At 45.7% G+C, this 137357-nt stretch overlaps 5 protein-coding genes and 1 long non-coding RNA gene across 18 annotated transcripts; 3 read left to right on the top strand and 3 right to left on the bottom strand.

Moving 5' to 3' along the window:
- Window positions 1–5175: 5175 nt before the first annotated feature.
- On the top strand, window positions 5176–11582 carry HEMK2 (HemK methyltransferase 2, ETF1 glutamine and histone H4 lysine). Of its 2 annotated transcripts, none has more exons than XM_037029666.1 (6): window positions 5176–5623; window positions 7595–7681; window positions 8409–8499; window positions 9208–9291; window positions 9927–10068; window positions 10953–11582. In XM_037029666.1, exons 1-6 carry the CDS (start codon window positions 5490–5492, stop codon window positions 11057–11059), a joined length of 645 nt encoding a protein of 214 aa, XP_036885561.1. In that variant the 5' UTR covers window positions 5176–5489; the 3' UTR covers window positions 11060–11582. The 2 variants fall into 2 exon arrangements, with proteins under 2 accessions (XP_036885561.1, XP_036885560.1); XM_037029665.1 differs by having other exon boundaries at window positions 5530–5969.
- A 5473-nt stretch (window positions 11583–17055) lies between these two features.
- On the bottom strand, window positions 17056–64572 carry LTN1 (listerin E3 ubiquitin protein ligase 1). Of its 3 annotated transcripts, XM_037029677.1 has the most exons (30): window positions 64438–64571; window positions 60585–60788; window positions 59550–59648; window positions 58841–59071; window positions 56679–56731; window positions 55791–55971; window positions 55294–55467; window positions 54143–54333; window positions 51528–51663; window positions 49778–50587; window positions 49399–49440; window positions 46341–46530; window positions 45446–45685; window positions 43725–43878; window positions 42837–42981; window positions 42231–42417; window positions 39612–39771; window positions 38746–38850; window positions 35099–35241; window positions 31684–31819; window positions 31326–31470; window positions 30232–30445; window positions 29540–29777; window positions 28823–28897; window positions 26851–27037; window positions 22759–22930; window positions 21752–21972; window positions 19965–20159; window positions 19141–19308; window positions 17056–18663 (listed from the first exon to the last, which is right to left on the bottom strand). In XM_037029677.1, exons 1-30 carry the CDS (start codon window positions 64477–64479, stop codon window positions 18601–18603), a joined length of 5301 nt encoding a protein of 1766 aa, XP_036885572.1. In that variant the 5' UTR covers window positions 64480–64571; the 3' UTR covers window positions 17056–18600. The 3 variants fall into 3 exon arrangements, with proteins under 3 accessions (XP_036885572.1, XP_036885571.1, XP_036885574.1); XM_037029676.1 differs by lacking the exon at window positions 17056–18663 and having other exon boundaries at window positions 18766–19308; XM_037029679.1 differs by lacking the exons at window positions 17056–18663; window positions 19141–19308; window positions 19965–20159; window positions 21752–21972 and having other exon boundaries at window positions 22784–22859; window positions 64438–64572.
- A 2936-nt stretch (window positions 64573–67508) lies between these two features.
- Window positions 67509–76697, bottom strand: RWDD2B (RWD domain containing 2B). 6 transcript variants are annotated; one of them, XM_037029686.1, is made up of 6 exons: window positions 76620–76697; window positions 71791–71960; window positions 69543–69769; window positions 69390–69457; window positions 68902–69267; window positions 67509–68348 (listed from the first exon to the last, which is right to left on the bottom strand). In XM_037029686.1, the coding sequence occupies exons 3-6, from the start codon at window positions 69753–69755 to the stop codon at window positions 68114–68116; spliced, it is 882 nt and encodes a 293-aa protein (XP_036885581.1). In that variant the 5' UTR covers window positions 69756–69769; window positions 71791–71960; window positions 76620–76697; the 3' UTR covers window positions 67509–68113. The 6 variants fall into 6 exon arrangements, with proteins under 6 accessions (XP_036885581.1, XP_036885587.1, XP_036885586.1 ...); XM_037029692.1 differs by having other exon boundaries at window positions 68902–69264; XM_037029691.1 differs by having other exon boundaries at window positions 71795–71960.
- Window positions 76698–76758: 61 nt separating this feature from the next.
- USP16 (ubiquitin specific peptidase 16) lies at window positions 76759–105197 on the top strand. Of its 5 annotated transcripts, XM_037029680.1 has the most exons (19): window positions 77735–78234; window positions 79878–79970; window positions 80282–80383; window positions 82305–82483; window positions 84905–85008; window positions 85935–86038; window positions 86901–87085; window positions 87566–87661; window positions 88699–88829; window positions 89122–89209; window positions 90410–90488; window positions 92336–92427; window positions 92760–92816; window positions 93719–93895; window positions 99371–100013; window positions 100862–100956; window positions 101796–101882; window positions 104537–104693; window positions 104796–105197. In XM_037029680.1, exons 3-19 carry the CDS (start codon window positions 80323–80325, stop codon window positions 104918–104920), a joined length of 2460 nt encoding a protein of 819 aa, XP_036885575.1. In that variant the 5' UTR covers window positions 77735–78234; window positions 79878–79970; window positions 80282–80322; the 3' UTR covers window positions 104921–105197. The 5 variants fall into 5 exon arrangements, with proteins under 5 accessions (XP_036885576.1, XP_036885579.1, XP_036885577.1 ...); XM_037029681.1 differs by lacking the exons at window positions 77735–78234; window positions 79878–79970 and adding an exon at window positions 76759–76845; XM_037029682.1 differs by lacking the exons at window positions 77735–78234; window positions 79878–79970 and adding an exon at window positions 77230–77368.
- Window positions 105198–106161: 964 nt separating this feature from the next.
- On the bottom strand, window positions 106162–117752 carry CCT8 (chaperonin containing TCP1 subunit 8). Its single transcript, XM_037029685.1, has 15 exons — window positions 117607–117752; window positions 115672–115762; window positions 114927–115006; window positions 113490–113639; window positions 112842–113022; window positions 112671–112732; window positions 111717–111854; window positions 110695–110873; window positions 109998–110064; window positions 109837–109924; window positions 109644–109759; window positions 109209–109280; window positions 108967–109131; window positions 108627–108746; window positions 106162–106334 (listed from the first exon to the last, which is right to left on the bottom strand). Exons 1-15 carry the CDS (start codon window positions 117664–117666, stop codon window positions 106257–106259), a joined length of 1647 nt encoding a protein of 548 aa, XP_036885580.1. The 5' UTR covers window positions 117667–117752; the 3' UTR covers window positions 106162–106256.
- An 85-nt stretch (window positions 117753–117837) lies between these two features.
- Window positions 117838–119394, top strand: LOC118975646 (uncharacterized). The gene is made up of 2 exons (XR_005064105.1): window positions 117838–118077; window positions 118817–119394. It is a non-coding gene; the product is annotated as an uncharacterized LOC118975646 (long non-coding RNA).
- The last annotated feature ends 17963 nt before the right edge of the window (window positions 119395–137357 follow it).

The raw sequence follows: 137357 nt of genomic DNA, 5'->3' as shown, positions 1-137357 counted from the left end.
ACTCAGTCGCTGGGTTGTGACATTGTATGTGGGGGCGGGGTCAAAGAGGGACTCTGGCATCCTGTCTGCCGCCTGCCGCCCCGGCCCTCACCGGTGCCGAAGGGCAACTAAGTCGCTGGGTTGTGATGCCATATGTGGGGGCAGGGTCAAAGAGGGACTATGGCGTCCCGTCCGCCACCTGCTGCCACGGCCCTCACCGGTGCCGCAGTTGCTGCCGTCACCGGGCCCAAGCGTTTCGTCCCACTGCACGCGAGTGTGCCACCGCCGTCAGCCCTCGCTCCCTGGGGCCTGCGTGGTCTGTCTCACTGTGCGTGAATATGCGCCCGAGGTCTGCCTCGCACCCCAACTGGTTTCCGTCTGCCTGCGCGCCTGGGTCGGGGGCCCTGTCCTGCCCCACCCTGCTCGCTGCTGGCTCCGCCCCTCTTACCGTCCCCGTTGAACGGTTAGATGTAGTCGGACTTCCGTATAATTCAATTTTCTGTTGTTTGGTTGTGTCTTTGCTTCTCCAAACCTTTGTTGTATTCAAACTTGGTTGTGGGAGAAGGCGCAGTGTTTCCACCTATGCCTCCATCTTGGCGGAAGTCTCCCACAATCTTTCTTGATTGACCACCAGGGAAGGGGGTCCCACAAGGCTGATTAATTATAATGCTATTATAATGAAGCAGGGGTCATGTAGCATATTCTGCACAGGTGCAGTTATGACTCGCTATGATTCATTGCTTTTCCAGAAAACAGAAACAACTGGTCTTAGAATGGGGTCCCTGTCCTGTAATGATGTCCTTTATCTCAGCCCTGGGGTACCTCCAAAGTTTCCTCCTGACCGTCTCCTGCCTCAAACCCAGGCACGTGCTCTGACTGGGAATGGAACTGGTGACCTTTCGGTTTGCAGGCAGACGCCAGCCCACTGAGCCACACCAGTCAGAGCCATTGCTTTGGTCTTGCATGTGCCTTGACCAGGGATCAAACCTGCAGCCTTGTTTACTCCTCCCCCCCCCCAAAAAAAAAAACCCTGTAGAGATATAAAAAACTTCGCATGAGCCCTGGCTGGTGTGGATCAGCCGACTGAGCACAGGCTTGCGAACCGAATGGTCATGGTTGGATTCCCAGTCAGGGCACGGGGCTGGGTAGGGGGGGAGGAAACATCCTAGATTCTCAGTTGGGGTGTGTGAGAGGCAACTGATTGATGTATCTCTTACACACATCAGTGTTTCTCTCCCTGTCTTTCTCCCTTCCCTACACCTTCTCTAACAATAAATAAATTAAAACATTTTAAAATAAACTTAACATGAGCAGCAAAATTGGATTCAACATTTAGGGATGACCCACTCTACCCAACACTTCCTTCTGATCTGCACCAAGGTGTTTTCCCAACGTGAACACCAGATGGCAGAAGAGAGGCGCACTGGGAACATTTTTTTCCGTGATCACATTGTACTACAAAGCAAGTTTCAACAAACTCCAAAACATTGAAATTATGCAAAGCATATTGCTGACACTAACTACAGTCAATCTAGAAATCAGTAACAAAGGGTTACTAAAAAGTCCTTCTTTTTAAAAGTGATGAAATGTACATCTAAATAGTATTGGATTCCACATTCCTAGATGATACACTATACCCATTTTTCCTCCGGACCTGCAATAAGGTATCATTCCCCCAAATGACCACGAGATGGCAGCAGAGACCGACAAATGCAATACATATCCTACTAAGGGTCTGGTTGAAAGATTCCTTCGCTTTCACCCTGAGTTGCAATGACAGACACACTTTTCACTGTCCCCCCACAACAGAACTGCACAATGTCATCACCGTTTTCTTCCACTGCTCTCTGCCACCTTCATGCAATTTCACCATTCCATCGTCCCACAACGTTGTTCTCTTTCGAAGCAGAGAGCTCTTCCAGGTGTTTTATGCAGTCTTCCAGGGAATAGAAATTTCTCTCCATAAAGAAGAATTCAGAGAGACAAACTAAATGGCCATGGGAAGGAGCAAGGTCTTCTGAGTACTGTGGAGGAATCAGGACTGCACAGCCCGGCTGGAACCATTTTCCCTGGTCACCAAAGAGATATGTGCTCTCTCACCTAACCCTAACCTTCCGCATCTTCTGCTCACAAATTCCAGATTCTTTCCCTCAGGTGGAGCTTCCAGTTGGTCTGATGGGGAGCACTACCTGTTGCCAGTAACCTGCTGGCTTTCCAAAACCAGCTCCTACTGCAGGACTCCCTCCCGAATTCACCCCAAGGGCATCATCACCTTCTTTGGGTGAAGACCACCCTTTGGAGGGGCAAGTGGTAGTTCCTTTGTTTGCCCACAGCCTCTCCCATTCCACATTATTCTCAAATAGCAAAGGTTCATCCTCCCGACACATACACGATCTTCATGGAAATGGAACATTTTCCTTATGTTTCAGTGGAGAACCACGTGTGGAAATCCACTCATGAAGGTCCCCCACCATCCCGCTTAATTCCTGTGAAGACCAAACTGCAAAGCAATTCATGTAACCAAGCTGGTGCACATGATTTTCGAAGCCTGACTAGGACACTTTCAACATGTTGCCTGTCTCCTGCGTGCCGTGGTGTGATCTGTCCTCGGTGAACATCTGCCCTCGAGGGCTCTCCCCTGCACCTGGTCTGCCTACCTGTGGAGAAATCTCCAGCATGAAACTTCGAAATCCACTTCCGACCCATTTGGTCAGTCACAGCATCTTCTCCACACAACACCACAGACCTTTTCTTGCCTTACAGTTGCCCTTGTACCTTTCTTGAAATGACTACGCCAAAGGGACAGAAAATGTTGCTTATGCTCATGCTTCTTCTCTGTGAAAATGGCCAACCATACATTTACCACTTGTGGTGAGATTCTTTTATCACACGCTGATAGTACACCTATCGTGTTACAGTATAACACGCTGGTTTCAAATAAAGTTAAAGACAAGTCATGGTATCCACTGCAACCCCAACTCCTAATCCTAACGCCAAACCATGCCATGCACCAGACACCAGATTGAGTGTCTAAAGCCTGTCCCTGACCCCAGATGCATGACTCTAGACACCATACTCCAGAGAATAGTCTTTCCTCCTATTCAAACCTGTAAACCCTGGAACTGTAATCATCTCATGTCTAAAACCATAAAGCCGGTTTCTGTGAAACCAGTTATATTAAATCAAGCAAATTAAATAATGCAATGATGACATACATAGTATGGGTTACATAAGACCTGAAATGCATGAGGCTGCTGCTTCCATATCAAGGCATACCCTTCCAAAGCAAAACTGATTGAAGTAAATGAGTAAATGTGGTGTCCTCCTGATTAAAAAATTCTGGGTAGCAGGAGAAGCTATGCACAGCATAAGAAGACCACCCACGAAATTGAAAAAAAAGGTTGCACATTATACTTTCGATCAGACTCTTTCTTCCACAACAAAGAGCTGTATGACTCATCAATGAAGAGACACCTATATTATTTTAAACATTTTACTTATTTTTAGAGAGGGTGAGAAGGGGAGAAAGAGAGAGAGAGAGAAACATCAGTGTGTGGTTGTCTCTCACATGGCCCCCAGTGGGGACCTGGCCTGCAACCCAGACACGTGCCCTGACTGGGAATCAAACTGGCGACTCTTTGGTTCATAGCCCAAGCTCAACCCACTGCGCCACCCCAGCCAGGGCCCAACATGTTTAAAAAAGTTAGTTACAATGTTGTTCATAACAGTGAAAACCTGGAAAGAACTAAATGTTTACCAATATTTATTTATTCAAGAAATAAAAATGTTTTACATTTTCAAAGAATACAGTACTGTGATAATTAAAAGTACAAAAATATCAAAAGATAAATCTCATATAATGTTGAGTGAACAACTTTGAAAGCAGTATGTCCAACCTAGTACCAGTTATAAAGTACATGTTTATGAATACCTAAATGTAAAGGTATAAAAACATGCATTAAGTGGGTACACTAAATCTACGAAAGAAATTATCTTGGAGGGTTAACATACAGCTGAAGGTGACTACAGAAAGAACATTCACCTCATTTGTCATATGTAGTACTTATATCTAAAACCTGTTTTAAAGAAGCATAAGAAAATACTAATTATCAATTCTGGGTTATGGTTACTAAAGGTTTTGAAAAATACAATTCAAACACTTTTCTGTATTTTTATTTCTCAAATATAAATCAAACTAGATGTGAAAATGTTTTATTGGGAAATTTCAAAAAAATTGACAGAAAGAATGCAAATACAGAATCGTCTAATATCTAGTAGATGATGGCCCAAAACATGAGAGAACTACCCGTTTACAAACGCACAAAACCCAGCCAACTTTAAGGCTGAATTCTACCCAGAGACCAAGTCTTGCCTGGAGCTGTGATGACAGCATCCTCCAGAAACCAGACCACGAACTCATTTGTATTCCGGTTCCTTGGTGTATTTATAGGAAAATACATCTTCTTGGGGCAGGGTTATATTGTAAAAAGAGGGCATTCGTAACTCAGCATGAGGAAGGTGATTTTTGCTAAATACACGAGTAAAACAATTAAACGATAAAATCAATCTTTTTTCATGTACAATCAATTTATTTTCAACAAAAGTGCTACACCAATTCAAAAAGGAAAGGAGTATCTATTCAATTAGTTATTTTAGAGCAACTGCATGTTCACATGAAAAGAAATCTCACCCTGGATGGTGTGGCTCAATGGACTGAGTGCCTGCCTATGAACAAAAGGGTCACAGGTTCCATTCCCAGTCAGGGGACATGCTGGGGTTGAGGGACAGGTCCCCAGTAGGGGGCGCACGAGTGGCTATGACACACTGATGTGTCTTTCTCCTTCCTTTCCCCCGTCTCTATAAATAAATAATCTTCAAAAAATTACAAAGATAAGTAAGTCTCTACCACTACTTCACACTGCACATTCAAATTAACTTTAGATAGGTTACAGACTAAATACAAAAATTGAAAGTGTCAGTATTCTAGGAAAAAACCCACGAGGTTGTTTCTACAGTCTCAGGTTAAACGAAAAATGTCTTTGCTTAGATAAAAAGTGCACAAACTAAAACAAAATAAAAATAAATTGATAACTGATCAATTTAATACCAACAGAATTATAAGTTGAGCCCATCAAGAGAAAAATCCCAATCTTAAAACTGAAAGTTTAAAGTTTAATGATGTAAAAATAAAAAGTAAAATTTCTTAACCACCGAGTATTTTTCAATCCCTTGCTAACTAGGAAAATTTGTAAACCCATCATAAACGTTCCTCTTGGTCAAAAACAATTGAGGATGGCTGTCAGGTGCTGATTCATAAACTGACATACATGTAAATGTCCTAAAGAATAAAGCAATTGCCAGGAACGCGTAGTATACTTGCTGAAAAAGCGTCACAAATTATCAGCCCGGAGGCTACTTCCCATCGGGCGCCCCGCCCCTCCACTGCGCCGGCACCCTGCTACTGCGCATGCTCTGTGTCCGCCTTCGTGCGTCAGGCGCACTGGAGAAAGATGGCAGCGCCCAGTGTCTGCACTCCTTTCCACGGGCATGTGGGCCGCGGTGCCTTCAGCGATGTGTACGAGCCCGCGGAAGACACGTTCCTGCTCCTGGACGCTCTCGAGGCGGCGGTAGCCGAACTCATGCGGTGCGAGGAGGCGCGGGTCCCCCACAGGACAGGGATCAGGGGTCCTCGAGGCTGCGGCACAGAGCCAAAGAAAGGACTGTCGCCGTCGCCCCGTCTGGAGGCGGGATCACTCCGGGGCAGAGGCTGACCCCGGGGTCACACAGACACAGTGGCTAATGCGCCTGTGTCCTGTCGGTTCCGGAGCTCCGATCGGGGCGGGCCGTGTCCTTTCCCGTCAAGCGGCCATGACGAGCGCAGGAGCCACCGACAGCAGGGATCTGAACTCGTCGACACTGCTTTTTAGGTCACATGGTGACCCCGAGGCGCGTTGCGTCACGGGATTGACAATTAGAGGCCGGAGTGGGGCGTGAGTTTAAAGCCCCTGGGTGACTCGCTTTAGCCTGACAGGTGCTGGTGCGGCCGTGGATCTTACGTTTTCAGTTGTAAGACATTAAGTTACACGCAGCAGGCAGCCTACACAACTTTACCTAGCACCTTATAAACAATAAAACTGACCTGTCGAAACGCTAATAACGAATGAATACCTACACTGTAATTTTTTTTATTGAAAGAAACTTGGGCATTTAGATGTATTTAAAGACTTTAAATGTGTTATCACAGGATGAAACACCTGTCAGGCTTCAAAGATCTATATTTGTTTATCCCTTTTAAACCCGGCTGGATTTTTTTCATGTATGAAACTGCCCAAAATAACTAGTTTTTTTCTTTGTAAACAAGGGAACTTTTGCATCAACTGGAATATAGAATGGTACTGTTTTATAGCTCAGGATACCAGAGCAATTTAGAAACACAAATCAGGTGTGCTGATTTTTCTTTCTTTCTTTTTTAAAAATTAATTAATTACTTAATTATTTACCTTTAGAGGGGAATGGGAGAGGAAGAGAAACATCAATGTATGGTTGCCTTTTGTGCGTCCCCTACTGGGAGTTGGCCTGCAGGGAACTGGCCTGCAACCCAGGCATGTGTCCTGACTGGGAATCGAACCGCCATCCTCTGGTTTACAGGCCTGTGCTCAATCCACTGAGCTACACCAGCCAGGGCTGATTTTTCTTATAGTCTTGGATATTCTGCTTTTGGAACTTATATGAGACTGTAACAGTCTTCTGGTGAGATTCAGCACACCTTCCTACAGCATAAAAAGTTTGCCAGAAGTGGACTGGATCCAAAAGTTAGAAACTCCTAGAGTTTGGGCATTTGTTTGGGGAGTTAAATATTAGTGAGACCCTAAATCTCATCAAATTTATATCTATAATGGGGATAATTGGTAAATTTGACATAGGCAAGGAACTAAATTTAAGGACAAAATACAATGGAATGCTGAATATATTCAGTAGCATTCTTAAGATTATTATTAATATTCTCAGATTACATACTTCAGTATTTTCCTAATTCAGTGTTTAGTAGTACAAATATAGAATTTTTTTTTGCTGCCCTAGTATTATCCACACAATTAGGCAAGTTTTTATCCCTAATATATGGTGATAGATTTATGAAAGTTCTATACTTTAAAATCACAGAGAAATGTCATTCATAAAAACATACTGTGTAGCACCAAAATAAAATATCTTGGGTATTGGTTTGGTATTTCAATCTCAAAAAACTAATAATACTAACATTTTAGGAAATACTAAACTAGGAGCTCCTTTTAGAAAGGGCTGATGTCTTTCATATTAAAATCTCAAACCCTAAATTAGCATTATTCCATAGTTTTTATGTAATGTTTTGCAGAAATTAATTGAAAGCCATTATATTACTATTTTATGGACTTCAAATTACATACCCCAAATTTTAAGTTTTGAGCTATGCAGTATTACATGAGGACAAAGAAACTGTCAGAAATTACCTTATTTATACATTTCCATACATTTGCAGGTGACTGATGATGTTAGAGAAAGATAATGTCAAGTAGCACAAGTGTTCTTTTCTGTGACATGTACTTTAATGCTACTGTACTACTCTTTTCTCTTTCAGAGTGGAGATATGCCTTGAAGTCGGGTCAGGGTCTGGAGTGGTGTCCACATTCCTAGCCTCCATGATAGGTCCTCAAGCTCTGTACATGTAAGTGTGAGATACCAAAATTCATGCGTATCTTCCACTGAGAGATTTGCTCTAAGGACCTTAAGTATTGCTTGAATTAAATCATTTTTTCTATGTAGATAAGTATCTGATAGTGTCTACTTTAGTTCAATAAGGAATCAGATTGAAAATTAACTTTCCTAAAAATGGAAACTTTCCTTGTAACTGCATGTTCAAATCTGTTCCATCAGACTATGTAAATTGTAGAAGTAGCATAAGAATTTTAGGCCATCTCTAAATTTAAATATTTTAGGTAAATAATTTACTTATCAGAAAAAAATTTAAGGTTACTAGAATTTCTTTTTTAAAAAACTTTGAGAATATAGAAAGTATAAAAATAAAAATTACCTATAAATAGTATCACACATGATCCAACTGTTCCTTGTTTATTTCCATTTCTTAATGTTTTTCAATTAACACCATCCATAAGCATTTTCCTTTCAAAAAATTCCTTTTAAATTTCATTTCTGATGGCTGCATAGTATTCCTTCATTGGATTCATAATTTAGTAAATTCCTTCAGATGTGTGCAGTTACGTGCATTTTTCTGCTCATGCACACCTTATCAATATAACACTATTTTTATCAGTATAACAAATCTTTGTTCTTTTTCTGCTTCCTGTAAAAGGAATGAAGTATTCTTTGAATTTTTCAGAAATAGACCTGCCTCCCGGACAGAGAATGTAGTTTTCTTTCTTTTCTGTCTGTAGGTGCACTGACATCAACCCTGGAGCAGCTGCATGTACCCTGGAGACTGCACGCTGTAACCAAGTTCACATACAGCCCATAATCACAGATTTGGTGAGATGTAGTCCTTGCCCGATAATAAATTAGTTTCCTTTTCAAATAAGGTCAGAAACTTGATTAATTTTTAACCCACTAAGTTTAAGTTTACAAAGTACATTCTGGACTGATGGAATCCTTCCTGTCCACAGTTCACAGGCAGTTTCTTGTCTTGTCCACAGTTCACAGGCTTGTCTGCATGAGGTACCTGCCTGTCACAGTCACAGAGAACCAGGTTCAAACTGGCTTCAGCAGAGTGGTGGCCTCAGGCACATCTGCCTCTAGGGAAGAAACCCTTGGATCACATGCCTCTCAATCCAATTTGTCCTCTCAGAAAACCTTTCTCTTGGTTAATAGAGCGCATGCGCAGGATTAGACCCCCCCCCCCCCCCCCCCCCCCCCCCCCCCCCCCCCCCCCCCCCCCCGCNGACCCCCCCCCCCCCCCACCCCGCCTCCCGCCCCCGCCCCCCGTAGTTTGTTTGTGGGAAGAGAACCCGCAGCGTGAACGGGTGAGCTGCCAAAGAGCCAAAGCTCGTAAACGTCATCTTCACTCGGAGAGTTGTTTCCTTATTTTTAGGTAAATCCATATAATCTTTACCTGAATGACAACTGTGTTTATTACAGTGGTCTTCTAACACATATTTTTGAAAAAAACTTTTTTTAAAGATGACTGGTTTAATTTATATTATATCTGGCTTCAAAGTCTGACAACTGTTGAACATTTAGGTCCAAGGCTTGCTACCAAGAATGAAGGAAAAAGTCGATCTTCTGGTGTTTAATCCCCCCTATGTAGTGACTCCACCTGAGGAGGTAAGACATGTAACAAAATTTAGTCGTTAGGGCTGTCTGCTGGCTTCTTTCTAAAATCAGATAAATGTCATGATGCCTGCTGCTCATTATCACAAATTGCTCTTATTTGCTTCTGTGAATGATTGGGTATTACTGATAGACCAAAAAAAAGTGGAAATACAAACCGACCCATGTGTATCCTTAAAAAGCCTGCTCCAATCAGGCTATGGTAATTAATTCATGTGTGTGTGCACCTGGACTTGCCCTTTATCGTGAATGACAAATCTGCAAAACAGTATTTTTAATTGCCTTTCCGTTCACATAGGAATGCTGTTTAAAAGGTCTCAGGTTTTCTTCTTCCACAGGCATTATTGTTGGGAAGTGGGGTGCAGGTGGAAAAAGATGTATCTTGAAACATGTGATTTTAGAAATGCAGTAATGAAGAGATGACTCATAGTAACCACTTCCCAGTTTAAAGAGAGAATGCACGAGGCTGATGAAGTTTACCAGTGGTTTATGGTGCCTGTTTCATTCTTGATCATTCTCTGGCAAGGCAGTAGAATGCAAAATACATACTTTTGGTGAATGTTGTCAAAAAGATTAAGTTTGCGATTTTAAATGTGACTTGAGTCAAAAGTCTTCCTAATTGGCCACAGGTAGGAAGTCACGGAATAGAAGCGGCCTGGGCTGGCGGCAGAAATGGTCGGGAAGTCATGGACAGGTTCTTTCCAGTGGTTCCAGACCTCCTTTCGCCGAGAGGGTTATTCTACTTGGTTACTATTAAGGAAAACAATCCAGGTAACACAGACCTGTTCATCAGTTAACCACGGACTTTGCTGAACTCAGAAGTTAATGATGTCAAAGACTGTTAATGTATAAAGTAACTGGGAATGTTATGACAGTAATCACTGGTAACAGATAGTACAGATAAAACATGTCGAAAGGGATTTTTCACAGGTTGGTTTGGGGTTAGAAGTATTGTTTTGCGGGGTAGGAGCAGTTTCCTCCAATTCCTAATCTAATATTCAAATACAAAGTCTGTAATATTTTCTCCTAACACTGCACCCTCAATATTGGGGATGTTTCCTCTGTCGATATGCCCAGGTCAGTTCTGCTGTGCACTTTAGTTCACCTAAATTGGAGTTTACTTTCATGGAGTTTTATACCATGAAAGCCATCTCATGGCACGGATTTTTATACCTCAGCTCGCAGACTACTTAGTAACTAAATTGACCACAATCTTTTTTTCCCTATATACCTCAGTTTGAAAATTTCATGTTGTACCTGATATTCTTAGGCCCTGAAATCACATCATGATTGTTAGGTGAGGGTTTTTGTTTTGGCTAACTTCATTTGCTTAGTCTTTTTGGTGTTGTTTATAAAAGGGAAGGTTTTGCTTTTTCTGAAAGAAATGCTACTTCATTTACTAATGACTTACTGTAATAACAAATGTAATTAGTTTCTTTTGAGCCCAGAGTCTGAAAAGAATTCTCAGCAACACCTTGGAGATGCAGTGTTCTCATGTGTCTGAAGTCCAAGTTCACTTTAATAGAAATGTACTTGTTTTCTCAGATGGATATAATGTATAAATAGGCTGTTATTTATTCAACTGTTTAGTGATTATATACACTTTACCAAATGACTCCGGGGGATTTTACCTTTTGTTTTAATTTTCATTTCAGAAGAAATTTTGAGAACAATGAAGATGAAAGGCCTGCAGGGGACCGCTGCCCTTTCCAGGCGCGCAGGCCAGGAAATGCTTTCCGTCCTGAAGTTCGCCAAATCCTGATGCCATGTCTGCTCCGGATGATACTGGGTCTGTTATATTTAATGTACATGAGTACATATCATACTGAAAATAGTTATCGTATATATGTGTGTGTGTATTTATAAGCTGAATGTATTCACCGTATTTTGAAACTGAAGTCATTTCTTGGTTAACAAGTAAAATTGTCAGAAATGGGTCACAGGGAAAAAGGGGAAGGGGACGGCACTTTCTTCCACCCAGGAGTCAAGCCTACAAAGGCATTTGCATAAGTGCAAGGAAATATATACATTATATATAACTTGCTTCTATATATAAATGACATTTACATTATATATGAAAGGATATTCACTTCAGCATTATCTATAATGGCAAAACAAGGGAATCAACCTATCTGATCATTATTTAAGGGGCTGGTAAAATCCATCACAGTTTATCCGTGCCACAGAATGCGAGTCACATCTAGCTGTTGAGTGAATCAGATCTCTGGGTCCTGAACCAGCAGGGTGTTCAGCACGTACCACTCAATCAACAAGCAGCAAGTAACTAACCAGTGTTGTGTGTGTTGAAGACACCAGCGGAGAGGGCAGGTGTGTGTGGTCCTGAGGAGGCCTCAGAGACAGCAGGTGGGAATGGAGGAACCTCTCCTCTGTGTGGTAGCATTTGCATGAGGATAATGTGTTACTTCTGTAATTTAAAAAAGTTTTTTGTTTAAAAATTTTCTTTATTCAATTTCAGTTGCCCCCCCTTTCCCCCCTATTACTCTCCCAGCCCTGGCCCTGTCCCTCCCCTTAGTGTCCTTGTCCATGATTTTTCATACACATTCCTTACCTTGACCCTTGCCCTTCTCTCCCCATTATCGCCCTCCTCTCTTGCCAAAAGTTTTTCATTTAAGAATATTTTAGAATTTAATTTCACCTGCTTATTGTATTCATTCCATTACTGAGCAGGCCTCTGCTTTCATTCTCCCTGGTAAGATTTTCCCCTTTTATCCTTTATCATATACTTCTTTTCAATCAAGGAAAATTGAAAATAAACAAACTCAAGAGCCCTGGCTGGTGTAGCTCAGTGGATTGAGCTCGGGCCTGTGAACCACACGATGGCGGTTCGATTCCCAGTCAGGGCACATGCCTGGGTTGTGGGCCAGTTCCCAGTGGGGGACACATGAGAGGCAACCATACATTGATGGTTCTCTCCCTCTCTCCTTCCCTTCCCCTCTAAAGATAAATAAATAAAATTATTAAAAAAAAGAAATGAGAAACTTTTTTTTAAATAAAAAAAAAAAAAGAAACAAACTCATCACTTAATCCCATTTTTAAAAGCTTATACACGTCTGTCAAGAATTGTCCGATTGCCTTTCCTGAATTCAGGAACCCCCTTTTCTGTCCTGTCCACGCCATTCCCACCACAGTCCTCCAGCAGCAGCACCAGACAGGGCGGCACCAGAGGGAGCAGAGTCCGCCCTGTTCACTTTCAGTTTTGACCACCTAAGAATCAGGATGACCTGCATGAGGTTTCAAAGGTTACAAATTCCTAAACTCCAGCATAGACCAATGGAATCTTCTGCCGCACAGACATAAAAACTAAAAAAAAAAAGTACTGCCCACCATTCCTCAGGACAAGCCCCCCAACTTCAGAACTGTTGTTTTAAGTAGCATTGCCGTGGAACCCCTAGGGCAGCCCACGGGAGGAGGGGTCCTCTGAGGTCAGCAAAACCGTCAGAACAGGGCTTGACTTGGCTTTGGCATCTGCAAATAGTTTCCTAGGAACAGTGCCATCAGAAATCTTACGATAAATAACCTTTGGTGTCCCAGGGAAAAAAAGGATAACCATAGAATTTTATCGTGGGCTTTTAGTCATCATTTTGGGGAATGGCATCTTGAAACTTGTGTTCAGATAATGTCTGAAGCACTTAAATCAGCGTAGAGGACTTCCAATGAACATAAGAAACTTAAACAGAAATGTTTCATAAAGTAGACCCAAAACTTCAAATACACAACCATTATGGACCGAATGTGACCTCATTTGTATGCTGAAGTCCTGGTCCTCAGAAGGTGACTGTAGTTGATACAGGGCCTTTGAAGAGAGAAGGTAAGATGAGGCCACGTGGGGTGGGGGTGGGGGCAGCTTATCCAGTGGGACTGGTGTCCTTAGACAGACAGCAGGGTGGTGCAAGGAGGAAAGACCACCAGAGAGACCACTCACAAGCCGCCTGCAATCAAGGAGAAGCCCCAGGAGGTACTGAACTTGCTGAAAACCTTAATCTTGGACTTCCAGCCTCCAGGACTTTGAGAAGGTAACTTTGTTGCCCACGCTGCCCAGCCTGTGGGGTTCTGTCAAGGTGGCCCTAGGAGACCAATGCGGTGGCTGCAGACAGAGAGATGGCGACACCACACACATGAGACAGCAGCATGGTGTGAAGAGTGGCACTAACGTCCTGGTGGTCAATGAGAGCTGGCCCTGGGCCACCTGGAGGAGGCTGCAGATACAGTGCCCTTGCCATTCAAAAGCTACTAAACACAGAAAAAGGAGGACTTGTAAAATCACATCCTTTAGCCCAAGGGAAGCAGCAAGAAAATTAATTTTGGATCTTGAATGGAAAGAGAATTAGTAATAATAATCTACGAGAAATCAAACCCTACTGTTCTACCCTGTTGTAGGATTTATACTATCTATGTGGGGTAGCAACATCAACATGAAAAAATTAACATTGGAAGAATCCAGACCATCAATCACCAAGCAGTTAAACTACAGCCAATAAGAGCAAGGAGACACAACAGAATTAGACACCTGAGGAATATAAACAGTGAAACTGATACATTCAGATTACAAAATATTTGAGGATCTAACATCATCACAAAGAAAAGCACACACGATACTATTTAGAAAGAAGAAATTTAAGACAACTTTTAAAAATGAAAATTAGGCCTTGGCTGGTGTGGCTCAGTGGGATGAGTGCCAGCCTGTGAAACAAAGGGTCGCATGTTTGATTCCCAGTCAGGGCACAGGCCTGGGTTGTGGGCCAGGTCCCCAGTAGAAGGTGTGCAAGAGGCAACCACATGTTTCTCTCTTCTTTCTTGCCCCCTTAACCTCTCTAAAAATAAATAAATAAAAATCTTTAAAAAGAATGAGACACAGAATCACTGAAGTAAAAAAACAACCATGGACAGTATAACCGATCTCCACAAACAGAATGATTATATGTCAGGTAGAATGGAAAGGTCTAGCAAATCAAGAGTCTCAAAAAGAAGGTAAGAGAGGCCATATTTGGAAAGACAATAGCCAATATTTCTCCAGAGTTGACTGTTTAAAAAGATTGACCCTGGAAGCGTAAGCAGGATACAGGGAGATCCTCACCCGGACAAAGAGTGGCACTGCAGATGCAGGGGCAGGAACCGTAAAAGCCAGTCAGAGGGAAGGGACAAGTCACTGGTAAGCAGGGCCAGCAAATGGTTTGCAACTGAAATCTCAGAACACAGGAGCCCTGTCAGCCCTGTACTGCCTACTGCTGCTTTGGTTTCCAGATGCAGAGCAGAGTCACCACAGACCAGAGCCCACGAGGCCCACGAGCCACCAAATACCTGCTGCTCGTTCCTGTAACTCTGCTACCCTTGCTATAAAGAAATGACAACTAAAATAATTATCATTGATAATTAAAATACTTCTCAAACAGCCAGAATGGAGCCAGAAGCCAGCGAAAAGCCATCTTCTAAGAGCTAAGACTAACAGAGTAAATCAACATACTGCAGCCGGTATATTTTTGAATTAGTGACTTAATTTGGAATGCCATAGAAACAGATTTCTTAACTGCCTCAGGTATTGCTATAACATCGTAACACCGAAGATGCTAATTATCTGATGCATGAGTGCTACCCAAAGACATTGGTGTCCTTAAGAAGAATCTATCGTAACAAAAAGACATTATTAAAGTTATTCAAATGGCACACCCCACACTACACACAAACAAAAGTCCAAACAAAGTCCTTCTGCAAGGAAGTTTGTAAAACAAACTCAGGAAGAGGAGGTTCAAGGATCCCATCACAAATACATATATTAATGTTTTGCCTTTAATTTTATGACCAAAGTGAGGATAACTGAGTTGTAAGACCTCAAGGATAAGATCTGTTAAGTGTAGAAGAGCCCCCAGTCACACCAGAGAACATCTAAGGGAAATGTACCAAATTCTTCTCCAAGACAACTTGTTGCGTTGGACAAATTGGTTGTGAAACCAAGGGGTGAACAGGGGTACAGAGCAGCAGGAACACCTGTCCCATATACATCGGGGAGAGCAAGAGCAGAGGACTCTGTCTCCTCTGCAAGATTAACTGTAAAGCACCTTTTTTTAAAAAAAGAAAAACACAGAATTGACTACAGAGCCTAGAAACCAACATGCACATGCACACGCACACGCACACAGATGTGGGAACGCAAGACCAGGCTCCACAGAGACAGGTATACTGCTGTATAGCCAACGCTAAGGAGCCGGCTATCAACATGGGTTACAACTGCAACCTTACAACAGCCACATCATTTAATTGCAGGAAAATCAGCAGAGAGTGTTTTTAAACCTCGGGGAACAAACAAAATTATACAAGAAAAGAATGATAAATCTGACTAAGTTTAACTGGAAATTCTGTATAACTGAAGACAGCTACAGGCCACGTTCAAGTCCAGCCCTGCACTAGAAGCAGCCCTGTACTAGATAGAGCACTATGATCAATAAGAGCACAAGTCATCCAAGAGAAAAATGAGCATACAGATAAGAAACTCACAAAATAATGACCAATAAATATATGAAACGAAGCTAATATTGTCAGTAGCCATGTCTCACAGCTCCGACTGGGAAACTTGGCGGGGAGGGAAACCGGGTTCTCTCCAGTGCAGACCTGCACACCAACCACTGGAGAGCAGTGTGACAACGTCCATGGCCACAGAGTGCAGAAACCCCTGCCAGCAATTCTACCTTGGGGCACTTGTGCAGCACACTCAGCCCATTTGCATGAGGACACGTTCTCAAGAATGTACGTGTGCAGCCCCATCCAAAATGGCACAGCGAGGACAAACACGAGCAACTGGGATGGCCATCTGGGGGGGAACTGGTGGGTGAGCTGGTGCTGTGTGAGGCTGGATGGCAGTGATGGCAAGTGAAAAGGCAAGTGACGAAACACAACATACGACAGCACACCACCAATGTAAAGGTGTAAGAAACCGCTATGTATTATTTATGGACACAAACACGTATCCACAAATATGAAGTGGTAAAGTATAAACTCTTTAACAGGAAGGAATCCGACTTCAAGTTACCAGATTGGCTCCAGGGAGGGACAGACGTGTCCTTGGGGAGGAGTGCAAGAGAGTAACATTTCATTTCTGTAAAATTCAGAAGCAAGCCCTGACCTGTGTGGCTCAGTGGGTTGGGCACCATTCCACAGAGTGGAAGGTCACCGGTTCCATTCGTGGTTAGGGCTGCCTGGGCTGCGGGTTTGGTCCTGCTCAGAGCATACAAGAGGCAACCGATTGATGTTTCTCTCCTCCTCTTTCTCCCTGCCTTCCCCTCTCTTTAAAAACATTTGAAAATCTTTAAAATAAAATGAAATAAAAATGGCAAAATAGTTTGTGAAGAGTACGAGGGCATTTATATTGTATTATTCTGTACATCTGACATTTTATAATTAAAAATTTAATGAGCACATGATATAACAATCAAATAACATTAATTATTCACAGCAAAAAACTTATTTAGTAATAACATTAATTATTCAAGCCACAGAAACTCAAATACATACATCAGAGCATGTGATAAGTAAGAGGTAAAACTAAAATCTGAAATTTGCAGTTTCCATTGGGGTTTTAAATTAATAATTCTGCTAATGGGCTTTGAATCTCATGCAATTTTAAAATGTCCATATGCTACAATTTTAAGAGATGCTCTCTAGAGCCACTGAAGGTACATAAATAAAACTTTATTGTGGTATTCTGAATCTCAGTCTTGTTCTGGAAAGCTTTTTTGGGGGTGTATGCATAGCAACACACTTCACAGGTGTGTGTACAACTCCCCAGTATGCGCATCCGAAGGCCTGAGTGCGAGGAGTGGGCGCCCTCCCCAGCACAGGTTTCTTCACAGGACATGGGTACCTGAACCTCACTGGGGAAAACATTTTGAGGCGCCACCATCCTCTTCTCTTTTCGACTTGGGGTTTGGGCTGGGAGCCAGGAAGGAGCAATACTGCAAAAGTTAAAGGCAGGCTCCTATTACAGAACAACTATTACAGAAAAAGTGTGTGACGTTCACAGAGTACCACCACAATCCTTTGGGTTTGTCCCTGTGTCGGAGAGAGACACGGAGAGAGCGTTTTAAGAAAGGGGTTAAGAAGAGGTAGAAGACTTCTGCGGTCTGTGCACCACCTCCTGCTCTCTGAGCCTCGAGGCTGCCAGGGCGACAACTGCAGACAAAGCCCAGGATCCGGCCAGGGCAGGACCCCACGCCTGCGGCCCCCGGGACACTTCTGACACGCTCACACTCTGTCGGGAACAACCATGCACCCACGTGATGGCAGCCCGTTCTTTCGTTGCACAGGAGTGGCTTTTGGCCAATGACACGTCTGCAGCAGAGGCGAGGGGCCGCCCCTTGGCGCCGCACCAGCCGCCGGGGAGGGCTCCTCCAGGTGCCAGCGCCCACACGGCGCACCTTGGGCCCAGTTTCTGCGGAGACAGGCGGGGGCAAGGGGCAGGCTCCTCCCGCGGCACTTCGGCCCGTCACGCTCCACTGTACGTTTCCACATTTTACCTTGGTGCTAAAATTCTTAACGCGAATGGAAAAATCAGGTCCCTCAAATCTAATGTAATGCAACTCTGGCCAGTAAAGAGCGAAATTCGCTTACAAAATTGAAAGCGGTCTACGGCATTTAAACATTTATTGTGTTTTTTCCACCCCCCCTCCCCCGTCCACAGTGGACAGCCACCCTCCGCGACCCAATAACCGAACGGCGCCCGCCCCCCGAAAGCCTCGCTCTCCGGACTCAGGCGGGGGCTCCGTCCGGGACCCGCACGGACGGTCCGCTGGGGGCACCGGTGCCGCGGTGAACGGGCCCCGCACAGCTCAGATTTCAGAGCAGGCTTCCAGGGCCTTAAGATAAACCGTATTGATAGCTTCGTGTCGTTTTTGTCATTAAAACAATCTACACTCATCAGAATACTAATTTTGATATAAGTAGTAAGTCTTAAAACATCGGCCGGTCTAAACGACCCCTCCGGATTCCCCGGCCTCCCCGGACTGTTGTAGAACACGGACCCATACACCGCTTTCACGAATTACAGAGCTGGCATTTAGGGTTCTCCCATATTTATTTTTAAATATACAAAGAGGTTAAACTATTAATATAAATATCTTCTCTGAAACACGTGACAGTCGCATGGAAAAGAAAGGACCTCCGAACACTTACAAAGCCACCCCCAGGCGAGCGGCGGGCGGTCCCGACGTCGCACGCACCGGCGCGGCTTCCGGCGCGGCCTCCGAGGGCGGGCCCAGGCCGCGCCCCGCAGGGGCCACTTCCGGGAGAGGCGCCTCAGAGAAAGGTCTCGCGGCAGAGTGGACACGTGGACTTGTTGCTTGAGGTAAACCATTTATACTGGAAAAAAAGGTTTCAAATGTGAGCACTTTCTAAAGCTGGCGTGTCACCCAAAGCAACCTTCCAACACCGCAATAAACCACCTCGAACACTTGAAAGCCTCGCCCCGCCCCTTCATCTCCACAGCAACACCACTTCCGGCGGCTGAGTCCGGCCCCGCCCAGCGCGGGCCCCGCCCACCGAGGGTCCCCCCTGGAGACAGGAGCAGGCAAAGCAATGGGCGTCAGGGTGAGGGGCACACAGCCCTGAGCTCCGAGGCCAGTTGGCCCTCAGCTCCACTTTTCCGTCTACTTCTAGATCTCACAAGACCAGCTGTGTTTCTCAGTGCTGAGCACTGTATTAGAAAACACCCAGTGATCACAATGCTCCCATTAACTATGGCTGAGCTTATCTCCCATTGTTCTCTTGTCCAAAGTCAGACATCACAGATATATAATATATATAGCCTAATAAATGTTCATTTCCTTTTAGACTCACCAGACAGGCTGAGTGGAATTTTTTCTTGCATGTTCTACAGGCCTTTTTGGGAAGAGAATAGTTGAAACCGTGAATGACTGAAAAGCAGATCATGCAGTCTTCAACGCCCTCAAAGCGCTTGTCCACATTATTTTTCCACAATGCTAAGCCCTCCATTATACTTCCATTCTGTTAACAAGAAGAAAGACAGAATAAATGTACACTGAAGACAACCAATTAGTCATTTTGACCCAACTTCAAAAATTCTAGCCCTGGCTGGTGTGGCTCAGTGGGTTGAATGCCAGCCAGCCTGTGAACCAAAGGGTTGCCAGTTCGATTCCCAGTCGGGACACATGCCTGGGTTGTGGGCCGGGTTCCCAGCAGGGTGTGTGTGAGAGGCAACCGCACAGTGATGTTTCTCTCCCTCTCTTTCTCCCTCCCTTCCCCTCTCTGAAAATAAATAAATAAAATCCTAAAAAAAAAGTGAAAGGTCTTTGAAAGTACAGGGATTTCAATAACCACAGAAGAAGAGTTGAAACATTAAAGTAGGTCAAAAGACACTCATCTGTCCAGCACTGTACAAAGAAATTCACTCTCAACATCCTTAATAACATGCATTTTTCTACATCATCTATAATGTCAATGAAGTCAAACCAATTTTTCTCCAACACCAGAAAAAGAAATTGTAGAGCCTTAAAAAGTACACCAGGTTGGCAGGCACAAGTCATTCAGGCATGTTATCTGTGCTCATCCAAGGACCTGTAAGGTCGCTTTGCACCTCGGACAGAGATGTACTTTAGGTTCTGCTGTCGCGTCCCGCGGCAGCTCAGCAGCTGCAAACCCACCTGGTGGGTGAGGTAGGTGCTCAGCTGTAGCATCCAGTTGCGCCACTGCTGCACCGCCACGCCCACGCGCCGCCCACTCCCCACAGCAATGGAGCCCAGCGGGTAGTTGGCAGGCAGCTGTATTATCAGCTCAATGACTATGTCCTCGATGGTGTAAGTGGCCATGACCTCTCGAGTAGCAGCTCGAGCTTTGACCTGAAACACATGAACGGTGATATTTGTTTTTCCAAATTTCTTCCCTTCCTTTCATTCAAAAATCATTTCCATAGGTTGACTATGAGAAGCAAAAGTTTCCAGTCAAAGAAAACACAAGTAAACACATTCGTGTATTTAATAAATACCTAACATACAGTTTTCCTTTGGTATCCATGAGGACCAGCTGCAGGACCCGCCCCCCTTGTCCCCCGAGAACAGAACCTGCAGGGCTCGAGCCCCTGGTTCTGCAGGTCCAAATCCCTGGAAACCAACTCTGCTTTTCCATCCGAGGCTGGCTAAACCCGTGGATGGAGAACCCACGGGTAAGGAGAGCCAATTGTATTTTATAGAGACTTTATGACATTCAAAGTTTGTTTTACAAAAAATACATTGCTCATAAAACATTGTATTTTATTATATAAGGTTGACCACATAATACTAGTAGTTTTTGAAAAGAAATGACAGAATGCATTAGTAATTATTCCCTGTCTTCCAACATATCAGGTGCTATACGTATATCTGGATGTCTCCCAAGTCTTTCTCTACCACAGAATTCTCCTGAATTGATAGTCAAAACATTTATACCCAGTTTTGGTCTTTGTATATACAAAGACCAAAAGACTCATCAAAGACTCATCAGTACTCTGATGAGTACTGCAAACTCGACATAAAACACAAATGACCGTCCCCCCCAAATGTACTCTTCAGACTTCCCTACTTCCAGGCTAAAGACCACAGGACCATCTTTAACTCCCCCTGCCGCTCTCCAGCAGCTGCAAGTCTTTATGAACCCCCCGCCCAGCTTCCCTCCCCACTGACACTGCCTCGCTCAGGCACCCTGCACTCACAGCAGCCACCTCAGTCTTCCCACAATGCTTTGGTCTGGACCCTGGCTTTCTAGCAGAGTCACACAATGTCACCTAACAGCTCAGACCCAAGAAACGGGTCACAGCCTCAAGAAACTTCTCAGGGAGTAAACAGGGACAAATACTTAAGATTGTTACCTGAGGCCAATCCCAGTGTGGCCCTCACTCATCACGGGAGCTGCCTGTTCTCTGACCCTTCGCCTGCAGGAGCCCTGCTCTGCATGAACATTGGCGACTCTTCCTTTCTGGGACAGTCACAGCCATGCCGTGTGCTGCTACCACACTGTGTTCTCCACACTAGATGCCTGCCCACATTTCTCCAGAACAAACTCCTGCTCGCCTCACAGCAGCTTCCTCCATCAAGTCCCCAGCCCCTCTGCTGACGACCCCGCAACGTGCTCACAGAGCACCCTTCCTACCCACGTGCCATTGTCCAGTTCTGGCACAAAACCCACAGTCAGTGTTTCTCCTCCCTTGCCCTGGGTGGCCTGACCCCACGGCACTGGGGCCTGGTGTCAGTTTGGATGCCGCGAGGCAGGTTTCCATGAACCGATGCGCGCTGGAGGACTGGGCTAGTGGCACTGCACCACCAACGCATCAGCACTGGGACCCGCCACGTACAGTGGGCGGTTCCTGCGAGTCCTGGCCCCGTGGGCACACTTGCTGCTCTCATCAGACTCCACATTTAAAACCGCTTTTCCAGAACAAGCTCAGGAGCATACTAACCGTCATGCCACTAAACAGCTGTGTGCTGGTCTGCACAGAAGAAATTTCCTGGAGAGAGAGCACACTGCTGACGTACTTGCTCGTGAACCTGTCCACAATGTTGAAAACCCGCTTCTCACTGCTGTTCCACCACAGCCGGACCATGGCGGGCAAGTCCTTCAGGGTCATGTGGTAGACCGAGCATGCCAAGTGCGGAATGTGGTACGGGAGGGTCGTCATTTCTGAGAAAAAGGCAAACTCTGAGTAATGTGTATTTCATACATAGAATAACAGACTAAGAGTCTTTTCCTTAGGAAAATCCTAGTTCCTCAACATGAGTGCTAGAGCTCATGAAAAAATTACCAAAGAAACTGGCATTCTACAGTATTAGTGTTTCCCTACATATTTAAAATGAACCCTTAGGATGGCAAAAAGAAGTAAAAGATGATCTGAACTGACACTGGAAAACCTGCCCAGAAACAGCATTCTGCATTTCACATGAGAAGTCACTGGTACATGAAACACACAGAGTGATGAAGGGGGGACAACGGAAGACAACAGCAAGCGGCCTCCCTCACTCCCCGCATCACTGCTGTGTCTGCGGTGGCCCAGGGCTCCGGCTCGGCCTCCCCGCCCCACCCACACAGCTCCAAGGCGTTTACAAAATTATCCTCTGGAATCGATGGTAACACGCTAGTACTGCTAGATGCCTGTCTCCTTAGCAGAAATCTGAGCTCCCACACTGAAGGGAGAGCATTTTACTCACCTTTGTTTCCCATACAAAACATTACCACACAACAAATACTTATTTACAGAGTAAAAGATAAGTCTCAGCAAACTAGGCTTTAAAAACTTACAAAATTCTCCAAGACCTAACCCACCGATCTTGCCGCACGTCCTACTCAGAGAAGCATGGAAATCCCTGCACTTGGACCCAGATCTGGGGCCATGCCCCACCCACAGGTCTGAACCTCACGTCCAGGAGAACACATGCATGTGTGTGCGCGTGCACCTCACCCCTCACTGACCTCTGATGCTCAACTGCAGCTCTTCCGTGAAGAAAGTCTTAGGTTCCTTGTTAGAGAACTCAGAAGCCACCTCTGCACAGGTCGGATTTTCTGGCATGAGCCTGAACAGGTGATAGAGCAGTTTATTTAAACTCTTTGTTTTCCGGAGGTACATTGAATACAGAGCTCGAAGCTGGTGGAAAGCAAACATGTGTTAGTAAACCTATTAAAACAAGGTAACTGACAGATAAGAACAAATCAAAGTATAACAGACTACACAACAGCGCCATACAAAACAATTAATGTGAGCACTTAGAACTGCATCCAGGAATTCTACCAAAGGGACGCCATGTCCCGACCCTCCCTGTGTGCCATGCGACACACCACCACCTTCTCTCCAACATCAATGAGCAGACGTCATCACCACTCCACACCGCGTGACATGTGCTTCTAACGTCCTCCTGAAGTCACCCTCCTGTTCCCACCGTCACCTCCCCGGAGACTTGTTGACCATCCCCACACCACAGTCCTGCATCCTTCAAAATCTTGCCTAAAACTAATTCCATTTCCATGGCCGACCCCACCCTATACAAAACACTCCACCCCGCTTCAGGACAGAGAGTGCAGACCAGAAGTTTGACATGTCTTCTTTCATAAATCAGGAAATTTCACACAAAAATATGGATTTCTGTTTCTTTCTTAAACTAGGAGAACCTGGCCCCACGGGCCATGCTGCAGCCCGTGGCAGGCCCGGGCATTAGAGCTCCTTGTCCCTCAGTGGCACCGAGGTTTTCACGGGCTCGTGGAGACACCACAGCTCTTCGTACCTGCTTTACAATGATTTCTTCCAGCTCCTCAGGGGACAAAGGCCCCGTTTTCTAAACACCATGTGTGCTCAAATACAGGGATTAAGCCATGGGATTTGGAATCGACTCTTTTTAAGATTTTATTTGTTTATTTTTAGAGACGGGAAGGAAAGGAGAAAGAGGGGGAGAGAAACATCAATGCACGGTTGCCCCTCAAGCACCCCACACTGGGGACCTGGCCTGCAACCCTGGCAAGTGCCCTGACTGGGGATCAACAAGGCAACCCTTTGGTTCACGGCCAGCGCTCCAGCCAGGGTGGGAATTGAGTCTTAAAATATCTTGATCGATGTATCTTTACAATGGAGAATTCTGGCAGACACTAATGTTACCAATAAAGGACACACTGACACTCTGTGCCCCCAGAGGTGAGAAAATGAGGACACGTCACTATGGTGGGGGGTGGGGGGGTGGTGTCAGCACTCTGGCAGAACATTAACCGGAATCTAACCACGAGGCAACAATCAGACACACCCAAATTGTAAAAGAGTCCACTAAATCACTGACCTGAGGAATGACAGCAAAGAGAAGAAAAGTGGGGAGCTACAGGCTAAAGAAGTTTGGCAACAAATGCACCCACAACCCTTGACTCCATTCTCCACAGAGAGGGAGAGACAGCTGTGACGGACACATCAGTACCATTACGTCCAAAAAATTTGAGTGTAATAATTACTTATGTATAAATGTGCCCTTGTTCTTAGGGTATATGTATTGAAAGACTTTTGGTAAAGCATCCTGTCTTCAATTTACTTTCAAACAGATAAGCAGGGAAAAAGTAAATATGGAGAAAGCATGCAAATGTTAAAAATCTGTGAGTATAGGAAAAATGTATGTGACTTCATCAAATATTCTTTCAATTTCTCTATAACTGAAATTTTTCAAAATACAAAGTAGAAAGGAGACCTGGCTGGTGTAGCTCAGTGGATTGAGCACAGGCCTGCAAACCAAAAAGTTGCAGGTTCAATTCCCAGTCAAGGCACATGCCTGGGTTGTGGGCCAGGTCCCTGGCGGGGGGCTCACGAGAGGCAACTACACACTGATGTTTCTCTCTCTCTCTTTCTCCTTCCCTTCTCACTAAAAATTAAAGAAAATCTTTTAAAAAGCAGAAAGAAATTTAAAAGAATTAATCATATATATATCAAATGGGCTTCTAAAAACATGTTACCTAACAATCCCACTCCTAGATGTACAACACAAGAGAAGTGAAAACATGGCCACACAAAAATTCATATGTGAACGTTCGCAGCAGCTGCATTCACAAGAGCCCCAAGTGAAAGTGCAAGTGCCCACCAATGACGAATGTGTCACTCTCACACTGCGGTTTACAGAACACATGGGACAACACTGTCCAGCCATAAAAAGGGACCCAGCACTGATGCATGGTGCAACATGAAAGAGCCATGAGAACATGCTACGTGAAATAAGCCATGTACAGAAGGCCATGTGTGGGACTGTCCCCAGTTGGCAAATTCAGAGATGGACAACAAAGACTGGGGGTTGCCAAGGGCTGGAGGGTTGGAGAGGCAATGGGAAGTGATTGCTGATGGGTGAGGGTCTCCTTTCCCAGTGCTAAAAATGGTCTAAGTTACAGAGTGGTTTCAGTTCAATCAAACTCACTAGGAGTTTTTGACCAGGTTTAAGACCAATTAAGGTTTATCTCTTTAAAATTCTGTTACAGGACCCATCTTGATTTTATTTATTTATAGGACCCTTCCAATCACTGCTTTGGGGGCATGCATCACTCCAGTTCACCTGTGCACAGCTCCGGACAGGCTGCAAGCTCACACAGGTGCTTGTTAACTCCTTGTGTCCCTCCAGCCTCGGGTTCAATGGGAAAGGTGAAGAGTGGCTAGTGTCCAGATTTATGAATATGTACTGACAAGGCCAAAACTCCTTCATATACACACTGGCCTCAATTCTCTGCAATGTTTTGGACATCAGCAATATTTTAGGAAACCATTAAATGTAGCAGACTGGTGTAGCCACTGTGGAAAATAGTACGGAATTTCCTCAAAAAACTAAAAACAGAAGTGCCTTTTGACCCAGCAATCCCACTGCTGGTATTACACCCTAAGAACCCTGAATCACCAATTCAAAAGAACCTGTGCACCCCAATGTTCATAGCAGCATTATTTACAGTAGCTAAGTGCCAGAAGCAGCCTAAGCACCCATCAGTATTTGAGTGGTATATTTACAAATAAGGAATACTAGGATCAAAAAGTGCTGGTACATTTACACAGTGGAATACTATGTGGCAGAAAGAAAGAAGGAGCTCCTACCCTTTGTGACAGCATGGATGGACCTGGAGAGCATAACGCTAAGTGAAATAAAACAGGTGGTGAAAGACAAATACCATATGCTCTCACCTATAAGAGGAATCTAATAAGCAAAATAAACTAATGAGAAAAATAACCCAGAGGTATGGAAACATGGGACAGACACTGGCCAAAGGGGAAAGAGCAGTGGAGGGAATGGGGGAAAGAAGGGGAAGGGTCTACTGAAGGAACACACATGACTGACCCATGGACAGGGACAGCAGTGTGGGGACTGACTGTGGGAGCTGGGGGTGAGCTGAGTGGAGGAGGGCAAAGGGGGAAAAATCGGGACAACTGTAACAGAACAAGTGAGTAAATAAATACATACATATATACACACTAAAGAAAAAAAGAAACCAACGTTAAAGCCCAACAGTGAGCTACTGAAGTCTGTCACCAGCAAACAAAACTAGCTCAGGGCATTCTGCAGGCCTAGAGAGGAGGACAGGGCCCCCACAGCCCGGGCTGTGCTGCCTCCGTAGCGTGGTCTACCCCTCGGAGTGGCGAACGCTAACATGCACACGTGGACACATCCGTGCCGAGACATGGGTCATTTCGAACAACATAGCTGTAATCCATGCATTCTGAAAATTACATAGGAAATGAACACCATACTTTCGAAATGAAATGATAAACAAAGTCTTGACCTGTCAAAGAAGTTTGATTACAGTGATTCAAAGTTTGATAGAAATTTTTAAAGTATCTGCTTAAGACAATTAAAAAAAAAAGGAATAGATCTTCCCAGCTTTCTTCCTAAATATAAGGGGATGGAGACATCTGGTGCCTGCAGAATAGTTCTGGCAAATTGCAACAGGCTATTTTCAGCATTTAGGGATAACACCTTGAACAACATAGGTAATGCTTTGTAGCTCTTTCTCTAAACGAGATAAATTCCTTAGGACAGAACTATCAAAAGCTGCCCCATACTCACTGACCTGAGAGGAAGACGCTTTGAAGAAAGTCAGTATTAACTTCCAGGTGAGGAGGTAGCCCAGGACATGGCAGAAGTCTTCGCTCAGAGGCTTGATCGTGACGATCTGTCCCACAGGAACAGACCCCAGGATGCTGTCCAGCAGGTCCTCCTGAGTGCTGAGCAGAGACATCAGCACTCCTGGCGGGGACCTGTGAACAAGGGCCAGCACAGTCATCCTCACACCTCACCCTGTTAGCACACAACCACATACGTAACCCTCACAGTCTAGAAAAACCTTCTCTGCTTTCCAAACACCACTCTCGAAGTTTCCCTTTGTAAACTCAGCTTTAACTCCTAATTTCACATAATGGTAATTACACAACTTAAAAGACATAAAATATACAAATATATGTGACTTATACATAAAAATACATGTATTATATATTTTGTTTATAAACATGTAAGTATAAAATATGTATGTAATACACTAAAGTAACAGATATTACATATAAAATACTTATAAATATAACCAACATGACACATGCTATAACAGTATAGACTCTAGAAGTTACCACTTAAAATCCCTCTTAGAAAACACCTATTTCAATGTTGTTTTGTAGATGGAAAAAAAAATCACATACCCCGAAAGGCTGAAATGACCACAGTCCCTCAGCACACAGGGACGATGGGGGAGGCCAAGTCCCACCAGGCCCTCTCACCCTGCACCGGTGCGGAGACCGCATGACCCTCCATTGTCTCAGGAAGTTCACCATCAATTCATGACTGAGCCAGTTAAGCGTGGCCATCAGAGCCCCAGTGTGTGGGAAGCCTGTTGAGTGCGGCTCTCCTCTTACCCACATTTCTGCCCCTGTGCTGCCTCCTCCTGCCCCTGCACCGGGGTCTTCCCGCTCCTGCACACAGGTGTCCCCCGACACCACCCTCACACACCAGCCTCTCTTCCAGGCAACAACAGTCACTAGGCGTCACAAGCACCGGCTCAGCCACCTCTCCCTTTCCATACCGCCTGCACGCACGTGACGATTCCCAGGACGGTCTCCATTCCTGCTGGCTTCTGTGTATAATTTGTACTTCCTACTAGTGCCAGCATCAGCTCGTGATATCCCATCTTGTACCAAATAATGCCCACATCCTAAAAAATGTCATCTGTAAGGAGCCTTCCAGCTTTGTCTTCTGCTGTACCCCCTCGTCCCCCGACTCCACACACTAGTTTGTTTACTCTTTCCTCCACGAATGAGCACCACTCCCAAGTCCGCTCTAGGCCAGGAGCGATTCTGGGTGCTGTGCAAATAACCCAGGAGAAACAAAAATCCCTCTTCCCAGAGCTACATCCCATGGAAGAAGGACGACAATAAAGACACAAATTAACGTGGTGATGGCGAGACATGCCCAGCACATACCGAGCACTGCACTGCCCCATCTTTGTGCCAGGTCTCCCTGCACCTGCCAGCATGCTGCCCATCCTGAGGGACCCAGCACAGCTGTCTCTTCCGCAAGACATTCTCCCTGTCCCGGTGCACAGCAGGGAGGCCCCGTAACCTGCCACCCACCCTTTTTCTCAGCACCTGTCACACATGCTGGCTTCTACTACAGGTGCTACTGTCTGCCTCAGTCCGCAAGCTCCTTTAGATGTTTATCTAAAGATAAACATCTGTTAAACACTGTATTCTTCTCTCAGCATTTAGACAATACTTCGCACCAAAGAGGTGCTCCATTGATATTTTTGGCCATAAACAATGCCATGTGGCCAAAAAGAATTCTTTACTAAATAGTAGCAAACTGAATATATGATTTAGGAGCAATTAAGAGAGGACCAATCCTTTTTGGATGAATGCTAGGCTGCACTGATGTCCACAGATGGTTGTGACAGGTGCGGGAGGGAACACACACTCTGTGCTGACGCCTCAGTCTTCAGAGGCCGCTGCAGGTGAGACCGATTGCGAGGATGCGATACAACACACTATTAAACATCTTACAGGGCGGGTTCTTCCTCTTCCTCTCCTTCGGACTTTAGATTATCCTGATCGTATTGCGGTAATTCTGGCATCAACCTGGAAATCATAACATTATTTTACATCGTCTGTTGTTAAAAATTATTACTTACGAGCGGAAAGACTAATACTTATCTAGTAATAAAGATATTCTTCAGGGTGGAGGGGAGTGAAGGGGGGGAAGGGACAACTGTAATGGCATAATCAACAAAATGTATTAAAAACAAACAAACAAAAAAGATATTCTTTAATGTTTTCTGAAATAACTATATATGGCCAGGACTATCTAAAGATAAACTCTGGATGGAGAACGGTGAACCAAAAGACCAGAAACTTGGCATTGCCTGTCATTAAAAAAATGCATGGTCAAGTTTACTTTGTCTTCATTTTCTTATTAACTTTGAAATTTTTAAAAAAGAGTTTATTTACTTATTTTTAGAGAGGGGGAAGGGAGGGAGAAAAAGGGAGAGACACATCAATGTGTAGTTGTCCCTATGCGCACCTCCAACTGGGGACCCAGACCACAACCCAGGCATGCGCCCTGACTGGGAACGGAACCAGCGACCCTTCGGTTTGCAGGCCCACGCTCACCCCACTGAGCCACACCAGGCAGGGCAACTTTGATATTTTTAATGACTCATAATTAAAACTAAATACATACTCCATTTTTAGAGCACCACAACACTGACTCTGACTTCTTACTTGTATAGCATGTGATAGGCAGCAATCTGCACAGGCCGGGCTCTGAAGAGGAGTAACGGGGCCAGTGTGTCTAGCAAAGTCTGCAGGTGCGCCGGCAAGTCTGTTTTCTGCCCAGCAAGCGGCCTTGCAGGGAGCTTGTGACTCAGCAGGTGATCCTTTGTGATGTGCGTTAGTGTTTCACACATGGGCTTCAGCATTGCATTTTGAAAGGATGTTTCAGATGTATCTTTGCTCTGTCCTGATGACAAAAAGGAAAAAGGTGTATATCCCAAAACAAAATGAGCAATGCAGCTTGACTGACTCACAGATAATCAAATGTTATTAGAGAAAATGACATAACTTCACAGACATTAACCCCTTGCAACTAGAAACGTAAACTGAACATATATAACACCAAATGATCTCAACCGTTCAATGACTTCCAGCATCTCATTTTTAAAAAGGACAGAGAGGTTCGAGTTCCACAGGACCTCTCTGTGTTGTCCAAGTTGCTGTCACTATAATCTGCAGTGGTCTTTGATGCCTTGTCATTTTTCAACTCAGATCAGGAACCGAGTACACGGTACTTCTGAGGGGCCTGGCTTTCTCTCTGGTCTCTTCTCTGACTATTCTGCACTGTTTGACTATAACATCCCAAGACGTTCTGAAATTTTTGACAAGTGATTCTTAATGAATCTCCCTCTTTTACTTGCCTGTAACAGTAACCAAAAGAGGTAAGAGCAAACTGTGGATGCCTTGGGAAAAAAATTCTTTCCATTCACTGATCAGATTTGCAGGGAGGTGGCCCATGGTATCTGGAGTTGTGGAATCAAAAAAGGCACTGAGCTCACAGGCCAGATCGCAGCTGACACAGGCAAACAGCTGGACCAGGGGCACATGGCACAGCGCGTGGTTCTCGCTCGTGGTCTGCAGAAAACCAAAGTTACACAGGTCAGTAGATCTCTGCCAGAGAATCAAAAATCAAGGCAATACAAGAGTCCCTTTCATTTCTCTACGTTTTACAATAAAAAGCAACTGTAGTGTATATACAGTCTCAGAAGGCATTTATATAGTTTACATCAAAATTACTTTTTTCAAAATTAAATAGTACAAATTAGAATCAACCCATTTATTTTAAAATGCTTTTTATTTCTAAAACTACAAAAGAAAATAATATCAATTACCAGTTACCAAGTAAAACACATTAAAAACATCATCTATTATCTTCTCAGGAGCCCTACTAATTAGGCATTATTAAGTTCTTTTAAAATATGGAGATTGAGGCTCAGCTAGGTCAAATTAAAAACCCCAAGCCACACGGCATCCAGCCAAGAGCAGGCGGAGCAGCCTGGCGAATCCAGGCCGATGCACCCTGCCCAGTGCGTTGCAGGGAAGCCTGCAGCAGGGACACAACAGGCTGCTCTGGGCCAGGACTACACTGATTCCCTGCGAACCCATTTGACCTTTGAGGGTTACTCTGGCAACAGTGACACCTGGGCCTGAAGAACAGTTAGAAAGTCCAAAAAGGTGGCCATGGAAAGAAAGCCAGCAAGGGCTGTGCGGCAGCTGTTCCACTAACACGAGCCAATGGGGAAAACCGTCCGACAGCAGTTAGGAGCCTGGTCGCGGAACGACGCTGGCCAACACCAAAGCTGTCATTTCACTGTCAGTGAAACTGCAGCAGGTGAGGAGCACACAGCCACAAAGGCGCTGACGACAGCCACTGGGTGACACGGCTGGTCGACAGTTCTGGACCGAGCCCCACATGGAGACCCAGCCGTGGTTACGGGACGCCAGGGGGCCCTACCTCCAGCCAGGCCAGCATGGAGCACATGATGAAGTCCCACTCACTCTGGGCCAGTGGAGGGGGGCAGCACTTGAGGGACAGGGAGAGGAACCGCATCACCTCTATGTTCACTCCCAGGATCTCTGGACTCACTTCAGAGAGGTCACTGGGAGAAAGACAAAAGCAAAGCAAACAGAAAAGCGCGAAAGAGTTATGTAGACCTTCTCGTAGAAACATCCTGTTTTAAGTCTTATATTCTTATAAAAGAGTGACTCAGGTGTCTACCATCCTACTACTTTACAAAGCTGCGACTATAAAATACATATTCTACCTCCAGATTGAATTCGGGAAGGCAAACACAGTGTACAGTATCACCTACCAACTGAAAAGAAAAACATCTTCATGGTCTACCTTCCAGCACATCAGGATCTTCAGGATACCATGCAACAGCTCTGCATCATCTATGCTTCTGGTTTGCAGACAAGAGTTTAAAATGGCAAGATGTCCAAATCCTCCTGTAATAAAATTCAAAATGAAAATTCAAAAAAATGTTGTCCTTGCTAATGTGGCTCAGTGGACTGAGGGCCAGCCTGTGAACCAAAGGGTCACTGGTTCGGTTCCCAGTCAGGGCACATGCCTGGGTTGGGGGCCGGGTCCTCACTGATCAACCAATTTGAATTCAATGAATTTGAAATCAAATCGGTTGATCAATGTATCTCTCGCACATTGCTGTTTCCCTCTCTTTCTCCCTCCATTTCCCTCTCTATAAAAGTAAGTAAAATCTTCAAAAAAAATTTTCATTGTACTGCTACTAAAAAGGTCTACTTTGACACAGATTAAAACTCTCTTGAGAAGTTCTAGGGGTTGAGGGGGTGTTAGAAGCACCAACCCCCATGCAGTTGAAAATCTGCATGTAACTTTTGCCTCTCCCAAAACTTCCATCATCCCTCCGTGACTGTGGGGAACTGGTTCTAAAACAGCCCACTCCATGACACCAAAATCTGGAGATGCTCAACTCCCTTATACAAAATCGCCTGGAACAACGCACAGTGGGACCCTCTGCACTGCAAGTCCCCGCCGCAGAGAGAAAATACCGGGCACACACAGGGGAAATTGTGCTTTTACTGAAAACAAAAAAAAACAAAAAACCCAAACAAAACAAAACAAAACAAAAAAACCCTGTGCAAGAGAGGCCCCACGCGGCTCAAATCTGTACCATGCAAGGGCTGGCCGTTTAACGCCTTTCTTCTTCCTTTACAGGCAGAGAAAGGTTTTTTAAAAAATCTGGCTGGCAAAATAGAGGAGACTCATGGTACAGGGTAGGCAAAGGTAGTTTACAGTTGTTTGTATGGAAAAGACAACGATTAATAATAATATAAGAATAAACTGTTTCACATACTCACAACTGCAAACCTACTCAGGCCTTCCTCTGAATAACCAGAAATAATTGATATTCTAACAGCTAAGCGTATTTGTTTTTCTGTTTCATCAGTTGGGCTGAAAGAGCAAAGCTGGTTGTCAAACATCAAAAACGTCTGTCCTCCTTCAGTGTCCCCCTGCCGGGCCTGCAGGGGGCTGCGCACCTTCCAGGCAGTGGCACCACCACCCGCCCCTGCCCCCACCTTCCTGCTGTCCTGGGTGCAGCCTGTGCTGGACACATCAGCTGCTCCCACCAGGTGCCCCTCTCCTCTGTGCACCTGGGTCGACTGCTTCCCGCTGCAGAACTGCCCAGAGAATTATTGTTGGCACAGGCCGGTCCTGGGAGTCAGTGTGGCAATGCCTCCAATGCTTGTTGATGGCATAGCTTCTCCTATCGTCTCAACCTTCACTATCTTTCATAAAAGCTACAGTGCAGTTTCCACTCGTCCAGTGGCCTGACCTGAAGCTCATCAGTCAGGGTCCCACCGGGGTCTCAACCCTGTACTGCATTGGCATCTGCAGGCCCCCACTGACCTTGTCTCAGAGGAGAGCCACCACCTAGGAGACGTCTTCCAATGGTGCTCAAGACCCCACCCTCTCACCTCCCCGCTCTGCTCCTGGGAACTTGCCCAATCGCTCGCTCTCGATTTTCTACCCCTCCTCCTCCCCACGTGTACTTTCCCTTTGACCTTGTCACTGCCTCCAGATCCCACCCTCTCATCAAACCCTTGAAACAGGTGGTCTGCCTATACCTTTTCAGAACTAGTCTCTCCAACAACGCCAAAGCACACGCTTGGTCTCCAATTTTATTTGACCTTCTGTGGCATTTAACACAGGCTATGTGCACTACCTGAAAGCTCTCCTCTGCTTCTCTTTAACTTTCATTCTTATTCTCAAGTCTCCACCCTGCCCCTACCTCCCCACATCCTTTAAATTCTGTGTTCTCTTGGCAGTGTGTCTGAACAAGCTCACCCCCATTTACAGACTCCATGCCACCCACACACCATGGCCTTTGGCAGCAGGACTGCTGCTACCCAGTTAGTGGCTTGTGGCTTACTGAAGTCTCCATCTGAATACTTATTCCACAGGCACCTCTATCACATGCATTTAAAAAGTAGCACTAGCTTCCTGCACACTCCTCCCCATTCTCCTAACCCTCAGATGTCCTCATGGATTTTCTATAAGGGTCAGTAGTGCTTCCGTCTCCCCAACACAGGACATGATCCAAGAGCCCCTTCAACTCTATGTCTGAACTCTCGTGCATTTCTATACCCTCTCTTCCGTCTACGCCTCGGTTTAAACTCTCTCTGTCTCTAGGACCACTCCAGTAGCTCCCTACCCAGCCTTCTCCTCCCACCTCACTTCTTAGGCCCACCCCAACAGTGGTCAATATGCGCTTTCCAAGGGAGCTGTGCTGCTTGCCTACCTGACACAGGCCAGCAGCTCTTACAGCTCCAAGTCCAAACTCAGACACAAACTAGGCCTTAGGGTCTGTTTCCTCCCGTCTCAGAATCCACCTCTGTGGGCCAAACTGAGCTATCTGCACTCTGTCCTTCCCAAACTAAGGCCCTATGGAAAATGAACACTCAACTGAAACATTTCTCTTAGTGAAATTGCCACTGACACTCAAAGCAGAGTTAAGAACCCCTTTTCTGCCATTTCCACAGAGAGGTTATGTCAGTTATCACAAGACATAATTTTCTGTGTCTTCTCTACAAACGGGGCTGACACACAGCCAGTGTTCCACAGAGTTTATTAAATTAATAAACAGATGAACTAACGGCTGGAAAGGCATCCCCAAAAGTGTAAAACACAAAAGCTATTCCCTCATTTGACTCTGTGTTCAGTCACTGGCTGACTAGGAAGAGAGAGATGAGGCACAGCTTAAAAAGCTACAGACGGGCCCTGGTATAGCCCTGGTACAGCTCAGCTGGTCGGAGTGTTGCCCATAAATCCAAAGGCTGCGGATTCAACTCCTGGTCAGGGCATGTGCCTAGATAGTGGGTTCAGCCCTTGTTTGGGGCCCATATGAGAGGCAACCGACTGATGCTTCTTTCCCTCTTCCTCCCCACATGTGCATGGGGGAGGATTTTAAAAAGCTACAGATGAAAAGGCAGTGATTAGAGAGAGGATGTTTGTGGCTGCAGACCCTCCCTGGAGACTGCAGCACCCTGTCCTACAAGACGGTGACGGGCACTCTCCACGGACACTCATCCTACTGACTGTCAACTTGTCACGCAGCAAACGTACAAACCAGGAACAGATCAGCTATAACTTAATTTTAACTCCTAGGTTTGGATTCTGGTATTAAGAGAAACTTCGTTCATCTCAAGCAATAATTAAATTAATAGACTATTTATTTTCAAGAAACTAACCATTTGTACTGCAAAGATCTTCCTTGGTCCAGGCCAAAAGGGCAGGTATACATTGAGCAATGAATTCTTTCTTGTCTTCTTTTGACAGAAATGGACAGAGACTTTGAATGGTGTGCATATTACCTTCTGTCAGTGGGAAAAAGCTGTTTAAAGGAAAGAAAAACTATGAATTACACTTACCCTAAATGTGCAGTTAACTCAGAAAATTCCTTATTCAGATTATTTCCAAAGGGTTAGTAATTCCGCTATGTAAAGTAATTATATAGAAAAAATAAAAGTAACTGCGGAGAGATTGATTACTGCTGATTTTAGATGAGGAAACTACAAATAATTATTTTTTTGCCGCTTCTTTCTTTTTAACACATTTCTAACTTTTTAAATAAGCATATTTAACTTCCCCCATTTATGATTATTTAGTGTTATACACATAACATAGTTTTCTAAAGAGTCCACTGAGTCCATTTCCACAGTGCTATTTGTGTGTCCTTTCTATAAGCTGCTATCCGTGTGTGTGTAGACAGAGAGAGAGCTGGGACAATTTACATAATCATATCACACTAGACATACTGTTTTCTGCGACTTTTCTACTGAAACACAAAGTATTTAAGTTGTTATTGTCACTCACATACTTTGTAGATTTTTCTGTGTCAGAATATATAGGTATAAGTTATTTTCTGTATTGATATTTTAAAGCTATGGAACTAAATTACAAACACAAATATTCCAGATGATGGGTATATCACAGTTGAACTATTTCTCTGTTAGTGGGCATTCAGGTTACACTCCCCAACTTTCTGCTCTGATAAACAGGCTGCAATGTCCCTGAACACATGTGCAAACACCTCTCGGGCTCGATCCCTAATGTACAACTGCAAGATCAAAGGATCTGAATGCCCTGTATTTTGAATTTCAAACTGCTTTCCAAAAAACCCTAACCCATTTAAACTTTCGCAGAATGTACATACCACTTTTTTTCTGTACACTTAACGAATCTTTTAAATCCCTGGCAATATGTCAGACATGCTTTACTTGACTGTCATTACTGACAAGGCAATTCCCTTCATATTTTGCATTTCATCTGTGAATGAGCTATTCAAGTCCTTGACACATTTTTCAAATTGGATTTAGTGATTAATAGAAGGTACTGATGTATGATGGACATTAATTCTTTGTTAATCTGCAAATGTGTTCTTCCCTTTTGTCACTTGGCCTTTAAACTTTGTTTACTGTATTTTTGTCATAGTTTTCTTTTTTTTAAGTATTCATTTCATTGTAGTAAAATACACATAATGGGATCTTTCGTGTTAACTATTTCTAAGTGTACATACACTCACACTGCTGGTCAAACACAGTCCAGAACTTTCATTCACAAAACTGAAACTGTACCCAATAAACCAGAAACGGCCCCCCGACAGCCCCCGTCTACTTTCTGTCTCTATGAACTTCATTAAGTGAGGTCCCTCGAATTAGTGGGATCATACGGGATTCGTCTGTTTCTGACCGGTTCAATTCACTCAGTAGCATGTCCTCAAGGTTCACCTATGTTGAGGCATGTGTCAGAACCGCCTTCTTTTCAAGGCTGAACAACGTTCCACTGTACACATGCTGTATTTTTGTCTGTTCACGCTGTTGGACAATTGGGGTGCTAGGAGCTTTCATTTTTAAAATAATCAAATGTCTATCATTTCTTTAATGGATTCTGGGTTTTGTGCCTAGCTTAAGAAGATCTTCTCCATTTAAGAAAATCCAGGGTCTTATTTCCCTAAAACTTCACAGATCTATTCTTTAAATTTAGCTTTCACCTGAACTTCATGTTTACACGTAATATCAGGAAGGGGTCTCACTATATTTTTAAAACACATACCCAATTTTCCTAGTATCATTTATTACTGATTCTCTTCGCTGATTTGAAGGGTCACCTGTATCGGACATGAAATTCTCACGCGGCCGTGGTTTGATTTCTGGACTCTGTGCTCTGCTCCACTGGTTTGTCTATTCACCATTTTCACACGGCTTGATGGCAGTGTTCAGTTGGGCAAGTTCTTTTTGCTTTTCTCTTTCAGAGGGTTCCTAGCTATTCCTCAGCATTTTCCCTTCAAGTTCACACTACATTTAGAATAGTATGTCAACTTTTTCAAATCATGTTGTTGAACTTTTTTACTGTGATTACAGTGAAATTATAGATCATATCTTCCTACTTTCTTTTGTAATCTTTACTAAATTTTACAATTATGCTTTTTATTAAAATTATTTGTAGGTATTATAGTCCAGTCATTTGGAGTGAAATCTTTTTTCCTGTGACATTTTTCAAGTCATTATTACTGATAAATAAGAAAGTTATTGACTTTTGCCCTGGCTGGTGTAGCTCAGTGGATTGAGTGCGGGCCTGCGAACCACATGATCACGGTTCAATTCCCAGTCAGGGCACATGGCTGGGTTGCAGGCCAGTTCCCAGCAGTGGACTCATGAGAGGCAACCATACATTGATACTTCTCTCCTTCTAACCTTCCCTTCCCCTCTAAAGATAAATAAATAAAATCTTTAAAAAAAAGAAAGTTACTGATTTTTGCATGTCAAGTATTTATCCATTTCAGTAGTAATTAGTTCAAATAGTTCTTGAGTAAATTCCTTATTACTTTTATAATCAGAAAAAAATTATGCCGAACAAACAACCAGTATCAAAAGATCATATACTGGGTGAGGCAATTACAGAGAAGGAGAACAGGTTACTGGTTGCCAGAGACAACAAAACAGGACAAAGGGAGGTGGCTGTGGGTGTGAAAGGTAATATGGGCGAAGTTTACGATCAAAGCTGCTCTCTGTCTGAAGACTGGCTGTTCATGGTCACATACAATGGACCACACACGACCCTGACCGATACACTGTGTCACTGCCATTTTCTGGATGCACCAAAGTGGAAACTAAATGTGGGACATACGGAATCTTTTTGTATTATTTCTTACATTTGCATGTGACTCTTTATCTCGAAATAATAAGTTTTTTAAAGTTCTAAATAAGATTTTTAAAAATCAAAATTTAGTTTACAATTCTACTGTGCTTTCATAAACATGTCATTCTTGAATATTTCTTAGTAAATCAAACAATTCAAAATGCCTCTTGGTGAATTTCAGCTGAGTGTTTACTCTGAATGCTCGGCTTCTCCGGCATGAGCCACTCCAGCAGGCTTCTTGCACGTCTAACCACAGTGTGTTTCTTTGGGTCAAGAGCACATTTACTGCATTTCTAGAACACACTTCAATAGGATGACCCTTATAAAGAGAAAAGGGAAGCACTTTCTATGGAACAAATAACGTGGTGGTGAAGGATGTCAGAGATGGAAAGTAACAGGAAGATCCACAAGAGAGATTTTGGGGAAAAAGAGTAAGTTTATGAAACACGGCTTGTTTAAAACCGGTGTCAAATTCTACAACAAAATGTTATAAAGTTAAAAATGCTTATCACAAAAATACATGTTCCAAACATAAAACAACTCAAATTGTTTTCAGTCTTAAGTTTTCATTTCCTTTAACTAAATTTCATCTCCTAGACCTTATTTCCTCAATTCATTAGAAACTGTTGGTTAGTTGGAGGTTGCCAAGCTGACCAAATACAATAAATTACAAAGTGAAAATTTTAGGTAATTATACCTTTCTTTCCTCTTATAATGCCGTTTTACTTCATCAGATGAAATGCTTCGGGAAAGGATCAATTTAGCAATAATAAGAGACCACAGAGTGCCGTGTTCCATGGACCTAAAAAAATGAAGGAAAAAATCCATTCTGAAACTGTACCTAGGATTTTTAAACACTGTTTCCCTGGATTCCTGGGATAGAGTGGAATCCACTGCCCTATGAGGCTGTCGCCTCACACAGGACTTCTGTCCCCAGGACTGGAAGGACTGGGCGCACAACAGCCCTGAGCTTGAAGACCAGGTCCGAGGTCAGAGAGGCCGAGAGGCTGCGGCTGTGGCGGGTGGGCTCTGGGCAGCTGCTGGGGGCAGCGGGACCAGAGAGGAAGACTTGTGTAGCCAGGGCCCAGAACCTGGACTCTCCTAAGAAAAGGCAGTCCCACCCAGCGATTTCAACCACAGAACCTCTCACTGTGACCATCTCCACGATGGCCTGTTTTCATACCTACTTCCTCATCTGGGGAGAGGGCCTGTGATTCTTGTAGCCAGATACAGCAGGGACAGCGTGCAGGACATAGGCTGATCTCCGCAGGGGTGGGGAGTGGGTCACAGATGACAAGTCAAAGCCAGAACAGGCTCTGTTCCTTTTATCATCTGCCCCTTGAACATGCTGATAAATTTAGTAACACAAAGTCCAGGTATCTCCCCAGAAAAATAAAATCAAGTACTTAGCATCCACAAAGAATTTATCATTAAGAATTTGGATAAATTTAGATCAACCCTCTGATTGAGAAATTAGCATGAAGAGGGCTTACATTTTAAAGAAACAAAGCTATAAAGCAGTAAAATGCTGACCTAAAAATGGAATTTGAAAGGGGTCTTTACCTGTTAAATAGCAGGCGCAAAAGGGTGGAAGTATTACCAAGTCCACACAAGTTCTCGTACGTAATGTTCATCTTTTCAAGCATTTCCTGAAACCCAGCCAGGAAAGGTGCTGGGTTGTCCAACTCTGCGCACCACTGCAGGGAGTACAGGAGCTCTGTGGCTGAGAGGAGGGCTCAGGTCAGCAGGGGCGCAGCACGGGCTCCTCCCTCCTCTGCCCGTCTCCACCACCACCCTGCCTGCTCTTCTCCCACGACTGGGAACTGACTTTCTGACCTGCTCTGAGACTGTCCAGAGACGTAAAACTGAGAACATCTGTCTGACACCAAACACCATCACTTTACCAAACCTTCCTTGGTAAAGTGAAGGTTTGGTAAACTAATTTTCTGATTAGTTAGGAATGTGACAAGGACCTTAATGACCAGAGATAGGAGAAGAATCTTCTCACTATTTTGGTGACAGTGGCAGTAAGGCACACACTGAACAAACAACCAAGGGGCACGAGGCCTGAGGTGAAGCTCCGGCCCCAGAATTTAGAAATGGAACATGACAGGAAGCCGTGAAGAGGGCACGGGACCCGTCACAGCCTGTCTGTCCTCAATCAGCGGCACAAAAGTCATCGGTGAGGACAGGACAGTCTGCCTCACTCGACTGCTGTGAGAATTAAACGGCCAAGCATCTTTCATAAAATCTGGAATGTCAGAGGCTTTTAATATACATTTAGTCACAACTCTTTTTTATAAATCCATGTACGGTTTGGATTTTGAAGTCAGAAGATTTGAGGCCTGGTTTAAAATCTAACCCTACCCTTTCCAAGTTAAGTAATTCTAAGCAAGTCAGAATAAAAGCCGTAATATCTAACATAGTACTGGTGAGATTAAATACACAGTGTGGTCAGTTTGGAATCAGTCGTATGTGTAAGTCACTACAGAAATGAGACTCTACTTTCCACTCTGGATTTTGGACGGGTGCACTCTGCCCGCAGTGCGTCTGGGGGGCTCCCTGCCTTGCCTGGAAGAAGCAGGTGGGGCTGGCCGACCGCAGGACCCCACTTCCTTGCAGGCACTGTCTCCGACACCAGGAACTGTCAACACACCGGACAGACACGGGAACTGTGCAAACCCCCCACTTCTAAAGCCGTCTGCAGCGCTCACACTACCACCTGCGGTCCTGCATCGTTTCAACCTCTGCTTGCCCAGAAGATAAAGGGAGTGGTTCAAACACTAACTAGAAATTCAGACTCCTTGATGAAATGCAGACTCCTTCCACAGTGTCCTTCCGGTTACGCGACACAGGGTCTGCTCACACCGATGTGATGCCAGTTTGAGAAAGTGATTTTATACCACAATCTACTCGATACCTAACAAGACTATAGCAAAATTTCAGTATGTTTCCATCCGATTTGCAATTTAACATTCATCATTTAAGTAACCTCAAGTTTCTCATCCCTAAAATGGTAAATAAGAGCTGCAGGTTCCTGATTCTTTAAACTGCAGTGTTGTAACAGAGTGCAGCCAAGGGGGGGCGGGGAGAATGGGGATTTGTAATGCGGCCCAGAACTCCGGGTGTTCAGGAAATATTAGAGAAAAATACATGTACGATGTCCTCACCCCCCCCAGTCTGAGCTGGGGGACGCAGACACAGGGAGCAGGGCCATGCAGAGCTGTTCTGCACAGCAACAGCTTTGCAGCGAACCTCTGGCAGGGTCGTTTAACTGGCTTCACAGAGATGTTCAACAGCTGCGGCTGTGCTCTGAGCCAGGGGGTGCGAGGGACTTCCACCCAGGGTGTAACTGGGAGGCAGCTCCCCTGGTTACAGGGCCCGCGTGAGAGCTTGCGGGTGACTGGTTCCATGCCACGGAGCCACGTCTACCTAGACTTGTTACGGCAGCCTAGTAAAGCTGGAAGGATATGAGAATGCTGGCAGGTAGAACGGATTGTGGGAGGAGTCAGAAATGGGGCTGCAGAGGAAGACTGGCGTTGGGATTTAAACCCAGGCGTGGCGGCCACACAGGTCAGGGCCACGAGGCTTTGGTGGAGTGGAGACCGTGCGGCTTGGGCGAGTTAGGACCACCCAGCTCTGGGGTGCTCCCTTTTGCCACATGGCTCAGGCAGCAGTAGAGACTTTGCCTGGAAGAAAAGGGGTGAAAGGACTCCTGCAGCTGGGCCGTGAGAAGGTGCCACACAGCTTTGGATTAACTGGAGATGGTGGTGGCAGCAGAGCCAAAGGTGCCAGGAGCCCGAATCATGGACTTCTACTTCTTTTCCTGAGATATGGTACCCTGGACTGGGCAGAGGGGAGAAAGACTGTGTGTGTTTGTGGGTATTCCAAAGAACTTTAGTATTTTAATGGAGACATTAAGTCATTACTCTAAGTCTGTATAACTTTTAGATAAATAATTCTCTTCATTTTCACCAATCTCTAGCACTGACAGATGTCTTTCCTCTGGTGGGCGGTGGGCAAAGTGAACCTAGTACGGGTAGGAGAATCCCGGGAGAAAAAAAGGGTGATCCTTTTGGTAATAATATATTGTTTACTCCCCCCAGTTTGTTCTGTAACAGTATAATCGAAAGTATTTCAAAATTCATATATACATTACATTAAATGTTCACATATACTTACTTATTTTCTCAAGCTCATTATTTTCTAGGACTATTTCCTTTTTCAGTGCAACTAATACCATTTTGCTCAGCAATGCTGAAGTACACAAATGGCTAGGAAGTGTCTTTGTGTTGTGCTCTTTAAAATCTGTTTTGAAACACTCGTAATTCAAACTCAGTCTTCCTTCCAACAGAGGTCTGTGCAGCCACTGCAGAACGATAAGGCGGGGCACACCAATCAGACATCCTACCTGCCACCAACTGTACAACTCAGGGAGCAAAAACACAGTTACTAGTACCTCTTCAACTTGTTTCTGAAGTCATTGTCAGAATGAGGTTATTATTAGTTTACTGGCACAGCCACAGAAGCCTGAAGCTCGGGCTCTGCTATGAGGAACCTGTACATTCCCTGCAGATGCCCTCGGACCTCACCTGCACCACGGCTGCCGCCAAGTGCAGGCTGGGGCCACGCAAACAGCAAACACACAGAGGAGAACTTGGACGCATCAGGGCAAAGTTAGACACTTACTTCACTTACTTTTCTTCACCAAACATAAATAAAAATATTTAAGCTTCCATGAAATTGAAACATGAGAAGGAGATGCGCACTCTCCGACCCCCAACATACCTGCATAGGGAGGGACTGTCTCATCGTTTCCCACTCTCTGCTGCTTGGCATGACACCTGCAATATAAATTCCCAAGAGGGAGGTGTCTTCGCTCTCCAGAAGCTTATTAAGCAAATCATCCACAGTAGACAAGAGGCCTTGAAGACTAAAACAACGTAAAGAACGTACTGTTAGGACACCTAGGTACACAATGAATGCCCTGTGGCAGGTAACAGCTTACTGGAACAAAAAGACAAAAGTAACTCCGAGTGGCTTTGCTATGCCTCATCTCCCCTCCTCACCCCCAACACACACAGTCACAGTGGGGCTTTAATCCCACATTTACAATTTGAAAAGAAAGTGCTACTTCCATCTCAGCGAGAAGGAGATCCGACCCATTTCTGATCAGATATTTCTGAAATACAGGTCCCATGTCCCACAAAATGAGCACGGTGATCAGAAACAGGTGAGATTCAACTCCCAAGCCTCTGGGTACATCTGCTTCATTTTCCTTTCATATATGGACTGTGTGTGAGATGTGAAACAATCTGCAACTCAAACACCTGAAGATAGGGGCTGTCAGACCCCAAAAGAAAAGCGATACAGAACAGTCGCTGTGTGCACCGGCCAGGAGAGGCGACAGCTGTGAGCCACACCAGGCAAGACGCAGAAGAGCAGCAGCAGCCCCTCGCTGACCATAAGTCGGGAGGACAGCAGGTCTGCTGTGACTGTCGTCCCCAGCTCAGTAAGTTTAAAACAAATCCTTCCGGAATAATCCTTGTAGGAATCCCATGGAGTTCTCACATGACGAGCCATCTTTCATAAGCACTCACACTAAGTATGGAATCTTATCTAAGGAATGTGATCACATATTAAGAAATACTGTGCAACGGAGCACAAAATGGGTACCTTTGGATGTCCAAAGGCGAAGACTGGACCTGGTCCTTCAGCCACAGAGCAGATGAGCGCAGGAAGGCACTCTGCGGGCCTGCACATCCCGTCTGATGAACCAACACATTCATGCCAGAGAGCCAAGTATTTTTCAGTTTACAGATAAGAATGTCTAAAATCGAGAGGTCGACAGTAATTTGCAATTCTGCTGCAGTAATTATAATCATTACAAAATGTCTAAAAGAATTCATTGCCGGTCTCACATTATTAAGGTAACATTAAAAAAAAGAAAACAAAGCCCTGGCTGGGGTAGCTCAGTGGATTGAGCGCGGGCCTACGAACCACACGATCACGGTTCAATTCCCAGTCAGGGCACATGCCTGGGTTGCAGGCTAGTTCCCAGCAGGGGACACACGAGAGGCAACCATACATTGATATTTCCCTCCCTCTCTCCTTCCCTTCCTTTCTAAAGATAAAAAAATTTATTTAAAAAAAAGAAAACAAAAATCCAATAGTAAAATTAAAGTCATCCTTTTGGAGATGTGAAAAATACTGGGTTGGCCAAAATGTTCATTTGTTTTTTTCCTTAAGATGGCTCTGTAACTTCGTTCCAAACAATTCTGTTACACTGTATGGTGGGTGACAGCTGCCATATTAGTGTGCATTTAAAAGAAACATCAAAATTGGTGAATATTTGTACAGCTATTTTAATACTTAACATGGAACGAGAGATGTAACGTTTTTGGCATGTTACGCTTTATTATTTCAAGAAAGGTAAAAATGCAACTGAGCCCTGGCTGGTGTAGCTCAGTGGACTGAGCATGGGCTGTGAACCAAAGGGTCGCCGGTTCAATTCCATGTCAGGACACATGCCTGGGTTGTGGGCCAAGTCCCCAGTGGGGAGCATACAAGAGGCAACAACCACGCATTGATGTTTCTCTCCCTCTTTCTCCTTCCATTCCCCTCTCTCTAAAAAGAAATAAAATCTTTTAAAAAATGCAACTAAAATGTAAAAAACAATTAGTGCAGTGTATGGAAAAGGTGCTGTGACTGACTAAACATGTCAAAAGTGATTTGCAAAGTTTCGTGCTAGAGCTCTCTTGCTGTATGATGCTACCCATGGCTGGGTAGGCCAATTGAAGTTGATAACAATCAAATTAAAGGTAAGACATTAATTAAGAACTAATGTTATACCACACAGGAGACAGGTGACATACTCAAAATATCCAAATCAATAAAGTTATTGGTGAAAATGAAAAATGTGTGTTTTATTTTGGCAATTTTGGCCAACCTAAGAGTATATACCTTTTTTAAATAGAAACATTAGTATTAAAGAGTTGGAGAGGAAGGCTACCAAGAGTATTTTTAAAAATATTTTTCATAAATATATCTAAATTAACACACAAGGCAAGAATACAGTCCTTAAAAAGGCGATCTCAATTTCATTTTGATATATCCTGAGAGTGAATGTTTTTAACTATTTAAGAGAAGAAAAGAAATAAGATATGGCACCTTCCGAAACTATTTCCTTGATACCAAGTAAGAACTTAAGAATGATGTCTACACACATCTTTAACTTGGTTTTTAGGGCAGAAAGTGTTTAAGATTTGAGTCCTGTACTCAAAATGATTTCAACTTTCAAACACATTATATGACTCAACTGATAAATCCTTGGCACTGATACTATAAAGGTCAGAGCCAGAGATTTCCAGCAAAACATCTGAGCAGCAGGCTACTACCTGCCAAATGTGTTTCTCCTCCGCTCTGAGCACACAGCTGAAAGAGAGTTAATAATAAATCTTCAGAGGATGGCACGAGCAACCCTCCTCTGGCTGAGCTGAAATAGTCATAGGCCACATCACAGACGAAAGACACTGAAGAGCCATTATTTTCAGCTTCTGACAATTTCTTCGCTTTGGATAAAGTTTCATGAAGTTTAATAATAATTCTTTCAACATATACTTCTCCAATCAAGTAATCTAGAGGAAAAGAAACATGGACAAAAAAATAAAAAAATATTAACAGTATAATTTTGAGTATCTTACAACTTGAGTCTTTGTATGTGCTTATTTAAAAAAAAAGGTGCTGCCCTGGCTGGTGTGGCTCAGTGGACTGAGTGCTGGCCTGTGAACCAGGGGTCACCAATTCAATTCTCAGTCAGGGCACATGCCTGGCTTTCGGGTTGGGTCCCCAGTTGGGGGTGCATGGGAGGCAACTACACGTTTGTGTTTCTTTCCCTCTCTTTCTCCTTCCCTTCCCCTCTATGTGAAAATAAATAAAACCTTAAAAAAAGGTGCTTCTGTATTAGACAAAAGAAACCCACACGAACAAATCAGTATGTTCTCACACACACACAAAAAGCCTCACACAAAAAAAGCAGTTTTAAATTAAATTTAAAAAGCTATGCTCTAAAAACTAGGGCAAAGAGCTTTCCTAAATTAAATTCAAAACCCTTTAGAATAAAATACAAAATATTAAATGTCACCCAAGTCATGCCACAAAGATAATAAACATTTAGGGTACTTACAAAATTAAGATATTTTAGTGAATTATGTCATATTCTCAGCAGCATGAAATCCCCCCAAAAGTGATAGAGCTATTTCCCCACTGAAAACAACTCATATTTTTGCTTACCACTTTTAACATGTTGGGATAATACCAAGCTTAAAAGAGCCCATCTTTCTGAGACGTAAGGTTCGGAAGTCACTGTGGATTCCAAGTCTTTATCGCAAAGATGACCTGCCAAGGTTACCAATTTCTCTCCGAAGATATCTCCTCTCAGCCAAGAAATGACTAAAGCATGTTTCTCTGAACTAGAACATGCCTAAAACCATACAATTAAAGCAACGGTTAGAAGCAAGACCACAAAGTCTGTCTGCCTGGGGTCTTAGCTCTTGTGCCCTGAGCACCTCCCTGAACTCCTCCCACGGCCCCAGCCCTGCCCACCTCTCCCCCTTCCTGCTGAGACAGGCAGCTTCCCTGTCCCCACAAAGCCTGGCTCGCTATACCCCATGCTTGGTTCATCCATTTTCCCCAAGCCACTGCCCCAAGTCCCATCCATTTTTTGAGAATCAGTACAAATCCCACCTGCTTTCTGAGGTCTCCCCACCTCTCCAGCCCACGCTCACCACTGATTTTCTCTGAATTTTGAAAACACTTACTGGATTGTATTGTTATTTAAATGTTTCATCTGTGTGTGTCTTGTGTCCAATGAAACTCTAAGTTCCTCGAGAGCAGAGACAGTCTAAAACTTCTTTGACACCTCCTACCAACTCTGCAGATTTGTTCGATACTGAATGTCTGAACTTTGAGGACAGATTTTTAAAAAATGCTCTACAGATATTCAATTTTTGTGTATTAATTTTGCTAAAATTAGAGCATAATTAATATATAATGGTAAATTGCTTTAATATGAATAATAGTACTTCTTATTACCTCCACAAATTCCTTAAAATAGTTACTAGGGCCAGATATGTGACAGCAACTAGTTTATTTTCATGGAGTGGAGAAGCAAGAAAGAAACTGTAAATCCACCCCCAAAAGCATGCTGATCCATGTTCCCAGAGCTTCTTTTGTTTTAAGGCTTGAGAAGAAAGGAATTTGCAATTTGGCTCATTTCAAAGCAATCTAGGAAAAACAAAACAAAAAAACAACCCAAGTGTGGACTGGGTAATACCTGAAAAACTTGATCCTTTTACATAAAAAATTGTAGGTAACCATGGCTTTTATTCTAGCCCTAGCTTCACCACTATTCTGGCTTCATGACCTTGGACAAATCTCATAATCAACCTGGGCCTGTTTCCTAAGTTGAAAAATGAAGATTAACCTAGAAAATCTCTAAGGTTCTTTTCTGCATTCAAAATCCAGGTTTGTTTTTAAAGAAGGTAACTTTAGGGCTCTGCTCATAAAGTACGAGGTTGTACGAACACAAGAAAAACGAGAGTTTAAATGGCTTTAAAATTGACTTTCCTAATAATACAGTTTATCAAAAAATAGACCAGTCTGTTTTATAGAACCCTACAAAATCCAGAAAATAATCTTCTGAATGAAATGTGTCTCGGGCTGGCAAGACTCGAAGTTTGACTTCTCCACGTATTATCTACAGACAGAATCTGATCAGCTCTAAGGATAGGAAGCTGGCTGCTCGGGGCGAGCAGGCAGCAAACACTGCCCTGGTGGAGGAGTCTCCCAAACCACGTGGCAGAGACATCTCCATGCTGGAAACGGAGGGAGCATTCTCTTATGAAACTTTCAATGCCCTTGACCCTGACTCTAGAGGTATGAAGCAGCTTGGCTGCTAGTTGGGCTTTCCCTGCAGCCTGCCTACAGGGGGAGAAGGTGCCCGATAAGTTATATTTCTCATTGAAAAACAGTAACATTGTGTATTTGTTTTGTAAAAAAATGAACTGGGGGAGTCACTGTTCAGCTGATACAGCTTCAGCTCTGCAGAGTGAAAATGCTCTGGAAACTGAGCACGTGACGTGCTCACCCGGAGTGACGTGAGCACACGGACACAAGTGAACTGTGTCAGTTCAGTCCTCCATGCATGCAGGAGTGGTCAGGATGGTAAATATCAGGTTGTGTCTTATGCCAAAGGTTTAAAAGAAAAAAACTTGTAAGTTAGAGAGTTATCTGTGTAAAACTTAAAAATCATCCAAAAAAGCTAAAATAAAATTTTAAGTGGTCATAACATTTCTATTGTTGGAAACGTGTTGTTAGTTATATTATTTACATCTTCATTAGGAAAGAATAATTAGGCTATTTTTTAAAATTTATTTATTTATCCTTAGAAGGGAAGGGAGGAGAGAGAGAGAGAGAGAAATATCAATGTATGGTTGCTTCTCATGCGTCCCCTGCTGGGGACTGGTCCGCAACCCAGGCATGTGCCCTGATGGGGAATCGAACTGGGATCTTTTGGTTCACAGGCCCGTGCTCAATCCACTGAGCTACACCAGCCAGGGCTAATTAGACTATGTTTTAAACTTCCAAATTTTTTATGTCCCTTGATTTCTTTTCATTAGTCTCATCATTAACTTTCTTATCCAGTTAAGTTGCCATCAAACATTGGAAGGCTTTAATCTGCCTGTATAAATATTCCAGAGCTGGGCCAACAATCTCCTGACGAGTTCCAGGCAAAACTAGAACCACTGAATCCATTTCTATGGAAGAAAGAGTGACCAGGATAAGAAAAGAAACCAGCAGCCTTCATTTAAAAAAACCCAGTGTCTGTGTTCTTCCTCTGGGGGGCATGCCCACGCCGTTCCTGTCCCGCAGCCCTCCCCGCCCCGGCCCGGCACAGCACCTCTGCCTTTCTCTTTCGGGAGCTCCAGGGGTCCTTCTTCTGCCTCTGTAATCTGCTTCCTGGCTCACTTCTACCCTGTGGCTTTCTAAATAAACTTTCTCTTATGATTTGGAAAAATAACAATAAAAAAATGTTGAACTTTCCCTTTGTTGCCTGCTTGGGAAGAAACACTGGGTTTCCAGAGCCCGTTCATTCCTCCCTGATGCCCCGAGAAACCCCACAGAAGGCAAGCACCGAATGTCTTCTCCAATTACAGGAACTGACAGGAAAGAGAAAGTCCTCTAACACAGGTACCTGACCACACCCCGTGTACAGCTACGACTGGGGTTTTAATTTTTCTATACCCATAAACACGAAAAGAAAAAGAGAAGAAAAATATCCCTAAGATACCTTTTCAATGACCTGAAGAACTGAATTCCACTTCAGATCCACCTGAAAGAGGAAAAGGAGTCACAAGTAATCACTGGAAGGAACAGTAAACATTTATGAGTAAATGAAGCAACCAGGTAACCACTACAGAAATAGAACTTTTCCAGCTGGTCCAACTCCCCCTTTTTGCTACCAAGCTCATGTCATGACCACATACATATTTACTGAACGCCGGCTGGGAAGTCCCACATACTTCTCAACTCACAATCACTATGCTGCTTATCTTTCAATTCATAATCAAGAAACCACCCAGATGTCCCGCCCCCACAAGACCCCTCCACGTCTGTAATGGTGGTGCCAGTGTAAGCCAGGACAGTTTGAAGAGACGCAACAGTAATACCTCTGTCAGATCGTCTAAAACATCTTTTCTTTCCTTATCGTCGCCACAGCAGCGGAGGGCACTGTACAAAATGTCCACCAGGAAACCAGCATCCTTCCTCTGGTCCTCATTTAGCCAGCCAACTACTTTCCGGTATAAAAACTGCACTGCAGGGTTTTTCTGTATAAGTTCGGCTATTTCAGGAGGCTTGGATTTGACAATGCTCTGCCCTTCATCACCTAGCAGCATCTTAAATACTTGGGTTGAAGAGAAGCAATTGAGCAGAGTGGAAAGAAACCTCAGATGTTGCTCCGATTTTTGTTCATTGACAAAATTAATACTCATCCCTGCCAGTCTGCAGACTAAGTCTTCCAAAGGTCTCTTCCGCAGTGGAGATAGAAGGTCTGAACAGTTATGGGAGAGAAGAGGTTCAGCCACTAATTCCCAGCCCTCTCTGTTCTCACCTTCTGAGGGGACATATTTCTCATTCTCTGCATGACTTTCAGGCATCTCATCAGCAAACCTGACCTTACCAACTTTTTTTTTATCTGACTTCAATGAGCTCTTTGGCTTTTGAAGGACCTGTAATAGGTTAGATACACCCAAAACAGACTTAACGTCAGCTTCTGGCTCATTCATTTTCTGAAAACAGATCTCTGATAGTCTTTCCCAGAAATCCAGTAGCACTTTTTCCAAGCTGTGAGCAGTTTCACCATCTTTTTCCAGATCTGCTTTGGCTTCCCAAGAACTTAAAGTTTCTGCCAAATAGTCAAATGGGTGCCCATCCTGCAATCTTTGGTCTTTGAGAACTGCATCAATCACAGGAATCAACTGAAAGAGAAGGTGAAATAGAATAGTTCAGTTTCCAGAAGAAATAAAATGTAATAGATAACATTAAAAGTGTCCATATTTAATAAATAAGAAATAAGGATTTCCCCCCCAGAACTCTGAAAAGAGTTAACCTGATACATCATTTTCCTATCAATATACAGAACTTAATGATTTTACTGTATTCCTCCTGAATGACTTCATTTTGATGACATAAGTGACCAGGATTATTGGTCATTTATATTAACAAATATACTTTTCTCTGAATTTCTGAGGTTATTCAAGTTTTTGCTTTTTTCCTTAAGCCGAAATGAAAATACAGAGGATCCACAGAATTCAGAATCCTTTTCTTGAATTACAAAGATAAGAGAAGTTAACTATCTGAGATAATAACTAGAATTTGGGCTTATATTTCATCAATTAATTTTCTACCACAGGAGCCATATTCTAGAATCTTCCCTCATCACTGATTCTAAGTACCAAACACAACTGTTCACAAAAGGGTATATGTGCTTGAATATTTCAGAAGTAATAAATACTGAAGCACGTGTATTTGAACTTACTATATGTTGCTGTGTACAATGCTCACTTTTCTGCCCCAATTTCTGAAGGAAAAGTAAGGATGCACATTACACATGGGTAAAATGCTTACACATCAGGGGTGTAACGATGAGCAAGACAATCCCACACGTACAATGTGCACAGACGTGGGTGCACACCATAGACAGTAAAATACGGTGATGCGAAAGACCAAAACCCGCATCTTCTAAATTCGGTTTTGCATTTCAACTTTAAAACCATCAGGGTCTGTTCATCCAGAGGCCAGTCCTCAGTCATTACAGTGTTACACTAACTACACTGGCACATATGGAATCCTGACACAAGGAACTTGATTCTTTCTAGTCAGGGTGGAAAACGCTCGTGATTTTTACACTACAAATACCTGGTCGCTGATGAGCATCTCTTCAATCTCTCTCTCTCCTAGGTTCTGCTGCATGATGAAACGCAAGCAATCGAAGAATGCAGCTACCACTGCCGAGCACTCGCTGAGGCTGGATTTGATCCTCTCTGTTGACAGCCTGCAAAGCAACACACCACCGGGGCTCATGCCTTCGTGAAAAAGAGCACAGCACCTCAGAGACACCAAAACAAAGTCTTGGAAGAGGCATCATACCGAAAGATGAGGACTTTTCGAAATAAAATTCTATTTTTTGAAATGTGCATTTATTTTTGTTAAATATTTTCAGTATCTATTTTTTTAGAGAGAGGGGGAGGGAGAAAGAGAGGAAGAGAAACATCAGTGTATGGCTGCCTCTCGTGCGCCCCCTACTGGGGACCTGGCCTGAAAGCCAGCATGTGCTCTGACTGGGGATGGAAATGATGACTCTTTGGGTCACAGGCTGGCACCCAATCTACTGAGGCACACCAGCCAGGACTAAAAAATAAAATTCTTAAACTAAACACTAAGAATGAGCAACAAAAATATAGCCTAATTATAATATGAACTTGAAGAACTGTGAAAAAAAGCCTATTTAAAAAATTTTTCAACAGAGGGACTTCCGCCAAGATGGAGGCATAGTTGGAAACACTGTGCCTTCTCCCACAACCAAGTTTGCATACAACAAAGGTTTGGAGAACAAAGTCACAGCCAAAAAACAGAAAATTAAATTATACGGAAGTCTGACAATGACGAACCCTTCAACGGGGACGGTAAGAGGGGGGAGCCAGCAGCGGAGCAGGGTCGGGCAGGAAAGATCCTTAGACCTAGGAGCACAAGTGGCCCGGACCCAGTCGGGGTGTGGGGCAGACTGACCGCGGTTGCACATTCGCGCACAGTGAGACAGACACGCAGGCCCCAGGGGGCGAGGGCTGACGGCGGTGGCACACTTGCGTGCAGTGGGACGAAACGCATGGGCCCAGTGACAGTGGCAGCTGCGGCACCTGTGCCTGTGGCGGCGGGAGGAGACACACAGGACGCCATTGTTCTTCGTTGACCCCGCCCCCACATACAGCGTCACAACCCAGCGACTGAGTTGCCCTGCTCTGGTGAACACCTAGGGCTCCGATCCTGCTACTTAACAGGCACGAACAGCCCAAAAGATGGCACAAGAAGAACTCAAAGTCCCAGAGCCAATAACTCTCAGCGACTGAGAAATTGCCAGCCTCTTAGAAGCACAGTTCAAGACACTGTTTATCAGGATGCTCACAGAACTGGTTGATTATAGTCACAAATTAGAGGAACGTATGAAGGCTAAACTAATTGAAATGAAGGGAGATGTCCAGGAAACCAATAGCGATGGAAAGGAAACTGGGACTCAAATCAATGGAATGGACCAGAAGGAAGAAAGAAACATCCGACCAGAAAGGAATGAAGAAATGAGAATTCAAAAAAATGAGGAGAGGCTTAGGAACCTCCAGGACATCTTTAAATGTTCCAATATCTGGATTATAGGGGTACCAGAAGGGGGAAAGAAACAGCCACAAGTGGAACACTTATTTGAACAAATAATAAAGGAGAACTTCCCCAGTCTGGCACAGGAAATAGACTTCCAGGAAATCCAGGAAGCTCAGAGAGTCCCAAAGAAGTTGGACCCAAGAAGGAACACACCAAGGCACATCATAATTACATTACCAAAGATGAAAATGAAGGAGAGAATCCTAGAAGCAGCAAGGGATAAGGGGACAGTCACCTACAAAGGAGTACCCATCAGACTGTCAGCGGATTTCTCAAAAGAGACCTTCCAGGCAAGAAGGGGCTGGAAAGAAGTATTCCAAGTCATGAAATCCAAAGACCTACAGCCAAGATTGCTTTATCCAGCAAAACTTTCATTTAGAATGGAAGGGCAGATAAAGTGCTTCTCAGATAAGGTCAAGTTCAAGGAGTTCATCATCACCAAGCCCTTATTATATGAAATGCTAAAGGGACTTATCTAAGAAANGGTTCTTTCAGGGCTTCAGTGCTAGATAAATAAAAGATAAATAAATAAAATACTTTTTTTTTTTTTTTTTTTTTTATCTTTAGAGGGGAAGGAGAGAGGGAGAGAAACATCAATGTATGGTTGCCTTTTGTGCTTCCCCTCTAAAGATAAAAAAAAAAAAAGTATTTTATTTATTTATCTTTTATTTATCTAGCACTGAAGCCCTGAAAGAACCCAAGAAAAAAATTCCGTTTTACTTGTCTGAAAACTTGAAAAGTGTCTAATGAATAGGAAAAAACTATTTGGGGGAATTTTATTTATTTATTTCTTATTTTTTAAAAAATATTTTATTTATTTATCTTTAGAGGGAAGGGAAGGAGAGAAAGAGAGAAACATCAAGGCATGGTTGCTTCTTGTGCTCCCCCCGCTGGGAACTGGCGTGCAACCCAAGGCATGTGCCCTGACCTGGAATCGAACTGTGGCTGTTTGGTTTGCAGCCCTGAGCTCAATCCACTGAGCTACACCAGCCAGGGCTATTTGGGGGAAATTTAAATAAGAAAGACAATTCTGTTCATCCCACCCCTTTGTGAGAACAAGAAACATCTCTTGGCTTTAAAGACCCATGAGTTAAACCCCTTACCCTGCAACCAGAGAGGTGAGGAAGTCTTTGAAGAAGTCCAGCTTTGGGTCTGTGACAGACTGTGGGAGCTTGCTAACGAACGGCAGCAGGTTGGGGTGTATGACCGGGGCCAGGCCCCGGCCACCGTCACGCATCACGGCTGACAGCTTGGGAAACACGCTTTTTCTGGCATTTACATGAAGCCAACAGTCCTAACCAGGGAAAAGATTATAATGACAAAGATCATAACCTACTTTCCCCAGCTGAGAGAGAAGACACATAGGTCTCGAAAATCAAAGTCAAGTATTCCATCCTAAGAGACTAACATCTCTCACTGCCATTAGAAACTAAAACTGAAATTTTATACATTTATTACATATGGTAATCATGTATACTACAGGCTTCTGGGATCAGAGTCAACAGAAATAATTACCTAACTTAAAATATTCACACAAAAGCTGCTCTCTAAAGGGACAGCAGCACTGACCCTCACGCGGGAGATTCAGAGAGCCGCACGGGAACACACACAACACCAGGTACACGGGAAGTAAACAGAGGCCCTCTGCCATTTCACAGTCAGGTTAGAGTTACATCAAGTTTTGGGTTAAGTATCTTATTTCCAAAAAAGCATTTTTTCAGCTAGGTTTTAGATAGTATAACCTAATAGTCTCTAAGACAGCAATTTCCAACCAGTGTGCTGCCAAGAATTTTTAAAACATGCAGTGCCTGACTATTTAGCCAAGGGCACTGACCTCTTTTCCCTTAAGAGTGGCAATTTAAAAAATGACAACAGCCAACACAAAAGTAGCCATCTGCTGTGAATTAAGCAAAATTATGCCTATTTTTTGTCAGATTGGCAAAAACTAAATTTTTTGGTGTGTTACAGATTTTAAAAAATATTTTATTCTTTTTCAGAGACAGGGAAAGGGAAGGTGATGGAGAAACATCAGCTGGTTGCTTCTCACACGCTCCCAACGTGCCCTGACTGGGAATTGAACCGGCTACCTTTTGGTTCACAGGCCAGTGCTCGATCCACTGAGCCACACCAGCCAGTGCATGTGCTGCAGACTTTTAGTAATTAGTTTACGAGTGCCACAAGATGAAAAAGGTTGAAAAATCGCAGCTCCGAGACAGGTATTCCTAGATGCACCAAGCATACCTCCCTCACCTACCTCGACAGTCGTCAGGGTATACAGCACAGCCTCCCAGAGGGCGGGGCACACAACGGGGTCACTGTCATCGATGCTGAGTAGGACAGAGGAGCTCACTCGCGATGCTTCGTCCCTCATCAAGTGTGGAATTCGCTGGCACAAAGCAGAAACTAACTCGAAATAGGCAGCGCGGATCTAAAAGGAAAAACAAAAACAGAGACAAAGGGGAAAGTAAACAAATACATTCAGTGAGAACAGACTTGCACATGCCAACAATTTCAATCAAGGTGCCAGGAATACAGCATGAAAATTCAATTCTCAATCTGAAGTCCTAGCAAACACAAAAGTGAAAACACAGTAACATTCAGGTAGGAGGGGCAATGAGGTCCCACCAGGAAGATGTATTTGTATAAGTTTTAAACATAAACAGTAAACATAAAGCATAAATATAAACTGACACAATCAGGAGAAAAAGAAAGGAATCAGAGAAGTGTCTTAAAAAAGAAAGATGAAGACACCTGAGGCACACTGTGTTTCCCATACTTCCAAAACTTGTTCTGGGACAGGAGAGACTTAAACCTCTCCTCCAGAGACCTGAGCTCGTGCTCTGGTATGAGGCAGAGCAGTTTCTTCAAGGCCAACAAGGAGCACGTTATGACCCGGTGGAATTTAGCTTCTCTCTCTTCCTCTGGAACAGTTCTCATGTGAAAATAGGAGAAATACGTATAAGGATTGAGTATAAGCAAAACGACATATTTGACTCTTCCATTTTAAATGTTTTATCATTAAACGACTACCAAAGTTGCTTTATTACTATTTTGGATTCTTCCTGTGCCAACCACCCTCAAAATACAATCACTCCCAGAATTTCAGTCACATACTTCCCACATAATACCAGGTGAAAGCAGGTGGAGAGCCGTGGCCGAGGTAAGCGTGCACCCCTCCCCCACCCAGCTCGTGGCAGGGGTACACAGAGGAGCCGCGGAGCGGGTATTAATACACCAAAGACGGCTTCCCCTGTGGACTCTGAAGAGTCTGATTAGAACATAATAGAAGTGAAGAGAACATTTCACTACTTTTTCAGTAGAACTGCTGACAGTTTTTCAACTATTTTCAACAAGACCTTAAAACGTCCCCTGCTATGACCGTCAAAAGGTGAATGTAGAAAAAACCTAAAAGCACCTCTTTGCAAAAAGAACCTACTATGTGGCTCCCAGATAATTCAACTTAAATAGCAGGACAACTGGCAAGGAGAAGCACTTAAAATGGCACATGGCACACAGCACATAACACACTCTACTAGGCATTTTCATCTCTACATTTGGCACCCCTTTAAAAGCACCACATTAGGATGACCACATGACGACCAGTAAGTAAAACAAATCCTTACGGGAGTCGCAACTTACTGCGGGTCACTGAGGGAGTCGGGCGTTTCTTTTACCAGATGATCCTGCAGCACCTGCAGAGGGAAAACCCCAAGCCTTGAGATTTCACTGTGTTGCCAGTCGTGGCTGGAGAGAGCACAAGCCTCATCTGACCTAGAAGCTGCTTAACCTTTCCCAACAAAAGAAACTACATAAAGGAGCAGCACTAAAAAGTCTGAACTTCACCTATTTCTCTTTCCCTACCACCCCCAAGGTTGGCTACTATTGAGCCAAGGACAGGGCACTTCTCCAAGCACCTGCAGTTTCCATCAAGAGGAACTGTCCTCCTCACCCTGGCTGGCCTAGCTCAGTGGATTGGGTGCAGACGGAAAGGTGAACGGTTCGATTCTGAGTCAGGGCACAAGCCTGGGCGATGGCCAGGTCCCCAGTAGGGGGCGTGTGAAAGGCAACAGCATATTGATATTTCTCTCCCTCTCTTGGACCCTCTCTTGCCCTTTCCCTAAAACAAATAAATACAATCTTAAACAACAACAACACACAAACAGAAACTATGAAGAGCCAAATCAGTTGTCTCAAAATTCATTTTCTAAAACTCTTAGTGTCTAAACTCATGACTCTGAAGTGGTACACCTGAGAAAGGAAGAACGGGAGAACCGAGAACCAAGTGGGCAAGGGGAAGTGTGTGTGTTGGGGGGCAGAGGTGTAGGGGGAGGGCCCAGGAGTCTAAGCCAGTGAGGATAACGGGGACGCACAGCAAGGCCAACTCGCTGGAAGGAGGACGGAGTGAGGGACAGACACAGGGCTGTGCACAGCGGCCCCACAGCGGGAGCAAGTGCAGGCACTCATGGTTGGAGCCTCCAGCTCCCTCTTCCATTTCCTCACATAACGTCAGGAAGCTTGGCCATCTGGCCTCTCCAGACCATACCATAGGACAGTGAGGAGGGAAGAAATGAGGAAAACAGATGCAGACACAGATGCAGACACACTGAAAGCCACGGAAGTTATGGCTGATACCAGTCTGGTCAAAGTGTGGGCTGACAGTTGAAGACAGTTCCACACAGGCTTGTGGGAGAGATGTGTAAGGCCATCTGAAGGGCAATTCACCAACATCTGTGAAAACTAACTGTGCTTATTCTTTGATCCAATGAACGATGACTAAAAGTGCTGGTACTTTTCACTCCCACCAAATACGAAGTGATCTATTCAAAAAAGTCCACTAAACTTTGCAATAAAGACATCAGAGTGAAACTATAAAGGTGTTTTATTTTTCCCCCAATTTATACCATTCATTTATTCAAGTCTTTTACATTTCTCAGTAGCATTTCAAAGTTTTTTTTTTAGATTTTATTTTTATTTATTTATCTTTAGAGGGGAAGGAGAGAGGGAGAGAAACATCAATGTATGGTTGCCTTTTGTGCATCCCCTGCTGGGAGTTGGCCTGCAGGGAACCGGCCTGCAACCCAGGCATGTACCCTGACTGGGAATCGAACCGCGATCCTCTGGTTCGCAGGCCTGTGCTCAATCCACTGAGCTACACCAGCCAGGGCTTATAAAAGTGTTTTAAAAAAGTTAACTGAACTGCTGTGTATCCATACAAAGGAATACCACAGAGCCAGCAAAAAGAGTCAAGTAAATCTGTAAACATGTATTAATGGGAAAATATGGGGGAAAGTAACTTTAGAATGAATTTTTAGATGTATTTTTTTAGATTATATACTATAATCTAAAGATTAAGATTTATAAATTAAAGAGGGAAAATTTAAATATTTTAGAAAAATGCAATACAACATGTTAATTGTAGTTAAAATACAACATGGGCTTAGTGGACTGAGCACCAGCCTGCAGATCAAAGGGTCACTAAAGGATTCCTGGTTCAGCTGCATGCCTGGGTTGCAGGTCAGGTCCCCAGCTGGGGGCGTGAGACAACCGATTAATGTATCCCTCGCACATTGGTGTTTCTCTTCCTCCACTCCTTAAAATAAACAAATAAATAAAATATTTTAAAAAATAAATAGAATGCAACATGAACAACTGTGTTAAACACTGTTCCAGAAAGACAATCTTCCATTGGAAACATTTCATGAGCACGACTCCCTCACACTGCCAGGCAGAAGAGCAGTCACTAACATGCCTGCTGTCCCTTAAACACTAAGGAAAAGCAGGGAACAGCTCCCAGGACTTACACTTGCAATCTCATCCTTACAGAATGCGATGGCCTCGGGCTGCTTGCTGGGGGGGAACGCCGCGGCGAAGGCCTCCTTTGCCGCCGATGCGGCAGGCGGGTAAGTGTCACACTGAGCCAGGAGCCAGTAGCCCATTACGCTTTTTAAATAAGGAGCCAAGTGTTTCTTAACTTTCAGGATAAGTTTTTCAAAAGCTTGCTGTGTGGCTTCTCGAACCCGGCGGTCATGGTCCTATTGCAAGGATAGTATGGTTTAAAATCATTCTACTGAAACAAATACAGATATTTTGGAATATGCCGTGATAACCCATCAATAAGAATTCAACTATGTACAGAGCTAGACAAAAAAATCAACTATGTAAAGAAATTGATTATTTTTTTCCTTCTCCCAATGAGATGGTAACTGTATTAAAACTAGAGTTAAGGCTAGGCCTTAAACAATTAAGCAATTAGTTCTCATTTTTCTGGAGCAAATATACAAAGAAATTAAACTACCAAAATTTATTGTGGCTGGAAAGCATCTAGGTAATTCTGACCTAACTTTGGAAAACACAGCGGACTCCCTACACACTTCACACAACCAAATGACCCAATCTGTGTAACAACACTGGCATACCATTTCATATCCTCACCACCAATGTCATCTCTGACAGTCCTCATAACTTCAAATACATGCAACAGAAATAAGCTAGTCAAGTCTTAATACTTACAAGGGAAATTTTGCAAAAAATTCTTGGCCAGTATGGAAGAACTCCTTTTACAATTTCTGCATCTCTCTCTATACACATGGTTCCGAATTCCTGCATAGCCTGAAAGCAAATTATTAACATTGTTAAGGATCAGCAGCCATAATATTGGCTATTGTCTGTATTTATTCTGCTCTGGAAGTTTTGTCTATTTTATGCACACTGTTTCTGTTTGTGCCACATGAAACAAATTTAAAGAGTTCCTTTAAATGCTAGTATGGTAGAAACTTTTCAGCTATTTTTTAAAAATAAAATATATGCAGCCCTGGCTGGTGTAGCTCAGTAGATTGAGCGCGGGCCTGTGAACTAAGGGATTGCGGTTCGATTCCCAGTCAGGGCACATGCCTGGGTTGCAGGACAGTTCCCATAGGGGGACACATGAGAGGCAACCATACACTGCTATTTCTCTCCCTCTCTCCTTCCCTTCCCCTCTAAAGATAAATGAATTAAATCTTAAATAAAATAAAATAAAATATACGCAGTCCTGGCTGGTGTGGCTCAGTGGATTGAGCACACCAATCCATGTAGGCCTTTCAGCCTACCAACTGAAAAGTCACCAGTTCGATTCCCTCTCAGGGCACATGCCTGGGTTGTGGACCAGGCCCCCAGTTGGGAGTGCACAAGAGGCAACCACAAATGGATGTTTCCCTTGCACATCAATGTTCCCCTCTCTCTCTGAAAATAAATTTTACAAAATTTTAAATAAATCAACATGCAAACAAAAAATCCCACTTAAAATTATAGGGTCAAATTACATTCTCTAATGGAAGTAACGGTATACAGGCAGAAATCCAAAGTTGGTTTAAAATGAGCAGAATAACACATTAATTTATAACTTAGAAGATAAGTACAAACTAAACTTAAGTCTGTGTCAGAAAAAAGTATAACTGTAAAAGAAATTATGTACAGTGATTCATTTTCCTTTACATAAAATATGGCAATGATATTTTAATAGAAGGACTATGTTATTAAGAAACTTATGAAAACAATAAAACTTGCTTTTAATTTTGTTGTGACATCTTTCTTAGAAAGTTTCCGTAGGACCATTCGGAAATCAGAATCTACAAGACTATCAATTTCTTCAGCTCCTTGAACAGCAGGAACATAGCCTAGGTCACTCTGGAATGTTCCAAAACCAATAAATCCAGGCACAGTTCCCTGTTCTTTTGCAAGAAGTTCTGCTGCTCGGCCACTGTTTGAAGGCTGGTAGAAAGTAGAGAGAAAAAAAAATGTCAGAGTACAAGAAGAATTCCAAATTTAACTTTGAGTTCTTTAGAGTATAATTCCTTGATAATCCTCATGACAGAACAAGCTTCTGAGTTTTTTTCTTAGCCTAAGATTTCATGTATTGCAATGTTTCCCAAATTTAAATGTTTCTATCAGCAAGAAGGTATCAATAATGATCCCAAGAGGTGTTTCCTGGTTTTCTAAACATCAGAAAAATGTTTTTTATACTGGGTACAATCCACTAGGTGCTCATGATTTCCAGTTAATCAGTCACGACAGCACGTTAAAGACATAGAATAAAATATTTAAAATCAGAGAAAGCATCATGTATAGTAAGCCTAAGTACTGTTTTATAAAATGTTTTATTTCCAACTTTTGCATAAATAGTATGTGCACTGTGTAATGATGTAAAAACAACTGAAATGGATGACATCTTTTCATTCACCCACTCATTCAACAAATATTTATTAAGTAACCACAATGGAACAAGTCTAACCACTGCTGTTTCCAGACTAGAAACTCCTTGAGGACAGACAAACTCACTGCCACATACTCAAACTTCTTTGGGCTAAAATAGTTACAAATTACATTATTATGGACATAGAAACACATATGATGGTTAGGTTATAAGATACATTACTTTGTTTCGAACCATAATCAGCAGTCTGTCCAACTGATACACAAAGTAGCAGCCTCCTAGTATTAAAAGTTAAGGGATTAGTTGTGACAAAGAAAATATTTGAACTGCTAAAAAGAAATTAACATATTGTCATCTAAGAAAAAAATGCCTCAGTTCAATGTCCAGGATAACATTACAACCTACCTAAATCTGTTTCTTATTTATGAGAATGCTTATCCAAATGTGTGATTCAATTTCCTCATACCTAGCAAAATTGTATGTGAAAAACTGATTTGTCAAGGAAAAATCTGGACCACATTCCAAACTGAAATGAATGATCAGAAATGAAAATGAATTAATTTTTTACCAAAACAAGGGGGCATTTAAGACTAATTGCAAAAAAAAAATGGTTCTCTATTTTAAAACTTTATTAAAGTGAACATTACTCAAAGAGTTACAAAGAAAGTTAGTGAACTACAACTCTGAGAACTAAATATGATGACCTTAGTACATCAGAATTTCATCTGTAATCCCATTTGTAAACTTCTCTATGAGGAAACAGAACAATGAAGTAGTATAAAAAAGAAATAGTTGCTGAAAACTAAAGGGGTCAAGGCTGAATTCTGAACTGACCTGAATGATCACAACTGGACAGTGGTAAGTAGGATCAGAAGGCACCAACTTGAAGTTTCCAATTTAAAAGTAACAAATTATTTTTGGAATGTACTGATTGTATCTTTTATGCAATATCTACTTTGAGTTTAAAATATAGTTACTGTTTCTTACTATTTACTCTACTGTATGATAGATATTATACCCACAGTTCAAACAGAAACTTGATTCTATTTCTGGCAGTTAATTTTCTTGAGCTTCATTCTCCTGTGGCTGTCTTCCAGAGGTGTTTGACGCAGCACAGCTGTGTCTACAGTTTAAATCCAAAACCCAGAACAGATCTTTCACCACTTCATCTCTACCATTTCTACTCCGTTCTTCTACTACCCTTTTTCTCCCTTGTGTTCCAGTCCCAAGTTGAATTGAAGGGTCCCTGAAATATGCCCTGCCCTTTTCACAATTTGGTCTTTGCATAATCTTATCTCTCCACCTGAAAATTTCTCCTTCCTTTTCATTGTCTGACAAACTCCTATTCATCACTCAAAACATAGTTGTGTTTTCAACACTTGCCTCTCTCAGGTCAACCCCCATTCTTTTCTATTCTTCCACTTCCTTTCTACTCATACCCCTATCAACATTCCCTGACATATTATAGTTATCTGCATACTTATCTATCATCAAGAAAAGGGGACATTTGTCTATCACCCTTGAGTACACTGCATTCGGGACTCTAAGTCTTCTGCTAAATCAATCACTGCTATTCGAATCCCAGCTCTGCAACTTCCTGGTTACATGAGCTCAGGTAAATTTCTTTAAAACTCAGTACCATCAGCCCTGGCTGGTGTAGCTCAGTGGATTGAGCTCAGGCCTGTGAACCAAAGGATCGTGGTTCAATTCCCAGTCAGGGCACATGTCTGGGTTGCAGGCCAGTTCGGATCAGGGGACGCACAAGAGGCAACCAAACATTGATATTTCTCTCCCTCTCTTTCCCTTTAAAGATAAATAAAATCTTTAAACAAAACAAAACTCAGTACCATCATATTTAAAATGAAATAACTGTAACTAAATCATTATTTGGGTAGTTGTCAAGATTAAACATAAGTTAAAACCAGTGTAGTAATAACTGATTCCAGCAATTATCATCAAAGAATGCTAAAACCATTAGATGAAAGAATGTGGGAGAAAATATGATATTCCCAGGCTCAAGGTACCACTCCAGGTATTATTTTGATAGCCAATGGAAAAGCTGTCTTCCCCAAGTGAGTAAACAAACACCACCACCACCAGGACAAACAGGCAGCACGTGTCCCTGCAGAGATGCACTGAGGTGCTTCATCTATGAAGCACTCCCGTCAAAAACTGCTCACTTAAATCTAATCATAAGAAACAAACAGACAATTTTAAATTAAGCTGGCCTAGACTCTTCCCCATACATGTACCGCGCGGTGGTGGTGGTGGGGGCAGGGCAGGCAGGGAGTGTTGGGAAACTCAAGAGCTAACTAAGTAAAAAAGAATGAGTGATCCCAGACTGGATATTGGATGCTTTTTGAATGCTGTTTCTAAAAATAAAGTTATAGAGAACATTACTGAAATGACCACAGAAATCTTAATAAAATGCCGTATATTATTAGCTAAATCAATCACTGAATCAATCAATTCACTGATTCATCAATCAATGAATCAATCAATTCAGTATTATACTGAAGTTAAGTTTTCTGCCGCGTTGTAACTGTTGATGGTTATGTAGAAGAATGGCTTTATTTTTATAACACACATGATTTAGGAGTTGTCGTAGTTTCTGCAAGTAATTATCATAAGGCTCAACAAAATACAATACTTATACAGGGAAAGCAAGTGTGATCAACTATTAACAGCTGGTGACCAGCTGGTAACTCTAGGTAGAGACTAGATGGGTTGTCACTGTAATATTCTTGCATGTTCTTCTCTAATATTCTTTTGCTTATACTGGGACTACTTCAAAAACAAAACACTGAGGACATATGTTAAATAAAAAAGCCCAGGATCCATGAGGGGTCCGTGTAGCCACATGAGGGACGGAGGCGGCGGCAGGGGCGGCAGGGGCGGCGGGGAGGGCGGGGGCTTCAGCCCGGACCCGGAGCCCCGCCGCGACCCCACCACCCCGAGATCGCCGATTCCGGGTCCCAGGCTCAGGAGGGCGGGCAGCCTGCGGGTGAAACCGCAACTGAAGCGTCAGTTAAAGAAAAGTGTGTGCGCGGGGGCAGCTCGGCCCCTTGGCTCTCCCAGCCCCGCCACCTGCTCGGACACCACTTGCCAGCGGGGACGCACTTCGGGAGGTCATGCCCCACAGGGGCCCACGCCGACCCGCAGCCGCGCTGCGCACGTCCCCGCTCCGCCCGGCCACCTCGCGCTCACCCTCAGGTTCCCCTTGGTCCGCTGCTTGTTCTTCCCGCCCATGGCCGCGTTCTCGCCGCACTCTCAGCCGCAGCCCCGGGTCGAAACGGCTGGACCACAACTTCCGGCTATGTTGCCGGAAGTGGTTCACGGAATAACTTCCCCGGCCCTCCCCTTCCGCCACCTACCCAGGCCTCCCGCAGCCCCACTTCAGCTCTTGGCTCGCGGGGAGGCCGAAACTCCCGTCCCGCACCACTTCACAATTGGAGCCACGCCTGTTTGACTGACGTCAACTCTGTCCAATAGGCAGCCGAGCGTGGGACCGCGGCGCCGAATCCGTGCTTCTGGGGTCCCGGGAGGCGATGTCGGTTCCCAGCTCTGCAGAGAGGAGGCTGGCACGGGCCTGGAGGCGTTTTCAACCCCGGGTTGCGGCAGTACGACGTGGCAGTGGCTGTGGGGATACGCGGGCCGACTAGGCCCTTCAAAACGCAATCATAAGTGTCGTCGGGGCGTTTGATGGAAACGCAGGCTTTCGGGCCCCCTCGCGACTGTTAAATTGGCTTCTGCGTTTGAAATCGGCTTGACATCGACCAGATATCCAGGTCTTGTTAAAAATTTGAGAATTAGTGCTCTAGGCCTTATTCCCCCTGAATTCACACTTTTTCACATTGTAATTGTAACGTGCAGTTTTTTAAAAAGCGTAATGTGGCAGTCCTAATTTTGAAACGTACGGATCTCGCAGTTCGGGATTTTGCTTCTGAGAATCACCGGACAAACAAGCGCACGATGCTGGTGATGGCCTCGCATGTCCACGGCAGGGTACTGAGCTCCGCAAACTTCTTTATTCCGCTGGCTCCTCGGCAGGCGCTGCGACAGCCCCTCTCTTTCCACGTCGCCCTGGAACCTGCAACCGCGTCCAGCAGCAGCGGATTTCAGTCTCCTGCCTTTAAACCATTGCACCGGCCTCACCGCGCACCTCGGGGAGCCAGCGGCAGCAGGCAGCACCCACCTCCAGATGGCCTGGGTCCTAGCCGCCTGGCTTCTGTTCAGAGGTCCGCACCCCGACTCCGCAGGTTCCTCTGTTGAGCTCCGGGACACCCTCCACAGCCAGGCGCCGCCCTCTCCACGACGGGAACCGAGCTGCAGCTGCCGGGGCCTCCAGCAAACTACTACGATCACCCCCTTCCCTTCCTGCCTTCCTCCCCTCCTCACCGTGCCCCAGGGACAGGAGCTGCGGCTGCGGTGAAGACCTCCGTGACCTCTTTTGGTTTTTAGAATCCCGTTTAACCAATTCCCCATATTAATGTTGTTTTCCTTAAACAAGTAGTGAAGTTTATTTTCCGGTCCGGACGCCACGGCATCAAATTGCCAGATTGTGCTTCAGTGGGAGTCTCCTGGTGCCCCTTGGCAGTTTTGATGGGCTCAGTTTATGCTAAATTGTGTCATCGGGCGTGTGTGTCCTTAACTCTTGGCTGCCTTGCGGTCTTTACGGAAACTCACTAATGACATATTCCGTTGCGTTTCTTTGACATACTGAAATAGTTTTCTTTAAAGAAATAAATAAATAAAATAACCCTGGCTGGTGTGGCTCAGTGGATTGAGCACCGACCTGAGAATGAAAGGCTCACCGGCTGGATTCCCAGTCAGGGCACACGCCCGAGTTTCAGGGCTGCATCCCCAGTAGGCGCAAGTCCGCTTTCATGTCTCTCACCCTCTCTTTCTCCCACCCTTCCCCTCTGTCTAAAAATAAAATCTTTGTAAAAGAATTTTTATTAATAAATAGTAAATGGAATGTACAAAGACTGAAAATGCTTTAGCAGTTTAATCCTGCTCAAAGTAGTATATGCAGCACGTGGCCCTTTTGGTGGCCTCTGGGGATGTCAGATCCCATGTGTTGGGGGGATCCATCCGAATCTGAAAGTGGCCAGGGGAGTCAGAAACCAGAGTTCAAGGGACTGGTCCATCTGGTTGTGTGGTGGCCATGGATATGGCAGGGGGGCGGGGGTGGGACAGAGTCTGAGGAGGAGCGCAGGGCTCTCACCCAATGCAGTCAGATCACCGTCAGTGCCATTCTGTCCTTACAGGAACACCTAGGCCACTCCTCCTTAGTTCTTTATTCCTGCTGGCTTTTCCTGACAGTCACATAGATTGCCTGCAACTCATTACTAAGATGACTAATGCATTGTGTCCCTCTTACCTTCCAACACCATTCTTCTAACCGAATCTCACGCATCAAGGAACATCCAACACAGCATGAACCCGAGTGCAGGCAAGCTAGCAAAGAAATACTTAGTAAGCACTTTTGGAGCTAGCTGTTGGGGGGCCTGCGAAACCAGGCTGTGTGTCTTTGACTGTAGGTCAACTTGCTGAAACTAAATTTACACAAAGTCATTTCCAGAATAAGAAAAAAATTGTTAAAATCCAATATGCCAAAGATGAATTCTCTAAATTACCAATTTGATGGGCGGTTGAGGCCTGTTAAAAAGTGTGAGCTCTGCTCACGCCCCAGCCTTCTGTGAGGCAAGCCTGAGGATGGAACCCAGTATGGAAAAGTATACAAACACAGATGTGAGTGGCAAACTCCACGGAAGAAAAACTTCATTCTGGCTGGTGTGGCTCTGGCCTGAAAACTGAAAGGTCACTGGCTTGATTCCCAGTCAGGGCACATGTCTGGCTTGCAGGCCAGGTCCCCAGTGGGGGCCATAGGTGAAGCATCTGATTGATTCATCTCTCTCACATCAATGCTTCTCTCTCCCTCTTCTTCCCTCCCTTCCCCTCTCTCTTAAAAAGTCTCAAAAAAAAAAACCAAGAAAAAATTCACCTATTTGTGTATCAAATGTTTGGGGTAGATGTAAAACTAAAGCTTTGAAAAAATATGTTTGGCAAAATAGCTTTCAACTGCTAGTGAGAGGCACGCAAACAGAGCCACTGTGGCTCTGTTGGAGAGTGGTCCAGTAACCAAAAATGTTGCGGGTTCAATTCCTGGTCAGGGCACATACCTAGATGGCAGGTTCAGTCCCCAGTCAGGGTGTGTATGAGAGACAACTGGTAGATGTTTCTAAGCATGTTCTCGGTGAGGATTAATTTTTTTAAAAAGGCACACAAATATAAATAAAATGGTTTCTATTTCACAACAAGCTGTCTAGAGATAGGCAGGAGCTGGCGCAGCTCGACAACATGCAGTGGCATCTCAGCAGTTCTCTAGGCCCTTCCTGCCCCTGTGGCTGAAAGGACTCCTGCAGCCCCAGCAGAAAGAGGTGGCAGAGGTGCCCTCACTGTGTCTATCACGTTAATCAGGAAAGCAAAGGTCTTCCGAGGCATCCCCTAGCCAAAGTCACCTGAGCTGCCAGAGAGGCTGGGAGAACTCGTGGGGGCAGGTAAAGGGCAAGGGGTTGAGAATGGGTGGCAAGATGAGTCACCAGCACAATTTAACTCAAGTCAAATTAATTTCTCTTTCAAAATGGGTATATAAAGAAATTTCTGTCAATACTTTTAAGAGTATAACTTAAAACTCAGTCCTGTTTTCCATCAGGACATATTTTTAACACATGCCCTTCAGCTGTACTACTTTTTCTTTTTCACCCCTAACATTCTAGAATGGGATGGAAGTAAAATTACTTAATATTTCAAGAAAGAGTGGGTAGAAAAAACAAGTGGTCAACAGTGACAAAATACTTTCAACTGCTCGTCTACTCCGTCATTGTCCTTCTACACCAAAGAACATCTGGAAAACCTCCCCACACCCTTTGGCATTTAAAAATTGATACAGCTGACCAAAGTCCATGTGGTTTCCTCTGGTTCCATTAACACTGAACACTTTTTCTTCAAAGGCTGAAAATTTTCTTTGTTTTTCCATTTCACCATTTGTGCCATCCAAAGGAATGTCTTCTCGGTGGCGAATCAAAATTCTCTTCCAGTTTAATTTTCTGAGCCTGAAAAGAAATTTTCAAGTAGAAAATTTAAAACTATATTGTGCATTCTAGGGCACTGAAAATATTGTCCTAGGAGTAAAGAAACCTATTTTTATGTCAGAGATTTATTTTAATCAAATATGATTCTAGTCCTAACCCTAACCCCAACCCCAAACTCATTTATTGCCATTACCACTGATGTGGAAATTAATGAATCTCAAACTGCCAAAAGGGGCTTCTCAGAAACTCACTTAGGGTGTCAGTGGAGAAATGAGACAATTAGAAATTCCCTTGTTTCACAGGGAATACACAGCTCAAGATGAGGGGAGAGTCAGATCCATGGGGATGGAGGGCCTTGGATGGAGGGGATGGTTCAACATCTACTTACATCTCCCAGGTACACTGTGTCAGGTAAGGGATGTGATGCTGACCACCTGGGAGTTCTATTTGATCCACCGACCTGAGGCTGAATTCCCATGAGATACAACCTCAGGGTCATACTTAGTTCTAGATCTCCAGTTCTAGTTCAGTCCTAAAATGACAGACACAGCACACAAAATTTGTGAAAGCAAACCTGGACCAGAATTCTTCACAAGCACTTTGTAGGCCTTCCACACAGACAACACCTGGTTTCCCTGGCATGCTGAACCCAGACAGGGAAAGCTCCTTTGCCCACTCCAGAATATGCTTCCTTTTGCATTTGTTGTAGATGTGGTGACTATAGATCCAGAGTCTCGTGAGAACAAGAACGATGGGCTGAACTGCACCTCCTGAAGTGGGAAGAGGGGCAGTGTCTCTGCTGACATAGCCAGGGGCATGTTCTCTAACCCAGTCAGTGGCATGCAACACACAGACATCTCCAAGACAATTCTTCTGCAGGTGTGTGGTCAGATCTGTGTTCAGCTGAGTCTGCTGGGATCTACTTAATGATAGTGATCTGGTACAAAATAAGTGGGAGAAAAAAATTAAGTCGATTTTCTTGGAACAGAAAACAAACTCAAGAATTGCTTTTAATCCCCAATTAATTCTGAACTCTGAAGTTAGCCAGTTCCTGTAACGTACCTGACAGTGATTTCAGGCAGGACTGCAGGGTATTTAAAGGGAAGAGTGCAGGCCAGAGAAAACACCACCTGATCAAACGAGAAGAAAAAGGCCCTAAGTGTTTGTTTTAAGTCTTGACCTGTTTCAATTCTCCCAAAAGCAAAACTGAATTACCATTGCTCCAGAAGATACGTCCAGATTCATGTTGATTGTAAAGTACACTTTCGAAGATCGTCCTTCCATTGACCTCTTTTCAATGCAATCTTTCAGTTCTGCAACAGCCAGCTGGTCATTCACTGTGAGCTCATTCTCACCAGGGAACATGCTGGCCAGCAGGTCTAACTCGGAGAGCTGGGCCTCAGCCTGTTCGATCTCAACCATTTTCATCTACCTATAAGTTTCTACGGAGGTAAGAATAAGACAGACAAATACCACATACAATCTTGGAAGAACGCTACAGATTATTCAAAATGCATCTGATTTCTTCATAAAATATGTAATTTAATCAGAGTATCTTTCCTATTATTCAACTTTGTAGTGTGTTGTAACATGTATGTAATAGATGTAATATGTTAAGGACCTAAAATGTGGGACAGTCCAGTGAGAAGAGTAAAACTCGAATAATAACCAGGAACCAATTGCTACATATCTAGATAGTTAATACGACTTCTTGAGCTACCACAACAGGCAATTTCATGAAAGAATCTAATTATGGAGTCAAAAGGCTCATACCAAGGGCCAGGAAAGAGGGTGTGACAGATCGCCCTGGAAACCTAAAATGGACAGGATAAAAGAGCAAATTATATGTATGGTTAATTTTTTTCTTAACTTAATGTTAAATGTATTAGTTTTTAAAGAGCAGAAGAATGTGAAAAGGAAATAAAGACTGGTAATTATTCCGCAGCTCAAGTAACCACTGTTAACATTAAAAAAGTACAAGGTTAGAAAATTCAAGTAGTAGAGAAAAAATTTAAAATTAAGATATAGTTTCCTGCCCTGGCCGGGTAGCTCAAATGGTGGAACATTGTCCTGATACGGCAAGGTTGTGGGTTCCATTCCATGTCAGGGCACAGCTGAGAATCAACCAAAGAATGCATCAATAAGTGGAACAAGAAATTCTGTTTGTCTGTCTGTCTGTCTCTCTCTCCCCCTCCCTCACCCCAATCTGAAGTCAATAAACAAAAAAAAATTTAAATGATATAGTTTTCTGCTGGTAGTCTCTTCTTCTACCTAAATCCCCAATCCAAGGCAAAGAGGTTTTGGTGTTTTGTATCTGAAAAAAATTTAAGCATTATACATAAGCATATATGAAAACATATGCTGGTATAATGTGTAAATGCATGTAGAGAGTGCGATATAGAAACATAATTGAAATGTATCCAAAGGGGAAGATACAGTCACGTCCCCCCACTTCCCCGAACCACACTCAGCAGAGCAACGCATTGTCAGCACAGGGCAACCGCGGTCTCTGTGTGAGTGACTGTCCTACTGAGTCATGTAGATAATTTGTAATTTACTGTGTTCTTTGCCTTGGACATTTGGGTTATTTCTCCCTTTTGGGGGTTCTTTTTATATACACAGTTTGATGAACATACATATTGAGTTTGGTGAATGCTTTCTACACAAGGATAAGTGTGTAGAGATGGCTTGTCAGAACGACAGGCACAACACTGTAAATTCTGGGAGATGTCACTGAGTTGCCTTCTAGAAAGTTACCATATGGAAATTTTAAGTTTTTACAGAGTTCCCGCCTTTAAAAAATTATTAACACATCATCTTGTCATGGTGTTTGGTGTCTGTGTGTGACATTCAAACAGGGTTTTCGGGCCAGGTAGGACTCTTAACAAAAGACCAAGAGGGCAGAGCTGGTAAAGTACTTGAAGAAATAATGGCTGAAAACTTTCCAACTGTGTCAAAAGACATAAACAATTAAAAAAAGCTGAACATATCTCAAGCAGAATGGGCCCAGATAAATCCATATCAAGACACATCATAGTCAAAGTTCTGAAAATTAAAAACAAATATACTAAAAGCAGCAACAGAGAAATGAACTTTAGCTATGAGGGGAAAAGATCATTTAACAGGGCACTTCTCATCAGAAACTATGGAAGCCAGAAAGAAGAGACATAGTATCTTTCTGCCGCTAAAAGTAAAGACAGATCATCCTGCAACACTAGATCCTGTGACAATACCCTTCAGGAATGAAGAGGAAATCGAGACATTCTAAGAGGAATGAAACAACTACTAACAGTTGGCTAAATGTGGGTAAAAGGAAAAAGGACTTCAACTTTCCAATTCACGTGCTTCAATATTACTCGCAGTTTTGTGATTAGCCTGCCGTTCTAAATCCAGCAGGAAGAAAGGTCACACTTCGGAAAAAGGAAGACCTCAATCCCACTGGTATAAAGGAAAACTTGCTTACCTACTCTGTAAAATCAAACACCAGTATTTAGGTTCCTGGTCTGTTCATGGAATCCTTTTTCCTCTTTGGTAAAGGTTTACTGAGCTGCTACTATATGCAGAACTTCACCCATCCCTCATTCCTGGAGCCTTCTATTTAGTTTGAGGATCAGGAGATAAATCCAACAAGACCTAGAACAATGAAGATAAAAAGACTTGGTGATAAGTAACCAGTATAGGTATTATCTCGGGAATTCAGATGAGGACATAATGACATGGGCTACCAGGAAAGATTTGGTGACAGTGGCAGGATCTGAGTGAAGCCTTGGAAGAAGGGGAAGACTCAGAGGAGTGGAGCAGAAGCCCCAGGGGGAGGGCAGGAAGGTCTGTGTGTGGGGGGGGAGGGGGCGGTGGTGGTACGAGGGTAGCACAGGCCTGGACTGTCCTCACATGCCAAGGCATAATTCAGAAGCTCATGATTTGGACTATTTTCTCTTGTGCTCCTTACTTGATGTTTGTCTCCTGGACCTGTTCTGGCCTTTCTTTTCCCTCTGGACAATTGACCTCTGCAGCCTATAGCACTGGAGCCTTCTGCCTTTCTTGTGGTTGGATTCAGCCACTGTGTTGGCAGGAAGTGGGAGGATGGGAGAGGGAAGAATTCAGAAGAATTCAGGGTACCTCTTCACTGGCCTTCCCTGTGTCGGTAGGGTTTTGACAATGGTGGTGACCAGCTAAAGACCACGCCTTCCGCAGGCAGCCCTTGTTCCAGAACCCAGCAGACCTCTCGGGCCCAGGGGTAGGTGTGGTTCCTTCAAACTTGGCCGTGCTCTGTAAATTGCCTCTTTACTAAGATCTCTTCCAAGTTTCACAGTTGAGCATGTGTTTATTTTCCTCCAGTCTCAAGTTTTCTTAATTTGCACTCAACACTGTTGACTAAAGATAGTGTCTACTAGATGCATACAGAAATGAGCAAGAGACTGTAAGAGAAAAAAGTTAACCTAACTGGTGGCTTGGCAACAGTGTTGAAATCCAAGGGGAAGGAGCAGCAGGTTAGGGTGGCGGGGGAGGGGGGCAGAGGAGAAGCTAGCTCACCCTGCAGCCACACAGGGGAGTGAGGCTGTTGGTTTCAGACTCAGCAGCAGGAGACGCCATGCCTTGAGACGGATCTGCTCCTGACAGGCTGCCTCATATGGTCATTATGAAGTCTTCTAGAAATGAGGCTCTCTATTCAGGTCTTCTTTGTTACATCCAATATGATTGGATCATTTCTTTGTTTTTGTTTTTTTTTAAAGATTTCATTTATTTATCTTTAGAGGGGAAGGGAAGGAGAGAGGGAGAGAAATATCAATGTATGGCTGCCTCTGGTGTGTCCCCCGCCGGGAACTGGCCTGCAGCCCAGGCACGTGCCCTGACTGGGAATCGAACCGTGATCGTGTGGTTCGCAGGCCCGCGCTCAATCTACTGAGCTACACCAGCCAGGGCTGGATCATTTCTTTAACATCAGAAAATCGTACTTGGTCAACAACTTAGCTAGTTCATTGTAGGGTCCTTTTAAAGAGTAAAAGCACTTTCACTGAAAAAAGGAAGTGAATTACTCAAGGTGGCAGATCATGAGCTGCCACGGGTCCTGTCAAAAACACATCCAAGACTGTGCGGATGACTCCATGTGACTGGGCATTAGGGTTAAGTGGAACCACCAGGAACACACATCAGGAACACAGGAAGTGCTCTCACACACGCTGGGCTGCTGCGCCCATCAGAGTGTAAATCAGTGCCAATGCCACTTCATTCCTAACGCCAGTGTGTTTCCCACTGAAGTCCAGGATGCCAGTGCCACACCGGGGAAAAAATCAGTGTTTTGTTTAAGTAAGTTATTGAAGTGCAGAATGACACAAAGTTCAACAGGTTTCTTTAGGGTGACCACGGGTCATCCTACTGTCCTGACTGATCTAGTATTTATCTTAGACAAAAGGGACACTTGGACAATAAATTATATGGGCACAGTTTTTGTGCGTGGCTCTATTGTTAGATCCCAATACGTACCATGAATCTCTAAGAGGAGGATTTAATATGCATAGCATCCCAAACCCACCTGACCCTAGGTTATTTTTTCCAGACATAGTGACATGAGCTCTTCCCTACACAGATCAGGAATCCCTGGCTGTCATCTGGCCACTTCAATTTAAGTAGTTGATTACCAAGGCTACCTACCACCTTCAATGAGTCCTTTAGACCGTTTTCTTTACTAGCAAGTGATTTCATATAATTTTAATGTCCTTCTATTTTCACTTGGCATCCTAACTTAAGCACTTGCTCTGTTACTAAAAATATTCATAAATATTTATGATTCCTGGACTTATTTGAATCCTACAAATATCTTTTCTAGCCTGTTTTGAAGTTGAAGACTCTAGGAAACAAGTCATTGGGTGGTTATTAGAGGAAATGAATTCACTTTGGTCTTTTGATCCTATCAGTTTATATACTGTTGCCAAAGCACCACTTACCAACTGTGACCTTAGACAGGTGGTTAGTTCCTCTGTGCCTCAGTCCCACCGTCTCCCAAATGGAGGGACAGGGTTGCCGTGAGGACTGGCTGAGGCTGTGTGCAAGCTGCAGGAACCAGTGCGCGGCAACACAGGAAGTGCTAGTAAAGCGCTGCTACTATGGTACTGGTCACCCATTCCACAGAGGTTTCTTGGGCCCCTGTTGCGTCCAGCTGTCCTTGGCACTAAGATTGTAACAATGAACAGAAGTAAAAAAAAACAAACACCCCCCCCTCCTGCAAAAAACAACAAAATTCTGTTGTCACCCCTGGCTGATGTGGCTCAGTGGACTGAGTGCATGACTGTGAACCAAAGGGTCAGAGCTTCCATTCCCAGTCAGGGCACATGCCTGGGCTGTGGGGTAGGTCCCTAGTAGGGGGTGTGTGACAGGCAACCACACATAATCTTGTCTCTAAAAATAAATAAAAAAATCAAAAAAAAAGTTTAATGTATAGATCTTCATAGGTACATCTTCTACTTGGTGTTTTGTAGGCATTTTTCAATTTCATTAAATAATTTAGTCTTTCTTCAAGTTTTATAAAACATTTCATGCATATTGCAAAGTTGAGAATTTTACAGTCAAACAGTGGAACAATCCTCAAAGGAAGGAGCAGTGGGGGGGTGGGGGTGGGGGGTGATGACTCTGCTCCCCAGGGAACATTCAATAAAGTATGAGAACATTTTGGGTTGTCACAATGGATGGGTGTTTTGGGCACCTAATGGGTAGGGCCCAGGGTTGCTGCTCCAGTTACTACAATACACAAGACATGACCCTACAAATAAAAACTTTTGCTGGTCCAAAATGTGCATGGTGCTGAAGTCAAGAAACTGACCTAAACTCTTTACCATTTTTATTTACCAGCTTTCTCATACATCTAATCCATCTACCAACCCATCCATTCTCATGCATTTCTAAGTAAATTACAGACATTAGTGTACTTCTCCCTACTTCAGCATGCATAACATTAGTATGCAAATTAATATTTGTTTTTCTTTTGAGGTAAAAATGGAATGCATATCTTGAGTTTTGACACCTTTGTACAGCTGTGTAACTCAAACCCTTGGTCAGTCCCTACCCAACCCCCTCAAGGCAACCACCTGTCTGGTTTTTTCACCGCAACTCGACTGGGCTGCTGGGCTGCTGCTTCTCGACTGGCCTATTCTAGAACTTCATCAGGCAGAATCACACAGTAAGTACTTGGCATATGAATTGTACCACACTGTTTTACAACTCATCCATGTTCTCGTATTAGTAGTTTCTTTTTATTGTTTAGTGGTATGTCATCATGTGACTATACCAGTTTTTCCATTCTTTTGATGAAAATGTGGCTGTTTTGTCTGTGGCTGCTATTAACATTCTTGTACAAGCATTTCATTAATAACTATTTCTTCAGTAAGTGCTAAACACTTACTATGCTCTGGACACTCTAGGTACTAGATATGCAGCAATGAACTAGTCAAAGATGTCCCAAGTCTCAAGGGGTTCACAATTATCCGTTTGCATGGGGTTGGGGTGCGGGAGGGACGTAAATAGGTAAGTAAACATGAAAGAAAAATACTAGACGGTGGTAACTGCTGGGCAAAGAAGTAGTACGGGGTGAAGCAAATGGGCAGGGAGCGGTGTCCTACGTCGCCCACCCGTTTTTCTGGGACACGGTGATGTTCGCGCTGTGCAGTTACAGCGAGATGCCGACTACGGAGCACTGTGCGTGTGTGTGTCGGGGGGTGGGGGGGGGAGCAGGTAGGCCGACGGCCACACGACTGTTTCAGAAGAGAAACAAAAGCCTGTGGGCTTAGAAAGACAGCCGGTAAAACAGTGTCAGCAGCACCAGGCCGGAGGGCCAGTACCCCCAACTCAGTCATCATGACTCCGGCCAATTCAACAGGCCAGGGGGCCACTTTCTTCCCGGGGCTGATAAGGATGAAATTTGTTGGTTTGGCTGTGAGTTGCTACTTCCGTCCCTCAAGTTTATTCTATTAACTTGCAGGCCTGTTTCCTGCAGCTGGACACCTGCAGCTCTCTGCCTCGTATTATAGCGTTTGTGTCAGACTGAGCCGGCGCCGAGGCCTCGGGTCTATTGCGCACGAGGCAATGGCGCCAGCAGTCCTACACGGGCAGACGAAGCGTTCCGGCAGGGCTGAGTTGGCAGCTACTGAGACTTAAAGGTGCTCGCTCGGCTGGCCTTCCGACGCCCTCTGTCTGACCAAAGCGCCATCCACGAGACTGCACTCTTACGACGGCCACCAGGAACCCACCCTTACGAGAAACGAGCTGAGAATCAACCCACAACCCAGGTGGGAAACTCACTCGAGTCTGGACTTCCGGCGCGAGCCGTGCGCAGGCGCAGACGGCGTCAGCACTGCCGGACCCAGGGCTAACGCCACTTCCCAAGATGCCGCGCAGCGGAAGTTGCCGTTTTCTGGTGGCCACTCTGGTTTCCGCTCTGTCGCTTGTTATTCGTCACCGGGAGGAAGACGACGCTGGCTGACCAGAGGCCTACGAGGAGCTGCAGTTATGGGCGCTGTAGCTGTGGGTGAGTTCGGCCCCGCTGAGTCTCGGCCCGCGCGCCCTCCTGCGCTCCGGCACAGTAAGGTCCTGCTCGGCCTCGCTCTCTTCGCCACAGCCGCTCTGCTTTAGGCGCGGTTCCCGGCCTCGGCCCGGTACCCCGTCCTCATTGGCCTCACGTCCTGTCACTCCCAGGAGCTGGCCAATGAGTTTTCGGTGCTGGCGCCCCTCTCGACCTGGGGAACACCCGCGGCTCCCGCAGGAGGCGGCAGCCTGCCATTGCGAGGGGCGTGGCTCGCGGGTGGGCGGGGTCGACCCCCCGCTGGGCTCAGGCCCCGGGGTGGGGCTGAGGTGCGCCAAGTCCAGTGCAGCTCTTCTGTGGCTGATGCTACCGCGCAAGCGCGGGAAGCCCGGGGAGGCGGACCGCGAAGGAGCTGCATTAACGCGAGAGCCGGCGCGATCGGCTTTCCTTTCAGTGTTGTGTGGAGTCTGCTGCAGAGTCTTTTCACTAAGAAGCCCATGGTCGTCTGAAGACTTGCCTGGAAAATTTAGTATGATTTATGGGTGCTTTACAGGGGGCGGCACCGCTGTACTCTCTGGTCATCTCTCTTTAGATGTCCTGCATAGCTGTCAAAAATTTAGTGGAGCTCTTTGCAAAGAACTGAAGTCGCCCCCTGCCCTCGCCGCGCCGAGTTCCCAATTCGCCGTTCCCGGAGTCCTGGCCGCCGCAGCCCGCAGCGCAGATCTGTCACACTGCGCACTCCCTCGCGCCGCACCTCTTCCTTTGCGCGGGGACGTGGTCGCGTCGTCCTTCTGTGCTTGCCTCCGCACGTTGTAACCATCCTTTGGGCATCGGGTGCCATCCTCTTTCTATGTCTTGAGGACCTGCTAACGCTTTAATTGCTATAGGCAATTTGGAAGTAATGCCGAAAACCATTTTTTTCTCCTAGGGCTTTAGATTCCAGTAGAGCGATCACACATGCCCAGGTTAAAGATGTCCCGCTAGCGATCAGAGGCCTAGAGCTGGGGACGAGGCGTTTCGGGGTGCAGCTTACCAAAGATTGATGGGAGATGGGAGAGACAGACCTGCCCTTTAGTTTCATCTCTGACACTGGGCTCTTCTGTCATCCGGTTTTTCGGTTTCCTCCTTTGGTGAAATGTTCCATTTAAACTTTAAATTTTAAAGGGTTGTTGTGAAAGCAGTTGCGATGATGATCATGAAAGGGCTTGAAGGACCCAAAGCTCTATATAATTAAACTTCAGCAGTTCTGTTTGAGAAGTAATGAGAGTCAGGATTGTCGGAGCACTGGGGACAGTTTTTAAAGGACCATGAGGGCAAGGCTCAGCAATGTGGACGGAGAAACTGTTCAGTGCTCTCCTCCAGAGAGTGACGTGATGTAAGTGGCTTCATCGGAAGGTGCATCTGGTGTCAGAATGCGGCACTGGTTGGAGGGAGTTCGATTGCAGTCAAGAGCTTGAGTGCTACTCCCTGCCCCCCGCCCCCCCCNCCCCCCCCCCCCCCCCCCCCCCCCCGCCAAATCTACAATTCGAGATGAGATAAATTATGTTACATGTTATCTTTAGGGTGAGAAAAAGTACATGAAATATACTTTGTATTATATATACCTCTACATTTTGTATTCTTTTGTTGTCTTATTCATGTACTTTGTAAACATGGAACCTTGTTACAATTTTAGACTGTCTTTGGAAAGGTTAACAATTACTTGATGTGGCACTGATTTTCATACAGACCTTTTTGAATAACCTTTAAGTACACTGACCCATTAAAGGCTAAAAAGGGAATACTTGTAAGACTCTAAGACAGGATAGGATGACAGCTAAGTAGCAGGATTAATTGGAAAGTATTTTCAAAACATATATTCCAGCCCTGGCCAGGTAGCTCAGTTGGTTGGAGCTTTGTTCCAATACACCAAGGTTGTGGGTTGGATCCCAGTCAGGGCACATACGAGAATCAACCACTGAGCCCATAAATAAGTGGAACAACAGGTCAATGCTTCTGTCTCTCTTTCATTAAGTAAAACAGAACAAAGCAAAAAACATATGCTCCATGTCTTACTTTTTACCATGTCAGTGATTTCTCAAGAATTTGAAAATATGCAGAATTTTTAAAGTATGCAGTACATGGCTATTTAGTCAGGGGCACTGATCTCTTTTCCCTCAGAGTGTCAAGTAAAAAAAATGACAACAGCCAACACACAGTAGCCATTGGTGTGAGTGAATAAAAATTATACCTGTTTTTTAAAATATTTTATTTATTTTTTAGAGAGAGGGGAAGGGAAGGAGAAAGAGTGGAAGAGAAATATTAATGTGTGGTTGCCTCTCATGTGTCCCCCACTAGGGATCTGACCTGCAACCCAGGCATGTGTCCCGACTGGGAATCAAATCAGTGACCCTTTACTTCACAGGCCCGCACTCAATCCACTGAGCTACACCAGCCAGGGCCCTGTTTTTTAAAAGATTTTATTTATTTATTTTTAGAGAAAGGGGAAGGGGAGGTGAAAGAGAGGAAGAGAAACATCAATATGTGGTTGCTTCTCCTGCATTCCCTACTGGGGACCTAACCTGCAACCTAGGCATGTGCCCTGACTAGGTATTGAACCTGTGACCCTTTTAGCTCACAGGCCTGTGCTCAGTCCACTGAGCTATACCAGCCAGGGCATATACCTGTTTTTTGTTTGTCTTTTTTTTTTTGGGGGGGGGGGTTCAGGTTGGCAAGAAAATGTAACATGTTTTTTGGTGTGCCACAGGTTTTTAGTGATTAGTGTTTATGTGTGCTATGACGTGAAAAAAGTTGAAAATTGCTGATTTATGTAATCAGGATTTTAATAAGCACCCCAGGTCAAATAACTAGTATAAGTACTTCAGTGATTTTGATGCTAAGTTATTGGAATGTATGTTAAATACAACTTTTCAAAATCATTACTATTGTTTTAAAGTTAGGTGGACCTGTTTGTGCTTTCAGCACTTTTCATATTTGTTAATTTGTTTTAAGAATTATTTTGAATTTTTTAAGTGAAATTCTCAATTCAGTTTGTGTAGACTGCACAGCTAGGAAAGGTAGCTTGGAAGGAAAGGAAATCACCCCAGTGCCTCCAGCATCCCACGTGTGTGTGGTGAGGAGTCCCATTCCAAGTGGGGACACGTGCTGAGATTTCTCATGGTCCAGGAAAGAAGACTTGGGTTCTCTCCTGACCTTTGCGTGTATTGAAAACTTCTTAACTTTACTAGGACTCTGTTTCCTAAGCTATGAAGCAAGAGTGATACTATCTGTTCTGTCTACTTGGGAGTTTTTATTGTCATGACACATGTGGATGGCCTTTTTAAATTACAGCGTGTGATAGGCATGTACAATTTTATCTCTGGCTGGGTTCTATTACTATCTCTTTGAGAAGTATGAACAAACTCTTTTTTTATAATCAAGCTAACTTTATCTTGTTTTCTAGATTGTTATTTTGTGTCAGTAAGTAATCCATGAAGTGCCAACATGGGAAAGAAACGGACAAAGGGAAAAACTGTTCCAATTGATGATTCTTCTGAATCTTTAGGTATATTTCACCAATTGAACCCTTAAAGTGATGTTTGTATCCCTAAGTGGACATACTTTAATGTGTAAAAGTGGGATAAAAGTTTGCATTATTGTTCTGTAACTTGCTTTCAACTTAATGTTTATATGTAGTACATGTCATCTGATAGTCTGCAGTGTTTTAATGGCATGATTATTCTATTGACAAAAAAGACTATGGATGCATACGTATTTCATGATTTATTAGAGAGTTTGTTGTTATAATTTCAGGTAACTCTTAACTTTTCAGTGTTATGAATGGAGCAGTCATAAACATTTCTGTACCTAAATCTCGATGCACATCCAACTATCTTCTTTGTGTAGATCTTAGAAGGAAAATCGCTGTGTTAAATGGCATAAACACTTTCAAGGCTCTGTTGGTTGTGTTGCCAAGTTATCTTCCAGAAATGTGTCACTAACTCACTGGCCCCCCACAGCTTGCTGCAGGTCCTCTTTCCTTGAACCTTTGTCAGTCCTGATTGATATAATTCGTAAAATTCTTTGCTGGTTTGCTCGTTGAAAAGGTTGTCTTCTTTTTAGTTCCTGTCTCTCTACTTACTGGGATTTAGTAGTCTTTCTATGATCTCATTTGCATTGATAGTCTCGTGGTGCAAACTGCTTGGACATAAAGCTCTTCGTGACACTTGACTCATCTCCAAACCTCCTGGGTCTCTGAAATAGCTGATGCCCTTTTGAGTGGCTCTCAGAGCCTTTTACTGACCTGTTCCCAAAAGCACTTTCAGCCCCAGCCCAGCTGCTGTGTCCACACAGGTGTACCTTCCATTCTGAGGGGGCAGCACATACTTCTACATTCTATACCCTGTGCCTTTGCTCCTTGGACATGTCCTTTCAGATTGCTTTCAATCCCTGAAGTCATAGTTTAAAGTGAGAGCTTTGAAGTAAAAAAGACTTGAGTCCAAATTCTGTCTAAGCCACTTAGTAGCTGTGTGACATTGGGCACGAAATCTTAGTTTCCTCATCTGTCATTGGGGATAGCAGTGACTTCTGCTAGGATAGTTTTGAGAATTAAATTGAGATAATGTGTGCAAAACATTTAGCACAGTCTTGGGCTTGTAAGTATTTAATATCAGAATTTTAAAAATGATTTTATTTATTTTTAGGGAGAGGGGAAGGGAAGAAAAGGAGAGAAACATCAATGTGTGCTTGCCTCTCATGCACCCCCCCCCGCCCCCCCCCCGACTGGGGACCTGGCCCACAATCCCGGGCATGTGCCCTGACTGGGAATCGAACCAGTGACCCTTTGGTTTGCAGGCTGGCACTCAGTCCACTGAGCCACACCAGCCAGGGCTTAGTATCAGAAATTTTACTTGTGGCTGGTATTTTCTAAGACTGAACAGATGCAAACTTCTGTTGAGTTTACTATCTGTAGTTGTGAAGCTTTTGGGGACCTTAGCCTTCTCTCCCTGTACAGTTGTACCGTGTTTTGGAGGTTGTGGTATGTGTGTTTGTTTCTCTGTCTGTCCTGCCGGAATGGGAGCCCCTCACCAAGATGCACCGAGGCTCCATCACTCTAGGCTCCCTGGGTCCTGCCTCAGCGCTGGGCCTGCTGCCTGAAGGAAAGACCTGCTCTGCAAACACTTTAAAATAAAGAGAATGATAAATATGATACTAGGACTCAAAGAAATAGTTAAATAAATTAAAGTGAACTTTTGGTGGTGGTGGTTATACTCAGAATCGCAAAAACAGCAACATTTCAAATTTCTGTCAAGTCTGTCACATAATCAACTCATTCAGATGTCAAACAAATGTGAGTTATCAGATCACCTAACAGTCTGTGTACAGAGTAAACTCATCTTGGAAGTTCACACAAAGGGTGAGCTCTGAGACTCTCGGAAGAAAGCCACGTGTCGCCTCACGTGCTCCTGTGTTGTCTGTTTTACCAGAACCTGTGTGCAGACACCTTAGAAAAGGGCTGGAACAAGGTGCTTTGAAAAAGGCCTTAGTGAACGTGGAGTGGAATATTTGCCAAGACTGTAAGACGGACAATAAAGTAAAAGATAAATCTGAAGAAGCAACAGAAGAAAGCCCTTCAATTTGGCTGTGTCTTAAATGTGGCCACCAGGTATGCCTAGGTTTTGCTTGGCGTTTTCTACACTCTGTGACTGTCCTTCAGAAGGGGGTGCCTGAATACAGGGAGGGTAAGTAGGGTGCTAGCTCGCTGGCCGTGTTCCCTGGGGGACAGGTGCTGTGGCTGAGGTTGCTGGGATTTGGGTGCCTCATTGGGGTGTGCGCTGCCACCGCCTTCTGGGAAGCTGGAGGGGAGAGCTGCGTGGAGACACCGGCCTCTGTAGGTCTGAGGACCAGCTCTGGCTGTGGCATCTGTGCACAGAGCAGCCCTCGGTGGGGGGCCCCAGGGTGGGGCGGGGGACTGGCCTTGGCCAGGGCCACTCCCTTTCTTTGAGGATAATTCCTGGGGATGAACAGACAGCTGTGAGCTGGCAGCTGAGAGATGGAGTCCCTGGCCCTGAGGGGCTGGCTGGTGGCAGGACGGCTCACAGACATGAGAGGCCGTGGTTTGAGCGGCCAGGGTCTTGAAGTCACCTCCGAGGAGGCAAGTTAGGTTTGTGTTAGGAAACTGGGCTGCTGACCATGATGCTTGAAGATGAATCAGAGACCATTTTTTAAAATTTGCTTTTAAATTGAAATTTTATTGAGATAATTGTAGATTATGTGCAGTGGAAGAAATAATATGGAAATGTCACTGCACATTCTGCCCAGTTTCAGTGGTGATGTCAAGAACTGGAATAGATCACAACCAGTATATTAGCATTGACATACTCCTTGCATCTTAGGTCTCCCGAGTTTTCCTTTTCCTGGCGAGAGAGGGGGGAGAGAGAGCGCGCCGTGTGAGAGTGAGTGTGCGTGTGAGTGTGCGTGTGAGTGTGACTCCGCCACAGCTGACGCTGAGCGGCCCCCACGTCATGTGGGCCTCTCTGCTGCCCTCGTGTGGCCGTCCGCCCCCTCAGCCCCAGGCAGCCGCTCGTCTTCTGTTTCTTAAACCGGGCCCTTTAAGAAATGTTGGGTGCGGTCGGGACGGGCTCCTCCTCACTCGCACAGGGACCAGAGACTGGTCCAGGTGGGGTGCCGGCAGCAGCCCCTTCTTACCCCGGAGCAGCATTGCCTGCCAGAGCAGGTCCCCTTCCGCAGGATGCCTGCGCCAAACCCTGTTTTTGGCAGTTTTGAGTGACGCTGCTGTGAACATTTGTGCACAAGTATTTCTGTGAATTTAAGATTTCATTTTTCTGGAAAAATGCCCAGAAGTGCAGTTACTGAATCATGATAATTAAATGTTTAGTTTTCAAAGACGCTGCCAAAGTGATGTCCAGAGTGGCTGTGCCACTTCAGGCTCCTGCGTTGGTGAGTGAGGCGCCCTCTGCGTCCCTCCGTGGTCAGTGTTGTGGCCCGGTTCCTGTTCCTTTTGTTTTTTGTTTTTGTTTTTTGCCATTCTTATAGGTGAACAGTGAAATCTAATCATGGTCAGACAATTTGTAAAAAATTGTTAGCAAAGAATGTATTTACTTATTTGCCTTTGAAAGGTTTTCATTGAACCTCTCACATTCATATGGTGAGCATGAATGTATTTTGCTGCTTCAATTTTCCAGAAGATGTTTCTTCTTATACATTTTATGTATTTTGCTCCCTTTTAAATTCCTAGTGTCAGTAGTAATTATTACCTTTCGTCCCACTGTATTTATCTTTTGCATTGTTAGCAAGTGATTCTCAGTTTGTTTTAAGACAACTCAGTTTGTTTTTATGTTTCAGATGATCTCCAATGGTGTTTTCATTCTGCAAATTAACATCAGATTTAATTCACTTTAGAATTAAATGTGGAGTGGGATAAATTAAATCAGCAGTCTTTGATACCATAGGTAAAGGGTTATAAGCCATTGAGAGATATTTCCCCTCCAGAGTATATTCTAGCTGCTCTAGAAGCAGGACCACTTCCTGCCCTGCAGAGCAGGGGACTTGGCCTGATGCCGACAGACAGGCAGTCCAGACGGTTCTGTGCCGGGGTGTCTTATGCATTGGAAGCCAGTAGTGGGAGATAGCTGACATACTCATAGTACCCAAATCAATAAGGTCAGTGGTGAAAACGAAAAATGTGTCTTCTATTTTATGGAAAAATGTAAACAGACTTTTTGGCCAACCCAATATATAGGTGACGAAAGGGGCTGAAATTAGGAAATACCATTTAGGAAGCCAATGTGGAGTCTGAACCAGCTAGACACGGTAAATGCCTATGTCAGCATGGTCTGGTCGGGGCAGGAAAGGGCAGGCTAGAGAGGAAGAGTTCGTTTATCTGTAGTTTTCAACATGCCTAAGTCTTAACAGCATCTAGACTCTCTTTAGAGTCTAACATCTTATTTTCAAGACTATAAGAATGACAATTTCTTGAGCCACCTCCTTGTTCATCATAGATTTTGAATTCTCTCCTCTTTTGGTGAATTTTTGTGACCTTGAGGTTTATGTCGTGATTCTCCAGGGCTGCGGCAGGGACTCTCAGGAGCAGCACGCTTTGAAGCACTACATGACGCCAAGGTCCGACCTTCACTGCCTGGTTCTCAGTCTGGACAGCTGGAGTGTGTGGTGAGTGCAGCCTCGGGGCCCGCTGCCCGGGAGTCGCTGGAAGTGCTGGAGAACGAGGCATTTGCAGTTTTTAAGGAGCAGGAAAGCTAAAATGCTTGTACTTGTTTAAACAGCGCTTTCAGAAGGCTAGAGGATGTGATGTTCTGAGAAGTTTCCGCTCAGTGTTGTGCAGACAGATAAGTGGTGTATGTGGAAGGCTCGGGGAGCTTCACCTTTATTCTTGCTTGTGATGCTGTGAAGCACGTGGCAGGTTGTTTCTATTGATAGTTTAAAATTGAGGCTCTAAGAACACATTCCAAGTAAACTGAGAATCTTGTAAAACTTTGGGAATGAATCTGCATGAAAATAAATGTCAGGCTGGTTTGTGTATTTCATATATTTTAACATCATTAAAACGAATTTTCACGTATTTTTAAAAAGATTTTATTTACTTATTTTCAGAGAGAGGGGGAGGAAGAGAGGGAGAGAAACATCACTGTGTGGTTGCCTCTCCCATGGCCTCTCCTGGGGACCTGGCCCAAAATCCAGGCACGTGCCCTGACTGGGAATCAAACAGTTCACAGGCTTGTGCCCAGTCCACTGAGCCACACTAGCTGGAAAACCATTTACACAGTGCAGTTCACTGAACATTGTCAGTTACAAAATTTGTTAATTTTGATAATGTAGGTTTGTACTTTGAAGAATGCATAGAAAAAAATTGACCTTAATGTCATAAATAGCCATTTCAGTGAAATGTTTGTTTGGGGTTTTTTTTTGTAGTATTTATATGTAGCCATAATATGGATAGTCTTCAAGAAAACATACAAGGATTCATTTTCTCCAGTGGAATAATTTGATGATTACACACTTGGATTCCAGGAATTATAATCTGTCCCTCTTTTTGGTTGTCAGTGTGTCACTTTCCTCTCTGGTCTTTTGGGGCACAGGTGTTACCTGTGTGATGATGAGGTCCAGTGTTGCAGTTCACGCCAGCTGGGTCAAGTGGTTGAGTATGTCAGGAAGCAAGCCTGTGTCGCAACTTCAGAATCAGGTAAAAAAAAAAATCACTTGTTTCTTGATATGCACTGTAACATTGATTTATATATCCGTTGGTGTTTAATTTACTGGATTACCCAGCATTGCATATAGCTGAATAACATTTATTATGGTTGGTTTTGAACTGTGAAACTGAGAGTATAGGTAATTCTGAGGTATTGGGATTAGAAAGGAATCTGAGACATCAGTCAGATGCGATGAAGAGGCTGGACTCAGGCCCGGAGACGGGGACGGGCAGTCGTGCCCTGCATGGGGCTGTAGGCAGACTTGCTTTAGATCAGAGTCCTTCTGCTCTGATGGTAGAAAAGGGAAGTACTTGTAATTCCTTTGGGAGACCAGATGCTCTCAGCGGTTTTCCACACATAATTGATTGGGCTGGTGTACATGACTAGCTTTAAGATTGTTTAGATTTTTATGATCACAGACGTATCTTTGGCAGAGCCAGAATTGTTTATTCCTAACTTCAGAATTTTTTTTTTTGGCTCACAGAATTCATTAAAAAATGTATTTGATGTCCACATTTTTATCTGATTGCTTTATATTCCAATTTCACAAGGTATGGTGTGGTCATTTGTAAAACACTTTAGTGCATTTAAAAAGGGGTTTATGCTAAAAAGCATATTCTGTTTGGTTTTATTCGTCAAAGTAATGCTTATATCAGTTTTGAATGTATGTACTGGTTTTTGTTGATGGTAATTTACTTATATTTATTAGAAAACATTTAAACTCAAACAGGCAGCAGATAATATCAGGTGAAATGCACAAATGTGGTGCGCTGTCCCAAGTATAACTTTGCACTTGGTATGGCTGTATCATACATTTTGCTAAATAGTTTCTTCTTCTTTGTTTTTCTAAAGCAGCAAAAGATAATGGTAACATTGAACTTGAAAATAAAAAATTAGAAAAGGAGAGTAAAAATGAGCAAGAGAAAGAAAAAAAGGAAAATGTGGCTAGAGAAACACCCACAAATTTTACTTCCCAGCTCACCGTGAAGGGTCTCAGTAATCTGGGAAATACGTGCTTCTTCAATGCAGTAATGCAGGTACCAGCGTTACTTCTCCTTCTCTGCAAATCGGGTTTCCGTATTTGTTACTCACAGTATTGAGTTTTTCCCCTCTAAGTAGTTTATTTCCACAGTTTTAAAGAAAACCTAAGGCTATGCTCACTCTGTGTGTCAGTAAGACATTGTGCCGAGCACTAGGGTATAGTGGGGCTCGAAATAAGGGTGACCCCTGCCCTCTGAGAACTTCCCCTCAGGTGGGGGGAGCACAGGCCAGCCCAGCTGAGAAGCAAATCCCCGATACAAGTGGGTATGGGTTGGGGGTGAGGGCAGTGCCCTGCCCAGGTTCCCAGCTGCCCAAGCTAGAGTATTGAGCCACAGAGCATGGGCCAAGGAGCATCCAGTACCTTCTGTTTCCTAGACAGAGACAAGAGAATCTGCAGCATTGGCAGTGACCTTCTGTTCTGATAGAATGGATTGCTTTGTCCTTAAATAATTTTCCTTTTTCATCCTGTATTACAGAATTTGTCACAAACACCAGTGCTCAGAGAACTCCTGAAAGAAGTAAAAATGTCTGGAGCCATTGTGAAAATGGAACCACCTAACTTGGCACTAACAGTATGTACTTTAAAATTCTCTTTATAGAGCCCTGGCTGGTGTAGCTCAGTGGACTGAGTGCAGGCCTGTGAACCACACAATCGCGGTTCGATTCCCAGTCAGGGCACATGCCTGGGTTGCAGGCCAGTTCCCAGCAGGGGACTCATGAGAGGCAACCACACATTGATATTTCTCTCCTTCTCTCTTTCCCTTCCTCTCTAAAGATAAATAAATAAAATCTTTAAAAAAAAATTCTCTTTATAATCAGTGATTTTCTTCTCTGAATATCCATATTTTAAGTTATTTTAAAGTGTTGATACTCATTTTCACCTTTTTTGTTTGTCTTGCTTTAGGCTACCAAGTTAAAGATTATTAGACTAACAGAAATTATTAGGGGCCTTTGCATGTTTTTAAAATTGTTTCTTAGATTTTATTTATTTACTTTCAGAGAGGGGAAGGGAGGGGGGAAAGAGAGGGAGAGAAACATCGATCTGTGAGAGATACATGGATCAGTTGCCTCTCACACGCCCCCAAGTGGGGACTAGGCCCACAACCCAGGCATGTGCCCTGGCTGAGACTCGAACCAGCGACCTTTCAGTTCACAGGCCAGCGCTCAATCCACTGAGCCACACCAGCCAGGGCAGAAATTATCAGGGAGGGGCCTTCACATTTATTTGTTGCGTCTTCGCCATGTTTTGCTGTGCTCTCATGTTTGGCTTCCTCCTTGGGAATGTTATTGATATTTGTAAAGCTCTAGGCAGACAAATGTGTAGCCAAATGAATTTTACCTTACCCATTTTTATATTTATGTTTTGCTTTAGGTCTTTTCGTCTTAGGTAATATAAGTTCCTGATAATCTGAAACTAAAACAGTAGAACCAAAGTCTTCATAAAACAATCTATGACCAGAAACTTTCTGCATCTTTTGATATACATTTTGAACTTTTAAATGGACAGCTCTATCAGTAACATTGGCAGTATGGGTTGACTAGTTACATTTTGCTAAAATAAATGATTCTAAAACTGGAATGAAGAAAGATTTTTTTGTTCCCAATTCAGGAGCCCTTGGAAATCCACCTTGAGCCTCCAGGCCCTCTGACTATGGCCATGAGCCAGTTCCTCACTGAGATGCAAGAGGCCAGGAAGGGTGTTGTGACGCCCAAGGAGCTGTTCGCCCAGGTCTGTAAAAAGTGAGTATCTGGCCTGGCTTGTGCTTTGAGTGTAGCGGTCAGGCACTGAGAAATTCATAGCATAGAAGCAGCCCAGTATATACATCAAAGTGCCGTTTATTTCATTTGGATTGAAAAAAACTGTGCTTTGTGTGAAAACGAAATCTGCCAAGGGTGTTGTTGGACTACACAGAAATTTTGAGAAAGATTTGGGTGTGATCCTAAGATTTTGTAAAACATGTTTCATGTTTTAGTAGACTCTTCATTGCCTTTCTCTTTCTGTTTTTCTTTCTTTCTTTCCCCCCTGCTGCAGAGCAGTGCGTTTTAAAGGCTATCAGCAACAAGACAGCCAGGAGCTGCTTCGGTATTTACTGGATGGCATGAGAGCAGAAGAATACCAAGTTAGCATATTTTGACCAGTGTTTTCATTATTTCATCTCATTAACTTCTCTGTCATTTGATGTTTGAAGGGGTATCAAAGCAATGAAAGCTAGTTATTGAGACCATTGGATGGAAAACTTTTTTTTTGACACCAGTCTTTTTGGCCAGTGTGTTTTAGTCCTGAGGATGAATGAAGAGAATCAGAAAAGACTCTCCTTTTTGTGATGCTGTTTTGTGTGGCATTTTCAGCATCATTGTTCCTTAGGGTTCTGCCATATAGGCCGGTCCCCTGAGAGCTCGGAGAGCTGGAAAACGCCTCTCCCGGCCCATGGCCCGGCAGCAGCACCCGTACTCGGATTCTGAGGGCGACTCGGCGAGGCAGCCCTCCGATAACGAATACTGTCCTTCCATCCCATGTTCTCTCCTTAGGACATTGACGAGATGCTTTAGGACTTAACTCTTTGTATCGATTAGCCAGTGGCAACATGGGTTTCATTATTTGTCATTTTGCTTAAAGTCATAGAACTCGTTGATGACGATAAGTGAGGAATTACTGTATATTCATTCATTTTGTACATTTGTTGCATTTTGAAGTTTTCAATTCCCAGGATGTAAAGTAACGTATTTGGGGATGTGAATATAATTAATAATAGTAATAATGTAGTTACAACAGCTAATATTTATCTCGCCCTTATTTTATGTCGAACACTGTTCTTAGTATTTTATGTGAATGACCTTACTCAGACCTCACAGCCATTCGGTGAGGTAAATGTTGGAACCATTTACTCCCCTTGTAGATTCTGGAGCTAAGATGTAGGAAACTTCAGTGCCTGGTTCAAGGTCACCCAGTGCCGATGCAGCTGGGCTGTCGCTGCTGGAGGCTGAGCCTTCGCTCTCCCTGAACCATCCTGCCTCCAGGACACGCCGTGTCAGTGGTCTCTCCGAGGGAGAGGGGCGTGTTCTGAAAGCTTAGGTTCCAGGCGATGACAATCGGGAAGTGATAGGGTGGGGTTATTCATGGGTTTGTGGTTTTGTAAGTGGTCCTTTTTAGCTCCTTTAATTGATTTTGAAAATGTGATTTTAGATGTGTTAATTTTTATTCAGTAACTTTGGGGAGCTAATTCTTGATCATGTTCTTAACTTGATCACATATTTTCTAGGAAAATAGTTATAAAATTTTAAATTTAATAGTATGCGTATATCCATTTTATTACTTTTAGAGAGTGAGTAAAGGAATTCTTAAAGCATTTGGTAATTCTACTGAAAAATTGGATGAAGAACTAAAAAATAAAGTTAAAGGTAATGTCTGACTTTTTGAACTAAACCACTATAGTTGAATCCTCTGCACTGTAGGAGTGGAGTGCTGGCACTTTTATTTTGCATCCAAAGTTATTAACGTGCAACTTCTCTTTATTACCATTGATGTTAAAAATTTGTTCAGTACACCGAAGGTGGATGTTTTAGAAAAATTTAACTTCTGGTGTATTCTTTTCATGCAATGTTATAGTGAAATTTACAAAGCTAGAGAGAAGGTGACATCACAGCTTCATTTCTGCAGAGCTTAGACTTCCGACTGGCAGTGATAGGTGACTTGCACTTGTCCATGCGAGTCGTTCATGGTTGTTCAGTACGCGTGGAGCGAGGTCTCTCGTGACCATGTGGCAGGCAGGGGTGAGCATCACTCTGCGCAGCAGGCCTTGTGGTGACAGAGGCCTCTCTGTGTCCTGTCGATGTCGCAGCCACGTGTTGGCTGTTGAGCCCTTGAAATCTCAGCAGTGCAACTAAGAAGCTAAAATTTTATTGCTTAATTTTCATTAATTTAAATCTAAATGGCCACAAGTGACTAGTGGCTTCTGTGTTGTGAACCACAATTTAAAACTGACACATAGCAGCTCTTTGCCTCTTTGGCACCTCAGCCTGAACAGAGACTCTCTCTTGCTGTCACGGTCTGTCAGGAGACGTGTTTCCATAGAAACCGGCCTCTGTCATTGGAACAAAGCACGTGAATTTCATGTATTTAGTAAAAGAGGTGACCCAGGTAATCAAGTTATGACACCTTAAGCTAAATTTATCGAGATTAGTTTTGGAACAAAGGGAAATAAAAGATTTTTGTCTGAAGCATTTTCCTGAAATTTTTTCTTGCTTGTTTTGTTTTTAAATGGAGTTAGTCTTAAAATTCACAGAGCAAGTTGCATGTTGGAATGTTATGAGGGGGGACCCCCAAAAAGAATTTATTTATAAACAGTTGTGTACTTATTCTAAGTCATCTTCAAAGTAGTCTCCATTTGATGCAAAATCAAGATGGTTTTGATACACCTATTTGATACACCTCTCAAGATGGTTTTTCCACTGCTCAAAACAGTTTTTGAACTCATCGATTTTGATGCCTTTTAGTGCTTCTGCCATTTTTTGTTTCACCTTGCCCATGTCAGCAAAATGTTTCCCTTTGAGGAAACAAAAAAAAGTCTCTCAGGGTGAGATCAGGTGAATAGGGAGGGTGAAGGTCAGGGGTCACGCTGTTTTTGGTCAAAAACTGCTGCACACTCAGCACACTGTGGGCAGGTGCACTTGTAAATCATCACCCATCATGAAATGGGCAAACTCAGTGAAAGAGTCTTAAAAAAAATTCCCCGATGCCAAACACGGCCTCTCACAACAACACCAATTGGTCCACTGAACTAGATGGGCTCCTAGAACACTCACCTAGCAAGGGAAGCCTATCCTACAAGGGCCTGCCCTCCAGAAGATGATTTTGGGTTTTTTGGCTCCCCCCCGACCTCGCACCCACCGTAGAGCTGGAGATGAGCTAGAGTATCATCCAGAGTCACCTGTGTGCTCATTTTCCAAGTGGAGATGGGTAAACAGCTTCACTGACTTGCACAGTGTGTTTCCCACCGACTGGATCTTAGATAGGAACTTTTTCTGAACTTTTTCTCACCAGATGTGATGGTGTGAAATTCTGTTACTCTCCAAAGTGCACTGTGTGCCACTGACTAGCAAAAAAATTCTGGTAATTATGAATAGAGAAAAACAAGTCAGATAGGAATTAAAAATACAGTTTTAGGGTTAGAGAGGTTAAGTAAGTAGTTTTAGCATATTCAATTAACTTTACAAGTATATTTGATGAACTTTCTCTCCCCTTGCAGATTATGAAAAGAAAACCTCGGCACCAAGTTTTGTGGACCGCATCTTTGGGGGTGAACTAACTAGCACTATCATGTGTGATGAGTGTGGGACGGTGAGTTGGGGTCGTGTGTGATTGAGTCACTACGTAGGTATAGTTTGTCATTTGTGGCTTTCGAAAACAAAGGTCTCATTCTGTAAGCTCTTCTCGGTTGAACTCCCCAGACGTGTGTAGTTTTGCGGGGGAACTGTGAGTGCCCCTGACACTGGGAGACGTGAGGTAACATGTTGCTTTCGTTCCCTAACCTGGGGTCCTCAGGGCTGCGTCCCGTCCCACCTTCTTTAGTCTGTGTATTGCAGCTGAGCCCCAGGCCCCGTGGTCTTACTACATGATGTTGACAGTGCATCTTTTCCCTCCTTTTATGTTTTCTTTTTTGGCTGGTTAAGGTCTCCTTGGTTCACGAGTCTTTCCTTGACTTGTCTCTGCCAGTTTTAGATGATCAGGTAAGACCCTGGAGCTCATTTTATTTAAGTATATTTTTCCTGTGTTAGGTTTTATGGGGAAGCCTTGTTCCCTTTTCCAAATTTGTATATTACCAGCCTGTGGAGAATTTTTCTGAGTGTATTTGAGATAGAAGAAGTTTAAATAGTTGGACAAAGGATGGAGTACTTTTTTTTTTTTTACAAAAAAAGGCGGAGAGTGTTTAGAATTCTTTGTAGATGGTTATCTTGATTAGTATACATCTAGGGACATGTTTTCTTTATATTAAAATTTACTATTTTTATTATTTAAGGCTCACCACAAGTCCCTTACAGTCATAAGTGTTCATAAGTGTTAATACAGAACATCTCAGTTTTAAGCCATATTAATTTGGTTGTTAGTAGTAGTAGGAAAAAAGAACATGTTATGAATTTTGGATAAATCATTGTTCAACTTAATATGCATTAGGAGTCCCTTTATTCACTGTAACTTAGTGAATAATATCTTACCAAATCTACTTTATTTTCTTTGTCTAAAACTCTTACTTACACATACAGAAAGAAATGGATAAAAAGAAATGCCTGTGTTTGGACAGGTAAATTCCTGTGAACAGAAAGTGCCTTTGGAAATAGGCACAGTTGCATTGTGGTGAGCACATGCCTGACGTGGTTTATACTGTTCTTTTCCATCACACTTTTGTCTGCAGTTACTTTTTTTACTGTTGGTTTACTCATTTGTTAGTATGTGGAGATTGCTTCTTAGTATTTGAGATGAATGAGTTTTGTCCTGGATGTATTTTCAAACGTTATGTAAATAAAATAGTGTACAATAGGAGTAGAAAAAGATTTAAGTAACATGAAATCTGTTCACCAAATACTAGTGGTAAAATTTTATTTTTGGCCCATATTTTCTCCATATTTTTAAGAGTGGTAAGAAAAGTATAAATGATAAAAATCTGAAAAAGACAATGGAGAATGAAGATAAAGACAGCGAGGAAGAAAAAGATAATGACAGTTACATAAAGGAGAGAAAGGATGTTCTGTCGGGAACAAGTAAGCACTTACAGAAGAAAGCCAAGAAGCAAGCCAAGAAGCAAGCCAAAGTGAGTCACTGGGGAGAAAGCTGCACTGCTCTGATTCTCTCTTTTTTAAATTCTTTTTTATTTTATTTTATTTCTTTAAACATATTTTATTGATTATGCTGTTACAGTTGTCCCATTTTTCCCCCTTTCACTCCCCTCCATCCTGCATACCCTCTCCCACCCACATTCCCTACCTTTAGTTCATGTCCATGGGTCGTACATGTAAGTTCTTTGGCTTCTCCATTTCCTGTACTATTCTTACTCTCTACTTTTATTTTCTACCTATCATCTATGCTACTTATTCTCTGTACCATCCTCCCTCCCCCCCACTTGCCTGTTGATAACCAACCCTCCATGTGATCTCTGTTTCTGTGGTTCTGTTCCTGTTCTAGTTGTTTGCTTAGTTTGCTTTTATTTTTGTTTTAGGTGTGGTTGTTAATAACTGTGAGTTTGCTGTCTTTTTACTGTTCGTACTTTTTTTATCTACTTTTTCTCAGATAAATCCCTTTAACATTTCATCTAATAAGGGCTTGGTGATGATGAACTCCTTGAACTTGAGCCTATCTGAGAAGCACTTTATCTGCCCTCCCATTCTAAATGAAAGCTTTGCTGGATAAAGCAATCTTAGCTGTAGGTCTTTGGATTTCATGACTTGGAATACTCTTTCCAGCCCCTTCTTGCCTGTAAGGTCTCTTTTGAGAAATCCGCTGACAGTCTGATGGGAACTCCTTTGTAGGTAACTGTCTCCTTTTCTCTTGCTGCTTCTAGGATTCTCTCCTTCATTTTAATCTTGGCTAATGTAATTATGATGTGCCTTGGTGTGTTCCTCCTAGGGTCCAGCTTCTTTGGGACTCTGTGAGCTTCCTAGACTTCCTGGAAGTCTATTTCCTTTGCCAGATTGGGGAAGTTCTCCTTTATTATTTGATCATATAAATTTTCCACTTGTTGCTGTTCCTCTTCCCCCTCTGGTACCCCTATAATTCGGATGTTGGAACATTTAAAGATGTCCTGGAGGTTCCTAAGCCTCTCCTCATTTTTTTGAATTCTTGTTTCTTCATTGTTTTCTGTTTGGTCATTTTTTTCTTCCTTCTGGTCCACTCCATTGATTTCAGTTCCATTTTCGTTCTCATCACTATTGGTTCTCTGTACATTTTCTTTTATTTCGCTTAGCGTAGCCTTCATTTTTTCATCTAATTTGAGACCAAGATCAACCAGGTCTGTGAGCATCCTGGTCACCAGTGCTTTGAACTGTGTATCTTATGGGTTGGCTGTCTCTTTGTTGCTTAGTTGTATTTTTTCTGGAGCTTTGATCTGTTCTTTGGTTAGGGCAGATTTTTTTGGTCTGGTCGCACCTCTTAGGTAGTGAGGGGTGGAGCCTTAGGTATTCACCCGGGTGGGGCAAAACCACGTTGCTTTGCTGTGATGCTGTATGTGGGGGAGGGGTCCGAGAGGGAACAGTGGCTCTTGCTCCACTCTGCTGGATTTCACTTCCCTCGCTACCCACAAGCAAAGTGGGCCCAAAGTGGGTGCTGATTCCTGGATGGGTTGGCTTGTGTATGTTCTCAACATACACAACGAACTCTCTCTAACAAACTCTCCTGTGAGGCTGTGAGTTTCTTCCACTGCCGCCTGAACCCCTACAGGTGTTTTCAGTCAGAGGTTTGAAGCTTTATTTCCCTGCACTGGCTCATGGTTGTGAGGTTTGTCTGGCTCCCTAGTTGTTCCTCCCGGTTTATCTGCCCACCAATGTGGGACCACCTGCTCCACCAGCTGCCGCCGCTGCCACCACTGCCGCTGTAGCCCTGCTGGCCAGCTGCAGCCTTGCTCACCCGGTTCCGTGATCCGGCACTGGGTCCGCCAGCCGAAGCCTTGCCTGTCCCTGTCCTCCAGCCACTACCTTGGCTGCGAGTCCTCTCCGCACCCTCATCTCCACCCCTCCTACCGTCTGGACGAGTGTGTCTTCTTTAACTCCTTGGTTGCAGAACTTCCAGTTTGACTTTCTGTCAGTTCTGGTGGTTTTTTGTTTTTAAGTTGTTGTTGTCCTTTTGGTTGTGTGAGGAGGCACAGTGTGTCTACCTACACCTCCATGTGCTTTGTTTATTCATTCACATTTAAACTTTTTTTAAAAAAGATTTTATTTATTTATTTTTACACGGGGAGAAGGAAGGGAGAAAGAGAGGAAGAGAAACATCAGTGTGTAGTTGCCTCTTGTGCACCTGTCTACCAGGGATCTGGCCTGTAATAGGCGTGTTCCCTGACTGGGAATCAAACCCAGGACCCTTTGATTCACAGGCCAGCACTCAGTCCACTCAGCCGCACCAGCCAGGGCAACATTCAAACTTTAAAAATATTAATTATTTTTAATATTTAAAAATAAGTAACTACCTGGCTGGTGTAGCTCAGTAAATTGAGCGCGGGCCTGCAAACCAAAGGATCGTGAGGGCACATGCCTGGGTTGCAGGCCAGTTCCCACCAGGGGATGTACGAGAAGCAACCATACATTGATATTTCTCTCCCTTTCTTCTTCCCTTCCTCTCTAAATATAAATAAATTAAATCTTTAAAAAATAATGAAATAACTAAAAAATAAAAATTCAGGCATATAGTAACAGATCCCTTGACCCTTGCTTGAGCCCTGTCCTTCTGTGACACTGATGACCTCTGTGTGAGCTCACTTGTCCTCCAGAGTCTCTGGAAAATATGATCAAGTACAAGCATGTAGTTTTGTTTTTTCCCTTCTTTTACCAATTGTGCATCTAGTCTAGACCTTGTTTTTTATTTGTTTCTACTTAATTATATTCTTGGTGATCTTCCCATTTCAAGGCACAGGTCAGTTTTTTAATACCTGTCTGGTATTGCACTTCACAGAGGCACCACAGCTCACCTAACCATTTCTCTCTTGGCTGAGGGTGTTTGCATGGTTTGGTGTCACGGCCAGTGCTGTAGGACTGACCCTGTGCAGTTCCGTGTCACTTAACAGCACGAGATAGTCTTAGGAAGGAGCCGTTTGGCTGGCTTGTTGTGTGGGTATCACAGAGTGCACTTCACATCCCTGCATGGTGCGGCCGAGCACTCCTGGGCCACAAGTCTGTGCAGCGTGTCGTTGTAACAAGTCCTGCAGACATTGCCACGCAAGTGTATTCCTGGGTCTGTGTCCTGGAAGAGGAGCCATGAGAACACAGGGTGAAAGAGAAGAGGTGTCCCCATGGGGCAGGGGCTGGGACAGGGCGGAGCTGGCAGGACTGGAAGGTGCTCTGGGCGAATCTGGGATGGCGTCTGGGGCGGACTGGGCATGACTGTGGGCTTTCTGAATTTATAAAAATGTGGTTTCTCTCTACAATAATCGGTTAACCTTAGCCTACTGTACCTTTTTTACTTGATAAAAAGAATTATTCTAAAGAATAACCTGAAGAATTTTTAAAACTTTTCGAATCCTAGAATAACAGTTAGCTTAAAAGCACATTGTAAGCTACACAGAAATATTTTACTTCTTCATATTCTTACTGTGTATGCTTTTTTTTCTTTCTTAAATTGATTTTAGGGAGAGAGGAAGAGAGAGAAAGAAACATCGTTTTGTTCTTGTTTCACTTACTCACGCACTCATTGCTCGCTTCCTGTACGTGCCCTGACTGGAGATTGAACCTGCATCCACGACACAGTGGGAGGACTCTGACTGAGCTACCTGGCCAGGGGCTGTAAACCTGTTTCTATGTTTGAATTTAAAAACACCTTAAAGACCTTTTAATTAAAAACTAAGACTTCAGCATGCATAGGCAGGACATCCCTGGCTCAGTTGTCTCCACCTCCACATCCTGGCCCCGTGGAAGGGCTTCAGGACCAGTGCCACGCATGGAGCTGTCACCTCCTAGGACAACAGCCCTCCTTCGAGAACATCTGAAGTTCCTGCTTGAGGCTCCTTCTGAGGGGTGTCACTCAATTCAGAAACACGTCCGTGGTAGTTGGCTTGATTTGTTTCTTTTTCTCATCATAGATCTGCTCGGAGCAGGTGGTGCACCACGGACATTCCTCTGTGCTAACAAAAGCCTGTTGGTGTGGGGCGGTCCCTGTTGCAGACTCTCTAAGGAGCGTGTTAGATTCTGCAAAGGCTTCTGCTAAGCTCTTTGCTGCGAATTTCCTTGGCAATTCTTGCTTTTTTTCCTGCAGTTTCCTTTTTTTCTTGCCTCTTCTGCAGCTTTACATCCCCGAGCCACTTCTGACACCTGCCTGTAGGCCAGCTGCTCAGGAACTGGCTGTGCGCTCTGTGTGCCCGGGGCAGCGTGGCTCCCCACCTCAGCGACAGTCGTCGTGCTTCCACAGCCGCCTCACCATGGCCGGCCTCGCCGGGTGGTAGGGGCTTCTTCGGCTCCCTTATTTCACGGGGCCACCATCCTGTAGGTGGCCAGTTATTGAAACATCCTTACAAGCACGTATATTGTCTGTAGGGTTCATTTTGAGAAGAGGGATTGCATTTGTAGATGTGATAAATATTAACCTATTGCCCTCCACAAAGTTTGCCAATTTTTATTCCTGCCAGCAACATGTGAGACTCGTTGTTTCTCCTCATCCTCAACAGCGGTGTGTCATCAAACTGCTTGATTTCTGCCTGTGTGAGAGATAGTGTTAACTTAGTAAAATTTATTTTCCATTTATGTTAATATAAATTACGTTAACCATATTTTTATGTTTAAGAGTCATATGTGCCCTGGTTGGTGTGGCTTGGTAGGTTGGCGTCATCCAGCAAACCAAAGGGTCATCGGTTCGATTCCCAGTCTGGGCAGATGCCTGGGTTGCAGGCCAGGTCCCCAGTAGGAGGCGCATGAGAGGCAACCACACATTGATGTTTCTCTTCCTCACTTTCTCCCCCTCTCTAAAAATAACTAAATAAATTCTTTAAAAACGTCATTTGTCTTTCCTTTTCTTTAAAGTAGTAGTTCATATTCTTTCCCATTTATTAAAATTGGACTTTTTGAGGAGTTTTTTAAATTGAACATTGGCGAGTAAAATGACCCGGGTTTGAGGGGTACAGCCTGTCATACACCTGTGTATCTTTTTTGTTTCACGTGGAACCATTTCTGACTGAAGCACATCAGAGAGTGTGTCCTGGGAATGAAGCCGCCCTGTTCTAGACGGCATTGCTGTCTCCTCGGGGAACGTGGACCTGGGCCGCCTGTGGCGCCGGAGCCACTGCAGGGCGCTCCAGTCTGCTCCTCTGTGCAGACCATCCTCGGGCAGACGCTATGGCCCGTCCACACTCACCCCAGTGTGGCAGCTTCGTGATGGTCAGAGGGGGCTTATTCCTGCTTTCGATGGAAGAGCCTTTCTTCATGATTTGTTTGATTCCTGAAAGTAAAGGGACTTCTAGGACCAATTCTGGGAATGGGCTTTTTCTTACCAACTTACTCACTTTGGTATTTTTAATTAATAAGCCAGAAAACCTGATGTGGTATGTGTACACTCTTCTTACTTCTGTAAAAAATGTTTTATGCTTTTTACACAGAACCAGCGAAGGCAACAAAAAATTCAAGGAAAAGTTCTTCATTTAAATGATATCTGTGCCATCGACCATCCTGAAGACAGTGAATGTGATGCTGAAGTGCCACTTCAGGGAGAAGTGGGTGTTACATCCGACCATGTCTCACAAGAAGTTATCGATAAAGAATATTGTGTAAATCAGAAAGACTCGAATGGCCGAGAAAATCCGGTAGGAAGTGTCACTGAGCGTCAGAAGTGCACAGAGGACGTAGACACGGATAACGACCTGCAGGTTCTGTCGCCTCCCGCCGAACATCCTGGGGGCTTAAATGGTGCCTGTGTGGGAGATGGGGGCCCTGGGGAAGAGGACGTTCTGAGGGGTTTCAGGAACCTGAACTTGGATGCTGCTCTTTGCCCTGACGACGTACACGTGGAGGTTCTGAACGGCAGCTCTGTTCCCGGGAACAAGGTGTACGAGGTGGGGAACCAAGACCCGGCGACTGCCTTCTGCACCCTGGCCAGCAGGCAGGCGGTTGGTGCTGACGAGGGCTCCATCCAGCACTGCCTGTACCAGTTCACCCGGAACGAGGAGCTCCGAGGTGCCAACAAGCTGCTGTGCGAAGCGTGCACCCGGAGACAGCGCAGCGCCCCACAGGCGAATCCGAAAGGTACCGCTCCTCACGGGAAGTGACCTTAGTGCGGGTCAGGACCCGCATGGCATCTCTGCGGGGGGGTGCATGGGCTGCCTGTATTTGAACCGGCCTGCTGGCGTGCTGCCTGTCACGGCAGCATCCTGACGGGCAGTGCGGCTCTGGTGTTTCCACGGTTTCTGCCAGCTTCTGGACAGCTGCCCTGCCTACTCCCAGGCAGCCATAGTGGGAGTCCTCAGGGACCAAAGGGGCTGCGGAGTCCAGGGCACAGGTTTCCTACAATCTCCCTCAGATGGGGACGAGAGGCACTCGCGGAATGGGGGGCGGCAGGACGGGGCAGGTGCCTGAGGATGCCTGCTGACCATTCTCCAGTCTAGCTTTTGTGTATTTACAGGTCAGTACAGAGAGTAAACTGTTGATTTCATAGCCATTGTGCTTAGAGCCGTTGTGGGCAAACTATAGTCCACAGCTCCAGTTTGGCTTGCTGCCTGTTTTTTATGGTCTCTGAGCTAAAGTGGTATTTATAGATACATTTTGAAAGTGATTTTATGGTAGAAAACTCTGACTTTGAACCCCAATTAATTAAATATCTTTAAAAATAACTTCAGCAGACAGCAGTCATACTTTATTAGCATTATATTTTGGATTATATCAGTAAAAACTTATGGAAGTTTTGTTTTAAGTATAAATACTTACAAAATACCCTTCATTTGGCCTCTTGGTCCACAAAGCCCGAAGTGTTTACCTGGTCCTTTCAAAAGTATACTTGTCCTGGCTGCTGATTTTTGAAATGACTTTATAGCAACTGAATGCTTTAGAGTTCTAAACTGATTCTCACACTGCTGTAATTTTATTTCTTTTCTTAGGTGACAAGAAACATGTTTACACCAATGCCCAAAAGCAGATGCTCATTTCTCTTGCTCCTCCTGTTCTCACCCTGCATTTAAAGAGGTTTCAGCAGGTACCTCTTGTTACCTAAAATTTGTTTTAAACGCGTAACATCTTTATCTGTTAGTATCTCAAACTACTACTGTTTTTCTGATATTTCCCAATTCTAACTTCAAAAAAGTAGGAAAGTAAAAAATAATTCATATTGCTAAGGCAGATGTTTTGATGGAGATGCCTGTCAAGGTGAACAAATCTGGGCACAATTCTGCAGTTTTACTAGAACTCATGTTGCTCTTTTTAGTAACATGAGCATCTGACTGTATCCTTAATTTTCAGTTTAAGAAAAAGACAAGTTTACTAGTCACATGCCACACTTAGGAAAATGATGTGTTTCTGTTCTGTGTGTGGTACCTTATTTGATAAACAGACGTTGGATTTCACCCATTGGTTACTCCGGCTCTTCCACAAGATTTCTGCTATGAGTAGTATGAGTTTCTCTTCCCTCCCCCATTCCCCAAATGTCCCTGGAATGTTCTCCTCCCGTGGGTGCTGTGGGTTCAGCAAATGGGTTGGGTCTCTGGGGACTATTCCCTCAGTGTGGTTAGAGTGTTTCCCCCAAAAGTATTGTTATGGCTTACTTTTAAGCATGAAAACATCGGTATAATCTGGCTTTGCTGGGTGGCCAAAGCAGAAACACTGGGGTTTGCTTGCAGCAGCTTCCTTAAGGTGTGTGTGGTGGTGGGTGGGGGCCCTTTGCAGGACAAACAGCTCTCAAACAGTCCTGTCAGGGAGGGACAAAGACTGGACTAGGGCTGGGTGTTGTGCTTTGGGGCACTGGCGTGGGGCTCCAGTTTACTTAACACGCATTGCTTTTGCAGGAAAAGAACTTAAACTGTTATCCCTCTTTTTTAGGCTGGTTTTAACCTACGCAAAATTAACAAACACATAAGATTTCCAGAAATCTTAGATTTGGCTCCTTTTTGTACTGCTAAATGTAAGGTAGGTAAAAGTGGTCTTTTTTGAAAAATCCTTTCAAGGGAAATCATGTCTTACCAAATACTGCAACAGCAACTCGCATAAGTGAGAGGTTGGTGAAAATTCACTGGGTACTGGGTCTTTGATTTCTGTTCCTTCTGTTTTGAAGGAAGGAAGGTTTATTATTTCATTTCTTTAAGTCCTCGTGATTGTGGCAGACACTGTCTCGGGAGCTAAGCAGACAACGTGGCTGGTTGTCAGTCTGTGTGCACAGGCAGGAGTGGTTCTGGGGAGGCTCCGAGAGGGGTGTGTGCCTTGGTCGGCGCCACAGCAGCGAGACCTGGTGTGGAACAGAGCCGTGGGGAGTGGGGTGCGGGCTGCAGGCAGTTCTGGAGTTCCCAGTGCGAGGCTGGCAGGGGGTAGAGGGCAAAGCCTAGGGACTGGGCTGGGCAGGTCTTGGAGGAACCAGACTTTATGAGGTGTTCACTGGGGAGCCACGAAAATGGGTCCTGCGGATCTGTGTCCTCGGGGAGGAGCCACAGAAGCAGGTCACAGCAGATCTGTGTGTTGTGTGGACTGGAGGTAGAACGAGTTGGGAGGCCGTTGAGAGTGTTCAGTCTGTGGATGAACCCAGACAGCGGTCGGTCGGTTGGTCGGTCGGTCTGGAAGACAAGGTGGAGCCTTTCTGTACGCGCTGAGGGTGACCTGGGAAGAGGGGTGGTGTGTGACCCCTGGGCCTGGTTAGGGGACTGGACTTGTGGGCAGAGGGTGTCTTAAATTGAGGAGGGAAACCTGGGAAGAAGGGTGGGTCGAGAAAGGATAAAGTGTTCAGTTGGGGTACATCGACTTTGACATTCTTTAGCCATTCACGTGGTAGTGTTTGGGAAGCGTTGGGGCAGACGTGCTGAGGCCGGGGCTGCAGGTGGGTGTTTGGACATTGGCGCACAGGTTGTGGTTAAAGCAGGAAAGGCTGGCGTCTCGGCGGCCCCCAGGTTGAGGACCTGGGGACTCACAATACGTCAGCAGAAGTATGTTGAGTCTTACTTTACTTATGAAACTTGAAATGATAGATATCCTCCTTCCTCCCCAATCTAAAGTTTTCTGAGATGTATTCAGAGCTGGTGGGCAGAGTGAATTGTAATCAGTATGTTTGCAGGCTACTGCCATTTTTGCTGGTGGACAGCTTTTGGTGGCATTAGTTTTGAATACAAGGTCACAAAGAACCCATCTTTTGCCTAAAGTGCCAACGCCCTGTGTTCAGGCTCCAAAGAAAGGGCCAAGAGCCCCCAGTGTCAGAATAGTCGGAAAAAAAGACCAGGGAACAGTTAGGACCAGATGGCATGGAGGTCATGGCAAACCAAAGTGCTGCTTGCTTCTGTGGGTGGAGACATGAATGACATACTGAGGCTGACACAGGTTAGAGCAGCTGTCCCTAACCCTTTCAGTACTAGCGACCAGTTTCTTGGAAAACAGTCTTTTCCAGGCTGGGGAGGGGGGAGGCAGTGGAGCTCAGGCAGTAATGGGGAGGAAGCTCTGCTTGCTCACCTGCCTGCCACTCCCCTCCTGTCAAATGGCCGTTCTAACCGTGGCCCAGGGGCTGGGGACTCCTGTTAGTGGTTTAAGTCTGAGAGACATTACGTAGGTTTAGAGTCCAAGACGAAATCTAGAGGGTGAAGATATTTGATTGGGGAAGACCTGGGAGGAGGCCCGATGACACCAAGCCAGAGTGTCATCTATGAACAGGGAGAATGGGCGCCTGCTGTCCGTTAGGCTGTGCCTTCGTTTCCTGTAGTGGGAGGTGAAGTCGGCTGTCAGGAACAAGGGGCTGGCGGCGCGGCAGGTGGGCTCTGTAGTCACCCCAGCACTGCTGTTGCACTCCGTTTTGAATGTTGAGGTTACAGGTAGTACTTGGGAAGGAGGCCGAGAGGCCAGGAGGAAATGGGACAGGAGACCCTGCTGGGTGGAAGGTGAGCTGAGGGCTGAAGGGACGGGAGATCTTTGGCCTGAGCCTGGACACCCAGGACGACTTTGGGACAGTTCCAAGCGATGAGGCCGGAATGGACGGCAGTGACAGTGCTGAGGGTCACTGATGGACACTGGGGGTCCCCAAGGAGGGCAACTGGATTTGGGGTGAAGCAGCATCCAGTTCAGTGAATGGGGCAGCGACTGGAGCAGGGTGAGGCGCAGCAGCAGCAGCGAGGGGCAGGGGGCCTGTTGGGACGGGGCCTGCCTGCACTCACACGGTCCTGTGGCGAGTGGGCTGCAGCTGGCCAGGCCGAGCACCCCTCACAGAAACGCAGAGTGGGTTTTGAAATGTAATCCGAATGCTGGCCCTCTGCTGTAGAAAATTTAACTTCCATTCTGAGCAGAAACCAGGGTGCTGGAATGGTTGAGGTCCTTTGAAATTATTTGAGCCTGACACTCAAGACATTCAGGGAGGTTGTCATGGAAGTTTCTAGGCTATGAGACTCCATCAGGTGGCCTCTGGAAAAAGGTGACGACAACTGCCAGGGAGTAAGGAGGGACAAGACTCAGCAGACAGAGACAAGGTAGGCAGGTCAAGTCCAGATTAAGGGGTTTTCATTGTGGAGGTCAGACTGTAGGGTAAAAGCGTCTTGCCCTTGGTTCCTGTACGGATCGGACTACAACCAGCGTCTGAACCCTGTTTGTTCCTAAAGAATGTTGCTGAGGACAGTACCAGGGTGCTGTACTCCCTGTACGGAGTCGTGGAGCACAGTGGCACCATGCGGTCCGGGCACTACACAGCTTACAGCAAGGCGCGAGCAGCACACACTCGCCTGTCGGATTTTGTTCTCCACGGGGACATCCCACAAGGTGAGGCCTACAGAGTTCTGGCACTCAGCACACACGCAGCAAGCCAAATGACAATGAACTTGATTTTCTCTGTTGACACCTCATTTTCCATTTTCTTGACAGATTTCGAAATGGAATCAACCAAAGGGCAGTGGTTTCACATCAGTGACACCCATGTACGTGTCGTGTCTACAGATAAAGTGCTGAACTCACAGGCGTACCTTTTGTTTTACGAGAGAATCCTCTGAGTTTCAGCAAGTGCTTTCTCTGGAAATGCATTTAGGGCTTTTATAACAGCTGTAAGAATAATAAACAACTAAAGACTAAATCATGTTCACTTAAAATTAAGTCCGTGCCAGAAGCAATCATGTGTTGAAATACCGAAGGGAAAGTACATGCAGACTGACCACAGTTGTCAGCGGCTTTTAATTCTTGCTTCCAGGTCCTGGAAGGATTCTGAATCAAGTCCTCTGGTTAACGTGTCTGGTGGTGGGTTACATGCATCAATAAACGGACTTACCCCCAGATCTCGTTTTATTACTTAGGATGTTTACAGTTGTGTGGACTGACCCTACCAGGTATCGGACTGGCTGATGAAACTTTACCACTCGCATGTTAATTTTATAAGTACAGGTGTTGGATGTCGGCAGTGATATATCACTGGCAGAAAACGCGCGCCTGCAGTTCTGAGGCTACTGTGTGCACAGCTGGGCACAGGCTAACTGCAGTGCTCTTGCGATGAGCTGGACCAAGGCCACATTGTTGGGACTAATGGGGCACCAGGTCCCTTCAATGCCACTGTGCCAGAAAGCATTTGCAAACTACCCTCCCAAGAAACTCCTTTCACCAGGCAGCCAGCACTTCTGAGTCAAATGCAGCCTGAGAGCCGCAAGGACACCAGGCCTGCGGACTCCCTGAGCCTGTATCACCTTCACAACCTACTGAGCTCATCTTGAAACCAGTTCTCTGTAGTGCTTCCAAAATCCCTCAGGAATACCAATACAAAATTTCAAAGTGCTATCTAAAACGTTCCGTAGTCTATGTCCATAAAATCCATTTTACTGATCTTAAGATATGCTCTATGAATCCTGATTTGCACACACCAGGAGGTGCGGTTTCAGTTGTACTACATCTCTGTACTGTGCATTCATTGCTCATGAAACAAGTTACTCAGACGCTTAGATTTCCTGAGTTGTGAGAAACACTGAAAAACGTAGCCCAGGAGTCAGCAGATTTCCAGTTAAGGCCAGACAGGAGATGCTTTGTGGGGTGGGTGGGTCACCTGGTGTCTGTCACCACCTCAACCTGCCTTCACCGTGGAGAAGCAGCACTGCCACGTCTCACGAAATGCTCAAGAACAGGCACCAGGCCAGACACACGGTGGAAATCGGTCCCTAATTACTACAGTGACCTGCCTGTGTGTCATGAACAAGGCTGAGTCAGGTCACTTAGACCCCAGGACAGTAGTCACCAGACAACAAGGCTTTGGTAACAACATGTTTACTACCTAATGCAGCCGAGGAGACAATTCACCAACAGGAAACCAGCTGCCAACTCCTGGGGCACCATGCGAGAGCCGCCCACTCAGTCATTCTGGTCATCGTCCCAGTCCTTCTTCCCACTGGGAGGCTTGGGTCCCCCTGCTGGTTTTGCCATGATGATCTGTAAAACAGAATGTCAAGAACCTACTTAGAAACACAATCTATATGACGAAAAAGAACTTTCTCCTATTAGCCTGACTCAGGATTAAGCATCACCTAGAAGTGAACCACATGATTTGCAAGGAACAGCAGAGAGGTGGTCAGGGCTCAGCAGTGGGAGTTTCCTGCTCTTCTGGACACTGACAGCAGCAACCTCCACACGTGCCCATCAGTGATGAGCCGGGAGCGAGAACTTGCACACACTGCCGGCACGAATCAACTTGGCACTGGTTTGCTACTGACACAAGAGGTGTGTCTTGCCAACCACTCTTATCCCCACCTCCTCCAGGGCTAGGAATGTCAGGTCCATTGCCAGTTTTGCCATTAGCATCCAAAGTGGTTTGTGCACGCACACGCACACAAAGTCGCTGGAGTATGTACCCGAGAACCACTCCAGTGTGAGAAGTGTGTGTCCATAAATACCAGCCACCAGAAGCCTCCAATGTGTCTATAAAACGCTAACCCAGCATTTCTCAAGCACAACCACCTGGCATTTTAAAGGATTCACATTTGGCCAAAAGAGGGGTGGGGGAATGGCAACAGCTTTCGGATCTTCTTCACTTGGGAGAGAAGCCAAATTAAACTGAATTAGTTGGGCTTCCTCCAAGGAGAACTCTCAAGCTCATACATTTTGAAGCTCACAACTGGAAATAGTATTCTTGGAAACATTTCTGTTTCTCGGCTTCTGTTTGACGCGCACAAGCTGTAAAACCCTGCCCTGCCGTCACCCCTGGCAGATTCCACACCCCTCTCGTAGGCTTCCATAAGAAACCTAAACCTTCAATTCTTGGAATACCATTTTATTAATGGAGAGTTAAGTTCAGATTGAATTAAAGGCATTCAGTATAAATTCAGAATCAAACAAAGTGTAGCTTGATTTTTTAAAAAAGACCCAGAACAGTCCTCAGACTTCCTGGGAGCATAACCACCTGCACGGCTCATTTAAAGCACATTGCTGGTCCTCCCTCCAGAGTGTCTGGTTCAGTGCATCTGGGTTGGGCCCAAGAATTTGTGTTTTTAACAAGTTGTACGCAACGTTAATGCAGTTGACTTGTGGACCATAATCTGAGGACTAGTGAAACGAGGACCTGACTAAAATCAATCCAGCCCTTCTATGTTATCCAGTGCTCACGTGACTTGCGAGTCCTGCCCCAGATTACAAGCTACACAAAATCCAGTGAAAGTTCATTACAGTAACACCAGCTGGTTAATGTAGAAGTCACCGAGTTGTCAGACACCCATCTTCCCAAGGGCAGACAACATCGAATAACCAAAGCCTCGGCGCCCCACCCACACCTGGGACCAGCAGGGCCTAGGACAGTGGAAATTCATCGGGTTAAAAGGAACTTCCACTATGAGAATTTCTGCCAATTCATCTCTCCTTCGCCTTCTATTTTTGCTCCTAACTTTTAGAATAAGCATTTCTGCAGGCTTCCATTATTTTATTTAAAAACTGGAAAATACCCAATACACCAACATAGAAACACCCTATTGATAAGTTCAGTACACAAACACAAGCTCCATTTTCGGTCACGCTGCAGTGGGAAAAGGACTTCTTTTTGCTGAGGTGGATCTTGTATGCCTGGCAACAGCACCACCTGGTCATCAGTTTGTCTAATTCCACCTCACTTGCAAGTCCTGCCTGATTTTCACTTAATACGTTTATGCTGTTTTCCCAGGACTTAAAGTTTCTATGTGCTTACAAATACTTCATTGCTTAAGAATCATTTCTAGAATTATGTAGAAAAATGAGTTTCATTCAGTTTACTAGTAACACCTTGAGAAATTAAGAATTCTGGTTTGTTTCTTAACCCAGAACAAGTCTTTACCATGTTTCCTCTTTGCCATACTTTTCAAAAGAAGGAAAAGAGCAGAAATGCTGGTTTCTAACACCTTTAAACCTTTCAGCAGCGCCTCACACATGACCCACCACACCCAGGCCCCACATCTCCAGGGACAACTCGGGCTGCACCTGTTTGTGTTACAAGCCAGTGGGCAGTAGCAGGAGTTCCGCCCTCCCGGATTCCTCACCACCACCCACAAAGAGGTTCTTAGGCTAAAGAGTCTGAACACTGGGATCTTCAGTAAGATTCCAAATTAAAAACAAAAACACGAAGGGCCCTGTAGCACTTGTCAGGTGAGGGGGAGGGGCGCTACTGAGTCAAATGAGAACAGCGCTGTCTAGTCTGTGAACACACCACTGAGCCATATGAAAATGACATTTCTGAAGAGCAAGACTCTCCCTGCCACGCACCTGGTCCACCCTGAGGACAGTGACGGCAGCATTCGTAGCCAGTTTGATGGCCCAGTACTTCCCCAGGTAAGTGTCTAGGACCCCAGCCTCCAGCATGTCCTTCACCGCAGGAACTTCAGCCTGTCAACACAGCAATTTTCATTTTTCGCTTCAAATTCTCTTATGCTAAGGTGTGTACACTTGAAAAGCAACAGGGGAAGTAATATCCTATATACCATACAAAACAAAAAGTTATTAAAAAAAACAAGAGAAACACTAAATCTTCACTCATTTTCTTTCTACACTTCTATTTTTAGGTTTTGCATTCACAAAACATTTAAGTTGTTTTTTTCTCAAATACCTCAATGTCTAATCCAACGTTTTTATTTCCTTCCTGATGTACTGCATAGAGTTTGGAGATGACTTCATTGGCCTTAACCCCCGAGTTTTCTGCCAGGGCCCGTGGGATAGCTTCCAACGCCTCTGCAAACTTCTTAATGGCGTACTGCTCAAGTCCAGGACACGTCTAAAGCAGAAACAAGTTCATTACTCTACCTGACTCAAAGGGCGAGATGAAAGTCAATTTACCCGAGAAAGCTGTACCTCTCCATGCGACGTGATCTGTTTGGCCAACTCGATTTCTGTGGCTCCACCTCCAGGCAGGAGTCGCTTGTCCTGAAACATGCAGGGACAGAAGATTGTTAAGAAGCAGTTTCCCGTTTTCTAACCCGATGCCAGCACTCCACCAGTTTCTTAGTCAGATGCTAAATACAAGTTGTGAACAGGTGCAGTGATCCGGGCATCTAGCACACAGAAAGCAAAGAAGCAAGTGAACAGGAACTTACCTGCTTTTCTAGATGTAGCACTAAAATAGTGCTTATAACTATCCCTTCAATACAGATAAAAAAATCTTAAGTAAAAAAGGCGCTTTGCTTTATTACATGAACCACCACTTTGAAGTTCTAGAATGTCAGGAGTCTGGCAACTGGGCTGCTGAGGCCTTGCAAGCCACTACATCCAGGCCACTCTAATACTGACCCTCGTGAGAACCTTGAAAGTATTCACACCATCGTCCACTGCTCTCTCCACGTCGTCCATCAGATTGTCTGTAGAGCCCCGGAGCACTATGGTGGAAATGGCACCGTCTTCCTTCTCTGTCAGTGAACACGCCTGGGATCAGTGGCGAAAACAAACACCCAGGTGCGCGCACACACTCACGAGCACTACCCACCGTGCTTGAAGACCACCACCTGCGTGTCTCCAACTTCTGAGAGGTACACACTGTCACAACATCCCATTTCTTCAACAACAGGAGGAGTCTGCAAGAAAGGCACCGTTGTAACAGAAACCACAGCCAGGCTGCACTCCGTTAGCACTGTCCCCCATGCTTACCAGCCTCGGCAGCGCAGTAGCACCCACAGTTTTACACAACCTTCGGAGATCCCACTTTGAGTTCAGCCTTAAAAAACAAAACAAAAACCTTAATAGAAGCTTTAACTCTATCAGACAGAACAAGATGCAATGACTGAACAGGAAACTACACAATAATCCCTAAGTCACAAGGTTTGACCTGAAGGTTCAGGCTCAGAAAAGGCCCAGGCCACACTATGCAGCCTGGACGCAGGTGTACACAGCGTCACTCCGGAACGGGAGCTCAAGTCCCTGGGAGACGCTGAGGGCCTGGAGCTATGAAGCACAAGAGGAGCCCTGGCACAAGGACTCTCCTGCTGTCCTTTGGGTGACACGCCTGCACACCTCATCCGGGGTGATAGCGGGTGGGAGAGGGTTGACAAGCTGCCTGGTGGGCCTCCTGGACTGCCAGTGTCCCCAACCCCACCCACAGGTTGGCACTGAGCCTGCCCAGACTGCCTCCCCCTCCCACTCTCCAAGTGCCCGTGCTGATTGCTGGTCCCACAGCTCTGAGCTCAATGTTTTCTTAGAGGTGTTTTCTGCTGCCTAGACCAAGTAGGTCCTTCTGCTCTTTGATCTAATACTTGATCTCCTACCCCGCCCCTTGTAAGTCTGCATTTGGTGTCTCACAGACAAAAGCCATTTCCAACAGAGGCAAACAGAGTGAAGCGGCTCTCACCTCACCAGCATGATGTTGTACTTGTTTGCATAATGAAGAGCCATGTCTGCCACCTTGCCGCCCGTGACAATGACATTTGCGCCACTGTCAGCAATGGCTCTGACTTGCGCATCCATTAGATTTTCTTCTCCCTTACTGAAATTCATCAATTCTTCAGCAGTCTTTATCAATACTGTTCCCTAGTAAGCAAGCAAGCAAGCATTCTTTTTAAAACCATTTTACTTTGGTGTTCAAAGTCACAGGACAGCATTTTACTGAAAAAACAAAAACTATGACAGATGCGAGTGTATTATGAGGCAGAATACAAAATCTTTACCAAAGTAACGGAAAGTCGGTGCACTCCTAGACTCTCGCACCCCTAAAACGATGCCCTGTCGCTTTGAAGGGACCCTGGTAGAGAAGCTGGAGAAACACCTCAGTCTGAGAGATGTCAGGCAGCTGTCCTGACTTGTGACTAACGGCAAGTAGTCCAAACTTTTTCTAAAACATGGACTAATAACCAACCCTCCCACCACAAACCTAACTTTTGAAACTATCAACAACTCAGATTTCAAGAATTCTAGGAATGAAGTCATCAGCAATCTATAATCTTCAAACTTTGTACAATGTGTAGTTCTTTAAAATCAAAGCCATCAATTTCAAATGATATTAGTGTATTTTTGTTTTAGAATCCTACAGAATCGCAACTTTTTTGTTTGTTTGTTTAATGAATAGCACACAAGTGCCCAACGCTCTTCAGTGAGCACTTTCACTTGCTCAGTGAGCTGTCAGAAGCAAGGGCTGCAGGCCACAACACAAACGACACGGGCCCCACGTCAAAGTTCAAGTTTAACGTTTAGGTCTGAATTGCTGAGTCAAAGAACATAAACCTGATTTTAAACACCAGACAGGACCCACAGTGTCTAACAATCACATGGAGTCTCTGAGAGGAGACCACCCCCTCAGACCTTTGGGGTCCTGTGACAGCCTGAGGGCCAGCCTCCAACCCTCCCCCTGATGCTGAGGTCCTGAGGGCCACACACCTTGGTCTCTGTTATCATGCCATCGAAAGGACAAGAGTATACCGCTATTTTCGCATCTTTGACAGATGTCACATCGCCTTCTGTTTCCTTCTTAAAAACCATGCCATGCAAGACTGAAGAGGAACAGATGCCAGAGCCCTGAGGAACGACAGCAAAACCATCTGTAAGCTCGCAAGGTTGACACCTGGGCTGAAGTGCCGATTCTGCAACCCACCCCCCCCGCCCCCGCAGCAGCACACACACACCAGGCAGTGACTCCCGGTGGGGAGGGAGTGGTACGTCCAGACACACGGCTGCAGAGCAGGGAGGAACCCACTTTGGGAACAAGCCACTGATGTGGGGGAGGGGAGAGGGTCTTCCATACAGAGGGAGGCACCAAAGACTGAGAACAACCCCTCTGAGCTACCCACTCACCTGCCCGCGCATGCGGGACGCTGATGGACCCAGCACCGCTGTCAGGGCTGGCCAGGCTCAGGGATGGGGCACAGTCTCAGAGCTCACAAGCTTACCATTTAGCAGGGAGGGCAGTGGGTGGAGAGAGTCAGAAACCCAGTCCGCACACAGATGTGTGCATGTGGACACAGAACCAGCACACGGACGACTGTTGGCAGCACAGCTACATCAACAGTCGTGTGCCAACGTGTGAAACCACTACAACTGTAGGTGTTACTCTGTCAAGTGGATGTTTTTATCAAAACAATACTGTCTATGCTCTATTCTCACCCTTCAGACTGTCAAGGAAAAATGATGACTTTACAAGATGTCAATACTCTTTCAAAGCTAACATTTGGTAACAGCCAAGCAAAATCAAAATGTTACATAAATGATGCTTCAAAAGGCAGAAATCTCAAGGGCCTAGAACCCAAGGTCCAATTTAAGTGTGATTAACACAAAATTAATCCTCCCAAAATGAATGACCTATCTAGATAATGTTAACGCATTTTTAAAACTTACCAGAATCTTACAAACTCGGATATTATCAACATTGAAGTGGCCGGAATCAGGAAAAATCGATACTGTTAAGAAAACAAGACACATCAAGAAATATAAACGGGACAAAAGAGGAAACGTCTTGCCATGATCAGACACTCTACTGTGGGTCTCCAACTTGGTGTGTTCACTCACCGCATGCCTGTGCAATGAGCTTGGCCAGAAAGACCTCGTTACCGTACTGTTTACTCATTACAGACGTATGAAGTAGAGATGCAACTTCATCCACATCTCGGAGATTTTTTGCAGAACAACAAACCAAACTGGGAAGAATCTCATGGGCTTTCTTGCAGGCTATTTCATAGCCCTCAATGACCTTAAATATGAAGTGCAAAAGCATTTTTTAAAAAGACACAACTGTAACAATCCACTGAATATATGCACACATTTCCAAAATGAAATGACAAAGCACACGTCTAGAGTAACGTCTAAGGCAGAACCTACTGGTCGGGAGTGCAGGTGAAAGGCCAGACCTGAGTCCCAACCACCACTTACTGGCTGCAAGATCTTGAGTGACATTTTTTCTAACTTAGGTCTCACATCCCTCATGTAAAATAAAACAGGGTTAATGTTCACAGGCCTCACTGACAGGCTTCCAGCAAGGACCAGACAGTGCATGTCTCGCAGACACACCCAGTGCCAAGCGCAGGGGAAACGCTCCGCACTCACTATTGCTGTGAGGGCAACTCTTATTTGAAGCAGGCGTGCGGGGCTGCGTGTGTGGGCGTGTGCACAGAAACAGACAAAAGTGAAGCGGCGGGACATTCCACAATAGACACCTGCCTCTGAGACTGACAGGCCAATTCTCAGGAGCTCCTCGGCCGCCTCCAGCAGAGCGCCCGCAAACACCAGCACGAAGTTTGTGCCGTCTCCGACCTCCTGCTCTTGCATGTGCGAAGCCATCACGATCATTTTGGCAGCAGGGTGCTGTACCTGGCGGGGCAGGGGGTTGTGAATTTAAACGCGGAGCTCACAAAGCACTGCCCTCTAAAGCAGCATGAAAACAGCCACTTCCATTTCTTCTTGGTCCACAGGCTCCGACTCCCCAGTCACACTGAGGCACACGAAGGACCAAAGACGCTGTGGTCACATGGGACAACCAAGTCCCCCAGGGCCCACAAGCACACGTGACCACGGCAAGGAGAAAGGACCTCAAAGTGTGTATGTTGTTCATGTGCAGCCGTCCAGCACGGACACCTCCACAGGTCAGGTTCAAACCATTACAATAGGTTCATAAATTAAAACCAAAGTAATTCCCACCACTAAATCTACACATTAGAAATAGGAGCTTCAGGAGAGGCTGTAACAGCTAACACTTAAGTCGGTCACGAATCTCTGTTTCTATGAACATTCTTACTGGAGGGCTATGGACTATGGTTCAAAAAAGGGAGGTATAAAGTATTTCTTCCAAAAGAGTAGACCAAGATTTTAACTGTTTCCCCCAAGGAGTGAGATGCTCTTTTCAGGACAAGCAAGGGGCAACTGACGACCACCGGCTAGGAAACGGAAGGCTCAGTGGGACGGCTGAGCACAGGCTCAGGCTATTTCATAACCTTCAATGACCTTAAATACGAAGCGCAAAAACATTTTTTAAAAAGACACAACTGTGACAATCCACTGAATATATGCACACATTTTCAATGTGAAATGACAAAGCACACGTCTAGAGTAATGTTCAAGGAAGAACCTACTGGTCACTGAAGGTTATGAAACAGCCTGTGTTGGAGCGCAGTGCAGCGCCCCACTCACAGGGCACATTCCAGTGGGCCCTTAACCCGGTCAGGGACACGCCAACACAGCTGGAGCTCCATTTAGGAAGACTGATCACCGTGTTTGGGGTCACACCGACAAGTGGTGACATGAGGACGGTCCCGCATGGGTTCCGGTACTGACACGCAGGCACGTTTCTGCCACGGACTCTGTGACAGCAGAACCCCGCTGCTTCACCATCACGCAGTCAAACCACTGGTCTGACTTTCTTAAAGTCACTGTTCTGGGTACCAGCTGTCCCTGCATTTGGGACTAAGTCACTTCAGTGTCACACACCACAGAACCAGACAACACATTCCAGGTGGTATCATTATTAGCAAATACACATTTATCACAATCGATCCTCTTGTAAGTTAGTAACTTAGGAGACTTTTCTGAGTGGCTAAAATGTTAAAACTGATTTTTGATGTCACCAAAACACTTAACTTTAATTCAAAAGGAAGGACTTACTTCCAGCTCTCTTAGAATAGTCGCTGCATCATTTGTCACAAACAGCTTCTCCAGGTGGTTGATAACCATTTTGTTCATTCCTCAAAAATGATAGTTAGACATTATTACTCAAATCCTCTTCCAAATACCCAGGAAAATCCAGTCAAAACACCCAAGCTTCCATGCATTTCTCCATGACTTGGGGAGAGCCCACCACACAGTACCCTCCCCCACGGCCCCTGATGGCACACCCAGGCACGTGTCTCCCTGGTTTACTCAGGACGATGCCAACTCTGCCTCCTTTTTGATCAATAAATATAAATTATACTAACACTTACAAAATAATCCACTTAAAAGTACACTTGGTTTTTGCTTATTCCAGAAACCTGCATTAAGTTCTGTTTATGCAGGAGGCAAGAGAGTATTCCCCTTTAAATCACAGTGTTACTTTTCAGGAAGCCTAGGCCATTTGTAACAGTGAATACCAGCTACTGTCTCAGTGGTGAGAGGCCCATGATTTTTCTACCCTCTTCATAGAATAAACAAAAGTAATACTTTGATTCCTATGTTTCTGAAGATTATCTAAAATTCTCATTACAAACTGGAAACCCTGACTAGTGTTGGGAGCTGGGAAATAACTTGGAAAGCCACTCTGTGTGCCACGCCGACTAAAACCCAATGCGCACAGGGCCCTCCCGAAGGTGTCTGGGGGAGCAGCGCGCTCAGCTCCGCGCTGTGCCTCTGAGAGTGGGGGTCTGGAAATTACCATTCGGTCCATACGCTGTGCGCGTGGTCTGGGCTAACTCCTTGCAGGCTTGGATATTCCTGTACACGGCCTCTTCCAATCCTGAGAAATGCTGTGAACAGACTTGCAGGTTAGATGGAACAGCAGAGCAGGGATTTTCCTCTGTGAGCAACGGGGGCCAGGATGACAACAGCAACCTCAGTACCGACCCCAGAACTGTCCTGAGAACCAGGTGGGACTTGAGTGGGTAAAGCACAGTGCCCCAAGTCCATAAATGACCCACACATTCGCTCACCAGTGCAGCAAACAAAGCATGGCATTTCTAGGGAGCTCTGGCACCTGCTCACTCAAACCAGAGGGCCCGTCACACGTTTAGTGCAGCGAGAAGTAAAGGGAGGAACAGGAAGAGCCACCGAGGACACACGCATGCTGTTTCAGGTGAAAGCACTGCTCTGCCCACAAGCTAAACATGGAGAGCCTGGGCTTTGCGGGGTCAGCGACGCATGTCACTTGGAGTCCCTCACACGCGCCTGCCCCCAACGCTCAGGGGCCGGAGCAGGTCCACTGCGGTGCACACGGCTGACAGCTCCCCAGTCGTGCACAGAGCTGGACTGTTTTATTCTGGACTCTAGATGTGGCACTTATTGTGGCCTCTAGTTTCCTGACCAGTGTCCACACCAACATTTCTCTAGAGCTGCTCCGCCCAGCCCAGCAGCCACTGTGGCTGCCTCAACTTCATGCAACTGCAATGCCAAGTGCAGTCCCTGCATGCAGGGCCACAGTCTATGTGCCCAGCAATTGAGTATGGGGGGGGGGCCTTGCAGTGGACTGGGTGCCTGTCACCACAGAGTGTCAGACAACACTGTCCCAGGTCCCAGGCAATGCTGCTGAACTGTGACCAGAAGAGTAACAACCCCAACTTGACATCTCGCCTTCAGCCTCCCCTCCCCACCCCACTGCACGACTGGCACCTCTGACCACCAGCCAGACACCTTGAGGCCCTTCAGCACACAACGTGGACCCTCCTCGGGGTCTATGCCCTCTGACCCCTCAGCCCGGACACCTTCACCTCTAACCTCTTCACCTCTAACCTCGGTGGGCCCTCCCATCGCTGGGCACCGGTTGGGCTTCCTGCCCTGTCATTCTCCACTGTCCCACTCTTGGTTTCCTTTATCCCAGGAAACTATCCTCCTTGTGATCGGCTACTATTCCCTGCCTCAGAATAATCACTATGAAGTTTTCAGCCTGGCGTCATTTTTAGCAAAGCTGCTTCATCAGCGTTTACATCAAACGCAGACAGTTATTCAGTTATTGTCGTGCAGGCCCAAAGGTGCTTCTGCCAGCAAGAAACCAGCTCCCTGGCGCTGAACCTCACTGATTCTAGGAAACATGGGGACGAAAATCCACACCACTGCTCAACAGCCAACGGACAAATTCCTCAGCAGGGCACTAAGACATTTCAAAAAAACAATGCTCTTGAAAGGACATCCCAGGCCTAGCCAGGACGTTTTTATTCAGGTCAGGGTGTCAGGCAGCCTGCGGGTCCCAACCCAAAGGTGCCACCTTCGGCCCCCCACTCCGTCAGAGACCAGGAGAGGCCGGAGGGCCGCGTTCCGCAAGACGCCTCTCACGGGAGCAGGACCCACGTGGGCAGCCGCAGCGGCGTCTCAGCGAGGGACTCCGCCCGGCCCCGCCCTCGCCGATCGGTCCCCGGCCCCGAGCGGGAGGCATCCGGCGGCGCCAGGCCGCCTCGGCGGGCCCAAATCCGGGGTCAAGGGACACAAAATCGGGGTCGCGGTAGTACAGAAATCGCCGCGCCGCCCACAGCGCCCCCGGGCACTTCCCCTTCTGGAACCTTCTCTACCTCCGACCGCGGAGCCGGGACGCACGCCGGTCCGTTGGCAGGCCCACGCTGCCGCTCCTGCACCCCCTCCCCCCGCGGGCCGCATCACTCACCTTCGCTCCCTCCTTGAGCATCTGCGCGAAGCCCAGGGCTTTGGGTACGTGGAGCGCCATGGCTGCACAGCGAAAGCCGTTCACGAGCCGTTCGCAACACTCCAGAAGAGGCGTGGGTCGCGCAGCCTCCTGGGAACGCAGCGTGCGCGGCCTCACGCTCCTCCTTTCTCTTCAGCTAGACCCGCCCCTTCCCAGCAGCCGGCCTGAAGCCTCGCGAGATGGAACAGTTCTCGCAGTCAGAACCCCTGACCCTCGTCGGTCCGCTCGATGGGTGGGGCCGAGCGCCGAGCGCGCCTTCGGCCTTTGCGGTGCGCACGCGCAGGCGGCCCAGGCCGCAGGGCTCGCTCCAGACGGTCCTCCGGGTGGAAACGCGAGGGTTGGCGCGTCTTGTATTTGCCGTTTCTGAGCTGGAAGCTACGCCTGCCTCATGAGTAATTTGTGCGTGATGCTCCAGGCCCTTGACAAGGCCACGTATGCTTCATTTTCCTTGCACGTGCCGAGCCTGTAGCGGGGGCGCACGGGCTGGGCGCGGGAGGAGACGGGCTCGTGCGGAGACGGGCCCGTGCGGGTCGTGACTCAGCGAGGGTCCCACTGAGGGCGGCGCCTCACCGGACCGGTTACAGTCTTGGCAGCCGACAACGCGGCCTCCTTCCGGTGGAAGCGGGACCGCCGGTGGGCACCTGCCCGGCACCCCGGCCGCGTCGCGCGCTCGTTGCAGGCCGGACGGCTTTGTCTGCCCTTTCCTGGAAGTGAGCACCTGCTGTCGGTGTCTTCCCCCGGCGCGCGGGCAGGTTGAGGCCGGATGGGATGGCAACGGAGTGTTCTGGAGGGGTTCGCCACCCCGGGACGCAGTCCGCGCTTCCCGTTGAAAATGCAGAAACTCGAAGCAGGACGCTTGGGCTCCACTCGTGTTCTTTGACGGGCACTTTGAAAGTAATTACTTACTTTCTTTAAATTGGGATAGGTTTACTGTCCCTGGAGGAATAACCACGGAATAACCAACATTTTCTACTTTTTCTCCTTAAAAAAATGCCTCATTATTAAAATAAAAAATCCCTTTTTGACACAAATCAAATGGTCCGTGAACACCTGTTGGGAAGCCTCCACGAAGTCAGCAGTTCTCAGGGTGGTCGGACCTCCAGCCGTGCTGACCGGGACCGAACTGTCTTCCTAGCAAAACTAAGACATTTCCTTCCTGGTCTTCAGAGAGGTCGCGCGACGAGTGGGGACAACACAGTTGGAACGTCAGGGCGAGAGAAGCCGGTTGTCTTCTAGTGAGACGGACTGCACACACATTGGCAAAAGCGTAAAACAGTGCCCCTCTTCCCACTTTTTATTTGTTTTGAAAGGTAGTTACTTAATAAAACTATGTAAACGTGATGGGCTTATTACTGTATCTTTAAGTTAGAAAACATTTTTAAGTCAGTTTCAACTTAGAATATGAGAATACTGTTAGCTGTAACCCAAGTAAAAGCCCTCTGAGAGCCTCGGTGATGTTCAGGAGGAGCGGGGTCCTGCGACTCAAGCGGCAGCGAACCTGCAGCGGATCCGTCCCAAACAACACAAGGGTTTTCCGTGATCGACTGGCGTGCAAATAAAAACTTCGGACTCCGAGGGGGTGTTGTGACAAACACAAGCTAGAAGTGAAAGGTGTTAAAATGACACTTGACAGAATTTAACTAAAAATGACTAAGGAACCAAATCTTGATAAGAACCATGGGAAATTAAACGAGTTAACAGCCGAGAAATCAAATTCCATGGGAAATTTGTAATAAAAATTGACCTTACGTTTAATTTTAATATAGTAAATGGAAAGAAGTGAAATGCACCAAAATTGTTTCTCTCTTCTCCGGAGCAGCCAGTGGTGCCTAGGCCGGCTCCAGCCCTCCACAAGGTTGCTTAGAGGAGGCGATTAGTAAGGACTGCAGACGCATGGAACTGTGCCACTCTCTGCCGCCCAAGGCTATTCCTGAGTATGGCCACCAGCTGAGTGTCTGAGGTCCTCATCCTCTTGTACTTTGCACCAACGTATGTCATGAGTGTGTTCCTGACACTTTCCTATAAGCGAGCTGGGCAACTTCTTGGCTTGCTGCCTGCAGAGCAGCCTGGTGCCAAGGAACAGACAGGAGTCATGCATGATAACTGCTAATCACTCGGCTTTTATCAAATGCAGGTTCACTCAGAGCAGAACATCAACACATTAAAATCCTCACACTCTGACAACCTAAGAGAAATATAACACACACACACACACACACACACGCACGCACACACACAGCAATCTGTGGGGAACAGTGACCCCGAGCCCCAGAGTCTCAGTCTGCAAGTCCGGGAGACAGCACGGAAGTCAAGGGAGTTATCAGCATCTTGCACGGAAGGATCTCTGGAGCCAGGAGGGCAGCGGGACAGGTGCAGTCCTCCGTCCAGCAGGCAAGAGCCTCGGTGGCCGAGGCCAAGGGGAATTGGAGTGGAGTGGAACAGCCCTCTGGGGTGTGGAGCATGGCTGTCTCCACAGGGGTCTGGAGCTGCCTCAGTTGTACCTGGAGAGCAGTGGACTCCACCCTTCCGGGTCTTACTGATAAATGCCTTGGTGCCCCTGCTGCCAATTGGGCAGTCTTCCCAGGAGCCTATCTGTGGGGGGTCCTGCTCTGCAGACACAGCTGTTCTGACCACGTGGGCAGATATCTTGGGTGTGTCCCCTTGTCAGATGTGTCTGCTCTGACTTAGGTAGTTTCCCTCCTGAACTGAAGTGTCACAGCTGACAGGTAGCCCTGTCGGTTGACATGAGTGACTCCACTTTGTTTTATAGACTTTAAGCTGTCTTAACCAGACCAATGCCATCTTATTGGTCCTGCTGTCCACAAGAAGGGAGAAAGTGAGGGAGAGAAACACTGATCATTTGCCTCCCATTGGCTCCCAACCGGGGACCTGGCTGGCAACCCAAATATGTGCCTGACTGGCAATCGAACCGGCAACCTTTCACTGTTTAGCACGATACCCAATCCACTGAGCCATGCCTGTCAGGGAGGGGTTCTACTTTGAGAATATAACTTTTAACCATCTTTTGTCGGATCTTAATGAAAAGCCCAATTGAAAAAACATATGTTGGAGGGAATCTCCCTGAATGCCGCACAGTGCACTCTCAGTTAGGTAATAAATGCTGTCCTTGTATCAAGCCAGGCAATCAGTGCTCTAGTTCTTTGGAGACTTAAGTTTGACAGATGCCTGTTGGTATTGTGCCAGCGTCTTATAAAGGGACAGTGAGTAGAGCAGCCAAGTGGAGTGGACTGTTGACTGTCTGGGCTGTCCAATGCTTCGTTACACGGAACCTTTTTGTAAGGCTCGTGGAGAAAACTTACTCCATCATTGGACCATTGTTTTTATTTGATGGTCTCTCTACTCTTACACTTTTTTTTGTTTCTCTCTTAAACTACTAGCAACTTTGAGCCAAATGTGGAGTCCAGCTGTAACAACTATACTGGACAGTGGGGTGATGTTTCTGTATAGTACTCACTACTTGGTTTATTACTTTTCTTGTTCTTTCTTATTTCATCCAAACTCTCTCAGCTTAAAAAAGAATCCTCATTGATTTTGTTTGTTTTTATAAGCCACATCAAATCCTTCCGGGAATGAGGTGGGGTGTAAATATGTTTTTTTAAGCTCTAGTTTATAAATTTACAGATGGTTTGGGGATGATTAATGGGGTTTGAAGCCTCACTTCACAGTGACTTTTAAAAAAAGACATAATGGCCAGCCGGCCATTTTCTCTCTCTCTCTCTCTCTCTCTCTCTCTTAAAAGATTTTATTTACCGTATGTCTTAGACTATAAGACGCATCACCCTACTCCTGCAGCCGCCGGATTCCTGCAGCGGCTTCCTGCTCTACCTCCTGTGACCCTGCCCCACCACTACCCCTGCCCCAACACCAGCGAGCCAGGTTAGCTACATTCAGACTATAAGACACACCCCTCTTTTCCTCCCAAACTGGGGGGGTAGTGTGTCTTATACTCTGAAAAATATGGTATTTATTTTAGCGAGGGGAAGGGAAGGAGAAAGAGAAAGTGTGGTTGCCTCTTGCACACCCCCTACCAGGGACCTTGCCCGAAACCCACACATGTGCCCTGACCAAGAATCAAGCCAGCGACCATTTGATTCACAGGACAGCACTCAATCCACCGAGCCACACTAGCTAAAGCTGATTTTATTTTTTTAAACTGACTTAGGAAGAGAAATTTGTGATTTTTGCTAGAAACACAGTCGCAGCACAAATAGTACAATACCAAAGTATAAAACAAGTTTGAGGATGTCTTATATTTCTATACATTGAAGTCCCGTTAAAACAATAAGGGAGAATAAAAGATCATTGCAGAATTTTTCTGCTGAAATTACATTGCTACTTGATTCATATAAGAAGTTCCTGGTTTCTTTTAGGCACTCAGCCCATGAGCCAGTACTTATTTTTGGTTGGATTAGTAAGGATGCTTGACTGTTCGGATGCTTGTCGGCCATTGTCATTCTCACTTGTCCTATTCTTAACGTTTTGGTTATTTTTGTTACAATGATTTCCACTAGGATTTTCATTAGGATCAGTTATTAGTCTCAGGGGAGTAAGATTAAGGAAGGATCTATTTATGTGGTGGTTGGCCAGAGCAGTCATGTCTTCTCTTTGCCATTCAGTTTGGCTGTTCTCTTCCGTGACAGATGCTCGCTGTTCTGACCCTGTCTGGTTGCACCGCTGTGGTGAAGTCCTGCCAGGAGTCCTGGTGGAGGAGGAGGGTAACGGTAGAAAAACCCTTTCTGGAATGGGGTTTGACCCCTGCATCATGAGACAGGGACTCTTGACAATGTAGGAAAGTATAACCTAACCACAGCTGGAAATTAACTTTCTAAGATGAAAAGGAATATTTATTTGAGAAGTAAGAGATACAGAAGAATACGTTTAGAAAAGTGTTTGGTACACAGTCACTCATCTCAAGATGACTCTTAAACTTTGCCAAGAAATGACAAAGGAAAAAAGAAAAAAGAAGTTAGCAAGAAAAATGCCCGTCTCCAGACGATTCATGTTCTCAGTGGTGGTGTGGGAAGACCGTGGGGCCCTCAGCGGGGCCTTTTGGACTGAGAACTGTAAGGTACTGCCACGCGTTCCCAGAAGCTTTGTGTCTGATTCCTCACACAGCCCAGATGAGAGCAGTCAGACCAACTGGTAGTGTAAGTGACAGATAATAACCAGACAGAGAAGGGCCACACCCGCTTCAGAGAGACTTGAAGAACCAGAGAAGCATAGTTGGGGTTCTTCAGTGTGGCCATCGCCTGTATCCATGAATTGCAGGCAAGGTGACGATTGGCTATGAGTAAAGTAATAATGGCTTTTGCATCTTTTTAGGTGGTCGTTGAACATGACCACCTATATTTGACTTCAAATATATTTAAACTCAATCAGAAATAAATTTTTGACTCTGGACAAGGTAGCAGCATAGGCAGAAATGGTTCACATCTTTGCACAGACACATCAAAATTACAACTAAAATATAGAACTGTCAGAACCGTCACTCGGAACATCGCTCAGAGCTGTCAGAAATCAAGTTGAGTGGAAGTCTGACAACTACAGAATGAAAGAAACGACGTCCATTCAAACTGGCAGGAGGGTTGCAGATGTGGAATGGCCTGGTCCCACATCTACGTGTGGTAGATAAAAATTTGGGAGGAATATCTTAGGAGTGAGGAGTCCCTGGCCCCCCAGCCCAGGTTCTAGTGCCAAGAAGAGAAGTTCCCACAACTTCTGGCTGCATAACCAGGAGGAATTGAGTCAGTGAAAGAAACTTCTGGGGCTCCAAGCAGTCCCTCTTAATGAACCCACACGTGAATTTACTCAGGCTCACTCCCTCTGAGCACAGCACTGGGGTAGCAGCTTTGAAAGGCACCAGTGGTCTATAGGGAGAGATTGAACTGTCTGGCATCAAGGTGAGCAGAGACCATTGTTCCTTTTCTAACCGCGGCCCCCGCCCCCCCCCATGGAGCCAGCAGACTGGTGCCATATCCGAGACTCCGTCAACCTGGCTAACACTGTTAGGCCTGCCTTGGAGATCCCCAGAGACTCCACCCCACCCAGTTTACAGGCCCACCCAAGCTGCTTTTCCATATGAATGGCTGGTCTTGGCTAATGCCACACAGCTTCCCAAATCCTCTCAAATAAGCAACAGGTAGCTTCAGTGAGCCCCAGGCCCAGAAATAGCAGCAGAAGCCAGCTTAGAGTCACAGCTTGGCTTCACCTGGGAATCTCCAAGCCCAGCACACGCAGCAGCCATCTCAGATTATTTTATAGCTCAGGCAGGGTGGCCCTGGGTAAAACATAGGTGGGGGCTGATCTTGGCCTGAACCACCCAGGAAATCCCAGGGCCAAGGTCAGCCCCTACCTATGTTTTACCCAGGGCCACCCTGCCTTCTGTGGAGGACCACCACAGCTACAGACCACGTCAGAGCATCACCACCCTGCCCCTGCACAGCTGATCCTCCACAGAAGGTGGAGGGTGGTGGTCAGTGGTCACAGCCAATCCTTGCCTCTGACTGGCCTGGGTAAATCCCTCCCATTGACCTGCCAACAGCAACCAAGGCTCAACTACAAGGGGAGGGAGTACTCAGCCCACACAAAGGGCGCATCTCAAATACCCAGTTTGGGTGATAGGAGAGGCTGTGCTACTCAACCCCACAGGACCCCTGCTACATTAGGCCACACTATCAAAACACGGAGTCAAAGCAGCTCTACCTACTACATAGAAACAAGCATAGGGAGGCTGCCAAAATGAGGAGACAGAGAAACATGGCCCAAGTGAAAGGACAGATCAAAACTCCAGAAAAAGAGCTAGACAAAATGGATACCTCTGTCGGAGGCAGAATTCAAAACACTAGATGTAAGGACGCTCACGGAGCTCAGCAGCATAAAGAAGACCCAGTCGGCAGCGAAGGGTACACTAATTGAAATAAAGAACAATTTGCAGGGAAAGAACAGCAGAGTGGATGAAGCTGGGAATCAAATAAATGATTTGGAACATAAGGAAGCAAAACACAGTCAATCAGAATAAGAAGAAAAAAGAATCCAAAATAATGAGGATCGTGTAAGTAGCCTGTGGAATTTTAAACAATCCAGCATTCACATCATAGAGCAAGAAATTGGAAATCTATCCTATCAAATAAGGGAAAACTTCCTTAATTTGGTGAAGGAAATAGACATGCAAGTCCAGGAAGCACAGAGTCCCAAACAAGATGGATGGAAAGAGGCCTTCTCCAAGACACATCATACTCAAGATGCCAAAGGTTAAAGACAGAGAATCTTAAAAGCAGCAAGGGCTAAAGAAGTTAGTTGCCTGCAAAACACTTCCCACAAGACCGTCAGCTGATTCCTCTGAAGAAACTGCAGGACAGAAGGGCCTGGCAAGGAATATTCAAAGTCATGAAAAGCAGGGACCTGCAGCCGAGATTGCTCTATCCAGCAAAGAGATCATTTAAAAATGAAGGGCAGATAAAGAACTTCCCGGACAAGAAAAAGCCAAAGGAGTGCATCATCACCAAATTATTATTATAGAAAATGTTAAAGGGACTTATTTAAGAAAAAGAAGATCAAAACTATGAGCAATAATATGGCAATAAATACATATTTATCAGCAATTGAATCCAAAAAACAAACTGAGCGAACAAGAACAGAGATGGAATCACGGATGTGGAGACCGTGTTTTGATACGGAGGCTGCCAGATGGGAGTCGGGGTGGGGGGGAAATAAGTGAGGAGGTGCAGAGGTGAGGGGACTAAGAAGTACAAATAGGTAGTTACAGAACAGCCATGCAAAGTTTGGTCTAGGAAATGAGGCAGCCAGAGAACTTACATACATGACCTATGGACGTGAACAATGGTGGAGGGATTGCCTGAGGGAGTGGGGGTTGCTGGGTGGAGAGGGGCAAAGGGGGGAAATCAGGACAACTGTAATACCAAAATCAACAAAATTAAAAAGTAAAACGATTTAATTTTTAAAAACATCTCTTGGTTCTTGACAGTGAGGGGGGCCCTTCACTTGTCTGAAAAATTCATTTATAGAGAAAACTTCATTCCTCTGATGGTATAAAGGACTGAAGTGCTACTGGATTATATTTAACACTCATTGGATGCTAACCCACGGTTGCTGTGTTATGGAAGCAGTGAGTGATGGCCTTGAGGCAGAATCTTAACTCTCAGTGAAAGATAACAGAGGCCTGTAAGTTACTTCCATCAAAGCGAGCAGGTGGCTCGTGGCCCCAATCTCTTCACGCGAAGTGGGTTTGTGGGGTGTGGTGGCAGATCTTACCGTCCCCTCCCTCTTCTACCCCTTCCTATAAGACTATCAACTGCAGTCCTGTTTCCATGGAAAACAGTGTGAAAAAATGTGCAAAAGCAGCAGAGAGACATAAACCCTGGCCATCTCCTGGTGGACACTTGCTGTTGGCACCTCTGGGCCATCTGCAGAAGGTCAGCCGCCTGTTGCTCAGGGTGCTGATTGAAACTCTGGGACGCCAGTTCTTTCCCTTAATATAAAACCAATTTCAGGCCAAGTCATTTAAGACCTTTTGAAAACTGACTCTAAAATAGCATGTGATATCCTGGGGAAAAAAATAAACCATGATTTAGTAAACGGAATGCCCCACAGAGTGAGGCCAGCTTTACCTGGCGCTCCAGGGGCACAGGAAGGTGCAGGCAGGGAGGGGGTGGGAGACACCCTCGTGTCCCTGAGAGCTTTGACCCGAGGTGGGCGACAGGCTCGGACACTCTCAGCCCAGCCTGGTCTGTGTCTGCTGCTCACCCTCCCGGGCAGTCGACAGGCTCCTCACCAGGCCTGGGAAACAGTGTGGCCACCTGCCCTCCAGCTGCCCTCCAGCTGCCCGAGGATGCTCCGGGGCAATAGGGCTGTCGATGCCCTTCTGTTGGGACAGGCGGCTCTGTGTTATTAGTGACTGTGCTGCGGCACACTGACTGATTTCTTCCCATCAGATCCGGACTCCTCTAAACCTAGTCAGGAAAACTTCAGCGAGAAGCAGGTGGGGCATTCTGGTTTTGCTTTAATGCCCTAAGTTAATTGAGTGGGAAAGAGCTTCTTTATTGAACTGTTGTGCATTAAATGTGCCCATATTTCTCAAAAGTGCTGAATTTCCAGACTACCATCGGGACAGAGCAGAGCTGTGAAATGGTTCACTTACCTCCTAGTAAGTCGGGTAAAGATGGACACTGTTGTTTTTGTCAGCAGTTTAACTAGGAGAGGCAAAGCTTCAGTGGACACACTGTTCAGGCTGCTGTACGTATCCTCAGCTAGGAAGTTTAAATAGGAGCATAAGACACAGCAACTAATAAATCCTACCACTCTGTGCTGTGCTCTTCTGCTTTTCTTTTAAAATATGTGACCCGTAGTTGACAGAGAAAACACAGGTTTGGGGATTGTGTTCCATCTTCATCACATTTTGAATGATGTGTAAGGAATAAAAGAAAATTTCTGAGTTCTTCCACGCTCCTTTTCAGAAGCTCGCCTGAATTTATTTCACACCCTGCAGGTGAATTTAACTAGGCTGGTTTTATCTGGTAGGTTAAAAGGAATTAACTTGGTTTTAAAACATTATGCTGCAACTAATAAAAATGACAATAGGAAATATGTTCCGCGACACCAATGCTACGTTTCTCAAGGCCACTGAGGCCCTGTTCCACTGTCACTGCAGGCCATCTTCGCCGGCACCTGACCCATACGATGCAGGTTTCGGCGACAAAGGGAGAAGTTTGTGTGTGAACGTGTGTGTGAGTGTGAGGCTGGGCTTAGAAACGGGAAAGACACTGTACAGAATTAAGCGGCATCCGTCGTCAAGTTGAATTTGACCTCGTGACTTCTGTCTTTATCTAGGATTTATTATTTTTTTTAAAAGTGTGTGTCCGTGTTTTGAAGAGTGGAAGGAAAGGATGAAGGAAGGGAGGAGGCAGGGAGGTGGGCAGGGGAGGAGGGGAGAGAAAAGGAAAGGCCTTGCCTAACCTGAAAGTGGGTCCACGCTGCCAAACCTGTTTCCTGGCTTTTAGTTGCAGCATCACCGAGTGGAAGGTGCATTCCCCACCTCGTGGAAGGTGACTGGCTCACTAGGTCTTTCCACCCGCTCCACCTACAACCTCCTTCACTGCGTCCGCCCGTCTTTCTTTCACAGTGTTGCCACGGGGCCTGCAGAGGGCGCACTTTGCTTAATTTGGTCTTTCCAACCACCCACGGAAAGGGGAACAGGTGTCTTGTAAGATTAGGAACTCTTACGCAATGAGGAGAGGTGGGGTTGGCACTGGTTTTCCTCTCCCGAGTGTTACAGAAGGGAAGGTGTCAAAGGCACAGAGAATGCGGCCTCTTTCCGCTCTTTTGCTGGTAGATAAACGCATCCCAACGACTTCTCTTCTTCAGGTGGAGCGGGAGCCCCGTGTTCTCCCCGGGTTTCAGCTGGCTGCACCCTTGGGACCCCTCCTTCCTCACGCGTGTGCGTGTGTGTGTTTCTTCCCTCTCTCTATGCCCCTCTCTTTGTGTAATAGAAATATAGTGTGAACTATATATGTAACTTCAAAGTTTTTTAGTAGTCCACATTCAAAAAGTAAAAAGAAACAGGTGAAATTAATTTTAAAATATATGCATTACTCCAGTTTATCCAATTGTCATCATTTTGGCATACGGCCAACAGAAAGATATTAAGGAAATATTCCCAGTCCGGTGCGTGCGCCCCCTGTGGCCTGCGGCCCAGTGAGCACAGCCCCACGTGACCGGAGTGTGGCGCTCTGCCCCTTCGCTCTTTCCATCACGGTTTCCCAGTCGCCAACTTGACGCACAGACTTTGGTGCGTCCCAGAACGGTGCTGTGCCTGCAGGGAGGGACCCTTTACTTCCGATTACCTACCAACCTGGATCGGGCAGCAAATGTGAGAAAGAGCGCGTGTGCCGGGAGAGACTGTCTCCTACTGGGCCTGAATCTTGCTCACAGAATGTGAATGGTGGTTCTTAGCCAGTCAGTTTTTAAGTGGCTCTCATTCCACATGTTGCAGTAGGCCATAGAAATGTTAAAACCTCCCATTTTGTGTTTATGCCCATTTTCAAATGAATTACAGTATTGACCCTCTAGTGCTCACTTCCTGTGTGCCCGGGACGGTGTGATAATTGTTCATCTGTGTTTCCATTTAACAGTCAAAACAGCGCTTTGGTCAGGGTACCGTTATTACCACCTCTACTGCAGAGACGAGGACGCTGAGTCTGCGCAGGGTCAGGGCGGTGCCCCGCGTGACTGGGCCAGAACACACAGAGAGAGGGTTGGTGCTGGGCCGCAGGACTTCCTTACCTTCCTGCACGGTGTCTGGGGGGGNGTTGGGGGGGGGGGGGGGGGGGGGGGGGGGGGGGGGGGGGGGGGGGGGGGGCGCACTGCCTGCAGGTCCAGGACGTTGGTGAAGAACGGGATTCTCCTCGAGGAGGGAGTCCCAGATTTCCTGGAATCAGAGCTCTCTTACAGGAAAAAATAAAACCTAAACCCGAGGCCAGGGAGGATGAGTGGCTTCTCTGCCGAATTTCCAAGACTAGAACCCAGGCCTTCCGACTCCAAACCCAGACGTAGGGGTGCTTCCAGGTTTAAACTCCAGCTCACAGGGCCATTAATAATCCTCTCTAAAGAGGAAGCAAGAAGTTTCAAAGTCTTCTCAGGTCAAAAAAGAACTGATAGCAGAAGGGGTCATTTGTCTCATCATGACTTTGATTTGGCCTTGATCTATACTTAGCGTTTCAGTTTTAGGCTCTGAACAAGCTGGCCAGGTCGGAAGACCATCAAAGGTCAGTGAATTGGCTGCTGGCGGTGGGCGGCCGCTCAGAATCCAGTCTCGCTCTGCGCCTTGGAAATCCCCAGCTCGGCCCCGGCGAGTCCTGCGCCTGCGCCTGCGCCCGCGCCCTGGGAGCCGCAGGTCAAACGGACTGGGCCCTGCAGTGGCAGGCGTCTGTTCTCTGCTTCCCCTTGGCTTCAGGGGCTGGCTATCTCTAGTAAAGTGTTTATTTCTGAGTACGGGCACATGCTACAGCTACAGACAGGCTTACTCTAATCTTGGATACACAACGTATGTTTCATTATTGAACACTGTTGAAGAATTCTTACGACTATAACTTCTTAGCTGATACTTGTTCCAAGAGCAACAATTGTGTTCAGGGCTAGAAATATCCCCTCCATAACCCGTTTAATAAGAGAATTCTCTCTCCCTGTGAAAAACGAAGATGTGGACCTGAGCTGCTCCTTAGTAGGCAGTGGGCTCGGGCCCGTGCAGCAACCACTGAGAACTTCAGGTTCCTTACCAGAAATGGGAGAACGAAGAAACCTTTCTCATGGGGTTAACGAGAGGAGGAAATGGCACCTGTGAAAGTGCTTTGGAAACGGAAACACTATTCCCTCCCTCGTTTCGGGGAGGCATCAGGTCTCTGTGAACACGTGGCTGTGTGTGTCCATGACCGTGACGGCTCGGTTCAAGTGCCCTGAGCCAAGCTTGGCCCACTCCTGCCCTCAGAGCAGTGGTCCTCAGCTGGGGGCATTTGGGTCTCCCTTCCCCCCAGGGGATATTAGCAATGGCTGGATGTTTTTAGGGTGCGATGTCACCGAGGTGGCGCTGGAACCTAGTGGGTTGAGGCCCGAGGCTTATCTAGACACCCTGCAGTGCACAGCACAGCCCCACACCAAAGAATTGTTTGTCCCAAAATGTCGGGAGCTCTGAGCTTGAGATGCCCTCCCCCGGAGGTGTGTCTCTCCAGTGTTCGAGTGCGACAGTCCCCTGGGGGCCTTATTACTCGCACCCTGGGCCCCACCTTCACGAGAGCAAGGGCAGTGGTCTCACTCACCTCCTGCTCTCCTCTCCTTTTACGTGTGTTCTCCAGTGAGCATCAGGGTGATCTTTTAGTTTTTTAAAGATTTTATTTATTTATTTTTAGAGAAAGAGGAAGGGAAGGAGAAAGGGAGAGAAACATCAATGTGTGGTTGCCTCTAGCACACCCCCTACTGGGGACCTGGCCTGCAACCCAGGCGTGTGCCCTGACTGGGAATCGAACCAGTGACCCTTTGGTAGGCAGGAGGGCACTCAGTCCACTGAGCCACACCAGCCAAGGCCAGAGTAAACTGATTAAGAAAAAAAGAATGTAAAAGAAGGAAACTGAACATTTATTGAATTCCCACTCTGCACAACTCTGCACTGGTTTTTCTCAAACTCTCTTCTTTAATCTTCACAATAATAGGGGGATATCTAGGCTCTGTGAAGACAAATAACTCGTTTGTGCTCACCAGCTAGTAAGTGGCAGAGCTCTTGGGGAAGAGGATGAGGATGGTTAGACAGCAAAGTCCATGAGCACCACCCAGACTGCTTCGCCAAACATCATGAAACCCCGAAGAGACCTGTCACTGGGCTTCTTTCTTCCACCCTCACCTCCCTGGTCTGCGTTCTCGTTGGCCTCTGAGGAGGAGGGCAGTCTCATCAGGGTACAGTGGAGGGTCTCTGCTCTTTTCACCCCAAAATGCCAAAGAGGCAAGTGGAGTTTTGATGTGGCTTTTCCCAAAGGGTCCCCTCCCTCACCAAGTTGGGTCGCTGCACTATGGTTTAGGGCGGTGGTTCCCACCATTCTGGGTCTAAGATGCAGCTTCAACTTAGAATTTTCGAAGATACACTTGAAGGATGGAGAATTTCACAACAGCACGCACAGAAAGCCAATCATAATGACAACAAAGGACGATAAAGTAAAATGGCAACACGTCCACGCCGATCACTCGGCTGGCCGGGTGCCCCTCCTTTCCTGCCACGTCCCTGTGGGCTGAGGGCATGACCAGAGCTGCAGCAGAAGTCAGCTTTGCCGCCGCTCTTGCCCTCCCTGTGAGGGGGCTGCACTGTTGCAGCTGGTCGCAGTGGAGACTCTTTGTCCGTGAGCCACACTCCCCGGGCTCCTTTCCCCCCTGAGCACGGCCCTGGGCCTGGTGGGGGGCGGGGGGCGGCCTCCAGCAGCGGCTGCGCGGCCCATGGATGTTCGCAGCCATGTTTTTGACCTCAGTGGATCTCTTCAGCTAAATCAAGCGATCTTCAAATCCTCAACATTCCTTGGTATAAAAAAATCATTTACATTTGCTTCTTGTGCTGTGGATAAAGCAGAGGAGGACATGAGGTTTACAGAATCAGAGATGGGTAATTTATTTCAGCTCCTGCTTTCACTGATGGGGAAACCGACTAGCAGACATTGAGGTCGTTTGTCCAAGGTCGTAGAAGTGGAAAAGGGGATGACTTGTTTGTGGAAACAAACTTGTTGTTTGTGGATGACTTGTTGTTACTGGAGGGTGGCCTTGGAAGCCAAGCTGGGTTTGAAATTCTAACCCTGTCAGCCAGGAGCTCCTTGAAACTTGGGGGGGTCATTTCACCCCTCCCAGCTGCCCTGTGTCCGTAAACGGTGGGTGCTGATACCCAGCTTGCAGGGTTGCTGGGGTTGCAGGTGTAGAGGCATCCAGGACAATCACTGAGAGCACCCGTCACTGCTGCCTTAAAAAGGAGCCCCACAATGTAGCATCTCAAAATAGCCACCGTCCTCATCTCAGTTTCTGTGGGTCAGGAATCTGGGTGCGGCTTTGCTGGGCACCATGGGCTCAGGATTTTCCCGAACGCCACGCAGCGTGTCGCTGGGGGGCAGGAACTCTGGGTACTGCGCAGCCCCCATGATTGTGTGAGGCCGTTTCTCTCAATATGTCCCTTTCTGTACATCAGGGGAGAGCTGACGGTCTGTCTCCTCGGAGACCCCTGACGGGTCTGTGGTTGGGGGGGGCATCGAGCCCTGAGTTAATCACCCTGGAGCCTCTGAGGCCACTCTGTGAATCAGAGATCTGGGGAGCATGGACCCAAAGAGCACCCCCTGTGTTGGAGGCATGTCTGTGGTTTGGGTGGTGGCCTCAGGCCCCTTCCGGGCTCCAGCCAGGGCGCTCACTTGGGAGCCTGGTCTGACCCGAGGGGTCAGGTCCCAGCTGCAGGGACCCTCTCCTCCTGCAGCCAGCAGGGGCCGGTGGGGCGGGCACGTTTTGCATTTTACTCTTTCTTACTTTGTCGGGTTGGACTTGACACAAAATGATGACGTGGTGACTCTTTCTCTTGCTTGTTCTCTTGGTAGCAGATCCTGAGTTCCAGGGATCACACGACAAGATCACGGTGGAGGGGGAGTTTCCGTGTATGTCTCTGAGGAACCTTTGCCAAAATCCTCTTTACTGGGTGAGTTCCCATCCTTCCCAGCTCTCCACCCCTCTGGCCACTGTGGTTGTGGTTTGTGTTGAGAGATCAACACAAACTTGAGCTTGATGCCCTTGACATTTCTTTTCTTCTCGACACACATCTTACTGCAAACCAGGCTCCGGCCTGTGTTCTCCAAGGTCATGTTACTCCAGGGCGATCCTCAGATCCACAGCCCGAGCACCCCTCAAACAACCCCTTGGAAACCACAGACAGCTCTGCTTCTGAGTCTCATCCGAAGGGAACAAAGACACCAACTCGAAAAGATGTGCATACCCAGGTGTTCACCATGGCGTGGCTGACAGCAGCCAGATGTGGAAGCTGCCCAAATGCCCACTGGTGGGTGAAGGGAGAACATGTGACTTGCACAACAGAACGTTTCTCAGCTATAAAAAGAATAAAATCTCCCCATTTGCAACAGTATGGACAGATCTGGAGGGCATTGTGCTGTGTGAAAGCAGGCAGAGAAAGACAAAATCCGTGTGGAATCTAAAAGCAACAACAATCTAAAAGGCAAAAACCAAAACAAAACCCCCACCTGAGCCCAGATGCAGAGGACCGACTGGAGGTCACCGGGAGTGGGGGGCGCGGGGGTACAAACTGGGTGAAGGGAATCCAAGACATGAGCTTCCAGCTGTAAACGGAATGGTTCTGGAACGTGATACGGAGCCCGGTGGCTAGACAGCAATACCAGGCTGCATCCTCGAAACTTGCTGGCAGAGTGGATCTGAGAGTTTCTCATCACAAGAAAAATACTTGCGGCTGGGTTGGTAACTGTACGGGACAGTGATCATTCCTCCGTGCACACGAACATTGAGGCGTTAGGTCGCACGCCCGACGCCAATGGATGTCACAGTCCGCTACACCGAATGACAAAGCGGGCTTCCCCTCGGGTTTCCTTCGGTTTCCTTGCAGGCATGCCCCGCGGGTCTCGGGTCACCAGGCGCACAGGCTCACGTTTAAACCGCTTCTGTGCCGGCCGCAAACCTGCTCGCACGTTTCCCCGCTGCCCGCGCGCTGCCCGCGTGGCGGCCCCCGCAGGTGAGAACCTCCTCTGCCGCAGGGAAGGCGCGTCCGGAGCGGCCTGGGCAGAATTGCGACCGGTTCTGAGCGGGGTCGTTTGCAATCGCGCAGGAAGCGGCTGCGGATTGGGACGGTGTGGGCAGCCGCTCCAGGAGGCGTCGCAGGGACGCAGCCGCCTCGGGTGCCCTCCCGACCCCAGTGGGCAGCTGGGTCGTGCCCAACGGTGCCCTTTCTGAGCCTTTTCAGGCCCTAGGGCCTAACTCTGCCCCCTCCAGTACAGGCGACCGTTAACAGAGGGTTGTTGGTGAGACAAACCACCCAGCCCTCCTGCATCAGACACTGGACTCCAGGGAAGGGCCACGCGCAGGGCCACGCGCAGGGCCACAGGCCCACTTCCTCCCGAGGCACGTGGTCCCCGACAACGCCCGGGTCAGCAGCCCACCCCGGGCTCCAGCCCAGGCCTCCAGCCCCAGCTCCCTGCCGCCGCTGCTGCTCCTCACGGCTTCTGCAGGGATCCTGAGCCTTCTGTGTGTCTCCACCCTGGAAGAGGGCTTTCTCTGACCAGTCTCAACCCTCCTCCCCTGCAGGTGCCCCACCGCAGTGCTGGGCTTCCTTCACCTTCCGCAGGTCAAGTGCTGCCCCTCACCTACCCGGCTGGGGCCATGAGCCCTGCAGCTCTAGATGCAGCCCCTGCTTAGCTGGGGGGGTCCCACCTGTAACCTCTAATCCCAGGGAGACGGGCTGGGCGACCTGGAGGGGCCGAGACAGAGCAGCAAGGAGTTTACCTGCAGGAGAAGTGGGGAGGGAAGGAGGTGCCCGACTCGGTCCAGGCCCGGCACCCAGGCTCTGGCCAGGGAGGACCTGTGACAAGCCCACTCGAAGGGACCCTCTTCCCACATCTCCTGTTCGGGAAGTTCAGTGACGAGTTCAGAGGGGACCCAGGGCGACCTTCAAGAATGCTCCCTGTCACCACCATGCATCTTGTCCAGAGCTGCCCTCGGCTGGGGTGCCCATGGCCGCACACTCTCCTGCTTGCTGCAAGGGGGCTCCGCAGAGGGTGGGACAGGAAGAGATGCTGCTCCGGAAAATACTGCTGAAGACAGCTTTCACAGTAGGTCCTGGGCCCTTTTTGTCAGGCTCTTGGCCTTTATTCCCCACACCAGGGGTTCCAGGACCTCCCTGTCCTCTCACCATCCCAGGCCCAGTGTCTAGGACACAGCCAACAGGCTGCAGGTCTCCCCCTGAATCAGAAAAGCAGCTTTCTGTGGGCGGTCCAGGCAGGGGCAGACCCCTGGCTCCTTTGGGATCACCCAAATATGGTCCTTCTGAAGAAAAAGGTGACCCTGCTTCAGGCAAGTGGAGCTCAGCCCTGGGATCAGGGCTTGGAGAGCAGAGCTGTGGGCTGTTCCCTGTACCCCCACCCCCAGTCTGGGGAGCAGACGCCCTCTGCACAGCCACAGGGGCAGCCCTGCACCATGACCTCGGGCTGCAGACTCCAGAATCCCACATCCTGGAATCGAAGCCCCATGGCCACCAGGTGACTCAGCTCTGCCCAGTCGGGGTTGGCTCTGTGCCCCAGACCACTTCCCCCTCCTGCTGGTTCTGAGACCCTGGCCCTTCCTTGGCTGTTCTGCTGCAGGCAACGGCTGCCCTGCGGCCCGCCCTGGAGCCGCCAGGAGGACCCAAGGAAACTGCGCATCCTCGGAAGCACAGTACCCGCCTGCTCTCCCTTGCTGCTCTGAGCAAACCTCACTGGCTGGGAGGCTCAGCTGGAGAAGGAGCCAGGCCCGTGTGGGGCTTTTGGTCTGACTGCTAACAGGAGGAGGCGGCTGGTGCTCAAATTCTGGTATGGGACGAATTCTGCTTACAGAAAACTGGCCTGGCCTGGAGAGTAAGCTCTCAGGAAGGGCAGGGAACAGCGTGGAAAGTGCTGGTGGCCTGTGCACAAGCGGTTTCCTCTCTGGTCACTGCTCTACTCAGACTGCACAGTGGTCTGAGTTACTACAAAAGTCCACTGTCTCTGCAGTGAGTGAGGGCAGGCATGTGACCCAGCCGTGGGGCAATCTGCTGAGGGCTCCTGGAAGCAGCTTTCCCCTCCCCATCTGGGCCCAGGAAGGTGTCATGGTGGGACACGGGGTGTGGGGCTCCAGCAGCCGTCTTGAGACCATGAGGATATAAAGGTACGAGAACAACAGGAAAACCGATAAAAAGCCCTGACTTTATTGAGGTATAAAATGAATCCATCCTGCTCCTGGACTTTTTGTTCTGTGAGAAGATAATTGTCCATTGGTTAAGACGTTTTTTATTGAGTATTCTCTAATGGCCAATGAAAATGTCTCGGCTAATAGGGAAACTGTTATTGGCCAGGTCCTGAGCTCGATTTCGTAATGCTCATAACTACTGTATGCAGGGTGGCTTGCTGTTATCTCTCTTTGGTTACAAGTAAGCTGAAGCTCAGAAGCACAAAGGTTTCGTCCAACGACAATGCGACAGACATCCTCGTACCTGTGTTTCTGTCAGAGGGCACACCCACAGGCCCTTAGATGGAAGCCAGGAGGGAAAAGGCTGGCAGGACCTCAGGACAGCCACTTCTCTCCACAGGGGCTCGACCTTTGACTCTTAGCCCCCAGGAAGTCTTTACTCTTTTTTTTAGTACTTCCCTCAGCTGATGCAAGCCTTTGATTTCTGTGTGCCCATGGGACATGGGTCTGCTTTCGTTCACAGCTATAAAAGGCAGTGAGCAAGCAGCAAGCCTTTGATGTCTTCCCCCCCCCCCCAGTGACATCGCCAAGCTGCAGGTTCGGTCCTCCCCATGTGGGCCGCTGGAGCCCCCTCCTGAACGCTCTTACTCGGGCGGAGCGGAGACAGCCCCGAAGGGGCCCTGCTGGCCTGTCATCCGAATGGCCGAGCCCTGCCACAACCAGGAACCCTCTCGCCTTTCATTCAGCCAAGTAGCTCTTTTTTCACATTTGGCCTGTTTGTGAGTGCAAACTTGCCTTTTCTTTATCCACTGCGGTTCTGTGTCTATAAAAAGCACTGACCGAAGGAGGAAGGAGTGGAATCCACATTCCTGCAGCCATGACCTCAGCTGGAGCTGTAGAACCAGCTGGAGCTGGGCCCGTGGCTCCCATGGGTGCAGCCCCAAACCCCGGCTGCAGGGGCTGGCTCTTGGACCTTGGCAAGTTACTTAACTGCGCTTGGCCTCAGTTTCCATACCTGTGAAATGGGGGTGATAACAGTTCTAACCTCACAGACAGGACCAGTTGCAGAGTGTGCGGGGCCCCTTGTTCAAATTCTGATGAAACGAAAACGATGAGTGCCCGGTTCCAGCTTCAGGGCGACGACACCAGAGTGTGGGTGCTTGTGTGGGGTCCGCACGAGTGCCGCTCCGTGCCGAGGACACTGGCCTTGGTCAGGGCATTGTTTGAAGGTC

Source organism: Sturnira hondurensis, unplaced genomic scaffold (genome assembly GCF_014824575.4).
Source record: "Sturnira hondurensis isolate 20B ecotype Veracruz unplaced genomic scaffold, ASM1482457v3 Scaffold0020398, whole genome shotgun sequence".
Classification (NCBI taxonomy): Eukaryota; Metazoa; Chordata; class Mammalia; order Chiroptera; family Phyllostomidae; genus Sturnira; species Sturnira hondurensis.
This window is presented reverse-complemented; position numbering and strand designations above follow the sequence as displayed.

Coding starts and splice junctions, on each gene's coding strand:
- HEMK2 (XM_037029665.1), top strand. CDS start 5,779: ATGCGCCTGTGTCCTGTCGGTTCCGGAGCTCCGATCGGGGCGGGCCGT. Junction 7,682..8,408: donor GGTCCTCAAGCTCTGTACAT/GTAAGTGTGAGA, acceptor TTCTGTCTGTAG/GTGCACTGACATCAACCCTG. Junction 8,500..9,207: donor AGCCCATAATCACAGATTTG/GTGAGATGTAGT, acceptor TTGAACATTTAG/GTCCAAGGCTTGCTACCAAG.
- LTN1 (XM_037029676.1), bottom strand. CDS start 64,479: ATGGGCGGGAAGAACAAGCAGCGGACCAAGGGGAACCTGAGG. Junction 46,531..49,398: donor TTCTTCAGGTCATTGAAAAG/GTATCTTAGGGA, acceptor GTATGGTTTTAG/GCATGTTCTAGTTCAGAGAA. Junction 31,820..35,098: donor AGATCTTTGCAGTACAAATG/GTTAGTTTCTTG, acceptor ATTTTATTACAG/GAGGATTTGGACATCTTGCC.
- RWDD2B (XM_037029686.1), bottom strand. CDS start 69,755: ATGAAAATGGTTGAGATCGAACAGGCTGAGGCCCAGCTCTCCGAGTTA. Junction 69,458..69,542: donor ACGTATCTTCTGGAGCAATG/GTAATTCAGTTT, acceptor TCGTTTGATCAG/GTGGTGTTTTCTCTGGCCTG. Junction 68,349..68,901: donor TGTGAAGAATTCTGGTCCAG/GTTTGCTTTCAC, acceptor ATTTCTTTTCAG/GCTCAGAAAATTAAACTGGA.
- USP16 (XM_037029681.1), top strand. CDS start 80,323: ATGGGAAAGAAACGGACAAAGGGAAAAACTGTTCCAATTGATGATTCT. Junction 100,957..101,795: donor ATTTAAAGAGGTTTCAGCAG/GTACCTCTTGTT, acceptor CCTCTTTTTTAG/GCTGGTTTTAACCTACGCAA. Junction 101,883..104,536: donor TTTGTACTGCTAAATGTAAG/GTAGGTAAAAGT, acceptor TTGTTCCTAAAG/AATGTTGCTGAGGACAGTAC.
- CCT8 (XM_037029685.1), bottom strand. CDS start 117,666: ATGGCGCTCCACGTACCCAAAGCCCTGGGCTTCGCGCAGATGCTCAAG. Junction 115,007..115,671: donor CACAGCGTATGGACCGAATG/GTAATTTCCAGA, acceptor ATCATTTTTGAG/GAATGAACAAAATGGTTATC. Junction 109,925..109,997: donor CTACTGCGCTGCCGAGGCTG/GTAAGCATGGGG, acceptor CCTTTCTTGCAG/ACTCCTCCTGTTGTTGAAGA.